Source organism: Electrophorus electricus, chromosome 14 (assembly GCF_013358815.1).
Source record: "Electrophorus electricus isolate fEleEle1 chromosome 14, fEleEle1.pri, whole genome shotgun sequence".
Lineage (NCBI taxonomy): Eukaryota > Metazoa > Chordata > Actinopteri > Gymnotiformes > Gymnotidae > Electrophorus > Electrophorus electricus.
This window is the reverse complement of record NC_049548.1, coordinates 6,772,326-6,880,972: the sequence shown is the minus strand read 5'-3', so window position 1 is coordinate 6,880,972 and position 108,647 is coordinate 6,772,326. Positions and strand designations below refer to the sequence as shown.

Below are 108,647 nucleotides of genomic sequence, written 5' to 3'. Positions count from 1 at the left end.
TGTATAAAATGTCATTACCATTAATTCTAAGAAAACGTTATGTAATCGAAGTGGTGGATTTTTATGTCATTCTAATCCTCGCTTTCTTCCTTTTTAAATAGATGTGCAATTTAGGCCTGCATTTGTCTCCTAGTACAGGTAAAGTATAAGAAGGAGCACTATATCCATAATACACATCCATAAACTGAGACTGAACTCCTTGCTTTTTATCACACTGGGGGTGATGAACACTTCATTCTGCCAGTAGTAGCCTTAAATTGGAGCATCAGCTAGTTTTCTTTATAATCAACATGAAAATGATGTGATGTCAGCGAGTTTACGGAGGCAGTAGTAGGGTTTATTGGGAAACTGGTGATGTCCATCACCAATGGATCTGTACATTCTGTAGATTGTGTACATATATACCCAACCATATACATTGTACATTGTGTATATAATCATAATATACATATATTGTACATACATTGTTAATATATTTTTGTACATACATAGAATATATATATTTATCTGCATATATATATTTTTCTCTATGCACCCCTGTTTCTCTTCCTCAGTTTGGACAGAGCACTCTCCACCATTTCACTGCACGTTATACTGTGTATGACTATGTATGTGACGAATAAACCGAACTTGAACTTGAAAATCCCTTTAAAAAGTGGAAAAATATTGGTCTTGTTATCACTTACATATTATTATTATTCTAGATCATGATTTCGGTGGAGAAATCGATACACAACATGTAGTTCTTCACTTTACTTGTCCCCATAGAAATCAGGAAATCTAAAGAATCAGAGCCACCTGCACCATGTGTATGGAGCAGCATACAGCCATTTAGTAAGAGTCGGATCAGGCCATAGAAGCAGCAGGCACAGGGAGAAGATGAAAAACGCAGACAGTATCGAACATCTGTCAGTAATCCACATCACTCTGATTGTCCAGAGCACCATGGCCTTGCAGCTGTAGGCCAGTGATATGTTTTGTTTTCTGGGATGGTGTGGCATCCTGTTGGCCCACCCTAGTGGGCCTACTCAATTGAATGATTGATGATGATGCATTTTATTTATTGTGTTTGAACACTCTCATGTTTTTCTCCAAAAACTGTTCCATTGCGAGGGCAAAATTATAAAGCCTTAATTATTTTTTTCCAAGGTTTTCTGCTACAGGTTCAAAACACTTGGCTGATGTAAAAGTAAAGCATCAAGAGCTCACATCCAGTGAAATGCCAATGTAGTGTAGCCTTTGTGCTTTCTGTTTTAAATAAATGTGACCACATTGAACTCTAATGATAAAACTGCTACAAAAACAATAGCTTGAATTCACTAAGGATGTATACATATGCCAATTAGGAACCTACTGTGTTTATGTCTGAATATCTTACAAACTTACTTGTGTATTTTAATTTGGATGGAAGAAACTAGGTTTGATTTGTAGTTTGACATAATTCTACTAAATATAATGTTTTAAAAAATTAGGATTTTAATAAAATTATTGGAATCTCTGTTATAATGTTTGGAAAATCATAGTTTAATCATTTAGATGGAAAGCGATTTTTTTTTATAAAAATATAGCAAGGGTTAATTTATCCATGAGATGAGGAGAAAGGAAGACCCTCTTGTGCTTGTGATATTGTAGTTGAGGCCCTCTGTGACGGTTATCCATGCCAGCAGATAAGAGTAGTAACTCTCAACAGAAGACATGGCAAGCTCATGCCAAGCTCTGGACATTCCTTCTGTTTTTAATAAAACATTTTGCTATTTTATTTAAATAAACAGAAAATACCAAGTGGGCACATATGCTGAATATTTTGGTCATGTTGTAACATCTCAGCTATCCACCATTAAACCCATTGATTCATTTATCTATAACATTACATTAAAACAGATAGACCTTTCTTAATGAATTGATGAACCATCCGGTGTATGAGTATTAATTATTCATTACAATTGTTCATACAATGATATTGTCCATAATAACTAGTGAAGGCAAGAAAAAAAAAGTGAAGAAAAACGAAAGGCGCATAAAGTAAAGAGACCTTGCAAATACACACACGACACTATACATGCAGGAAAAAAAACCTTTCGGGAAGCTTTTGGTTCTTTGGCAGATACAGGCAGAGACATGAGTGATGCCCATGATGTGGTGATAACCTCTATCTTACATAAGTGCCCGCAGCTGGCTGTGGGCACTGCAGGCATAGAGGACTCCTGCTCCTGTTGTGCTTTACCTTTCGGCGTGGTTCTCCAGATGACTGGCATGGTGGTTACGGCTGTGGCCTTCAGCTTCAATTCCCATGGTTTCACCATCTTCTTCATGGGGCTCGTGTTACTCTCTAGTAGTTTCCTGCTGCTCTGCCTCATCATGATCTGACGGAAACTCAGGCAGTGTGGAAAACTGCAAATGCACTCACCAAGTCAGACCACCCTGCTGGACAGTTGGGGAGAAGGATGAAGCCAATATTGATTAAGAATATAATGTCATATAATACATGCATATGCATTTGGCTAGATTTTGTTGTTGTCGTCGAACTACAATGATTTGTAGGTTAGGCACACTAACCACACTTAGATGGTTTAAGCCTCTGAGTACTGAGCATGAGAAAAAATAGGTATGATTGCATATTATTAGGTCACCAGCATTTCGACACTGTCTGAAAATTGACCTAGAACTTAGATATATGAACAAATCCACACCTGGGGAGTTTTATGTTTTGATTAAATGTACTGGTTTTTAGTTGACACATATAGTGTGGCTCTCTTCAATATTACTGTAGACAATATTCAGTGTTGGATAATAGACTTTTTAAGCTGGATTTGATCTGAATTGCATTGGTACTGTTAAATATTTAGTACTGGGAAATTAGATTATAACAGTATGTTAAACTGCATTGTCTAGTTATGCACTGGAAGTAGTCAAATTAGACCACAATATGAAAATGACATCTTTATAAAAACATTCGTGTCTTGAATGTTTGGCTTGATTGTACCGTTCATACAAGTGTGCAGTGTAATGTATCATTTTACATCATAATGTAAATAAATATTACATAATAAAACAAACTTAAATGTAATTCAAATAACCCATACATTAAAATTATGGATATGTAAACCAAATTTAAATTGGATTTCAAATTTTTTGTTAACATTGGGCAATCAGCTAACTCATTTGAAAACAACATTGTAGAAATCTCAAAGCTCAAAAACATTTAAATAACTCACTTAATAATTGCTGTATAAGATTTAAAAAACAGTACCTAGCAGAACACATGATAAATATATATATATATATATATATATATATATATATATATATATATATATATAAGGTGTAGATTGGTAAACATATTTGGGTGAGGTAGAACATTTTTGGTTGTACTACCACCAAATATTTTCAGATCAGATGTATGTATGTTAACCTACTATGTAAAACTTTGTTTGATGTGTTATAAATGTTTCTGTAAGATTGTTTTCTACTGATGGTATATCAGAGCATCAGATCAGATCAAGTAGATAAGCTAAACAGATGCCACCTATGACATCATGGCCCACTTTCAGACATCCATATATAGCCTAGACCATTTAATCTGTTATTACAGTACATGCCAAAATTATACAACTTGGGGCAAGTAGTGTGTGATAGGATTCAGTTCAAAATGACTCTGTGTAAGGAAAAAGAAATATTATTCAACAGAAGCCACAAATTCACATAAAAGAAATTACTTTGCTTTCTCAAATGTTTCCTTTTAAATGCAATCATGGTCTCATTAATTTGAACAAACACTGTTCCCCTTGCAAAAGGACCTTGAAATGTAACTCATGCTTCCCTGCTGGATATTTTGCTTGGGCATTTACTGTATGTAGGTTGTTGTTGGAATCTGTGGGATTTCTAAATTTTTCCTGTCCCAAAATAATTTCTAAACAGACTTCTTGGTAAATGAAGTTTACATATACTGTAAAATACAGTTTTAAATAAGACATGTTTACTGAATATTTCAACAATCAAACTTTAACTAAAATTTAATTTTAAAAATGTAATATATCCTACAATCTTCTCAAAAATATATGAGCAACAAAAAATCTTTTTATGCTATATCACAAAATTACTAAACTTTTAAATTTATTTGAATTAAAATGACCAAAATTCAACCTACAATGCAGAGTATAAAAATTAAAATGGTAGCTTAAGTTATTAAACTAAGCAGATTTTAATCATTTGTTGTGGGAATCCAGGAAGATGGAGGAGTAGCAGGAGGGATTAAACTCTTTGAACTGCAAAGCTACATATCCCCTCTGAGCTGTGCTGAGGGCCCTTCTGTTGTTCTCTGGGGCATTGCACTGATAACCAGCCAGAGGCAGAGCAGACAGGTGTCCATGGTGGCCAGGTTCCTCTTCAAGCACAGTGCCAATGATGAAGCATTGTCATGGGTTTCATGGAGTTTTACCTGGAGATAGACCCCGTCACCCTGAACCTCATCATCCTCATTGCCAGCTATGTGATCTTGCTTTTGGTCTTCCTCATCTCCTGCATCCTGTATGACTGCCGTGGCAAGGACCCCACCAAGGAGTATGCCCCAGAAACAGCCATGCCTGAGCAGCAGTCTCCAGTACATCTGGTGGTCATGCAGAACTGCACAGCAACAACTGGCGAGTGCGAGCGGAATAACACAGAGTCTGCAGCCTGTGTGCCTCACACCCCTGGTTTACAGGAGAAAAAAAATACACTGGTCTAAAAGACCAGTGAGTTTTTTGGATAGTATGAACTGCTGCTGACATGGAATTTCTTGGATCCTTTTTTTTTTTACTTTTTCATTTTTGGTCTGGGATATTTTTCCACCTAAAACCAAATTTTGACCAGCCTGAAAAGGTAAGTCATGGCCAGTTCCTGTCAAGACCTTGAATGAATGTTTCATCCAAATAACCTGTGTGTGACTGCATTTCACTAGTTGCTTTGCACACATGTAGATTATGCAGAATTTACTGTGAGATTAAGTCTCAACAGCTCTTTATTAACAATAAAGACAATCAGAATTTAAATAGTTTGGAAAATTGGATGACATGAGGTCTGGCAATTTTATAGCATTGGTTTGACATCACAGTTGGAGAGAGTGCTTATAGGCAGAGGGATTACCTGCGGCTCCATCATGTTTATATCATGGCTGCATCAGCTCCCTACTCAGTGTTCACTAAACTCACCGCAACTCCAACTCCTCTTTTTCAGTTTTCAGTATTTCAGTCACCATTGGCTTCATCCCCATTGAAATTAAATTGACATTCGACTTTACCTTTGCAACTATCCTACTTGTACTTCAATGTATAATATGCAGTTCAGCATATTTACTTAAAGCAGCAATTTACCCTACTTTGTAATTTTAGTTATAAACACTAGGTTTTCTATTTTAAAGTGACCTTTATTATTATTGTTGTTGTTGTGTCTCAGAACGTTTCCATAACTTTCTTTATGCCAAATGCAAATTATTTAAAATGATTAATCTGTCTTTAAAATTTGATGTGAAAAACTAGCCAGCTGCCCGAAATGCTATACAATGAAACAAGCTCTCTGATTAACACTCCTTCCACAATTTCCTGGCCCAGCTGGACTGAGTGAAAGAACAGACATTAACGAATGAGCATTCGTTCAGTATAATCATCATTAACATTTGAGATTGTACTGTTCAGCTGGAGCCCTGGGGCCACAACTGCTGCACACAGTTGCAGCTTTTTCCATCTGTGTCACACCTGTTCCAGCTCGTCGTGAATGATTAAGCCCTTCACGAGTAAGGTGTATTTGAAAAGGGTTAACTAAAAACTTTTACTTGTCTGCTCTTTTAATCACCAGCTTAACTATAACTATAACTATATGACATGACCTAGCCTAAGATAATGTGTTAAACATTTGCAGTATGACTATGAAATTATGCAGATAACTTTGTAACAAACACCCACAGTTTTTGTAATGTACATTTTCAGTATGAATATGATAAAACCTAGCCTAAGATGATTATTACAGGCCAGAACTTTCCCTAAATGCAACTGTATTTTTGTTCAAAATACAAATAAAGCCTCTGAAGAAAAAAAGTATGAACACAATAGCACTTTAAAAAAAGAAAAGTGTTCAAAATGCAAAGTGAATTTCTTTTTCAGTTAAGAGCTGCATTCTCCTTCAAAAAAAAGTGAGTTAATACTGCCAGTGATGATCATAGAAAGCTGCACCAGAGTTGAAGAAAACCATAGTAAGATGATTGGGCCTTTACAATAAAACCCCTGGTTACAGTCATCACACCATCAGCCAAGTTAACTCCAGCCTAGCCCTTCAGTTCTCATCAGCCAGACTGTAAGATGGTCATCAGCTGAAATAACATCATATTTCCCAACAAAATTTTTAAATGTTCCTCTTTTTTTTTCTTTTCTAGGACATTGGGATGCCTGCACAATCCATGTCCCATAATACACATTGAGCACAGCCTCTGGACTCTGAGGCTTAGACTGATTCATGGCTTTCCCAGAAAAAGTCAGAAGAGGGCAAGTGTTTTAGGACTATGCATATTTGCATGTTGCCACACCATCCATGTTTTATAATATTCAACACACTGTTTTTTAACAATATTAAAAACTCTGCTCTGACCTTTTTTTTTTTTTTTTAACATATTGTTGTGTAAATGATAGTCTGTAAATATGTCATTGTTTCCCTAAACTCAGTACAGAACAGTATAAAATACTATTACAGTAAAACTTGGGAATCCTGCACTACATCAACACTGTGAGGCTCATAAAGAAAGAAGATAGTGTCCCAAAGGCATGGCTGACGTAAACAGTGGCCCTTTCACTTTAATGTGTCCCGGGTGGAAAGGAAACCTCTTCAGGCCTGCAATCTGATCATCTTTGGAATTTCCCAACCTCCGAATTCTGCTTTACTGACTACCTGACCAGAGACTGGGATTATGCATAAACTAAATTATATATAGAATATTCTCATCTACAAATGTTATACATATAAATAAACATAATTCCATTCTTGTAGAGTAATAGCTGTGGCTAGCACTGCTGCTTCATATCTAGAGTGAGCCAGGTTCCCGGCACAGCCACAGTCTGTGTGTTTGTATATTCTCCTTGTGCCGGCATGGGTTTCCTCTGGGTTCTCCTGTTTCCCCTCTACATCCCATTAGGACAACTAGCATCTCTAAATTGGCCCGGTGTGAATGAATGAATGAGTGAATGAATGTGTGTGCATGTTCCCTTTGATGGACTGGTGCCCAGTCCCGAGTATGGTCTTACCTTGCTTCCTGTGCTGCCAGGATAGGCTCCATCCCTCCCGTAACCCTGAACTGGATTAAGCAGTTTAGAAAATGAATGAATGAAGTCGGTCACATTTTTCTACATACAAAGAGTGCCCAAATAAAGAGTTGATGACTTGATGGCACTTTGAAACAGCAGTCTGTTTAAAAATGTTCATCCTTTTCTTGGCTTCTGTAAACAACATGAAGAGAGCAAAAAGACATTTCATACATGTTCCATTTGGCCAGGTATCAAAATTAAATCCATACAATAAAAGTGTTAAAGGAACAAGTAATTAGCAAGCTCAGTAACTAATAAGATTAAGAAAAGTGTCTTAACCTCTGTGGAATGAGCACAGTCAGGGGCAAGTCAAAGGCTGGAGCAGGAAATAGAGCAGGAACTGGAGCAGCCTCAGATGGCCTGGGACCCATCTGACACAGGACTGAGATTAACAGCACATCCCAATCTGCTCCAGCCACATTTACAAATGGGTTTATATAAACCCACCTCTATCTGATGAAGGCCACAGAAATCCCTGCAGGAAGTCATCTGCATTTGTGTTGGGTAAGAGGTCGTCTGGCCATGCACAGAGGTGGCCCACACGGATTAACATGCAGGGCAGCTGCTGCCAACACACATCGCTGTAGCATGGAGCGAACACTGTTCCACATTATGCAACACAGCATGCACAGAGATGGAGAAAGAGAGACATAAGTGTAAAGAGTGCTGGTTAAGATACAATTTGGCTTGAGGCTTCTTGGTGTTTACAGACAAAAAAATGTAAAGTGTAAACAAAAGTATCAAAAATATTTTTATATTAACTAGTACAAACTACTGTGTGTATATATATATATATATATATATATAGAGAGAGAGAGAGAGAGAGAGAGAGAGAGAGAGAGAGAGAGAGAGAGATTTAATAACGTTAATCACCATGCTAGCGTCTTCACATCTGAAGAGAGAAATGAAGCAGCCTGTTAATAAAGGTGAGTATGGTGCTGATCAAGAGTTACACTGCTGCTGCTGATGGAGATGGAGAACACTGCAGAAAGAAGACTGTAGAAGATGTGTTATGTAGATAATACAATGGCAACAAGAAGTGATGTATTAAATCTCCCTTATTTGTAATGAAGAAAAATCCAGTTTTGTAGAAACATTGCTCTCTAGTGGTATGTGAAAGTGAAACACCAAATCCAAGAATGATCAGATAGAGCAGAGTAGACTTAAAGTCTAGAGTTAAACAGATCAGATTCTTCAGCAACTGTTCAGTTCCTACCATGTTAATTTCTTAAGACGCATTCAAAACTCCAATAAGATGGCCAAAGTGAGATGTATATTATAAAAATATTGGCACACAAAAAACAGCAGCCTAATAATAGGCAAGAAACCTAAACATCAAAATCATACAGATATATTTCAAATTGAAGACTCTGTTTTGGTGTGTTACATGCAATAAATCATTTAATAACCTTTAAGAAAATGCAAATAAAATCTCACTGCCTGATGTTTCCTCTCATTAAAAGCCATAGAAATTATGACCAGGAATCATGTTAAATCATTTATTTTGGTCATGAGCAATTAAAACAAAACCAAAAAAAACAAAAAAAAAACAAACAAAAACAAAAAAACATATTTTGAAAAGACAATAAATAATCTGAGATTTCTACCAAAGTTAAACATGCAGTAATTTGAAAATAATATATGCTCTATGTCAGATCTTCAAAATCAACAATTACTACTTTCATCAAGTACAGCAAGCAAATAATCCTTCCAGAAGAATTAAAAATAGTTTACCAGCAAGAAAACCAGATTTATTCACCTTTCAATGTCTTATGAAAGGTTATCGCCAATACACAGTTTCAGTGTATTACTTGGTCACAACAGCAAAGAAATTTCTAGAGACTTAAATGCATTAAATTAACATTTTGGTTTATACTTTAATAATGCCCATGCAAAATTCCATCAAGCTAAAGTGAGATTTTAATGCTTCTTTTTTGTTCCCCATTGTAGTCAACTGTCTCTACAAATGAGAAAATACCATGCACACACGCACGCACGCACACGCACACACGCACACGCACACTATATGTACAATTTTCCTGTCTGTCCCAGCCTTTTCATTGTTCCTAGGATTACATTCTTCTAAACTGAGAATGAAATAATATCGAGCTAATGGAGATACTTTGCTCAAGTTTCCAAACCTGGCTTTCATTATTAATGTCCAGAATGTAGCTTGTTCTATGTAACTTTCAACTGATCACAATCTCAAAAAAACATTTAAACACTAACATAGATATTTCATATACAACACTGTACAAACATATTTCCTAAGTCATATCATCATGTTACATTCTAAATAAAATAGAATTATTGCCACAGATTTAGTATAATAATCCACCATGACATACCAGGAAAAGCTCTCTAGACTTTATAGAGTATTACAGGAGTAATGTGAAAGTTAGCCAGAGAAAAAAAAATAAAAAAAAAAAAATAAAAAAATTATTCAGATTATTTGAAAAACCTTCTGTCCAAGAGGAGTAACAGCTGTATTTATCTTTAAGATTTATCCTAATACTGACAGAAAAATTCCTGAAGTCAGCACTGGCTTATAAACCTATAAAGTGGAAAGTAATTAAAGAAACTGTGCAGGAATGGAGCTATATACCATTATAAAACAGTTATTTTACCCAGGTTAACCCTTCTCATATATTAAGCCTGCTACATTCCATTCCCTCTGAGAGAATAATAGGCCTTTGACGAGACACTAACACTAGTCTGAGCACTATCCATTGAAACTGTGTATGTACAACACATGGCATGCCCGCGGAGATAACGTAAGGGGACTGAGTCGCCGCACTGGAGGTGCCGAGTCTGCAAATTCTACAGTAAAAACTGTAAAAATGTAGAATTAAGACGGACAAAGGGCATTTTTAAAAATGAAATGCTACAGCACGCCTTAGTCGAAGTAACGTACAATACAGAAATAAGAAATGGTTCTGGTTTTCTTGGTTGCATCAAATAATCGTTATAGTGGGAACAGACAAAGTTTTGCTAATTAAAAAAATTGACAAAATATGGAACACACACATGAATACACACCAAGTGTATTCTGCTTTCTAAAGTGCCAAGAACAGACTGAGGTGAAAGTTGGCAAAAGCAGATGCTGACTGGGTGACCTTACTCGTTACACAGTTCTTCAAACTGTGGGCAAGACCTGCAGGGCCATGGCTTCACATGGGGCCACGTTGCATTTCATACTTTGCTAGAATATTTTTGCAGCACCCCAGCTCTTTCCTCAGTTCTGCCACTTCTTGTCGGAGAGCTGTGTTTTCCTTTTCGAGGAAGCCAGCCCGGATAGCAATCTGGTTCTCTTTGAGGCGTCGTGCGTCCCGTGACCTCTTAGCGGCCAGGTTGTTCTTTTTACGCCTCGCCCAGTATTTTTCATCCTGCTCAAAATTGGTGGAATAACAGGGTAGGGAATGAGGAGTGAAACAGGCAGGCACATTTGAAGATATGCTAATATTTTTGTTTTAATTACAAAGCGACCTGGGTGCTGGCTATAAGCTGACGAGGAGTGTTACTGGTGATGCTAGATGCAGTCAGTCACTCATTTAAAGAAACACACGTTCAAACTCCCCTTGCCTTGATCACATCATCTAAAATAATTATTTTATATATATATATATATATATATAAATAAATAAATATAAAATTTTTAATATTACGCACACACACCCACTACAAAGCTGAGGAAAATGAATGAATGACAGTGTGGCTTTAACAATACAAATGTTTTATCTATTTCTTGATTATGTGTCTTTAAGAACTGCATGGATTAAAAGAATGTTATAAACAATTGGATTCTTCCAATTGTTTAAAAACAATATCTAGGCTAGTACTACACAACAGTGTATTTTCACATTTCCATGTACATAATATAAGCAACAACCTTAAAATGATTATCATCTGCGCTCTTGCCAAATAAAATTTACAGTTGAAGCCTTACTGTGTTAATGCATTCAATGACCTGGCTTCTGAGCTACAGATTTTTTTAAGGTGTCACTGCTCTAAGTGTTATTAATGGATTTGCTAATGTAATTAGTAGTCTTATTCCACATAGCATTTCAGTTAGATGTACTGAATCAAGAAATGCTCTTTTATCTAAAAGAACTCTTCCAGCATCACTGTATGGATACTTTTCATTCCAGGCCTCTTGCATGTATTTTTTGTAAATCACTTTGGACAAAGGTTTTTAAAAGTGAATATATTATACAATAAATGTAATTCTAAAGTGGTTGTTTCCAAAAAAAAAACAGCATTCACCTGCTTTCCAATGCCATGTTTAAGATTTTAACAAGACACTGGGTATTACAGAATTATCCATCCAGGCAGTGACAGGTTCTCTTATGAAGGCATGTGAAATCAGCTTTATTGCTCCGAGAATCCTTGTACAGAGCCACTTTTAATGTAACAAATTAAAAAAGCAAATCCTTTAATCCCAACCCTGGCAGAGGTAGTGTGATAGCAGGGCAAGCAGGATCACATGGGCATGGTCATCCAAGGGTGAAGAAACAGAGGACTGGCTTCAAGCCTCTGAGCCACAACTTGCAGTATCGCAGGCAAACATGCAAATGGTGATATAAAAATGGGATGCTGCCTGTGAGGAAAGGGTACTCTCTTCCTTTCTCTCACAAACAACAACCAACCTGTGTGTGTGTGTGTGTGTGTGTGTGTGTGTGTGTGTGTGTGTGTGTGTGTGTGTGTGTGTGCAAATGTACACACATGCACACATATGAGTGAATTTTAAAACATACACACAAAGGCTAAGGAATTAGTTAGCTTGTTACCTTCATGTCATCAGGAATAAAGATTTTGCGTGCCTTCTTGATCATAGGTTGAGGCTTAAGCTCTTCCTCTGAGAACTTGCACTTGCGAGGGTCAAAAGTCTCCTGACCAGGTACACTGGACAGAGCCAGATCTGTTGGGTCAGGCTCATAGCTCACTGGAACTTGGACGGACTCTGGGTCAAACGGACTGGGAGTGTTGCGTGATGGAGGATGCACTGTGAAGAAAATATATAAGAATCAAAAGATTAGAAAAGGTATACATCTAAATCAGACGTAATGAGAGCGCCTACATGCCATTACAATTAAACTGTAGGCCTACACTAAGATTGCAGGACTGACGCCAATCCACTAAGTGGCGCCCAAGTCACTGCTGATACAAATTTAAGTTTGTTGTTAAAGGCACAAACCCGCTAAAGGATTTATAAGAATCTTCCTGCCTACACCTTTCTGAATTTGTCAGTGCATATACTAGTTAAATGTGTATAGTATGTGGTATCTTGATTTTGGACATTTTAAACGAGGTGTTTCTTAAACATTACAGATTTTTAAGGAATACCTCAGCGTTTCAAACAAATCTGTCACTCACCTGACATGACTTTTCTTTGTAAATAATTTAAATTTACAAAGTAATATGTACACATTCCATTTTACCCACATTGCTACAAGTCAATACGAAATAATCACAAGCCATCCATCATAGGATATACCCAAATTAAGTGCTAACAATGGCACAGGCCTAACTACACATGAGTATATTGAAAAAAGTGACTTGCTGGCAGTCATGTTTCAGGCAATCTCTCATAAATAAACATTTTCTGTTATTCGCTTATACTCGTTTGCCATAAATTAGTTGTGAGCACAGCATCTGTCTCTCTCTCTCGGCAGGGGAAGTTTGAGTTTAGCATGGAGCACGCTGCAGTCAATGTGACTGTGCACGGGCGGGGGAGCGCACCTTAAGATCTCCTCGTTAGCTAAACGTGACCAGTGTGCGCAACACGTAAAAAAAATCTGCAGCAAATTCAGATTCGACAATAGGGTCAGTGGATAATATTTACAATCACAAGTCTTTTTAATTGAATCCAATATTAGGATTATCTATTAATGCAGTGTAATTACTGTGTCCACTTCCAAATACTGCTTGACTGATGGCTGTAAAGTATGTAGGTCCATCATGTTTTTGTGTGGTGTAAAACTCTCCAAACCATAATATACACTCCGTTTGATCACTGCAAAGATTTTATCTAGTACTTGAATGACATTATTTATTTTACAACATTAAGTGTAGGTTCTATTTTAGATTTTTAAAAATATGTCATGAATGTCAGAGCATATACAATTTTTTTGTTTTGTTTTTTGTTTTCATGAAAAGAATCTTCAGTCAGTGCACAAACCTTAAGTGTTATGAGATTATGTGAACAGTGTTTTGGGGAGAAAGGTTCTTATCAGAATAGGACATTACACTGGCTAAAAACCAGTAGACACTACCACTGCTGCCTGTTGTTTATTCTACAGACAAGTGGCCAACAGAACATTCTTTCTATATTCTTTCTGTAATTTCTATTGCATTTCCAAATCCAAAATACAAGGCCTTTAGCAGCTTTGTGCATGAAAGCGGGCTTCTGTGTGTTATCGCTGCCATGTTACCCTGTTTGCTGGGGCTCTGGAGACAGCTCTGAGGGACCATGCCTGTGTGGATGGTGGATGCAGCTGGGTTACTGAGATCCATAACTGACACTGGGGCCTGCTGCTGCTGCTGCTGCTGCTGCATGTGGCTTCGGTCATGCTGTGAAGGACTGGACGGGATGCCATTTTCAGAGAGGAACTCTTCAAGGTCCATATACTCCAACTGAAAATTATTCCCGTCGTAAGGCAAAGTTTTATCCCAGAGGACTGGACCCAGGAAAGCAGATTGCGGCACATTTCTGTCTTCATCCAACTTTTTCTCCTTCTCCCTCTCTTTGGCAAAAACTGTAAAAAAGGAACAATTTATGTTTATCTCCCCCCACTTAAAAGTAAGTAGATTATAGCGCCACATTTTCTTTACTTAATTGCTTGCTTCACATACATACATACATACATACATACATACATACATACATATATATATATGTTGATTTGTTGTGGTTATTTCTATCAAATATTACTCTATAATATTTTTTCTATTTGTGGACTAATACTTTTTTAAACGCATCAGTTTTAGTATACTAGCTACGTAATTCTTGGTGGATCCTGAGGTGTAAAAAAGTCCAGTTTGCCACGGAATGGTAGCGAAACAACAATGTAGGCAAAAGTATCTTAAAGTGAATGTACTGGGGTAGCCAAGAGAATAATTCACATAGGTTAGGTTTAGCTTACTCATCCTTACGAACAATTTATAAGAAAATTAAGTGCGACAGTTTGACAGTTTGTAACATTCCACACACACACACGATGAAACGTTTAGCTGGATGACACGAATTATACAACAAATATTTTTATTTTACCTTCTTCGTGGTGCAGTGGTAGTTTCATTGGATTTTCCAGTAGCGATTTCAGGACGCCGTGACTTTGAGGGGGTAAAAAAGTTGGGTTCATTGCGAGAGGTCTAGACGTCTCCGTCGATTTTCCGTGCAAACAAAATGTGACACTAGTTAAGGACGAAACCGTTAGTTCGGCGATATTAAATATCCGCACTCAAGTCTCTTGCCAAACAATAAATGCGAGATAATGTGTGCCGCCGACCACAGAGAACCAAGCATGTGCGAGCGCCTGCAACCTGGACTGAAATGATCAATTCCATGTGTGACTGAAGCATGTGACGTCAAACCTCTAGAGGCTGGACATGCTGGACCGACTTTTTAAATTAAGATGCATGAAACTCATACAACTGCCAAATCAGAACCAAATGTAATAACAAATGATTTAATTTATTGAAAAGTGATGTTTTTTATTGACGTAAGCTATATCTACATGTTAACAACGCATGGACAACTATAAACCACGTCGCTATAAACCACGAACAGTTACACTTGTAGAGGAATGATCGAACAATTCATTCATAAGCAAAATATATATACTTAAGGTAGCCTACACGTTGAGTGATTAACTTATTAGGGCTTCCAAATAATTTCAGTAATACACATAGCATAGCACAAAATGCTATAATAATACAAACTACCGCACGTTTTAAGGACATTTACGATGTCCATGTTTTCAAAACGCAACACGTAGCCCAGTTATCAAAGTCCGTTTACCATGTTGCCTTTGCACGCTCGCTAAGTGGGCGGTGGGAAGGGTCGGTCACGTGGCCACACCGGCTTGACCTAGTTTTATCCAATTACATCAAGCAAACGGGAGCGACCGTCTCTGGTCGGTCACGTTGAAACCCATGCGCCGGTCTAAGCTTTCTGCGCAGGCGTTAAAAATTAGCTTCAGTGTATTTGTTTCCTGATCAAGTAGGCTGCTGTTGCTGGCTTATTATTTTACTGGCGATTTTCACCATTCTATTAGTTGGACCCTTGGGGACAGATTTGTTTCTTATCCTACAGATTTGCGAGTCTCGTGAATCGTTGTTTCATTCCTCTTTTTAAGTTTCATTGGCAACTGGTTGCTAAAGCAATAGATGTGATGTCCCCAACAAAAAGTAGGCCATACATGGCATCGCCTCTTTTAATTTGGAACACGAGCCACATGTAGCAACATGTGTCTGCCTAATTGAAAGCAGACTGTAGGCTTATTAGGCGACTTTATCTTACTTTACATTAATGTATAACTAGCAAGAAGATAAGCAATCTTAAATAATGCTGTTTTAAATTAATTGCGTGTTTTTATCCACCGTTAGTTTGGTTTGCGTATGAAATACATTAGGTTGCCCTACGCCTAATGCAGTAAATCTACCAAGTGAACCTCTAGAATCTCTGTTTTTGTGAACCATTAGCATTCTCTCATCCTTAAACAAGATATGAAGGCTATAGCCTACTTCTCGTAATTGTGTGTGATAGAGGGCTTCAACCATCCATGCTTAAAGGAACCAGATATATAGCCTATACTATTATAGCCCATATACTGTTATACAATATGAATGAATATAATATAATAACTGAATTGAGTTGTTGAGGTATCTTTTCTCCAGAACACAAATAGGAAAAAAATAATAATTTTTTTTAGAACAAAGTCCTATAGTGGTGGTACCTTGAATTGTGCTTTACTTTATATTTAATTTAAAATGTCTTACACTAAACATTAGAATTGCCTCAAAATAACTGAATTTCATTCCTGTTATATTTTACCATTGAAGTTCAGTAATTTATAGTGATTTGGATCAAGTCTGCTTATCACAGATTAATACCATATAGCCTGCAATCTTTTGCCTGAAACATTTCAAAATCACAGATTATTTATTTAAAAGGCTACAAAGAAAAGAACAGTATATTTCATAAGACATGCCAGTGCTGAGTACTTTATTATATTAGTGGGGTGGCGGGGGGGGGTAAGAAAGCCACCTGTATTGTGAGAGAGGGATAGTTGTGCAAAAATATGTTTCATGTGATTTTAAATTCCTAGAGGCAGACATGTTTAACAGCAAATTCTTGGGAAGAAAAAAAAAATCAATACTCCTCACCCCAGGCACCAAGTGTACTGTGTAGATTCCTGTAGTGCACACCAACTCAGATCACAGATGGCTGGCTTGAAATAGATACAATCCTGGAAACGTTATACTTTTAACAAAATGCACATTAAAATATCTCTTGATAGCTGAACTTTATTACTAGCAAAACAAATAAAAATCCCAGATAAGACATGAAAATGTAAAAATGTAATTAATTGTTCACAAATATCATTCAAATATAAATCACATTTGCAGAGTTTAAAATAATAAAAGCTAGAAACAAATCAGCAAATAGCAAAGGAAACTTGCTAAACATATAATTTTTTGAAAAAATGCATAGGTTTGGGGTACATTAACACATCTACCAGAAATGGAGACAACTAAAACCACACATGCTTCAGTAAATATGTTCTCAAGTGTGTTATGTTTCTCAACAATAAATCTCACAAAGGTTAAAACAAAGTTAAATTGATTTGTTGTGTTGTGAATGTCATTGTGCACAACAATGAATCGTGAATGTACAATTATGTCCAAATAACACATCATAATGGACTGTGAAATATATTTTATTTAAATGTAGCACATGTGACTGACACATAAGAGTAAAACAATAATAAACAATGACTGTTGTTGCTGATTAATACAGACAAGATTGTAAACTACTATAAAAATCTGCAGTCGCTATGTCAAGCAAAGATTCAGTCTGTCAGTTAACTGTGTCAGTTAAAGTTCATCATGATTCATGCTCACTTTGTCCTCTAACACACTTTTGCTGTCATAATAAGAGGCCATGCCATGTTCTTTGACTTCTAAAAGTTTTGACATTGTTTGACTTCTTTGGAAAATGGAAAAGGTGAATGGCTCTGGCCATTGTTTTGGTGAATGTACTGTAAAAAGAGAAAACAACAGAGTAGATGAAAGGAGAAAATTCCTGAAATGCAATACAAAGTAGGTAGATGGAAAAAACATGAAGCTAAAATCAACACAAGTGGGGGGGTGGTGCAAATGTGGTTGTTAACAATTTTAACATTGTCCAAATATGAACATTTGTTTCTTTTAGTGTTATATTTACTTTCATGTCCTGCAACAGTCACTATATCCCATGATTATATGAATGTATATGTCCCCCGATAATCTAAGAGACCTGTTTGGCTTGAAAAAATGTAATATAAATAATTGGGATGAGGCTGGGTCTAGTCCCTGAACTCAGTGGAGCTCTTGTTTTGGTCGTTTGCCCCTGGTCCAGACAGACCAAGGGAGTTGATCACAGGGTAGGTCCATGATGTTGCTTGGGTCACATGACTAGACAGAAAAAAGACATGTCACATTAAGCAAATGTATTTTTCACAAATAAATTCATGGGCTGTTTTTCAAAAATAGTTTTTCATAAGTATCATTATATAGTAAACCCCTCACTCTAATCATTATCTTAACACCAGTATGCTTTGATGAAACAGGCCTGGGTCATTTCATGCAGTGTGTTTAATGTGATACTTAATCAAGTTATGATAAACCTTATTCTATGTTACATCTGAAAAACCAAGGCTTGATCAAATGTGATGTTAAAGTGCAAATGATTGTCTGTTTTAGCTACTTATTAGACATCTTAATGCTGTTCATATTCCATTTGAATATGTCAAAATACCCATTAGCTTGCAAAAAGAAACTTCAACTCTGTGAGCAGACAGACAGCAGGAGCTGGAGTCAGTGCTACACTTGGCAGTCTACTGTAAATGTTTGCAGCAATGTTATTGCTGTGTTGGAGGCACAGTGATGCACATTAGGGCTGAAAATAAGCATGGAGATGGAAAAGCCTATATCATTTTGTCAGCTGCTGAAGACTGGAAGGTTAGTATCTGTTGTGGTTCAGAAAAAGCAATATTCTTTTTGTGCTATTTTCAGAAAACAATAATTGTAAATTAAAGATTTAAGTAAAGAATAAATAGTTATCAATGAGCATGTTAGAAGCCATTTTGTCCCCCATACCAGAAACTTACTTGATGTAGTATTTGACCCCATCTGCAGAATAAGCTTTATCCCAGCCATATGGTAAGATTGAGGGCAGAGAGATAACAAGAAGACAACATCCTTGTTCCATTTTCTTTTCCAGCTGATAAAAGCAGGTTAGTATACCACACTTCTGCTGACTGTCTACATCCTCAGTGGGTTGCAGCAGGGAAAATGTCCTATCTGCAATTTATGGTGCTGGAGTAAATAGGCACATATAAAGTGTTTTAGCATGCAAACAAACAAAACACTTATGAATCTGATGCGCTTGTTGACTTCTGATTTAGTATGCTGTACATATCATTGCAAAGCTGAAATGAAAAATGTAATAATTTCATGGAGCTTTCAGTAGGCTACATCATCCACTGTCCTTCAGTTATTTATATTTCACACTTAAGATCCAGAATCCAAAACACTACACTGCTTTACACACTGTTCTAGGGAACAGCATGGCACATTTGAAATGATAGTGGGGGGATCAGCTGAGAACACTGACTCTAAAAACCACAAAAAGTCTAATTTGGCCTTGTTATGATGACTCTTCAACAGGGGCAGTCTTACTAGGTTTCAAATCCCTGCCAAAGCCTTTCCAAAGTGACCCTGAAATACCCAATGTAGGAAATTTAACACCTAGCAACATAACTCAGTGACCACATCATTAGAAACATTACTTATTGGTGAAAAAAAAACAAACTTTGTAAGTACACATTTCAGGCCCCAACCCATCTGTTACCAAGCACAGTTTTGTGTTAGTCATCCTACAACAGTCAGTTTCTGTTCACAGGACTGCTGTTGGTTGGATGGATTTAGTCTGCAGATCTTTCACAATGCAGCAGTGATACTGACACATGTAAAAACTAAAGAAACTCTGCTGTGATATATTCAGTTCAGTGCAATGCCCACGACAACACCACAAACAACACTATGTGCTTAGCCCAACTAATGTCCAGTTAACAGTGGTCCTTTGGTCAGAAGCTGGACAATGATCAGTGTGGTAGAAGCTAGATGATCAGTTGTGCAGGACATGTGTATCCAATACAGGTGATCCCGTCTGGAATTCTCTAACTGTAAAATGAACAAGACAGGTGTACTTAATAATATGGCCAATGAGTGCAGGGCCAAGATAGACATTTCTAATAAAGTGAATGGGGAATGTATATCTGTTAATACACACAATGTAAAGAATCAAATCTATAATATATTTATCACATATCTTCCAATAAAACAAGATATTTAAAAAATGCTTAGTGATAAAAAGTATATAATGGCTTATTTAACTGACAGCCAAAGCCAAAGACAAATCAGTCAGGTTTTAAAGTTTTACTAATTCCCATGCATGTTAACTGGCCTATAATCAGTAAGAAAATAGAGAATATTTAACCCCACACTAATGATGACATCAAATCTTAATCAGCCCTTTGTTTGCTGTGAACCGTACTTTAATGAGGATTGTTGATTTGTTGGAAGCAAGGTATTAACTTGCTTAAGATGTAGTCAGATAAGAGTGTGTTGGGATTGGGAAAAATTTACATTCAAACATAATTTGGTCCATTCTTCTTTGGCAAAATGCCCAGAGAGCTATACAGTCTAAAAGAAATATGTAGTTACAGTCTTTTTGGCACAAGTTCCATAAAATGCAATATAGGCTCTGGTGACAAAGCATCTAAGAAAATTGCCCGGTCCTGCCTGTTGATGAACCGATGCTGCCAGTAGATTACCTGATGCTGTCATGTCAGCAACAGCCCGCCCACCCTAAACCCACTGGAGTAACTGAGGCTACATTGAAGTGGCTACTTTGACTAAAAATAATGTAATAAAGTAGGGATTGGTTGCTAGCTGGGCTGCACAATGTAGGATGGGCTCCCTCTTGAGTCTTGGTCTTCCCAAGGTTTCTTCTTTAATCCCACCCAGGGAGTTTTTCCTTGTCACTGCTACCTTCTGCTTGCTCATTAGAGATCTGAACCCATACATTTGTAAAGATACTTACAAAGTATGCTGTAATAATGCTACATAAATACATTTGAAATTTGAAAATTGAAGGGACATTTCACTTTGCTTCTTTATTGACTGAGCCGATATTCAGTTTTTCTATTGGTCAGGATTGGATCAAAACTTGGGTCTCTCTGCCACCATACTGATGAGTCACTGAGTAGTCTGCAGTTTGTCACATGACAACCCATGCAATGTGTCTCCCAAGCTAAGACCGCCCTCATTGGTTTCAGTGGGTAAGAAGAGAATAGCACTCCATGTGCAACTTTAAAAAAAAAGAAGACAACACTCAGCCGAAATGTGAGCATCATTGTTAGAGAGGTCACATGTTGTGTAGTGTGTGAGCCATGTTTACCCTGAAGTCTTGCTCTCTTTCTCACTCTCCCTCCCATCCTTCTCTCTCTCTCTCTCTCTCTCTCTCTCTCCCTCTCTCTCTCTCTCTCTCTCTCTCTCTCTCTCCTGGTCCTTTGGTTCCTTTTTGATTATCATTCTGACCCCTCCCCACAGTCCTTGCTCTTTCACTCTCCATCCTCTCTCATCTATCCGTATCTCTGCATCTTTTCTTAATATTTCACTCCCCCTCTTTGACTTCAAACTGAGCATGTACATTTTTTGAACGAAAGGCTTCAAATGTTATTAAACTGATAGTAACGCTAGATGATAATCTGTGTAGGGGGGGGGGGGGGGAATCTGGGAATGCGGGTGAATAAATACATCTTGTGATTCTTCTACATGACATGGTCCAAAAAAGCAACTTTGCAAAAATTAAATCAAATTACATAAGTCACTTAATCACTTTCACACATTTTATTTTAGACTAAATCAGTCACTCAGAATATGGAGAGGCATTGTATATTGCTTGGGAAATTGTCCTCAGAATTAGATTAATTATATACTGGATTTTACACAACACAACTACCTCTATTTGTTGGTAAGGTAAGTTTAAGGAACTTTCTTGTCTTAGTTATTTGTCCTTCTAGCACATTGCTGAACCAAGGCATGAAAAAGCACAGATTGCTGCTTAGGTTTTTCAGTAAGAAGAAATAACCATCACAAATAGCTTTATAGCTTAATGCTAAGACCATTCAGATAGACATACAATATGATTTTTGTTCGACATATACATAAACTATGATCATCTTGAGGTTACATTGAAAATAAGGGAGAAATTTAAACTTTCAGCGAGATACAATTCTGCTGTTCGTGAATTTATTTTTTAAATTTGGATTGATTTACTTCATTAAAAAGTATTTTGATTTTTGGTATTCAACATAAGAGAAGATGATTTTATTATAGTGGTTTTTTTTTGTTCATTTCTACCAAGAGTGGCAGTTAACTATAATAGCTGAATGTAATAATTTTCTAGGTTTGAGGAAATCAATTGGTCAGCTAGAAGATTTCTGATAGTTGTGCTCTACTAAACAACCTTATTTATCAGTCAATGTGTAGCATGGTTATATACTCTAGCATGCTCCATGACATAGGCTGCTTTTGAAGAACCTCACAGGTTGTTTTTTTCACAGCTTTGTATCTAGGCAACGATTTCAGCAGTGAGGTGAATCAGACCCGGTGGGCTTATTTTACCAGTAAATGCACATTCACATTAGATTGCATTTCCTTATAGGGTGACCTAATTCTTTTCAAACTGTATGCCACAACAAGATTTTTTTTTCCTGATGGGTTTATGCCATATTGTACAATATGCTTCTGAATTATTGACACTCTTGGTAGATGAACAAAAAATGAAAAATGCCTTTGATAATGTTACAGTGAAATTATGTCAAAAATCTAACTTTTCCCTGAGGCAAGTCATTTCAAAGAAATCAACAACACGATTTTAAAAATATCAAAAACATGTGTCTCAATTATTGCAGTTCCTTTCACATGTTACAATTTTAATCAGAACCAAGCCTTTAGGAATTCTTAAGTGGTCATATATTACTGTTTTTCTAGTGTATAAACATGAGTGACATGTGGATCAAAAACCCTAAGCCATCCATCAGACCCACAAATTACATATGGTAAAATAATGTATACCTTCATAAATAAGGAAATGGATATGATAAAAAGCACACCTAAATTGGACCTGAAATAAAAAAAAACATCTTTCCTATTAGGGCAATAGTTAAACCTTTTGAGAAGTATGATTACCCCGTGATTAGAAAATTCCATGTTACGACAGTCCTGCTCATTGCTATTCACATAGCTAACAATGCACCACTTTACTTGTACTGTAGAACTGTGGAATGTGGTGCATTAAAGCCCCTTTTGCAGGGCACTCCCAAAAGGGTTACAGAATTTTCAAACAGCTGCAGCTGAGACAAGCCTCCCTGGAAAAGGACACACGTGTCCTGGGCATCCACATTTCAGAGGATATATCATAGACTGCCAATACCACAGAACTGATAAAGAAAGCACAACAAAGGCTCTACTTTCTGAGCTCTCTAAGGAAAATATACCTCAGCAAAGATCTGCTTGTCATTTTCTACTGCTGTAGTATTGAGAGCATCCATATGTACAGCGTCTCGACATGGTACAGCAGAGACAAGCCCTGTCGTGGGTCATCAAGTGCACCCAGAGAGTCACTGGAAACCACCCATGACCTCTCGAAGCAATCTGCAGTTCCTGATATTTCTGTACAGTCATCAGCATAAAGTCATTTGCATACACACCGCTGCCACCACCTTTTTCACTCTCCAGCCCTCCAGATGGCGCTATAGGTGCACATGCATCCACACTGCAAGACTGAGGAACAGTTTCTACTCCAGAGCTATAATATTCCTGAACAAATCCATTGAGAATCATTAGAAAAAAAATATTTTGGTTGATTTAGATGCCGTGGGTTAAACTGGAATTGCAAAGTCACTTACGGTCCACCTCTAGAATGGATCTAACCGTGCGACTGAGCTCCTTGGCCTCTAAGGCAAGGGTTGAGGCCATCCTGGACACCTTAACTCCATCTCGTGGAGCCAAAGCTTGAGAATGCGCTGCCTGCTTCAGTTCATTCTGAGAGCTGCAAGACAGGAAAAGTAGCACCTATCAAATTATATATGATTATATATTTACAAGGAATAGACTGATTAATTAGGTTGATTGGATACTCTAAATTTTCCTGTGTGTGTGTGTGTGTGTTCATGTATGTCCAGTGATGGTTGGTCCCCTTTCCCTGTGCCTAGTGCAGTCCCCCAGGGGTCTGTGGCTTCTGATCGAGAGTACGCTGTGTGCAAAATTGGCTGCTGCTTCTCATCAGATGTGTGAGTGTGTAAAAAAAAGAAAAAAAAAGAGTGATATTTGTAAAAGCATCCTTGAGTTTGAGAAAAGCACTGTATAAATGCAAATAATAATAATAATTAAATGGTGGACTACAATAATATTAGAAACAAAATAGAAGAATATTTTGCTGTAGTGCAGATTTTATTGCAAATCTTCATGTCCCTAGTTCCCTTCAAAAGGACATCTATGAAATGTTTAAAACCAACCTCGTTAGTTATTGATTATTGATGAGGATAACAAATAACGATTATTTGAGAAAAAATGTTTAACTCAGCAGCCTGTGGACTAGTTATAGTCTAAGTGGAATTTCTATTAGTCACTTTTCCACTTAATCTTTCTGGATGAATATTACCCTATTGACAGTTTGCACTTTTTATTGTCATCACAATTGATGATGATTATATTGATCTAGGGTCTGATCTGAACAGAAAGTTGAGTGGAGAGAAGTTAAAAAGGGGGGAGCTGACAGCCTTGAAGAAAATATAAATATTCATATTCATGAATGCCCATATAATTGTAATCACAAATGCAGCTAAATATGCAGACTGATAAGAAGCTTTCTGCTGTATAATGCAGATTTCAAAACTTCTACTTTTGATTGTTCTGTTCAGCATTACATTTTGGTAAGACTGGCATGACAGACATGCAGATATACATGTCTTTGGCTGCTCAAGAGAGAAGCAATGTCCAGTAAAAATCAAAGAAAAACAATATTCTGTTGATATAAATCAATTTATTGAATTACCTATTTGTTGGCCTCATTCTCATGCTGTAAATATGTTGGAATGGGATTTGCACTGTAATAGCTCCTCCATCACACAAGTCTGCATGAAATCCTTTTGAACAGGATTTTTCTACAAATGTCTTAGAACCTCAGGTGGGGGAAAGTGCTGTTTTTGTATTAGGTGTATTCAGTGGACTTGTTACAAAAGCTAACCTGACGTGTTCTCCCTTTGACCTGAATTGAACAAAACATGCAGAGCAGGGGAGCATGAAAGCTACAAGACAGCACCCAGCATGACACTTCATACAGAAAGGGGGTTTGGGGGAAGATGCTTCATGTGCTTAGACCCACTGACATGGATAGAGTGTTATGGAATATTGGAATGTGTTTATCCATCTATCTATCTATCTATCTATCTATCTATCTATCTATATATATATATATATATATATATATATATATATATATATATATATGTGTGTGTGTGTGTGTGTGTGTGTGTGTGTGTGTGTGTGTGTGTGTGTGTGTGTGTGTGTGTGTGTGTGTGGAGTTCTCACCAATACTCAGTTGGCAGTTAAAGGTATTTAGAGGATATGTGACATTCTGATGTCATTACATGCTAAATTTATGTAAAGATATTTTTCATTATTTATTTGACATCATTAATTGTTCATTTTACATGTACTGATAAGGGTTGAAAGCCCTGTGAAGGAAGCAGCAACCACTTGTTTATAAGGGGGCAGAAATGTAAATGGAGTATCATATGTCTTTTTAAGTGATCTTTATCTCTGATAACCAATGAAGGGTGACAACATCTATGTTAAGACATTTAAAAGTTCATTCTAGTGCCTTCATTGATGATGGTTTATGTTGAACAAACGCATGCCATGAGCATAAAAATGTCACTAAGACACTGTATTTCTTGATCAAAGCTAAAAGAACATTAATATCCACCACAGATTTTAGTTCAAAAACACTTTCTATGTTTTCTTTATGTTTTTCCTAACATATACTATTCTCACTATTCTCCAGACCCCAGATACATACTAATACTCTCCAGACCCCAGAAACATAACTACTGCTAGGAACTATATGAACTATATATATATATGGTCAGTATATACTGGCGGTGTTATGCCAGTGCCTAGTTATGCCAGTGATAGCATTACACCTGCTTTCTGCTCAAAATCAAGCCTTTACGAGTGACCTTTGACCTCTGCAACCCTCTGCAACTGCTTTGAAAGTCTTATTGTGTCAGTCATTAAAGGACACCTTACAGCATTAAATCTAGGAGGGATTATTGTTATTTCTGTTGAGTATGAAACATTTAACTGAATTTCTTTAACTGTGTTCGTTTTAATGAGGGATGCTTGTCTAGCTGTTGATTGGACATGAGGGTAGAGAGAAACTGTCATGGGACGTTCCTCCCCGTGAGTCATGTGGTATGGCCTGCTGCATGGCAGGGGGGTTCACCTTATTTGTAACCACGCCCTTTGTAATTGTACGCACCTGCACAGGGCTTAATGTCTTGTGTCTTTTGTCTATTTAAATCTCTGATAGTGTGTGTACTGTGATGGTCATTGTTAGTCTGCTGCTATATGTGAAACTCGTATGTAATCTTCGTTCAATGTTACTATAGTCTGTGTTTCGTTACATGTATGAGTCATGACTTTCATTAATGTTGTGTATGAGTGCCACTGTTGTTGTTTGTGTCTTTTGTTAATAAATGTGTCACTTCATCGAGGGAGTCTGTGTGTCCAGTTCCATGCCTATCGCCACTCGGGTCAGAAGATTCCTTACACTTACCTATAGTTTCTAAAAGCCCCTTGGTTTTCTCTTAGGAAGTCTTCCATGACCTGGGATAGTTGAAAATAATGTAATTTAGATGATATAATTTAGATTATTGTATGCAAAAATATATATTTTCCTGGAAATCGATTAAGCTCGTCTTGAATAAAATTGTAATATCAGTAGTAAGTTCATTTTAGCTTAGGTTTAGGACTAATCTTAGTCTAACATAGGTATCATTTTCATTTTTTTCATAAGCTTTTGTTTAGTTTATGTGGTCCGTGACATTTAGCGTTCGTTTGGGTTCAACAGGACATTTAGTAATCAGAAGGTTGCCAGTCAAGCCCCACTGCTGGACCTCTGAGCAAGGCCCTTAACCCTCAATTGTTCAAATTGTGTTCAGTCATAATTGTACATATCACTTTGGATATAGCTAAAGCTAAATGCTATGACCCTTAAATGCTAAAAATGTATTTCCATTATTTTAATTATATCAGTCATATTTTATGTCTTTTCAAACCATTGTTGTATTAATTTCCTGAATGATTGAATGTCCTTACATAGCAGTAGAAAAATAAATGAACGAATCTTAATATAGCAGTGACTCCTCAGGTTGCAGTGAAAAGATAACTCTGACAACAAATTCTCTCAACTTCAAGCCAATGTTTATATCAGAGTTGTTTACAAGTTAGAACCAGGTCTTGATTGGGCAAATAGGGTTCTCCTAATGGGACCATTAAAAAATCCCCAAAAACCAGTTAAATTCAGATCTTAGAGTACATGGTATACCTTTGGGTTCTTACCCCATAACAGAGTGCAAGCAATACAAAAACTTCTGAAAAGGTGTTCTTCATTGAACATTAACATACATTACCTCCACAAAGTGCAGAAGTTTACCCGTAGATATTTGAAAGCCTTTTTTCGCAGCTTCACTCTTTTGTAACTGACACTCGAGCAAAGCAACCCTCTTCTTCAGTTCTTTCTCTTCCTGTATGAATAGTGGAATTACCAGAAGGTTTCACCTATTTAAAAAGTATCAACTGTATATTGACAAAATTAATGACTGACATTTTGGATGACCCATCTACAAAATGTACTGAAGTGAAGCAAAGATAATATTTTAGCAATTATGCTAGTGTTCCATCTCACAATGGCTATACATGAAATTGAGTACCTATTATTAGGCTTAGGAACTGTGCTACTACATTAATATGCTTTTTCTATGAAATAATTGAAATTCTAATTAAATATATAACATAATCTGAGAAGATGTGATGTTTCATTTAAACATCATTGGCTGTGATCTTCAGCGACACTGAAGTATGCTGTTCCACCTCCTCCTGATATCTTCCATTCAGTGAATTTGAGAGAAAAAAAAAAAACAGCCTTACAATTACAGTACAGGAAATAAGGCTCCCCTGTGACCTATGAGGTTGCTAGGAAGAATTTTCAAGAATAACTTCATCAGCCCACGTCACCCCGCGAGATCATGTTAAAGTCTCCACTGCACATCAGCCCAGTTACTGAATAATACAAAGCAAACAGTGACCTACTTTCATCGGTACAGGATGGAAGGAAAACCTGCTCTGGATCTGGGCAGGGATGCAGAAGTGGGGATGAGAATGTGAAACTAATGCTTTCGTGGGTGGCAGACCTGCTTCCTCTGGCGGATACCTTGGGCTGGCTGAACCTTTGGCTCCTCTGGGACTTAATCTCTGCTGTCTCTTCCTCCAGGAGGCGGATGACCTCCTCATAGTCCATCTCCATCCCCCGCGTCTGTTTCTGGGCAGCCTCGGCCAGGTGGAGGCACGCCTGCAGAGCACTTCCTTCTTCCACCGCAGCTTTTGCCTCCTGCAGTGGAGTGGTCAGGGAGAGAACAGCACTGCTCAGATTGCACATACAGCATAGCAGAAGAACATAACCTGGTGCACTGCAAGACAGGCCCAACATGTGCTCCCTCCCTCCTGCTCCCTCTCCCCCTAACCACTCCTCTTTAGAACCCCCACCCCCACACTCACAGCATGACCGAGCACTGTTCAAGATCAGCTTCAACTCTTACAGTACCCTGTCCAATTGAGTGCAGAGGCTTTCACATGTCGTGGCTTGCACAAACATGACTTTTTGAGTTCATTTAACCTATAGAGAGTAAACAGACCATGGAGTTGGGCATGAAAGGCACAGCACCTGCAAAAACAGGCTGCAACATAATGTGGTGAGGGGACTACATCTCAGTCCTAAAGAACACAGTCAACAGAAGACCAAACAAAAGAAATGCAAGCAGTTCAGGGCAATTACAAAGCACTGGTTTATCACAGGGCCCAACAAAGGAGAGGCAGCACTAGCGCTTTGAATGATTTCACTACCCAAAATGATTCACATTTGCTTCTACACACCTGTGCTTACTTGATACACCTGATAATTTGAACTAATGTAAACCTTTGGAAATGAGATATTAAAAATCTTTCAAAACTTCAAGCCCTGTGCCAAACCTTACATCACAGTTGCCGCTGGCAAAACAAAAACATGACCTGAAGCGATGCCTAGACTCAAAGCTCCAGGCTACACATGCAATACAAGCACACCATTTACTATAAGCCTCATTATCTTACTCATAAACAATCGGTATGCCAAGAAAAATATAGCTAATATTCTATTAGATTATTCTACTTTTAAGGCACATATATGTTTAAGTATGCAGAAGAAAAAGATGCACAGCCTTTTCTACTGGTGGGAAGGACAGTTTAGCAGTCAATTTAATGCACCGCATATTTGCAGCATTTTAAATGCTCTGCAAGCACGCTGCATGTCGCAATGACTCAAATGGAGACACCTCATCCCCGAGCCACATGGCCAGCTCCACCTCACATGGGTCATAGCTCCTCCACCCCCACTTTTCAGGGCCCTGTGCCCCTGGTGTGATGCGTGGACAGCCCCGTTGCCTGTACACTCATCTCCAAAGGGAAGGCTTAAAAGCCTGCTGATCCTCCACTGTGCAGCAAGTCTGCCTACCTGTTACTCTAATGGCATATGTAGCTTGGGGAGAGTGGGTGGGGAGGTGAAAAGAGCAGAACGGATTCAGAGAGGCAGATCCAGGCTTAGTAGAGAGAGAGAGAGAAAAAAAAGCCTCTTTCACAAGGCTTTCAGCGCTATGCTCAGCTGCCACTGCTCTGAACTTGGTAATGGGGCTCAGTGCCATGCTGACGCCACAAATCAGAGCCACTATGTGGAGCATGGTGAGAGGGAAGAGACGCGTTGCCTTGAGTGTTTCACAAGACCAGGAAATGTCAAACAGTTCCAATAATTCAGGTTCACCCTTATTCAAAATTAATGAGTTAAAAATATTCTAATAATGAATAATGCTGATCAGACACAAATTGGATAAACACTCTTATAAGTTGATCAAACACATCAAACATATTTGATAAATCTTATGAATTCCTGTTGAGGTAATTATAATACTGTCAACCACCAGCTGCAATAAAATATTTGAACATAGTTCAGAGTCATGAAAGACAAAAAAAAAAAAGGCTAAATCAATAAAATCTTAGTACAAACAGGAAATGTAGACTACAAATGGAGAGCAAAAAGCTTCTCTGGCATAATAAGACTGCATGAAAAAACACTAGCACTACTTCAAAGTCATAATTTCAATGTCCTTCAACATACTGGCAAAATTAATTAGAGAGTAATAGGAGTTGGCATGCTCTTCTTGAATTTGGTTTATGTAACTGCACTTCTGAGGCTCTGAGATGGAATCCATAGGGTTCCTGTGAGTTGAGCTCATTTTCATGACTCAGAGAACAGAACTATTCCAATACATGAGCTATCATGTGTACCATCTCCTAAATACTCTAACTCCCACATGTAGTGGGTGGTGCACATCTCCTCAACCCAAAGATGCTTTGAGTTAGTATATAATACTGAAAATTGGATAGCCTGTAGAGGACAGCATGGCCATATATGGTAAAATACATTTTAAAAAGTTAAAAATAATAAAACATGGAATATTCAGCATAGTTTGTACTGTGTTGTGGACATTTAAAATAAAGAAAGTATTTGTCCAAACAGAACAACGGTATAGGATTACACTGCAGAGAGCACCTGTAGTGGCCATAAACCGGAATGTGAATGTATCTAGAGCTCCTCCTAGGGGAACTTCCAAAACTTTACAATGCAAATCTAATTTTGACAAGGTCCAGTTAAATAACACTTGCTTACCTGTTTGACTTTAATAAGCTCCTGCCGGACATTATGAAAAAGGTTATCTGATTCAGCCAACTTGTCCTGTTAGAGAGATGTAATATGTGAATATTTTTCTATTCAGCTGAGTTACAGTAATCCCTATCCAGTAGAATAAATGGCTTTAAAATATATTTGTGAGCTGAGGCCCTAAGGTGAACGGATAAATAAACTGGTTCTTACATGAACAGATATAAAACAGTTACCTGCAGTCTCTTTATCTCTCTTAAGGCATCAATGTGATCTTTTCTTAATCTTTCCATCTCATTAATGTCATCAGAGTCAGACGTCAATGCCTTGGAGATCACAAAATGGCACATACTTTCACCATGGCTATATGCATACAGCCAATGTAACAGCTTTTTAATAGCATCATTGCTCAAAATTATTTTTGCACAATGGGATAGATTGTTTAAGATGTATATAAACCTACTAGATTTTGATGGCTTGATGAGGTGTCATTGAGATCATCAGATGTGAATCTGTGTGTTTCCTGTTCTAGTCTAGGCTCATCTGTCAACTTGAAGAGTTCTTTTGCCAGAGTCTCAAAATCTGGGTTAGAAAACGTGAATTATTATGTACTTAAGCATTGTACTCTTCTCTGAATTTCATCTATAGACAATAATGGAGACATTCTGAACAAAAATAAGCCTTGTTGGGACATAAAAATTTATTCCACTCTTTTCAGCATTTAATAACAATAAATTAGTACTTTTACTGTAATTACCATCTTGTTACTGGACAAACTTTGTGAGGTTTCCTCACCTACATAAGCTACAGTCCCATCAGGGCCCACGTGAAGCCTCTCTCTCAAAGTCTGAAGCTGAGATTCAGCTGGAATAAGCCCCAGTGATTCCAGAGCCTTTGAACAGAACCAAAGTCCTTTTAGAAAAATGCAGTCAGTGTAGTGTAGTGTCCTCTAACCACCCCTCCAAATACACATGCGCACACACACACACACACACACACACACACGCACACGCACACACACACACCTCTACAATCTCTCATGCACATGCAACACATAATTTACTTTTTAGATCAGCTGCTACTTACAAGGTTTTTGACATGCTGCAAAGCTCTTACAAGTCTCAAGCTATGGGGTTTATTATTACATCCACTAGCAGTTATTACTAGAAACTACTCTGGCACAGCAGCCAATAATGCCATGAGCCTCATGATCAAGCAAGACAGTGAAGACTAGGCAACAAGCCCATAATGGCTCAAGAAAAGAGGGGAACGTCTCTCCAAAGCCTGAAGGCAGGGTCATCCACATTTAGCCAAAAATGCAAAAAAATGGTTTTAATCTGTAATCTTACATGTCACGAGTCTTGTCAGGCAGCAGTTGTCAGCCTGATGGGCATGCAGACAAGGGCAGGGGGCAGAGGTCAAAGGGGCAAAGGACAGGGGTGTCAGAGGGCAGGCACTCACCTGCTCCAGCCTCTCTAATTTTACTTGGGAACTAGAGCTGTGTGGAGTTGGCCTTAACTGGGCACCTGCGAGAGGGGCGCTGGGCTTCCAGGGTTCGGCAACATCTGCCAACACACACAGAAGAGAAGGTCCATTCCTGTGCATGGCTAACATTATGACTCAACAGAAATTACTTTTTGCATGACAAATTTTCAACCATTTGAGTGATCAGATCTTGTTAGCTCAAGTTTATATGTGCTTCAAATTTTCCTCAGCAGCAAGTTACTCTGTTTGTCAATTTTCGGAGACCCAGGAGAAATGTACTTTTTTTCCACTATAACTTAACAAAGTGGTTCTGATTAATGTGAAAAAAGGGCATAGAGCACCTTACAGTGGTGTAAGGAAAAAGCCCAATGCTGTTCAGAAATGTTTTTGCCAAGGAAACAGAGCTAACCATGTACATCGGGACAAAATGACTACCTGTTGAGCAAAAAAAAGGAAGGACTATATACAAGCTGATTTTATATTGATGTTACGCATACAGTTTATCCATGCATAAACTGTATGTCTGACAGTAAATAATTAGATTTACACTGATGTGCCAAATGTTATGGGATAGCAGCACATAAATAGACTATGAAGTGGTGTTACCTAAGGAGATGGCTTGGGAACACTTACACCTGTATAAGTTGTGAGGTGTTATTTTGTGAGTGAGGCTAAACACAGGCCAGAGTGCTCATGGCAAGGTGATGCAAATTATCGGAGTTTGAATGAGGCATGATAGTGGATGCCAGGTGAATGGGATATTCCATTTCAGGCATTGTGGGCATTTAATATTCCTCAAGCCACAGTGTCACCATGTGTACCATATGTCATACAAGGCATTACCACCTACAGGGGACAGCACAATGGCCGCGCGCAGGTGCTTAATGATCGTGATCAGCGGCATCTGTTTAGAATTGTCCTTGTGAACAGAGGAGTGACTCTGGTAGAAACCATGTCCACATTCAATGCACGAGGCCCCACATGCATATACTGCAGGTCAGCAGGTCTTTAGCTTCCATAGGATATCAGAGCAGAAAACCCACCAGAGTGCCTCTGTTAACACCACTACATTGGATACAGCACCTCACCTGGGCTTGTGAGGTTGCTTACTTAACCCTAGAGGTCTGGCAACATTATCCAATGAGTCATGGTACTAATTGTTTCAGGTTGATGGTAGGGTTCGTGTATAACGCAGACCCCTTGAAGCCATGGACCCCTGTTGTCAGCAAAGCACTACACAGGCTGATAGTGGTTCCATACTGGTGTGGGATGTGTTCTCATGGCATAATTGGGTACATTGGTCCATGTAAACACATTATTGGCTGCTACGTTTCACTGCCTGGTGACCATTTACAGCCCTTCATGGACTTGGTGAGGAGGTCTATTCACACCTGAGATCCTGCACCTACAAATACCACAGTGTTGTGGATGGCTTTCCCAACAGTATGGCCCAACATCCCTCTAGACAACTTCTGTCCACATGTGGAATTGATGCCATGTCGAGCTGCCTCACTTTGCCAGGGTAGAGAAGGTCCTACACGATACTAGCTCCTGTCCCATGACTGTTGGCACGTCAGTGCACTTCCTTTTTATAGGGTGTACAGTTTGAAAAAGTCTGTATTTATGCTTAAAAAATAGGCTTCAAATGGAATTTTGTTGTAAGTGGACATCCTCATTATTATTAAACAACTCCATTTATATCCTAAATGGTCCTTTGAAATTCAAAGCAGTCTGTGCCCCATATTTAATTTCTCCTATCCCTTTCTCATTCTCTTTTCATCTGTACTCTATCTGGCTCTACTGGCAAATGAGGCTGTGAGTCAGATCACCAACCAGCATCACTACATGGTCAGACTCTCTTTACAGCATAAGGACTGGTAGGCTTGCAGGAAAATACCTAAATTACTATTTCAAGATTTTTCACAACTTAAATAAAGAAGAGATGGAAATCAGGACACAAACACAAAAGACACAAGTCTGACTTCCTAGATTACAGATACAGTGTATCAAATCTCTCAAATATTAGAGTTATACTGTGGTTTTGTTAGATCTGTATGGCGTAATTGATTGGAGAATGAAACCAACCCACCTTCTGAGTTCTCAGTAAAACTCAGTTGACCAGTTTTCCAGAGTAGATTAAGGCCAATACGCATTGTCAAAGGGGATTCTTTTTAGTCTATTTCCTGCATATTTTTAAAGTCCTCTAAGTGGGTGGCAACTAAAAGCTATCTAAAGTAATATAGAGCTTAACAGCAGAGTTAAAACCTGACCTCAACAGACATTGACTTATTATTATCCTATTATTTTTGTGGTACGTCCATTTCCATCTGATTATATTAAGTATCCAGTTGGTTGGATTATCTCTAGTAATAAACAGTACATTATCTCATCAGCACATACTGAATGTTTGCCTTAGAGGACAGGTAATCCAGGTGATTCTGAATTGATCGTCTCCTAGCATCTGATTTATTTCCTGATTTACTAATACTGTTCAATTTCAAAATATCAGTAAACAAAGCCAAACTACAATTTGTCCCTCATCAGGCCCTACAGTCAATAGCCTGTCAATAGTTTAGTCAGAACTGCAATACCGGAGATGTCCTCTGTGATGCAGGCACTCTCAGGAGGGGAGGGAGGGGGGCGCTCTGGTTTCACTGGCATTGCTCGTACCTATGGCAGTGAGAGACAAGGGCAAAGCCAGCATCCTTAAACTGTCAACCAGTCTAAACAGTCTATGACGGTCTGCTCTGCATAGGTGAATTTTGTTAAGTATGTCACTGGCTTTAAGACAAAACCAACCTGGAATATGGTCTTTAGGAATAATGGTTTGATGGATTGTCCAGATTGGAACATTAATAGCCAATTATAGCCAATGCCTTACCTGAGTCAGATCGACTGAAGGCAATGATTCACTTCTAGAGGTGGGGGTGGGGGAACTCCTGGGCATTATACCTCGAGGCAACATTATTGATCCCAGGCCTGGGGGTCTGTGCTGGGGGACAGTGATACACGGCAGCTGCAGGGAGATAGGGCTGTGGGGGCCACTGCTGGAGCCAGAAGAGGACCTCCGCCTAAAAAATGCTATTTCCACTGTGGGCTCGGGTCTGAGGTGCACAGTCACAACCAATGAAATTTGAACACCTTTGTAAAGTACATTCAGTTAACCTATTATACCATATACAGTTGGATGAATAATGGAAGTCTGATAACACTGGTATTAAACCTCTATTGCGCATTTACATAAGGAATGCACTGCGGTGTTGTTCAGTGCTGCTTAGACTGGGGTATGAACTTTGTAGAAATCTCTGACCTGAGCTTGGTTCGCCTTAAAATGCTTTTGGCCTCTTCGTGTGTTACTCCAATAAATGATTCTTTATTGATAGATATGAGTTGATCTCCAACATTTAGTCTTCCATCCTACCAAGAAAACAGTAAAATTGGCAAAACAATAAAAATAATAGTCAAACATTATTGTTTATGTGACATACACACACACACACACACACACGCACGTTTTCCAAATACAAAGTAAACACTAGACATATATTAGTATCACTCTGTGTTTAGCAGTTTAAAACCTTTCATGTTTTTGTAAGAAACAACATACAAAACCTGTACTGTGCAATGATTCAACTATTCACCCTTTGGCAATCTCCTCCAGGTACAATTTCCTGAATGAACACCATTGGCCCCTCTGCACAGTTAGCTCCTCCCTTGATGACCAAGCCTAAGCCTGTTCGCTTGGCAACACATATCAACTGAATCATGCAGTCACTAGGAAAACAGAGGTGAAAATGACAGCTATAATCACTTGGAAGGTGATATATATATATATATATATATATATATATATATATATATATATATATATGAATGAACTAATCTTTTGCAGGATTTTACACTCATTCAGGCTGAGCATCTGTCATTGCAACAGCATGGCTTTTAAAAGCACTACAGGCTTACTCACCAATGCCTGTGTAAGTGTATTATCTAACATTTTAATCTCAGATTTAAAAAACAGTGTAACAATAAGCAAATCTTTTCAGTACATAAAATACAAAGCAATTAAAAGGTAATAATAAAGTACAATTTAGTTGAAGTAAGAAAGCCTACTTAGATATTCTCCCACTGCATCCGAGCATACAGCTTTTACCTGCAGACCTGCGGAGCTATTTCGGCTGTGCAGTATTTAGGGTTCAAGATCGTTGACCTGGAAGATGAGGTCGATGAGGCAGCATCAGCCATCGTGCCTGAGAAGGACAAAGATTTCATGAACACATACTATTCATTAATTGCCAATTAACAACATTAGCAACAACAATAAATCAATAAAAAAGCTTAGGCTAGTGCACTGTAAAACCAAGAGCATAATCCCTGAACTCTTTTCTAGGTTGTAGCATTTGGTTCCCTGCACAGGCTCACAGGCTACACAGTATTGCCCCTGAGTGGTTAGAGGAAGGACATGGGTAGACCTGTGGTGTTGAGTCAGCAGACATGGTGCCTACCCTGAGACTAAACCCTCCTCTTCTGGATCTTGATGTGGGGGCATGACCCCCTAGAGCATCTGAAGGTGAATAAAGGCCCCTGACCTATTTTGAAACTGAAAACTGTTGTCATTTTGACATAGTCATCTGTACTTGGAAGACTTCAAGCTTAACATTAGCTTTTGTTAACAACATATCGTAAAGTACCCGTGGAGAACGGAGGAGGAGATGTCTTGCCAGATCCTGGGCTTGCATTGCTGTTAGAGCCATATTTCTCCATAAGTTCAACAAACTCTCTCCTAAGAAAACACACAGATGTCACTACTATACAGGAAAACAAAGGAAACTTGCTACTTGTTAATTTTTAATTGTTAGCCAGGACCTGATACTGAAGTGCCATTTAAAAAGCACTTCCTTGATTACTCTTTGAGAAGAGGGTGACTGGCATTTACTTAGATTATTCTCTTAACCATAGTATCCAAAAGCACCAATCATCATACCCTAAAGATGTTGTGTCCACCCAGTATTGACCATTTGATTCTCAAGTCTATCTTTATTGGCGATCTCTTGAGTCTTTTTGTTTGTTGGTGGGGGAAAGGGGTTCCCTGATTTAAATTTTTTTAGTCATGGCCAATTCCCACCCATCAGGTATATCTCCTCTATCAGGGAGGGCAAGGGCTGTGACATGCTATCTCAGAGGCACATGCAGCCAAACACTACCGCTATGGTTCATGCAACATCAGGGGACTGCACAACACACTGAGATCTGAGGATAGTACCCTCAGCTCCTGGTATATGAGCTCACAGTGTTGCTGTACTTGATAGGGGAGAAAGTGTATGTTACCCCTCCCTCCCTGAGAGCACAGCCAATTTTGGTCTCTCAGGCTCCTGGCCATGAATGGCTGTGTCATCATCATGGATCAAACTCATAATCTCCACATGATAGGTAAAATGCTTTTCTGTTGCAATACCCGTTTTGATTGATGCTTTATGCTTTGGATTTAATTGTTTGAGGACTGGTTTTCAACGCCTGGGATTCTTTTGAGCCTTAGTGTTGTGTTCCTTTGCTTGTTCCAACCTGACTGCACAATCAAGAAGTACTATATGAATAAACAAAATTTGCTTTCTATGTTGACTTCCATTAGCAGTGATTGCAATCTCAGAGGGTAGCCCAGTGCTCTCACTCAGTAGGGTAAGATTGCTACTAATTGACTGGTGGCCTTAATATGTTGACATGATAACAGGTTCTAGGTGAGAGTGTACCACAGAATGTCTTGGAGACCAGCAGAATGCCAAGTCAGTTAAATAAAGCCAGTAGACTGTGACAGCTGCTCTATATAGCAGCCTTCCAATCAGCATGTTTCACTGGCTTGTGTGTTTGTTCTGGAAATTTCCCACAATATGCTTTTTCAACATGAAGCAGTCAGAAAGTGACAATGTTTGACAAGACTATGGCTAATGAGGAATGAGGGAGACAGAGTTAACCTTAAACATCATAACTTGATGTGCAGAATATGCAACTACATTGCATTTGCACAATTTCGACCAAGAGCCTCAATCAAGTTCTAAAGTCTTAATGTATTAAGAATATTTTTAGACTCATAAAAACAATCAAGGGACTCATCCAATAATGGACTTAATGCAGATAATAACAATAATACCACACCAGACCCAACATTTCACACTTCTCTACAGGTCTGTTCATGTTAAGACCTGTTTGGTTTTTTTTGTATTACTGGCACTTTCATTTATATTAAATTCTACTTAACGGGTGTCTGAGTCAAAACTGAATATGATTTTTAGGTGTAATGCGGGTGATAAATAAATAAAGAAATGAAGCATTAAAGTGCTCCACGACTCAGTGCTCAGTTTTCATATACCTTGAATCATGATCCCGGGCAATCAGTAGTGACATGTGGTTTGTGGCCGATGCTGTGCGTAAAAAATCCACTGCCCTGAAAAAACACAGCAGAGGCCTTAATTTCCCATAGGCACATTATCCTTATACACTCAATATTAAAATGTTATGATGTATATTTTTAGCACTTATAGTAGACTCATATAGTCACAGTATGAGTTGTACATTATGGGAGATATTGGTTAAAGGAGAAGTGGGGTTTCTGGTGTTGTTTTTTTTCCCTCCAGATGTACAATGTCTTATATTGTTCCTATTATCATCACTTCAGCATTAGAATGCTTACCTTTCATTTGTAACACCCCTTAAATTCATATTGTTGACGTATAAAATTAGGTCACCAGCTTTAAGTCGGCCTGACAAAAACAGAACTAATGTTATCCAAATTAACAACACTGAAGGCACCTACCATGTACACATTGTGAACAAATGTCAACATTACCATCCTGTGCAGCCATGCCTCCAGGTAAAACCCACTTAATGAAAATGCCAAACCTTTCCCCACTCAGCTCTCTGTAACCTCCGATGATTTTCACCCCTGGCATACAGAAGTAACACCTGGTGATTATTTCAATCATAGTAACAACTGAACATGTTTTTTTTTCTTCCAGTATATTTTATACAAGATAATTGATGAACTAATTGCAACATAGAAATTGTGAAGCAGAAATCTCATGTTGACCCTGCTCTGACATCTCACCAAGTCCTTTTCTGCAGTTTGAGAATTCCAGTCTCTGCACAGCACGGTTAATGCCATGAGGTCCCATGACTGTCCTGAAAAACACCACCCCTACTGTGTATATGTAGTTAATTACACTTGAAAAAACAGCATCACAAAAATCAGAACCTGGTATAAAAAGCTAACTTTAACCACTTAAATGTAAAATGTATCCTAAATGGAGCCAATCAAAGGGAAAAAATAGTAATATTACATAAAATCATTATAAAAAATGTTTTTCATTTATGTAGTTATTACATAAAAGGAAGTAGGTTACAGCAGTATTTTACAAAAACTGCACTGCAGAGGTAAACAACACTGCAAAGGTACGTCACGCTTATGTAGGCCATTAACCACAATGTTTAAAAGTTAATGTATCACACAAAAAGCAAATCTCCAACATTATTTAATCAAGTGACAAAGTTTTTAATGTTAATTTGTTTTAAGTAATATATGATAAAAGCACATTGGCAGTTTATCATTCTGGTAGTTTGTAATGACAGTTTTCACTATATTTAGTGTACTATATTGTTTACTATAATACACTATAACTGAAGTATGTATTATAATGCATTGGTCTATTAAACCAAACAACATGACCATGACATGAAGAACACTCTCGTTATCTTAGTTCCTGTAGTTCAAACATGAGCTAATGGGATGGGGCTTCAAGCAGTGGTCACATAGAGATAATTGAAAATGTTAAACAAATAACAGCCCTGCATATCAGTAATGTGTTTGAAATGCAGTGTAATTCTACTACTGTCATTCTAATTTAATCTCTCTGTTACTGATAAGAGAGGTGAGGGACAATGAAAACGAACATTAGGAATAACAACAAATCAGCTGTTATGTTATGTTAGAATGTGTCTAACCAATTCAATACTAGATATGGACATCCTGCAAAGCTATCACTCTTCTAGCACGGTGATGTTCCATGACCAGCTGTCCTTAAGAATTTACATCTTAGTTCATCACAAGAGCCGATGTGATGGTTCTTCATATATTAATACAAAACAAACAAAAGAATACATCCTAAATGTATGCTACATTAGTGTATAAAACCTCAGAGTAAAGCAAAGTACAAGCTTTAATACACACTTAAGCACAAGCATAAGCACAGCAAATCCTCATCACCTACATAAATCCAGCTAACCTAAAACTAATATTCTCTAATTTCCAGAGGATTCTCATTTCCAAATGCTGACCACAACTAAATAAATCATGAGCATATTATGAGGATGACAGAAGCAAAATTAGTATGAAAAGCATGTTTTCTAAATATGAATATATTCTGCGTTAAAACGCAGGACAACCTACCAGTAAAGCAGTGACAGTCTGTCAAAGTGCTCTGCCTCCTCTGTCTGTGGCTGCATTGGCATTGCAGGTCCAAAAAACACTGATGAGATATCATAAAGGTAACCTCATCACAGGGTCAGGAAATGACAGTTCAAATCAGTCTGATGACCGAGAACAATTTATTCAGACAGTTGCAGACATGCACCTACCTATCCACTAATCTCCCCTGATACCCAGCAGTCACATGGTACATTTCATGTCTCCGACTGCCAGTGCTGATGTGTCTCTCTCTGAAAATATAACAAACCTCTATACACTAAACAAACACTGATCTAGGTTGTTAAGATATAAAGGAGACTATATATTAACACACACATCAGGCCTAGGCAAAGGGTAATTACAGAGGACTGAGTGGCTGAGTGGGATAATTCAGCACTTGCACTTAACAAATCCACAGATAAACTACCCAGAATAGTACTTACTTCAAGCTACTAATTACAAAGACAAATCTACACAAAATACTGATGCAGAACATCAAACACTGTGGCAGTCTTGTGGCAGTCTTGTAGAATAAAAGTGTCAACTCAAAAATAATGAAATCCAATAACTTAAACATACAAATAAATCATGGAAATACAAATAGATGTTTTAAATGTGGAAGTACATTTTTAAAAATATAAAAAAATATAAAAAATGTAAAAATGTAAAAAATGTAAAAATATATAGGCTAAAGAAACTGATACAGTCTATGTGGCACAAATGTAAAAAAATACAATATAAAATTATTAAAATAGTTTTTTTATTTAGCTTTGCATATACTTTGCTATTCATTTGCATTCATTTTTTATTTACTCACTTTTTCCCATTTCTTTTCATTATGAATAGGAATTTAAAATGCATTACAGTTCTAAATCAAAAAGGTAAAAAAAAGAAAACTGGCTGGACCAAGACTTGACTGATTGAACTATCATTTATAAAGAAATGGTGAAATAAATAGATTACATAAAAATACAGAAATTGAATATAAATACATTTAAAAACAACAAAAGAAGGAAAGAAAGTAAGAAAGTCAAAAATAAATAAATAAGTAGCATACACACATACATGTGCTGTAGACTATATTTTTAGTTTCCATATTTGTTTCCATATTATTTTTGAAACCGATTTATTGCCACATTTTCGTCTACTCCTACGTTTGCATGTGAGTTTATCTTTATATTTCTATAAATGTTTTTAACCTTACACGTCCATGCTTTCATACCATGTTGCAATGACTTCAAATTGAATGTATTAAATCGGTCAATTGAACGAGAGTAGGAACGTTTACTACAGTGTGTCGTTTTGGGGGGAATAATGTGACGATAGGACCAATGTCTTTACTCCAATATGTTTTGCAGCTCGCTAGCTAGTATATTACAGAAGGTTGTGTAAACGTTGCTGCAGTGTCATTTGATTTAAGTAAGAGTTTTGTAATATTCAAAACGTTTTCCTATAGCTAATTATGTCGCAGGGATTTTTTTCTGATATTGATATGTGGTAAGCAAGCTATATAGTTAGCGGTTAGCTAGCTAGCCAGTTTGTTAGCTAGCTAGTTGGTTAACTAATGTCCTCTTAAAACTAGCAGTGTTAATGTAGAAATAATGTTAATTACGATTTCGTATAGATTGTTTTGCCATTACTTTCCTTCTATCAGTCAGGTATAATGTTTGTTCAATTTCATATTTGATGTATTCTGTTGATTAATGTCCTCACAATAATTGACTTCAGTTAGCTAACCTATATAGCTTAGCATTATGTGTTAGCAGTTGTGTTCACGACTAACAACATGTATTACCGCTTAGCTAACGTAGCAAGTAACAGTAATAAAAAGGCTACATCAATATACGGGCTTTTATTAGCCCATATTGGCTAATATCTCAGTAACTTTGATATTTCAAAATAATCTACTTAGCTAGCTAACCTACCTAGCTAGTTTGCTAACTATAAGATGAACTACAACCGTTTTATTTGTCTCCTTTCATTAACAAGTAGCTTGACATACAGACTGTAAATATTATTGACTGTAGTTTTATCACATATTGGTTAGATAAGTCAATTTCTAAATTTACCATAATCATATAGCCATTTACCAAATAAAATAATATTTGATTCTTCAGGTGGAACAGAGTGGTACAAAACTGCCTTGGAGGGGATTTCATCTAGGGCTTGGAAGTTATGCTACTGCCTTTTGCTCTCCGTGAGTGCTGTGTAAAGCACTATGCACATCTAGCCTATTGCCATACTCAAATATGTGTTAGAAGCCAGAAGGTGAGAGGACTGGCAACTTCCAGCAGCCAGCTCTTTGCCAGGAGAACCCCACAGTGGTTTGTCAACCAGATACGAGGAGCCAAAACCCAGAGAAAAAAACAGCAGGGCCACGAAGATGACTGGAAGCAGAGGAATAAGACCGTACTTGCGTATATTGCTGCTGTAGGGATTGGAATGATTGGAATGTCATATGCTGCTGTGCCACTTTACAGACTCTACTGCCAGGTAGATGCTGGGTATCTGATGGCTTTGATATTGTTGCTTGCTGCCCATTTGAGCCAGTGATCACTACTATTAAAATAATGTCACAATCACCAATTTTGTCTCTAAACTGATTATGAATGTCATACCCCTGATTTACTTCAGGCTTCAGGTCTGGGGGGCAAAGCAATAGCAGGACATGATACAGAATTAGTAGAGACAATGAAGCCAGTTAAGGATCGTGTTATTAAAGTCACCTTCAATGCTGACACACATGCCAGCCTCCGGTGGAACTTTCGTCCTCAGCAGTCAGAGATCTATGTAAGTTGATGATGGATGTGTAATTCTATGCTGCTAAATTGTGTTCTGTCTAGTATTTGGATCCAAAAAGTTGTTATTCAAAGAAGCATGAGAAATTTAAGAAATGGCAACTGATGCATCTATGTGAGCAAATATAATTAGTAAGTCTAATACATTTTTTTGGGGTGGGGATGGGGGATTGATTATTCAGGTTGTGCCAGGAGAAACTGCCCTGGCATTTTACAAAGCTCAAAATCCCACAGACAAACCTGTGATTGGGATATCTACCTACAATGTAGTGCCCTTTGAAGCTGGGCAGTACTTCAACAAGATTCAGGTAACAGTCCATTGCATACATTTAATAACTTTGAGATGTCTGCAAAATGTCATTGGGACTGTGTTTGTCTGTGTATTTTGTATTTATGTTTTAACTTAATCTGAACAAAGCTTTCTTGTTTTGATCCATAGTGTTTCTGCTTTGAAGAACAGAGACTAAACCCCCAGGAAGAGGTGGACATGCCTGTTTTCTTTTATATCGACCCAGAGTTTGACGAGGACCCCAGGATGGCTCGAGTTGACACCATTGTACTCTCTTATACCTTTTTTGAAGCCAAAGATGGACAGACATTACCGCTTCCTGGCTACAGCTAAACAAGCCATACATTCTGGATTATTCAAAGCCTTCACACTTCTGTTGCAACAAATAGATTTTATAATGTGTAACTTACAGTGGTATTGGTTATTTTACAAAAGCTTTATGTGAAAATCTTTTGTGACGTGCATTTTTGGGTTTATAATACTTGACCAACCTGAACAGTGACATCCTATTCCATCTTATTTATTATTCCTATTCACAAGAAGTGCATAAAAGTGTATTACCTACTACAGATCACCAGGGGGCGGAACAGTTTCAATTTTTGTTAATGGGGACGTAAGTCACTACAAAAAAAGAATAAAGAAAAGGGAGTGAAGGAAAAATCTATTACTTGTATTCACAGGAATCTCTCGTTGTGTATTAGTAGATGTGTCGTTTATGACGCGATATGGATGTTTGTAGTGTTAGTGTAAAGATTATCTAATTTGGAGATTACGCAACTGTATCGCAGATAGAGACGGTCTCCTTACGTAACGTGTGATCAACCAGTCTCGACGGTACTGAAACAAACAACGTTGTGCAATGTTTAAAAGAGAACTACATAAGGGCACGGTACGAATGAGTTTATCAAAAAATATTTTTTAAACTTTTAACTACGCATAAATTCAACAGATAAGTAGCACATGTATACGAATTAAAGGAATAATTTGAAAACTAATGGTTTAAACTAATTAGACTATTAGAATCATTTACAATGCCCACGAAAAATTATGTTAATCAGCGTTATGTTGTGCTGTGAACATACTGCCGCTGATGAGCGTTTTTTGGGGGTGTAATTGTCAATTGTAAAGGCTACGAGTCCGCCTCCATAACGCCTTGTATTGTCTTCACTAGTCTACGTCATTAGTCGTGTCCCGGAAAACAACAGAAGCGAGCACGTTGCGCTGGGAAAAGAGCGTGTGTGCAGCGCTGACGAGGAATCGGGAGAAGCACCTACCGTGCCATTCAAAATGTAGTGGGTGATTATGTCGCTGCTGATCCAGCATCAGCTCTGTCTTACAACCCTGGCAACCCTGTATACCACACCCTCTTCAGTACCAAATGGGCAGTTATAGATTTTGATGGACACATTCAATGACTACTAAAAGTAGAGAGCTGCCCTAGCAACTCCGCTGAAGAGCCAATCAGGGCCAAGCTGGGGATGAACGTTCAGTTTTTCTTGAGGGAAGCTGAGCGATACAGTGGAATTCTAGCAGATCCTCTCAATGGACCCTTGTGGCTCCGAAAAGGAAATAAAATAGATAAAGAAATATACTCTTGAGCGCACATAGTATTCGTTTGTGTGGTATGTTATTGTGGAATATTTAATTAGTTTACATAATAATTATATTAAATAGCTTAACAACCGTTCAGGTTGCTATAGGCGACACGCATTGGTGTCGTTATTCACATACAATACGTTGTTCTTCGACAGCATCATTTCGCTGGTAAGGTCCGACGAGACGTAACTATGTCTTTCAGGATAGCTGGAGAACAAGGAAACGTCTTTGCATTTGCCATGTGTGGGAAATAAAGCGACGTCTTGAACAAACAGGGTTGGAGTCACGCAGGAAACAATAAAAGAGTGGCAGCCCTGAGACCTCGTATACAGGGACGCCTGATAGACTACAAAAAGATGATCCATAATGGGACATCGGAGTGACACAACGGCGAAGATGACCCATAGGAGCAGCCCCGCAAAGGCGTATGATTTTCTTCTGAAATTTCTGCTAGTGGGGGACAGTGATGTGGGAAAGGGGGAGATTTTGGCCAGTTTGCAGGATGGATCCAGTGAATCACCCTATGGATACAATATGGGTGAGTGATGCAGTAGGCCTAATTCAAGATCAGCATGTTCTGTGAAATATTATTACTATAGAGATTTATCCAACCTATGTGTAGAGTAAGCTGTCATGTCCTGATATGTTTTTAGAGAAGCCCATTGTTTCTAGTGCAGCTCAATTCAAAATAGGGCTGGGGAGAGGGGAAAATATGTGTATAAGTTATATGCAATGTGTATGTAGGGTTAAGTTTTGATAGTTTTCCATGCCTTTTCAAATTTTTTTTTTCTGAGTATGTACTTAGATAATATAGATGAAGTGACACATCTGTATGATCATATTTGTAGCTCTAGCAAGCCAAGGCCTGCTCTGGAAAAAGTAGCTGCTCCCATGAGACAAATCAGTTTTGTTGAGACAGCATGGGGATAACATAATGACAAACTGACCAACTCATTTAAAGAGCAAAGAGTATGTCTCTTAAAAATACTGTTGGTGACAAAAGGTAGTATATAACTCTTAGATTTTTTGGCTCAGTTCTTTCTAACATCTGTCCACATGAGTCTGTCAGAATAAAACTGAGCACCCTGCTGCCACCCATCGTCAGTGCACCTGTGAACACTAACTATATTCGTACTTGGACCATCTTTTATTGTACTAGCATAATACTGTGTTTTGAAAACATGGGAGATGTTTCTTGCAATCTTACCCTTTGCCATTTTCCTAGGGCACCTGGGCCATGTCCAAGGTCTGGCAAATTATTCTGAGTAGGTTAGATTACACTACTGCTTTTCAGGGCGAGGAGGTTGTCCAGGTACTGTGAACACTGTATGAGTATTTAATGTGACTGGCAGCTTGTTCACTAAGGGGCAGAAGGTTACAGAGCTCAGAATGCCTTTCATTACTGTCACATGTTCACCTGTGCAGCACACTAGTATTTATAGGCACTGAATGTTCTCAAGAGAAAGGACACAAGGTTAACAAATGTACACTTGTCAAACAAGGAAAGGTCTGACTACAGCTGCATGTAGAACAATTTGGTGGTTGTGTTTACTCGACATGCATAATTTTAGTGTCAGACCACAATTGTATCTAATTTGATCAGTAATTCCAAAATTGCCCCCTTTTGTACTGTAGCTGTGTTTGGAGCAGGCTCTATAAAGTCCATAAAGTCTAAACCACAATCTCAGATTCCTGGCAGGAGGGCTGTGCATGCATAGAGTATTACGCCACCCTCCTTATGCCTTCGAATTTCACAGTTGATTTGTCTACCTCATCTTTGGCAGCGTTTCTCCCTTCTGGCCTTCTCATACAGCTGCAAAGATCCTAAAATGCTGCTAAAATGACTCTCTAAGTTAGTTGAGATCCAGAAAATTGATGTAGCAGGACTGCACACTTGTGATTTAGACCTAGTTATATAAATGGTTAGATTGTAATTATTAAAGAATAGATTTTTTGAGGGGTTGTTCTTTCCAAAGTGACAACCATACAGAACTGCCTGTTCACAGAAGGATCTGTAATGATTTCTGTTTGGAGTAGTTATTATTACTGTCATAACCTCTTACATAACTCTGCTTTCCTCTGCTCCCAGGCACAAGATATAGCTAGAAAAAGTGTGGATGAGCCAAGGCTTCCTGGCCGTAAAAGAGTGGAATATTCAGATGTTTGTCAAAGTGCTTTTGTGTGGCCCTCTTTGGTGGGTTATGTTCCCAGGGTGAGTGTTTATAGAACATACACTCTTTCATTTTCTGTAGTTTGGTCTTCAGCATAGCAGTAGCAAATGAAGCTTTTCAGCTGCTCCTCTATGTGCTGATGTTGAGAAAGCACTTAGGAATGAGCCAAACATTTCGCTTGCCACCAGAGGCCCGGAGGTATTCTCCTGCTGTATTGGCACAACACAACTTAAGGTCAGGCAGTGAATCCTCTGGTGAGTGGGTGCACTCAGTGTGCTCTTAGGACAGTAACAACCACCGCTTCAGACAAACAAAACAAGCAGTCCCCTCGAAGGTCCAGGGAACACAGAGGGTATTTGTGTTGCGGCATGATCTGTTCAGATGTTCGTGTGGCATTGTACCAGGAAGTGTGTGCCAGTGATGGTTCTGTGGAACTGAGCTCATGGTTCGGAAAGGCATCACCTACCTCACCTCTCAGCTTCCTGCTGCTTTCTCCTGTTGTTTGGTATGTGTCATCATGTCAGAAAACATCTGTGCCTCACCGCTGTATAGTGTAAAGAGAGTGAAAAGATGTGTACAGAACTGAATAATTGCACAGAGCTCCAGAAGGTGGTGGTGTGTGAAATCTGTGATGATGAATCAGAGGTTGCCCACACAAACAGGAAGGCTGCATCCTGCGGGCTGACTTACTGTTATTAAAAATCATGTGGGTTGATATTACTCAAAATGTATTTAGAGTTGCAGTTGGGAATTTGTAAAGCCATTTTGTTTACATCAGTTTTTATATACAAATGCCCTTTTGTTTTTTCATTTCCCCCCTGTGAACTGAAACAATCAAACAATTAAATGTTACTCTTAATGACTCCACTCTTAAAACTAATAAAAAATGAATCTTCTAAAAGGGAACATGCACCGAGCCCATTAACTGTGATTTAAAAATGTCAGTGTCAGAATGTTTAAATTATTCTGTCTAATCCTCACTGTGAGTTCAGCTTTGACTGACTGAAAAGAATGTGTTCCATTGTGGTCTGGTAGAACTGATCATTTAAAGAAAACTTCTGCTCATGTAGTATTCTGTTTAAGAAAGCATAGGGTAAATGCCAGATGTTGGACTTTGCACTAGACAGCTCTCAGTCCACTACCAAGAACTAAAGAATTTGGCACTGGAATAATTTCTTAGCAGGACAACAAGTTGGTGTCAAACTGACTCACTGTGTTTCTCTGACATTGTTATAAATTGCTGAGTATTTTCCAACAGACGTACTTCATCAGAGTCAAAGCACCAGTTATTATAACATATAGTGGCTCTTACTAATTTAGTCATAATCAGGCATTAGTCATTAAAATCTTACAAAAAATAACAGTGTTGAGTGTGTGTGTTTGAATAAAATATGGCATATAAGAAAAGGTAAATACCGTATATTTATTTAATATGAGGATCAAACAACTAAAAAAGCTAGTGATCTGTTTTAAATCATGTTTTTTCTAAGAATAACTGAGTGAAATGTAGTATAAGATTTTATGAAATGCTGAAACAAAGTGTTCTTTGGACATTTGAGCAATAAGCTACCCTCAGTTACATAGTGGTTTCTGCTTAATTTACCAAGCTTGTGATCTTAAAGTTATCAAGCTTGGTTAATTTGGCTGCATTTTGACAGGGATGGATCCAAAGCCCTGCGCTGTCATTAAGACATGTTTCAGAGAGGGAGTGTGTATATTTTCTACACTTTTGGCTTGCAGCCTGAATGACACAGAGGAAAGTAGGAGCTCGGAAGTAATCTGAATGATCACTATGTGTATGTTTGCATTTGGAGTCGAGGACCTCGCATACATGGCCCTATGAACTCCTATCAAAGAGACATCATTAAGCAGCCCTATTGTGTTATTCATGGTTGTCCGGAGAAATTTATATGTGAACAGGGGACAACTAAAAAGGAATAATAAGCAACATGTAGGTTAAAATAGACATATTTCTATTATTATTAATATTATTATTATTATTATTAGTTATTATTAAAAGTTAATTTTACAGTCTCTTTAACAGGTTATGTAAAATATTCTCCATGCACCCGAAGAGGCAACCACAATAACTAAACACAAGTAACTTTTCTGTGTTCTGTAGGGATCGACTATAAAACCACCACCATACTTCTCGATGGCCGCAGAGTCAAGCTTCAGCTTTGGTGAGCACATCTGTATCAGACTAAGCACAAACATGAAAGAAAGAAAATTCTAGGTTGACATCTTTTCCAAACAATTTTAGTTATTGGCAATTGCATTCAGTTACAAATACGAATTTACATCTGCTACTGCAGAGCTTCAGAAATCACTGCTCTAACTCAGTAAGTGAGAAGGTTGAAGTCGGAAGAGAGACTGGAGATCTGCAGTGTCCCTACGACTCTACCGTCCTGTGTGACATACTGTGCAAGGCTCTCCTACTTACTGAAAATATGACGAGAGTATGCCAGGTTTGAGCATGTCAGTTATACCATTGCTCAACTAAATCTTCCAGCGGCGCATTCAGCCAAGTCAGCGCAGCCAAGAATGCCCACAAACCTTATTTAAATTCTAGAATATTTTTAGAGGGCCGCATTCTCAGTTGAGTCAGCCTTAAATTATTAATGATATTTTGGCAGATGAGGCACTTTGGTGAAGAGTGTTCACGCCAGTTCCCCCTCCTGTCATGGTGGCAATGCTGGTGCATGGCAGGGGACCTGGAGAGCCTTGTACCCTAGATGTTTCAGACATCCGCTGCTTCTCATGGCATGTGGCTGGGAGCCATTTGCTTTGCAACACACAGGACAGGAAGTGCCCACAGACACGTCCGAGCTCCTGGCAGTGCATGTGCATGTGTGCGTGCATGTGACAACGTGAGACCTCTAGGCAATAATTGCCGCCACTGTTTTTCAGGGACACCTCGGGACAGGGACGCTTCTGCACTATATTTCGCTCATACTCCAGAGGAGCACAGGTACATTCACAAACATTTGACAAATCAGCCACACAAGCAATCAATCAATCAGTTAATTTATAAAACCAGTGTGTAGGAGTCTCCTTCAGCCATCTGGTCTTGAATCCTTTGATCACTCATAAAACAAGAAGAGACTGGATGTGGGCATCTTGGGTGTGAGATACTGATGTGTTTTGGTGTTTTTATTCAGTGTTATTAAATGCCCCACCCAGAGGTCAGCAGTTCTCATTTCAAATGTGGTATATGGTAAAACTGGGCAGGCCTTTGCTGCTGATAGGACATTTCCTCGTGCTGGACACTTGTATCATGTCTACAGTGAGAGGGTTATGTCCGTTAACCACACCCTAGCTGTCCTGCTGCGGGGCTCAGTAAACTGTTTATGGGAACTGCTCTGTGGGAACTAAAACATATTACTAGATCATAAGAAGTTCAGGACGTAAGTGGATTTATATGTTATGAAGATAAATTCAAGAGGTTTTGTCCCGAGTTTAGTGTATAGAGAGTATTCACAAAGTACATTTCTCTATATATAGAATGGTAAACTATGCAACATTGGTTAATATAATGTAATGCGTTATGATAATATAATCTAATATGTCTGATGATTTGTCACAGGGTGTTATCCTTGTATATGACATCACAAATCGCTGGTCCTTTGATGGAATTGACAGATGGATTAAAGAGATTAATGAGGTAACTTTCCCATTCAGCTCCATATATAGCCTCTTGTATCAAGTTTGATATCATTTTCTTCACTGTAATATGAATTTGGATGGAATCTTATCGACCATTTTAGGATCAAGGTTTAATAAGCAAAACATTCTGGATAATGCATGATCTGATAACTGGCTCAGTGTGTTTTGAGGTTTATGCCTGTACCTTTTAAATCCCTTCCCCAGGAATTCTAATTCATGATAAATCTAACTCCCCCGTAGCATACGCCTTGTGATTAATTTGCATATACTTCCCAGGACTGAAGAACAGCACACAGTGTCCAAGCGCTGTTTATTTATTTATTTATTTATTTATTTATTTATTTATTTATTTATTATCCCCAGTAAGGACAGTGAATCTGAAATACCCTGGAACCTAGATCATACCTTCCTGTATGTGTAGAACTGATCGAAATGTAACTCCTTATGAAATATTCATTACTCAGCATGCACCAGGAGTGCCCAAGATCCTGGTGGGGAACCGTCTGCACTTGGCTTACAAGCGCCAGGTGACCACTGAGAATGCACAGGCCTTCGCCGAGCGCCTGGGCGTGACCTTCTTCGAGGTCAGCCCACTATGTAACTTCAATATCACCGAGTCCTTCACCGAGCTGGCTCGCATTGTTCTAATGCGCCATGGCATGGAGAGACTGTGGAGACCCAACAAAGGTACTAATACTGACTATATATAATGACCTAACTAAACAATCAGTATTACTGACTAAACTGTTTAAATCATTCCTTATCTAAGACATCACTATCATTTAGGTTTTTCCTCCCTACTGAAATATAGGTCAACATATGGGAATGAAAGTATGTCAAACACAGCATGTCTGAATTTATTTGGAATTAATTTAAACATGCACTCGCTGCTTAAATTTAAGCTCAAGTTAGTGAAAACTAAGTGACCACATAAACTTGTGCAGCAATTACCTAAGCAGCCAAAAAATGTTCAGTAAACCAAAAACATGCAAGCTTTTAATTTCAGTACTAACTTTGGAGACACCCAGTGGTCAGATATCAAAGCAATGTCCAAATGACTGCGTAGTGTATCCTGGCCTTTAAACAAGGTAATTCATTAAAAATAACCTTAACGCAATTATTTCTTAAGGTTAGTTTAGGCTATGACTTCTGGACGTAAGCCTTTAAAGTTTATTTTGGCTGTTTGTCATTTTATCCTGAACAATGATAAATGATCACGTTAGTCATTATTTACCACATCTTGCATTAGAATTGTTCTGAGGTGCTGCGGATAATACCGTATCATACTGGAGATTTTATTCTAAGTAAAGTTTATTCTCAATGACCTTTTAAAGTGTTAATCTGGGCCATAAGACACTCTTCGGTCTCTGGTTTTCCATCTTGAGTTTAGAAGGAATCATGTCTGTACTGCAAATGGCAGAGAGCAGCAATTTCACACTTCATATTTCATAAACCTTTGACCAGTGGTTAGAGTGTACTACAACAGACAACAACTCTGCTGTTCCTCTGTGTCTGTGGACAGTGTTGAGCCTGCAGGACCTGTGTTGCCGCTCCATCGTCTCCTGCACGCCTGTGCACCTGGTGGACAAACTACCCCTTCCTGTTGCCTTAAAGAGCCACCTCAAGTCCTTCTCCATGGCCAATGGCCTCAACGCTCGCATGATGCACGGACGCTCTTACTCCGTCATAGCCAGCAGCGCCAAGAAGAGTGGAACGAAAAAGTCCAAACTCATCTACCCACCACTGAGCCCATCCCAGAGCTGCACACGCACCAGCTGCAAGATATCATAGTCTGACGGCACCGTCAACACTCGCAGGCCATGCGCACAGCCACAGTTTACGTCACTAGGCCACACTCGCAGTCAGAATGGGTTTTCTCACTTCAGTAAAGACACTGCCCAGTGACTCAGAGTCCATTATTGTTCCATTACGTCCAAAGACTTGACCGTGTCCCCTCCATAGGATATCTGAATGTGGTTGCTCAAAGAGATTGAACAGGCTAATGAGAACGGAGAGTGTAGCCATCATGTCACCCTCTTTTGCATATATGTACAGAATATTTCATCCTGTATGTAAATCAAGATGAATTAAATTGTAATGGTACTGCATTTTAGCATTGAGGACAAAAGAGGTTTTACCAAACTTGGTCCAAACAATGACGAGGGTACACAAAGCCGTCACAAACTTTTGAATATCCTGATTTTCACAGTGGACCTAGTTCATAATACCAGCTTGTTTTCTTACTCTTATTCTAATGCTCTTCAGGGTAAATGTATTAAGAAAATAAGCATCAGTGTTGATAATTGCAGCTCTTTGTATTGTGTATTTAAGTCATGTTGTTTGATACTATGTTGTTATTATTCCTAATTATTGTAATGCACTTGAACAGTGAACAATATTGTAATATTTTATATGGAGTAACACCAAAGACATGGGAGACTGAATAAAAAGCTTATCAGCGCTAACATGGTTTGTTATGGATTCAACACCAATATTTCAAATACACTGCAAATCAATAGGAATCAGTTTTGTTTTGTTTTTTTAATAAAAGTGTGTTACCAACAAAAGAATTGTATTGATGTTTTTTGGATATCAGTGAACATACCACAGGAGGACAGTACTATTTTTAATTTTTCATATTCCATCCATATTCCATCTTCTCATATTAAAAGGAAAGTCTAGCCTATCCTGTGGGTTTTATTCATAGACTTTGCACACTGAGGGGAAAATGTGGAAACAATAAAGAGTCATTTGTGCTTGCAGAACATTAAGTGCATGGCAAAAGCCAGAGAAAAAACAAAGCCTGTAGCTTCAGTATGAATTGTAATATTGTAGGTGGCCATGAGTAAAATGAATGTTGAATGAATCTGAATCTGTTGTGCGTTTTATGCTCTTTTATGAACTTTGATTGTGTAGTCGTGTAAATGAGATCTCCATGAGAGCTGCTGTCAGCAAAACACTGAAATCTATCCCTATACCTTCACACATCAGCCCCACGACACATAGTTACAATGCACCGTTATGAGGAAAGTCAGCTAACACCTTTAAGTTCAACACTACAGAAGGGCAAATCTGAAATTCCAGCAGTGTTCATTGAAATGTCAAAAAAATGGCTGGTTTCTTTATCAGAGAGTAAAAGAACAGTACATGCCCCCCAGGCATGAATAATGTAAAACAACAGAATTGTGCTACATTCAGGCCCTCTTCCATTTTCTCTTTTCACATGACCCTAATTTGCTAACTGAGGAGCTTCTTTTGGACATGCTGTAGTAAGGCCCACTTTTCCAAGGTATATAATGGTTCAGAATTAGGACTATAGCACCAGACTATAATATAAAGACATTGTGCACCATGATCTATTATTTATATTTTGCTCTATTTGTCAGAAATACACTCAACAACCACTTCATTATAAACAACCCCCTTATAAGTACACCTTTGTGTACACCTTATAGGTGTACAGCTAATTTGTTGCTATGATTGTTTCCATGCATCAACTATCCTCTAGCCCTCTATCATTGGTGGGCTTTAGAGATGACTGCTTTTCACTGGAGGATGGACCACTCTGTTTAGCAGGGTTTGGTGGTAGGCAACTGACCAGCGATGAATGAAAGAGAAGATGATGACATACTTTGAATTCTAACAGATAACAGCCTGCAGTGTATTTATTTAAATCTATGATACATTTACAGCATTTAGCTGACACTCTTATCCAAAGTGAGTCACCTTTAAGATAAATGTATAGGTTAAAAGAAAATCTCACATAAAAAGTGCCATACATGCATTTTAGTGCAACCTTTTTTGAATTAATTAGTACAAGTCATATAGCATGAATTAAGAGTCACATGAAAATATGTGACAAAATGTTCAAAATCTCAGAAATCTACTAGATTTGGGTTTAATCCTTCAGGGGCCAGAGACCTGAACAGATCAGATGCATGGTATGAAGAGCCTGCAGATGGCACTCATATCACACGCTTGTGCTTGGGGTGCCAGCGTCACTTGAATCCACTTGAATCAAGGAGTTAAAAGGTGGAGCTATTCTGTTCTCTTATGTCTTCCTATGTTGCATATTCACCTAAGGCTTCTTATTTTTTAAAGGACTCTTACCGCTTTTCAAACATTTGTTCTATGACCTAATTTAAATTTTTTTGCAAGCTCATTTTGATATTTTAAAGCACATGCGGGTCTCATAGCAATGAAGCAGTACATGTGTTAATATGCTTTCAACTCAGGCTATATTGTTAAATGTTTTCTAGAGTTGCATTGCTGAGTCATTGTGTTTTGGCTATTTTGTATTGTCCTGGCTTTGAGCACAGGGAGACGTGCTTGCAGACAGACAGTCAGGTGTGTCTATGCATATGAAGCCAAAACTCATCAGCTTAGTAGACTACTATCTGCTCAGCAAAATGAAAGGAAGAGGCAAAAAGCCATTCAGAAGGGCTACCTCAAAAGTTCTGATCATTAAACTTGTTCAGTTGTCAGAGGGGGTTTTCATCTCAATCCCAGTGAAATCCCCTGTCCTCCAGAAGTGAGAGAATTCTCATTTGACTTTGAACAATTCAATTGGTAATAGTTTCACCTAGGTTTAACAGGCTTGCCAAACTATTTCAAGAAAGATTATTATGAAAATGAGACTTCTTCCTCCTGTTTGTCTGTAAAGGCTAGTGTTTGGGGCAGAATACTCTCAAACCCTGCACTACCCCTTTGCCCTCCATGAACTGATTTGCTTGTTCCTCTGCTTTATTAACTGCCCACTCCCACCATGTAACTAAGCAGTGTATGTAATTAAGCAGTCCCGGATTAAAAGCCATGTAAGCCTTGAAGCCTGATTTTCCTGTTTTTTAGGAATGTGTCAGAACCCTCTACACAGAGAGAGCTGTGTATGACCCCTTTCACCCCACAGTCAAAAGATGAATGATACCTTCTCAGGCAGGCCGTTTCCTTTTACAATATTCTGTTTCAGTACCAGTCAAAAGTTTGGACACACCTACTCTTTGTTTATTTTTTTACTATTTTCTACAAGTAAAAAACAGGGACGGTATGAAACCAATGAAATAAAGTATTAAAAATAAATTAAAAACATAAATTATTATGCTGTGATAAACAAATGTTGACTATCTAAGATTTTTGATTGTTGGAAGTAACTGTTCTTTAGTTTGATGATATCTTTACTTGCTCTTGGTGTTCACTTAACCAGCTTCATATATATAAAGCCATATATATATATATATATATATATATATATATATATATATATATATATATATATATATATATATATAAAGCCATTCTCACATATGCAGAGCACTTGTGGGGTGAGGAACTAAAGTTCTGAAAGAAAATTATATGCTGATGTTGTATCTACAATTGTGTGTGTGTGAGTGTGTTTTGAAAATGTTTTCATATATAGTCCAACACCTTTCCCAAATATTATTTTAAGATTTATATTTATTTTAGAAATAAACTTAATCCGCATAATCCATTAAAATGCCTTTATTACTATTAAAAACATACATTCAGGCAAACCTTTTACAGGTACTTTATGCTTTCATGTAAATTTATTTTAAACTACCAAGACTGCTCAGAGGATTTTCTAAAAGCTAAGAACCCGGTTAAAATTACATTTGTGGCAGTAGTGCCCCCAAACTGACATGATTTCTTAACATGATAGAAAAGGGCACCAAACCTTAAAAATTTACAGGTGCATATGAAAGAAGGCACATGATTCCAGTCTGTGTCCAGTTCAGGTTTTCCTGGGAATTACAAGCAGTATTGCATTGTGTTGGAGTGAAAGAATTACACCGTCCTCCTTGGAACAATGATTCTCCAAAACCAGCTCTGTTACTTTGTAAGACCCCCGAGTGGAAAGGGCCTTATTCATCCACCCAGAGTGAATCAAATGAATAAAAGAGCAATAAAGGAAGTCCTTCTGTCTGTTCTTCTTTTAGTCATTTGTCGGGGGCCTATAGACGGCAGCGAGATGATGCCACTGACGCCAGAGCTTGTGCTTTTCCTCTCACAAGTGTGATGCTCCCCTCCCTTAAGACGACCATTGGCATGTTTACTTTACTTACATGCACTTGATGTGATCAAGCTCTTGAGACTATCATTGTAGATTCCTGTTGCATTGCTTTCCATACTTCCACATTTCACTGAATTAACATGAAATAAATCATATCTTTACATGGACTAGCTGGACACTTGTTGTGGGGTGATTTAAATCTAAACAATCAAACAGGAAATGATAGAAAGGGACTCTCCTGAGTTATATTTACATTATATACAGCAGCATAAACCTAAACAACACCACTAAATAGAAGCATGATTTCTTGGATAATCTGGTATCAAGCTAATAAAGAAGTTTCAATGGAAAATCACCATTCAAATCAAATCAATTAGTACACCAATCAAATGTACTAAAATACTTTGGTAAACAATGGGGGGGGGGGGGGTAGGCGTTTCCCCACAGAGCAAGTGGCTTACTCTGACCATTGTTATTCGCAACCAAGGCATATCAGCATTCTTCCAGATGTTGCCCCTGGATATTTAACAGCAAAGTTAATCACAGTGTGCTTTATTACTTTATTTTCTGCCACCACTTGTCACAGCATTGCTAATAGTCACCACAGCAGCAAATACTCAGAAGTGTCAAATTTCATACATTAAAACAAAAGGCTGGACTTATTTATCTGTCTAGAAATGTTTCATATATTTTCATTTTGTTGCTATTTTTGACTTGGCAGTCCATCTGATTCAGTGAGAGGCAGACAGTCATTGTCTTGGGTGTGCTGGTCCCTGCGGCTAAGACACCTGATGGACTGGCAGACTCTACCCGAGAGTCCCGGGGGAAGGCCTAACCATGCAGAGTCCTCTCCAAAAGGCTTGATGTGATACATGTGACTACCAGCTGCACCAACTCACATTGCAACCTACAGTCATCCCTGTCATGGAACCTTATCTTGCAACCATATGCCACTATTACAGCTATGACTCACCGGCAAAAGAACAATTTAAATGGTGCCAGTATCAGCAGTATTGTCCACCAATCTATTCTCACTCTGTTTCTCATTGATTGACTTTAGCTGTACTCAGCTGTACTGTTACATTTAATTACTGCTGATGGTCATCACTGTCATTATTGCTGACATACTCGGGAGAAACAAGTAACAGATTTTTTTTCCATGCAAGAAATTGAAGCATGGCTACAGACTAGGTGTATGTTACACTACAGCACAACCAATGGTCTTTATCTGAATGAAGAATCTGCACTTAAACATTAACTCGGGCTCAGTTTTTCCTCAGCAACAAGGTATTAACATTATATCATTTGTAAGCTAACCAACCAAAAACAGTTGATGGGATAATGTATTGTAAATGGAGTGAAAGGAGAGCATTGTTCAAAACACAGCCATAAAAAGCACTGATTGAAATAAAAGAAAAATTAAAACTGCAATAGGAGGTATATGAATATGTATATGGACTTGTGGATATATCAGGTAAACAAAGAAAATCAGACAAGTTCACCCACCATAAAACAACCAAAAGTACAACTGTGTGTATGACTTTATATGTGGCATATGTGAGACTGTGACCTGTGGCAGATTCATGCGAGGTTTATACAGTGTTGTAACACAGCATGTTAAAAGCAACGAGACGCTAGCTTTTGCACCTGTCAGGGTGACATCACCTGGCCCATTCCAAAATAGCTTGATTGTATTTTTAGCTTCGCTTAAAAGCTTCTGTATGAACAATATACTTCAGACAAATCGGAGGCTTCCCTTTGAACTAACGCAAAATGAAAGGAGAGAGGAGCTCTTTAAAGTCTGTCCAGACACAATCCAAAAAAAAATAAAAAAACAAGGTGAGAGAATGAGGACATACAAAAGAAGCCGTATACGTGTAAAACACGACTGTGTCCTGTTTGTGTGTGGTGGGGTGTTTAGGATTTAGCTGGACATCACAAAATTAAGTACATTTATTTTAAAACATGCCAGCAATGAGAAAAGTCATATCACATGATTTTGAGATATGATATTTTAAAAACTCCTAAAGAAATTAAAAATGATCTAAACAATATTAGATTATTTATAAAATATCTAAATATTGGATGAACAGAGTGACAAAATTGATTCCTCTGACAGAATTACTGGTGTTATTCAGTATATTAACCACCATCACCACCAACCAAAATTATATATTTAAAAAAACCTGAAGGGCCAGCAAGGTCAGAGAGGTGGAGAATCTCTGGAAGGAGGAGGAAGGATAGACTGGGATTACAGAGAAAATAATGGAATCAATAGAATGGAGGACTTGAGAGAAACCTGTAACCTACTTTAGAGCAGCTCTTCCCTGAAAAAGGCAAGAAAGCAGAGAGGCTTAAGATGGGAAGTGGAAGAATGGGGAAAAAAAGAATATGAGGGGGGAAAAGGACAGGATTTTGAAAGCACGAAAGAGGCAAAGACGTACAGGAAATAAACATAAACCCCAGAAAAAAAAGGTCTGAGAATAGAGAACGCTAGAATATTGAGAAGAGTAAAACAATGGTGAAGGGGAGGGGCTCAGGTATACAGTGTTGTCAGAGACAGAGGGAGAGAATGATAGTAAGGAGAGAGGAAGAGGGAGAGGGAGGGAGACATGGGATGAAGGACAAATTCATTCGGCATTAAGCTTAGGGCTCAGAAGCCTCGGTGGTGCTGCAGTGTGGAGTGCAGTGTGCGTGAATGCACCTCTACATCACTGCCAAACCACCGAAGCACTCCGCCTGCCACAGAGGCTGGACACACACCCACACCTCCACAACCTGCCGCCTCCCTTAAGGATCGCCTTGACCACCGCCTCTCAGGTCCTGACCCAAGCCTGGAGACAGAGCTTAGAGAAAGAAAAATGATTCAACATATTGCTTTTTACAGCAAGATACAAAACATCCTCAAGAAGCTCTCTGGATTCTGGCCAAAATCACAGTGTCAGTGATTAGAGTGGAATGTGAGGTAAACTTGCTAAAAACTTATGCCTGTGTGGACCTTTTCTTCGTGATCACCAGGAAGGGCAGGAAAAGCTGGAGCAAAAAAGGTCAGACTCTAAGTCTTCTCTCTCCTTCTTATCATCCTTTTAAATTATTGCTGAGGTTTTTCAGCCTTCTTGTCATTTTATCATTAATTGTCCTCTAGGCTGGAGAAGTAGGTAGGTCACACTGAAGCAGATGCACAGTGGCTGTGGATTGACTGGATATATAGGCTTAGTTTGGACCACAGTCTTTAACATTCATACATACATACAGGATCAGTCAAAATCATACATATAATAATATCTTTTTTGTGGCAATTTCCTGTACATCACTCACACATTTATACCCAAACCTTAAACTGGCAATAAAGTGCAAACAAGACACGTGCAAGTTCCAAAAATATGAGCTGACACATTTGAGACATATTTCTGTCGCTTCCATACACTACACACGAAGACATTCTCTCTCTCTCTCTCTCTCTCTCTCTCTCTCTCTCTCTCTCTCTCTCTCTCTCTCTTCTGGCAGGGAATCTCCATGTGCAGCTCCTCACCTGCCCTCACACCTTTTCCCAGTCAAAAATTGCAACTGCAATCCTCCAGATGCCTCTCACTGCTGTCACAAGGCAGTAAATCTGCCAGTAGGAGCTTGTCTTCTTGGGCCAGGACACCTCACGTGCATGCACCCCACCCTCCTGCCTCCTTCCAGATAGCTTCCTGCCCCCACCTCACGCCATTTGACCCTCCGAGCCATGGATACAGACACACCACTGGTATGAGCAAAGCAGCACCTTCCTCTATACACAAGTGCTGAGAGAAAAGGAAGTGTGTTAAAGTGAGAAAAAAAGAGATATGGGGAGAGACAGTGAGAGAGAGAGACACAGAGAGAGAGAGAGAGAGAGAGAGAGAGAGAGAGAGAGAGAGAACACGGAGGAGGGGGCAAAATACAAGGGGACAGAAGGCACACGCACTCAAAAAATGATCAGCTCGAGGTCAGACTCAGATACATCTGTCCAGCACAGGTAAGAAAGCTCCCTCTGTCTTTCTGGGTCATGGTTACCAGCGGTGATATCACAGCTATCTATTTGGGGTGCACTGACTGGGTGTCGTGGGTGTTCTGGTCTGGTAGATTTGTTACTATTGTACCTGCTGTTAGCACAGTGAGAGATTTTGTTCTTGGACTTCAGAGGGAAGCCTGCGGGACAGAACCTGCTGTGGTTAACAGGTGTGCTGCTTGTTCACTCTCAGTAATACTAGTCCTTGAAGGAGGAGAAAGTGAGTCAGTAGATCAGAGTGACAATCACCTGGGAAAGGGGACTTGGCATGTAATCAGCAGAAGTGTTCATTTATAAAATTTTGACTCATTATTTACAGATGCAACTGTTAATGACATGGCTATTGGTTTATAGCCTGTAAACGTATTTCAGTGCATTTAACTAATTCAAGCAAAGTTACTCTGTGTGCAGCTGATATCTAGTAGTTTTTAAATTTACAGGTATATGTATCATATCTTCTTGGTAATTTCTTTTTGACTTTTTTTATGAAATAGTCACAGTGAGAGAAAGTCTTGTTTTGTAATGTATTCAGGCAGGGGGAAGAGGAGAGTCTGGATACAACAAAAAGTAGGCATGTCAAAATTATAGTGTGCTTATTTGGAGCTGGAAGGAATTACTACTGTAAATATAAAACATTTGCTAACAGGTATAATGCATTCATACAATCATACTGAAAGTATAATCACCTCATATTTTTTTTTAAGCACACAGTCTACTCCATTAAACTAGCCAAGGTCATAAGTCTGTATTGGTGTTGAACATTCAATTGTTTTCTCTAAACTTAATAGTTTCATCAGGTAAATGTAATACTGACACATATGCATACATTTGCACATGCTCATGTGATGGTGTGTACATCCATCTGTAAGCATGTGTGTGTGTGTGTGTGTGTGTGTGTGTGTGTGTGTGTGTGTGTGTGTGTGTGTGTGTGTGTGTGTGTGTGTTTGTGTCCAGCTTTGTATCCTCTCTGGCTTGTGTGTAAGCATGGTGAGTGTGATGTCTGTGTGTTTGGGAACAAGCTAAACATAGCTCTCAGAAAAAGGCATTCCCCAGAGCAGAGATGAAGAAAAATATAATCATCAGTTAATGTCCACTCAAGATTGTTTGGAGTGTGATTAACGCATCATGGTTACCGTCTGTTTGTGGTCATACTGCCATGAGGCTAATAAATGATGACTCCAGTACTACTGGTGGAGCCCGTCTGGAGCATTTCAAATAGACAGGAATGTAATTACTTCCTTGTCAAATTATGGTTTTCTAAATCATACATACCTAGCTGCATATATAGGCTAATGTTGTAGGTGATTCTATGAATAATGGTGAGGTCATAGGCAGCGTGACCATTCCTAAGCGCACGATCATTCCTAACACAAATGTACAACAGAATCACAGACCGTTTCCACATGGCATGCTTAAATTAGCACATGATCAGAGTGTGACCCTGAGGGAGAGAGATCACCTTGGATCACTTGAGGCAAGTGACACTGACATGACACAAAGATTTCACAGACTGATAGTGTCAGAATATATCTGTTTCCCATACGCTTCATAAGGGCTGTAATATGTTCTTTTCACATCATGCATGGTGAGTGAGTACAAGTACGTGTGTGTGGTTTGGTGCACATATATAGCTACTAATTCAAAGCAGGTAGTATTATCTGGATCTATAGTATTATTCCATGACCATTGCATCAGGGTCCTTAAAATGAGTCTTATCTTGATCCCCCTCTCTTATGTGTTTGCAACCCAATAGCATTATATGCAGCTCATGCAAACAGAAAAATCAGTCATACAAATCCACATTACCTTCACTGGCAATAAGCCCAATAAATATCAGCACATTGCTGTATTATATGTCCCTATGAGTCCGAGACTGTAGCAAGATCATTAAAGACCAACTTTAAAAACCCTGACTTTAATTTACTTCTGCTAAGCATTATCCATAATGGAAGCAAATGCATTAAACAGAACTGATGCTGAATGCCAAGACAGGCTAAATCTATCGCTGCCCAACACTCTCAAACCACATGTGCTGACAGACCCAGGGAGATGTTAATTTGGTGTTAATGTAACACGTCATCTCCTTCAGCTTCATGTGTCTCTCTCCATCTGGCCAGTATGGCTGAGAAACCACCAACTACCTTTTTGTCCTCTGTCCAAGTTTTGAAATCCCAAATGTCCATGTCTTCCCTGGACACCATTTATAATGTGTCTACATAAGGTATTGCTCTTAAAGGAATTTAGAGCATACCTTGCCAAAGAGGCATTACATTCTATAATTAAGTACTTGTAACTTTACACACTAATTAGAGTCAAAAGAAAGACTATTAGTTTCTATTAATATCTACAGTATAGCGGGTGCATAAGGGAAAGAGAAAAGCCAATTTCATTTAAAGAATCATCCAAGGTTTGTAATGTTATTGCTGGTATTATTTTATTATTTCTGTGTAGTCATGAGAGTATTAGATGAGTTGATCAAATGATCAAATCATGACTGCTTCACCTAGCAATGCCCATTCCACCCTGACATTAGGTTATCTAATGACAGGTCCCGTTAGCCTGATAATGGATGGTCTTTGTGCATTTAGGCAAAATAACTTATGCATGTTTTCAGTCTGGGAAGGTATTCAATGTAACAAAATTAAACAAATGTGGATCTGCCTAGAGCATCTTTTCCACCACTTTGTTGAATCGGATGCTGTGTGTGCAGCTGGCATACACAGCTGGTGTTGTATCATGACAGTGTCATTACTAGTGGTTATTTATATAGGGATTATAGTGTGTGATGGGTCATGTTGCAAAGTTGCATTGTACATATACAAAGCTACCAGCATCTGACAGGGTTATTATACTGGACCGCTTCTCTGAGAGTCCCTCCAGGTTTTTCCTAAAGCACTGGCATTTAGTTCCAGTCTGATAGCTGCTTTTCAAAGTGAAAGGATAGAGAGCAGTAAAAAAGTGAAAATGTATTCATGCCAAGTATAGCACCGCTATGTCGAGGCGCTGACAGGAAAACCTCCTGCAGGAGTAGTCCCGCTAATCTTACATGTACTTAAAACCCATTCATGTGTCCTAAAGTCTTAAGAGTGTTTCAGAAAGATTTTACAATATTTAGGTCATGTTTGAGAATTTAGCCTGGAACTACACTAAAGCAAACGTTGCTTTCTTTCCATGATATTAAAAATAAAGGCATGAAGCAGCTTCAACATATTTAAAATATTGATCATGCAGCTGGTAAAGTAAGTGGGGAAAAAAACACGGGTCACGTTTAATCAACAGAGCAAATGCATGCTCTGTGTGATGTCCATTGTCCCAAGGATCTGTGATCAAACACACATCAAAGTGCTTAGCTGAAAAGGGATCAGAATAGTTTAAATGACAGACATGAGAAGATGTCCACATCAACAGCACGTCCTGCATGCTGAAATGTGAATCTAATGCGAATGCATTAGCCTCATGCAAACTGTGTCCAGGACAGAAGCGTGCGTGGGCATGCACGTGGCAGTGCACGTTTGGCTGTTATCAAAGCCCAGTCACAGCTGCGTGTCGCTCACTAATTGTGGGGTATTTTCTGCTAGCAAACAGATAAACACACACAACCCACTGCACACTGAGTACAAGCCACTCTCCATCACAACTACGCATCATGTCCCACTAGAGGGAGATACTCTTTCTCTTACACTACATCTCTGTAGTGTACATCTATGTCTGCATCCAAGCTCTTACAGGAAATGACATGCGCTCTCCTCATAGGTTCTGTAGATGATTGGTGATAACCATATGGTATGGTTTGATCTGTTTACTGTTTTCTAAACATTGTTGAACTTGTGTAGTAGACAATAAAAAGAGAGTGCCCATAAAAAGGCAGAGTATAAAATCTAATTGCCATCTTCATCATAGAGGAGGGGAAACAGAAACACAATAGTAATTATTTTGTAGCACATATTTGCTCAGCATGACTTTAAAGGTCAGTATAAACATTTTAATTAAGGAAACCTTTTGATCCTTATGTAAATCAGACTTTATTTTCAAAACTCTATTGTCTTCATCAGTGGAAGGTCAGACTATCATATCATGATATATACTCTCTTCATCAATGGAAGGTCATATTGTGATATATAAATAAATAAGATATTTAAAGATATATAAAAGATATATAAAATGAAATTTCTGAACTCTCTCATTATTTTCATTCACACTTTTAAAATAATTACAGATGACAATAGGTTAACATATGCAGCCAGCGGCTGCCATAACCTCCATTGCTGAAACTCGCTGGATCTAATGAATGAACATGGATTCTTCAGGATTAGACTCAGAACACTCAATGCACACCCAAGTTTCTTCATGGCAAACAATTTATTTTGGTTGCTCTTTTAAGCAGAGTGGACATCATACTGCCTTCTCCACCATCTGCTTCTGCTAAATTGGAAACTTTGTAATATCCCACATTAAATGAGAAGCTGTGTTAATGCTGTGTTCATCTTGGCAGCACAGAGTTTAAATTAATTCTTACATTCACAGTTTCCATGATAGAGCATAGGACCACAAGACTGTTATGAGCCAGCGATATCCATCATCCAGAATCATTTAAATTCTTGTTGTAGCTACTCTGATAACTTAATAGGTTGTCTGGTTGCACTTGTGAAATGTTGGCATGGATGGATGGGAGTAACCTTTACGATTCTAAATCGGGCGCATTTCATTAGGCTTCGATGCTGTTTGCAAGGGATTGCTTCCTGCCATGCACAGTTCTCAAAAAACCTTATGAGGGAGTTGCAGTCCTGCAGTGCTTTTCTAGGACATACCATGCTCAACGATGAGTAACACTAATTGATTCTTTCTGCTAATGACATTTTGCAGCATAGGCTCAAAAAGAACTTAAAGGAAGAATGCAAAGGTCATGGGGTTTGAGCCCTTGTGTGGCATCCTACAGTTTCACCTAGAACTCTGTTACTGCCACATTAACCAATCACCAAACCAGTTGCTTTATAGAACTTCAATGAAAAAAAGTTTAAATAGACAAGTAGATGTAACAATAGCAAGTCTTTGACCAGCACAGGCAAAATGACAAAAGAAAATGACCCTGTCAAGGTTTTTTTTTAAGAAGTATGCCAAAGGTGTACTTAACCACAAGCCCAGTACACAACATTTTCAGACTGCTTTGTCTGTGGTATTCATAAAAATGTAATATTGTAAGATCAGATAGGATTATGTTTACATGAACTACAGCAAATAAAAAAACAATAACATATAATGTATTTATGAAGTGTTAACACACACCAAATTGTGTTCAAAGTTATATAGTGTTTAAAAAAAAGATGTCATGCTGTACCTTTGAATAAGTACATTTTAAATCATGTTTAGGATTTCCGATTTAGTGTACATATATCTTTAGCATACAAAACCTAGAATTTTGTTTGTAGACTTGAAAATATGTCACATTATCCCTAAAATATAGACTGTCACAAATGCATCTGCAGTTGCACTGCAAGGCGATCTGCTTTCTCTTCTCTCTGTATGCTAATGACTATGACCACATATGGCTGGCCAGCATCAACATCAACAGCACAGCTGTCAGTGTTTTTAGGATCCTCTAATTCCTGGATACCACCATCACTAGCATTCCCAGCTAAAAAAAACAAACAAACATAATTTACAAAACAAAAAACCCAAAACAGCACATTAAGTCTTTGTGCCAAACAAAAAAAAAATCTCAGCATTATCCACTATCACAAGATTATCACATGTTCCATTATTGCCTAGTTCACCTTAGCAGATGCCTAGAACAAACTACAGTGACAAGTCTGTCTGGGTGAAGGTAACGTGACCACCCTCAGCCCCAAATGTCCCCATGAGAAACATTTCCAACAAATCCAAACTAAAACCAGCATGCAGCTGTACAGCTTTTTCCTCTGGTACACAAGCATTGTCTTTCTGAACCCCACTTGTCCCTCCATCCAGTATTTCATTGACCTTTTTCTTTTATCACTCTTACCCCATTAAAGCAATCAATACAGAACAAATAAGTAACAACTTTATAAGTATATTCATACTGACCATATTTATATCCCATCTGTGGTCTTGCATTTACACTGCATATTAACATGCATGTGTACATCTATCTATCTATCTATCTATCTATCTATCTATCTATCTATCTATCTATCTATCTATCTATCTATCTATCTATCTATCTATCTATCTATCTATCTATCTATCTATCTATCTATCTATCTATCTATCTCTGTAACATAAAATGACATCAGAACAGGAACAAACTTGCAACACCATATGTACATTTTACTTTCAGAGGTGGTCCATGCAATATGCCAGACAAATTGTATGTACAAGACATACACTCATAAACAAAAGCGATTTATGGTCATCGAGTCACACAGAATTCGTAGCACCTCTTTATTAGAGGTGTAGAGCAGAGCACAGATCCTGCACAGAAACAGAGCATGGCATTCTGATTTTCCTTCTCTCTTTAGGTGACTGTGCCACTAACCCACAGACAACCATCTGTGAGTTAGTGATTTCCAATAGTGGCCACTGGGTAGTGTTGAGAGAGCAAGGTTTAGTCACCAGTCCCCTGTCGACCTCTCTGTGTGTTTCTTTCTCGGACTGCTAATGGCCTGTTGTCCCTCACATGCTCGCTCACAAATGCAATCACACACACGGACCGAAGCACAGGCGATCTGGTATTACAAGTGACAGAAAGCATTTGCAAACAAGAAGCTATTTTAAACTTCTTCTTGTTGTGTTTACTGAACTCTTATTTTCACTCTGTTTCCAGGTTGTAGGTGGCTGAAATGGCCATTCCCAAGGTGCATTCCAGCCTCTCCTTCCACCTCTTGCTCCTCCTTCCCTTTTTGCTTAGTGCTGCAACGCACTGCCAGGGGCGTCCTTTCTTTGGACCACCTACGGTTAACGTGGCTGTGGTGTTCAGCGGCTCTGCCCACCAGGCTGAGATAAAGGGACGCCTGAGCCGTGAGAACTTCCTTGACCTGCCTTTGGATGTAAATCCCATCACTGTGCTGGTGAATGACACCAACCCCAGTGCGCTGCTGACACGCCTCTGTCAAGCTATGGCTGCCGAGAGTCTCCATGGTATAGTGTTCGAGGATGACATTGACTCAGAGGCTGTGGCTCAGATCCTAGACTTCATCTCTTCCCAGACTTCCATTCCCATAGTGGGTATCAACGGTGGGTCTGCCCTGGTCATCCCTCACAAGGTAAAAGCCATTTTGCTAGTCAGGCTCAGCATATATATGCTAAGAATGCTCAGACTGGGTTTGTGACAAACAGGATGAAAGATGAAGACATTACAACTCCAAATCATAAATATTCCATCTACAGGTGTTATTCCTTGGTGTTAGGAAGTTAAAAGCCTCCTAATCGGAATGAGGTACTGCTAATCAAAATGATTAACCATATAAGACAACTACTGTCCATGGAGATTGCAACACCTAAATTAATATTCTATTGAAAAAATAAGTGCAATCCCCACAGATCTAGTGAATTGCTAGGAAGACAAACTCTTAGTACTTTGCACAGTATAGTTAGACTAGCATTAGCATTAGGGAATTTTATTTCAATGAGAACAATGTCCTCGTAAAGGCTTCCTCATGTTCTTGTTTGGCCCATTTTCTTCTATGTATGTGTCCTAATTAAAATCTGTTTTGGAACTATTTATTAGTTAAACAAGCTACTACAAAGTATTCCATAAGTGGCCCATAAGCCAAAGAGGAGTTCAAGACCTGAAAGTAATATATTTAGCAGTATTAAGACATCTTTCATGGCACTTGAGCTCTACAGTCGTTCAAAGTGTAAAGATTACCCAGATACGTTCTTAAGATAGTAATTTAATCTAAATGAAACATCAATGTCAGTAATGATTACTGAGGATCCAGTTCAAATCTCATGTGCAAATCTCAAGGCTTTCGATTTGACTGAGGAATATATAGCTAGCCTGCAAGCTTAGTGCCAATTATCAGGCGGGAAAGTTTACTCAACAGTAAACTAACCCAGTTACAGAGTCTACATTCACAGTTTTAAATGGTACTTATCATTTACTGAAAATAAATCAAGCATGCATGGGAGTGAGTAGCTCAGCAAGAAACGAAGATGATTAGGGTCCTTGAGAGAATATTTCAGTTCTCAGGCAACTGCTAGCAACAAGAAGTAGATATGCTGCTTGAAAGCAGCTATAATAGATTAATATTGCAAAAGAGGACTGCATGTTATACTGAGGTATTTACCTTGTCAATGCAGGGCAAGAGTGTTCAGATTACTTTGTTGGGTTTTTACTCTTTTGTCAGATCTACATATTAATCTTATTTATCACTACCAAAATCTCTCTTGCTGTATCAACCACACTGGTACTGCAGATAGAATAGACGATGAATAGAAGCAACATTTCACATTAAGGCAAAAAATAAATGGTACATTGCTAAATTTATGGAAGGAACTCAGTGTCATCCGTACTCCCATTGAGATTCACTTATTTCTGTCAGACAGGTGAAACGGTGTATTTGCTGCATTTCTTTTACAGTTGTCAATGTCTTATTTGGGATCAGTTACCTGCTATAAAAGCCAACAGGACTGTAACATTAAAGGGAAACATGCAGTTTCCAAAGAGCTGTTCCTGAAAATAATCAGTGTATAAAGCAGAATAAGCAGCAGAATCAATAATGCACATAATCATAAATTTCCCATAGATGGTCAGAATCGTAACAGATAAATTCATGACCTTAATTTAATTAGAATATGCACATTGTGATTTTAAACACGAAATGAAAACTAATCAGTGTTATCTGCATTTTCACAGTACATGTTAAAGAAATAGTCAAAGTCCAAATCTAACAGTTAAGCTTTATGAGTACTTTGAATCAATAGGGGTTATGAAATAGAGCATAAACACTCTGTCCTAGTGTCATGTCCCAGTTTCTGTTTGTGATTGATTAAGATAAAGAAAGGCACTGAATAGATGGCCTGAAATTCAATGCTAGAAACAGCATAAAATTGCATTGTTCAATGGTGCCACAAAAAGAAACCTTGATGAGAGTCTCTATAAATGTGTAAAAATATTGATATTGAATGACAGCACATGGTTCATATTGGTTCATATATTCCAGTATTATAAACACAGTGTGGGAGTGCTTGCTTTGTTTTTCACAATGTTTGGAATAAAATTCAAAGTTATGAAAACTGGCCCTGCTTTGTGTGTAAGTGCTGAATGTCAAAGCTGCAGTTAGAGCACCTTCAAAAACGAATCTTTTGGTGACCTTGTGCTCATAGATGCACGTAATTATTTTAGACAATTATTTTAGACAAAGAAACAGTTAAAATCCAGTTTGATTAATTCTTTCCTTAAATACAACATATCAGGTAACAGACAAATGAAATCCAGTGTGTTTAAGTAGGGCTATCCAGAAACAGATTCTATCGGCCCTGAGCTAGACAGATTTCATACTGATAGAATCAGTTACTGTACAGACAAGATCAAAAACATAAATGTGCAAATATACATACATAAAAGTTTTTCTTTAAACAATTATAGACTTTTTCAGCATGTACAATTTATTTGTGTGTGAGTGCTTATTTTCATAACATGTCATACAAATGTTGTAGACTAGAATAAAAGGAATTAGGTACTGGCTGAGATAGCATATTATGCAAATAGAGTGGGAAAATATGTTTATACCTATATGGAAACACAATGTCAGGTGATTTAGATGAAGAAGGAAGTAGAGTAGAGAGGAAGTAAGGTAAGAGAAGGAAGTGGGGAAAGAGAGCAGTTTCATGGATAGGTATTATTTTTCAAATTGTGTTCAGGTCCACTAAGTAATAAGACGTCATTTAGAAAAAAAACTGTTGTAAGCCTGAGCTATACATTCATGGCAGAGATGTGTGCATTGCTGTGCCGACAGAAGTAAAGGAAGTCTGAAGCGTGTGTCTTACCTGCTGTGGAAGCTGACGTGCTATAGGTCGCGAGCGAGAGTGACACAATTGTGGATAAAATGCTTGGGCGCAGAGACCACTTTCAAGGGCTGAGAGCGAGGGTGCATACCACTCAAAAATTTTAATTCATCCAGTCTGTTTGGTGACAGAGAAATGCATCAATTCTTCATTGCCCAGGGAAAAGGTCTATCAGAAAGTAGGAATAGGGGGATGGACCATAGATTGTATGTAAATGCCTTGACATTCAGAATTACTGATGTTATGTACAGCATAAAAAGGGGATTGTTTCTAATAGTCTTTTATTGTTTGTTCAAGGGGAGAAGTTTCTCATATTCTGATTGGTTAAGAAAAACTCTGACCTTTTTGACAGAACCTTTTTGACAGAACTGGCAAAATGCATATGGCACAGTTTCTTGTACAGTTGCTTCTTGATTTCGTATGGACTCCTGGCGTCCAGCAAATAAAGCAGAGTTGACTAGATCATTGACTATATACATAACAGGTTCTGCTGACAAGGATTGGATTTCTGTTCTTCCGTACTTATATTTCCTGTTTTAGCTGATCGATTGCCACCAAGAAGGAAAAGAATAAGAAAAAATTATTAAAGTAAAAGGGGAGCCATGGCGCTGTGTAGCAGCAATGTGGGATTAGTGGTCAATGAGATGGTGGAAACATTTGAAAACTATGAATGAGGTTGCAGCAGTTTTTGCTAGCCAATGGCAATAAAGGTAATCAGAGCAGGGCCATATTTTTGTCGGTCGTGGGGCCAAAAACATTTGCATTGCTGAAGGACTAGGTAGCCCTAGCTAAAGTCTGTGAAAAGTGCTTAGGAGAGTTGTTAAAGGTGTTGAAGGATTTTTACACACCAGAAAAGAATGTGCTGACAGAGAGGTTTGGTTTTTGTAATTGTAAGCAACGTGTACGGCGTACATGGCTGTCTTGAAGGGATTGGCATGCAGGTGTGACTTTGGTGCTAACCTAGAGGATGAGCTAAGGGACCAGTCTTTATGTTTCATCACAAGCAAGGAGCTGTGCAGCACACTGTTGCATGTTGCCAGCAGTGGAGGATTGTCATGGATAAAAATACTGAATATAATTTGCATGTACCACTAGCAGCTGGCAATCCCTGCAGCAAGAGCCTCAAGTAGATCATGTTAGCTTGCAATAAATTAAATAATGAGAAGAAGGAATTTTCCAAGACGAACCACAAAAAAAAAAAAGGATTCGCCATCAACAAATGTTACAGATGTAGCGGTAGAGGACATGCGCTACAGGAATGCAGATTCAAAGAATTCCAGTGTCATAGGATGTGGTATTGTTGGACATTTGGAGCAAGCATGCAAGGGGAAATGTACTTTCAATGCCACTCACAAGGGTTTTCAATGACATGGTACTGGCAGGTCGACAGCCAAGTTTTCATCCACAAAGAAGTTCAGAGGTAAATTTTGTGGACGAGAGAAAAACATCAGTCCAAGGAACCGTGTTAATGCAGACTGGAGCAAATACAGAACTTTAAGTTGTGAAACTTTAAGTTGTGAAAACAGATTGTGAGTATGTTAAACCATACCAAATCATGCTACGATGTAATCGGGTGAAGCTATGTATGGAAGTAGATACTGAGACATCAATGTCTAATCTCAGGGAAACAGTGTCAAAATGTGAAATTACAGCTATATAATGTTAATTTTAGGATTTAACAGATCAACCACTAAACTTTGTGGGCCAGATGAAAGTCCAGGTAGATTGTGGGACCAGCAGTTACAGTTGATGTTGTTAGTGTCCCGCAGCAAAGGACCAGCTCTAAAGGGTAGAAATTGGATTCAAGTTCTTCATTTAGACTGGTCTAAAGTGAATAAACGATCCAGTGGAAAAGGTGTGCTCCAAGCAGTGTTCAGTGGGATTTGCAGAGATTTGACCCAAGCTTATACATAATTGCAAGTGGATAAAAAAAGCAATCAATTTCTCACAATTAACACTCAACAAGGCCTATATTTGTGCAAGGGGAAAACTGCCAGTGTGGCAGTATCACCCGAGGCAAAAAATTTTCCAAGGCTAGGTCAGTTCCTCATGCACTGAGCAAAGCTGTCGACAAGAAATTAATTGAGATGGAAGAACCAGGAGTAATCTTTTCTGTATTGCATAGTAAATGGACTGCACCATTCATATTTCAAAATGTGATGGGTATACAAAGTGCAGGGATTACAAAGTGACCACTAATCCCTGGTTGGATGTTGATCAGTATCTCCTGCCAAAAATGCAGGATTTGTTTTCAACACTGGCAAGGGAAAACAGTTCACTAAATTGGATTTGACCCAAGGTTATACACAGTCGCAACTGGATGAGAAAAGCAAACCATTTCTCACAATTAATGCTAACAAGGCCTATATATAGTGTCACTAATGCGTTAGCAATTTTTCAGCACATCATGGACCAAATTCTGCAAGGGCGACATGTTATCTGACATTTTGAGCATGAAAAAAGACATGCAGGAACATTTGAGCAATTTGAAAAAAAGTGCTAAAGAGGCTAGATGAATGAGGGTTTAAATGCCCATTCTTCCAAAACAGTGCTATGTATTTGGGTCACATGATAAACTTGAAGGGGCAGCATCCAATAAAAAAACAAACAAAAAAAAAACAAAACAGAAGTGAGATAGTGCCAATGGCTAAAAACATGTCAGATTTAAGATATTTTCTGGCAATTACTATGGCAAATTCATACCAAACCTGTCTGCAAAAATTAAAACATTGACAGCTGTTACACAGAGACAAAGTGTTGTCCTGGACAGAAAAGTGCCAGGCTTCTTTTGAGAGCACCAAGGAAAGACTCTTGTGTGCCACAGTGTTAAATCATTGCAATCCCAGACTGCCTACAATTTTAGCCTGTGATGCCTCACCAGTTACCAAAGGATGCATTGCTTATATTTCCTGCATATTGATTAATTATTCACAAATTGAAAAGGAAGCACTTATCATTTTTGAAGTAACCAAATTTAATGACTACTTGTATCGCCATTTTACCACAAACCATTAGTGAAGATTCTAGGATCAAAAACATGTGTTCTTAGTAGCAGCTAGGCTGCAAAGATGATCACTAATTCTAGCTGCATATCAGTATGTTCCATATCTTTTTTGGTTATCTCAGTGGAGATTGCTCAAAAGACCAGACTAGATCTCCTGTTACAGAGGGTAAACCAGTTTACCTTTACATTTTACCTTAAATGATTGACCAAAACACATACAGTGATGTTTAAAATGTTCTAAACCCTTTAGAAGTTTCTATATTTCTGCATATATTTGACCTAAAACTACTTTAGATTGTCACACAAGCCCTAAAATATCATACTGTCATACTGATATGCAGATAAAAAGAACCAAATCAAACAAATTAGAGAAAATATTATACTCTGTCATTTATTTATTGAGAAATGATCCAGTATTACATATCTGTGATTGGCAAAAGTTTGTAAACATTTGCTTTTAGTATCTAGTGCAAAACCCCTGTGCAGCAATAACTGCAACTAAACATTTCCAGTAATTGTTGATTAGTCCTGCACATTGGCTTTGAGCTCATTACTTCATACAAAACAGCTTCAACTCAGTTATGTTGGTGGGTTTCCTCCCATGAACTGCTTCCTTCCTCAACATTTCTACTGGAATAAGATCAGGACTTTAACTTAGCCATTCCAAAACCTTGCTTCTTTAACCATTCTTTGGTAGAATGACTTGTGTGCTTAGGTTCATTGTCATTGTTTATTGCGTGACCCACATTTTCAGCTCACGGACTGATGGCCTAACATTTTCCTTGAGAATTTGCTGTCGTAATTTGTAATTTATCCTGTCCTGGCCCAGCTGCGGCAATACAGGTCAAACAATAACACTACCACCACCTTGTTTCACAGAAGGAATGAGGTTTTTATGCTGGAATGCAGAATTTCCTTCTCCAAAATATAAATATATAGCCAATGTTAGAAAGGTCCTTAGTTGCTTAGAAGCTACCTTTCCTCTATTCGTACACATTTGACTATAGAAAGGTGTCCAGACTCTTCAGAGATGGTTTTGTGACCTTTTTTTTAGCTTGATGAGCATCGACTCTTCTTCCAAGGTCCTCAGAAATCTTTTGTTAGCACCATAATACACTAAACAAGTTGTGCAGATCAGGCTTCACTGGATCCCTGTTCTTTAAATAAAACAGCATGCCCACTCACACCTGATTGTCATCCCATTGATTGACCACACCTGACTCAAATTTCATATTCAAATTATTTGCTAATCCTAAAGATTCACATATTTTTGCCACTCACAGATATGTAATATTGGATCATTTTCCTCAATAAATAAATGACAAAGTCTAATATTTTGTCTCATTTGTTTGAGTTGAATGTTTAAGGTCAAATGTATGCAGAAATATAGAACTGGAAATGAGCTAAAGCAGAACTTTATGAGAAATACAGAACTAACTGTAAAAAGTGACTGTGTAATGTGGAGATTCTGGGTGATTATACCTAAGGTGTTGCGGCCACAAATGCATGAAAATCACACAAGAATGGTCAAAATGAAGGTGGTAGCTTGTAGCCATTTTTGGTGGCCACACCTTAATTCAGATATAGAGTAATGTGTCAGTGCTTGCCAGACATATCAACTGGACAGGAATTAACCTGCCACCACTCCTGTTCATAATTGGAACTAGCCTAACAGGCCATGGCAGCGAGTCCACCTGGACTTTGCACAAAAGGGGAAGCACAATTTCCTGGTTGTCACTGACAGTTATTCCTACTGGCCAGACACAGATTGTGTGTGCCTTCTCCATCTGTTAACAAATGTTCCTCTTCCTTGATCAAAAACAGTTGCCCTCTAACCAGCTCCATGATGTTTTACCTTGTGTGATCAGTGTATGTTTATTTTAGGGTGTGTTTCTTTTGTTCCTCATTTACTGTGTGGGAGAGCGCAGCTTTGGGGTTGTTGCTTGAGCAGCTTTGCCCTACAGTGCCACTCCTGCTTTGGTGTCAAAGTGCATGGTCATCAAGGACAGTGGCACAAGAGGTGTGAACATCGAGAAACACGGATGGTCCAGAGCCATACAACCAGTATGAACAAGGCTTTAGTTGACTTGGAGAACATGCTCCCCATACATTAATATTTACACAACCCTCAATGTGGAAAGAGTAATCCCACCTTCAGGCCTGATTCTGATTTATACCTACTGTGGGAATGCAGACATGCCACAGGCTCATGAGCAAAGTGATGTGGATGAAATGGGCACATACCACTTGAAAAATGGAACATGACCAGTCCTTGTAGTAACACAGACATACCTCAAATGTTTATTGGTCAGAGATAAATTCTAGCAGGAAGTAGGAAAAGTGTGTAGGACCAAAGATTATATGTAAACTCCTTGCGGTATGTAGACATTTGGAAGTACAGAAAATGAATCTCATCATGAGTGTTGTACATTTGTTGGATGAGCATGCAAAATTCATTCTGCTGCTTTTATATAGTGTTTAAATGATTTACAAGCCATCGTCTTCTCCATCTTCTTCATCCATTCACACATCTAAAAGTTCCTCATCATTGATCAACAACAATTGCCTTCAAACCAGCTTCATGGTGTCTGACTATGTACAATGTTTACATTTGGATCTGTTTCCTTTGTTCCTTCTTTATTCTGTGTTGGAGAGTGCACCTCCGGGCAGCTTCTGGCTTCTTGAGCAGCTTTGCCTTCCAGCGCCACGCAACTATGCAGTCACCAGAGACGGTGGAGCAATAGGTGAACATTGAGCAATGCAAATGCTCTGGATGTTTCCATGTCCACATTCCGTATGAATCAGGCTGTAAGCTAGGTTTATACCTGACGCATTTTCTCTTGTGCAAGGGTGAGCATGCCAAAGATTACACAATTGCTCCACTTCTGGTCATGCTCGTTGATTGCACACATCCAAAATTTTATAACTTGCCTCTAACTGAATACTTTTGATCACTTTAATTGCTTTTCCAAGTATATATTTGCATTGCTGCCTGTAGTTTCAATGAATACAGCAATGACAATTGTGTTCACAATCAAGTTCTTGTGTCATCTGTGCAGTCCTGCACACATCTAATCTGTGAAAGTTCCTATCCACTGGAGCCTCTGTAGTTTGATGCCAGAGATGTGGTGGTGCTGTAGGGCAAGGCTGCTCAAACAGCAAGCCCGAAGCCACTCTCTCCTGCATGGTAAGTGAGGATTGAAGGAAGCAGACCCCAATGTAAACACTGATAACACACATCCAGACACCATACGCCTGGTTAGAAATGGCCACTGTTGCTGATCAATGAAGAGGAATTTTTGTTGTGATGGGCTGACAGACTGAGAAGGCAGTGGCATGTATGCTACACTACACAAAAGAGCAGGGGGAAGCAGCTCATCCAACATATGCGCAGTATTGACAAGGAGACCCGTTTTTGGTACTTCAAGCATGGTATGTCAAGGCATTTACTTTCAAATTTTGATCTGACTCCCTTTTTCTACTTTTTGCTAGACCTTTTCCCTGGCCAATGAATGATCAAGGCATATCTGCATCACCAGACTGGTCACATTGTGTAACGATCCCACCGGGAACAGGCAAGAGGCAGAATGCATATGCAGGAGGCAGTTTAGTAAGCATGGGAAACACAAACATGAAGGCCAAAATAAACAGAGACAAGGGGAAAACACTAAGGCAGGTAATACACAAACTCAGCAAACAGTAAAGCATGGGCAACAACAAATATGGCGAGCATAATCATGACACAATACAATGATCCTAACTTACCAAAATAACCAACAAACTAGAAGACAAAAACACAGGGCTTAAATAACCAAGACAATCAGGCACTAAACAGACTCAGGTGAACATAGGCACAGGGAGAACCAAAACACGGACTGGAATAGAGGAACAGGCGAGGGGTGGAAAAAACGAAACCAAGGAGCGGAACAAGGAAGTAAAGGAAAACAATGACATGAGAGGGAAATCATAAAACAGAGATGCTAAGAGGGTGGCCAATTGTCAAACATTGGTTAAATTTTCACATGGTAATATTTTCTAATTTTCAAATTTACAGCGCTTGAAAACAGCTTGTTATAACCACTTGTTATATTCATTGTATTGAGCTCTTTAAATTGGTCTTGTTTGATTGATTTATTACAAACAGCTGAAAGTTTGTAAATTTTGCTCAAAAACCTAATTTGCAGTAGAGGTTGAATAATTGTATACTATATAAACTATGCAAAATTTTAATTTATAAATTCATTATACACCACTACAAGCATTTACTTTGTTGTGTTATTCAGATTAAACTCAACATTTCAGTGTTATTTGCTTAAATAATTGCTCCATTATTAATTACACTCAAAATCCCAAAGTTCTTTTCTGGCATGAGCATATAAGATCCTCTGATTTCTGGGACGTGCGCTTAGCTACCCTATCTGATTGATTATTTAGAAAATCATTCCATTTAAATTTATTAAATGATAAACTGTACACATTGAGTATCCTTGTTTTCATACATGCATATAAATACAAATTTTATGGAAATGTAGTTAACCCCCTGCCAAACTGAGGATTATACCTGTAATTGCCTATGATATACAGGGCATTACTATTCATTTAATTTATTATAGCTATTAACTAGGGCTAGAAACTGTCCCTAACCACAATACAGTCTGTTCTTTTATATTAAAATCTGCTCTTTATGTGGCATTAAGGAAAACAGCATTTATTAATGTACTCTACACGTCGGTTCCATGCCAGCACATAAATGGTTTCATATTACGTTAATTATGTTTGCTTCAAATGAATGCTCTGACATACAAAAACATCTGTTATGGGACTTTCTTTTTATGCCAAAGGCCAAAGAATCAAAAACAAGATACATTGTTTGCTTCTACATTGCTGCTCAATGTATAGGTTTACAAATTTATATAGGGATCCAAGTAGGATTACTCCCACATATAAAATAGTGCTTGATTCTTATGCTCAAATCACAGACAAATATAAAAGAAGAAGAACAGCTATTTGCAGACTGTACTATTACCTTCATCAAACCAATTAGACACCATTGAATCGCTGTCTCTAGAGAACTGACCAAGGGTGCAATCTTTCCTCTAGTCCTTAAAAGGATGAAAAGAGAAACATTAAATCTCTGAGCTCACTATGCGCTGAGCCTTGCTGTCTCCCACAGCTGGCCTACTTTAGGTAAGCCACAGAAGTTATCTGAAGGACACTGGATCACCCTATCAAGGGTATGTGCAGGCTCCTGTCAGAGAGGAGTCTTGGGAAAATGTCTCCCAGCCTAACACTCCTGGACCTTTGCACACATTTTCCTCAAATTGGAGCTTAATTGGACACTTCAATCTCTTTTACACACACTAAGCCTCTACATGTAGTGCTGGAGAGGCCAGTGCGGTTGGCAGTATAAGGCCAGAGGACACCGTCTCATGAATCATAATTTAGTGTGTAACTTTAACAACCACTAAGACTGTTGAAACGATACTATGAGATGTGATAAAAGGCCAAATGTTTATATACTTATATAGTTTGTGTACACCTAAAGTGCCCTCGTGAATTAACCTATGTTAAAAGTGAAGGAGAAAAAAAGCTTTAAAAATGGTTATAAAAAATCCTTTTTTTTTTCTTAAAACATCAAATTTACTGGCAATCCTGCATTTAAAGTTTGTCACAGCAGTGATTCTTCTCTTATAGTGCTGAATGAAGCAGAAGAACACTTCACATATAGTGCTGAATGAAGCAGGAGAACACTTCTCTTATAGTGCTGAATAAAGCAGGAGAACGTATGCAAAGGAACCTAAAACCATTCCATCATATAAAGTTTCTACAGATGCTTTAGATTCCATCTTTCAGTGAGTAGTGGATTTGCAGGTATGCTTTGGGTCATTATTCTACTGGAAGATCAAACCATTAACCAGCCTTAGCCGTAACCATGAAGGCCTCATACCATTTTAGACCTGTGATCTTTAGATCTTTGCCTCTCTAACCATCTTCTCCACTGTGAATGGGTGAAAATACACTTGCATTATCCTCCAGCCAGCTTCATTATAGTTCCTGTTGTTTGAAATTTCTTTAGAATTGGTCTAATAGCAAACATGAGTGTTTTCAAATGTGAAGGTAGTTTGATAGCTATTTCATGATTCATGACGGTCACCAGCCTTTTTTTTTCATTTCATTTGTGTACTCTCTGATCTTCTCCATGACGACGGACGACTGGGCATGTTTGGCTTCCTTATATTTATATCACTGTGAGACAGGAATCATGAGTTTTCACTAGTGATCCAAAGATCTTGACTGTGCCTAAAATTGTTCCTATATATGGGAATGTTGTTCATATCAATTTCTAATGTTTTTTTTTTCTTTATAATGATTTTCTTTTTCATTTAAAAAGTTTACCTCACTGAAAAGTATTTTCTTACACATTATCAGTAGAAGATCAAGTTGATACACAACAAGACATTTTTATAGCCTGCCTGCATTTTTGTCCATTGTTACCAAGGTTACCAGTAATTCTGGTGGGCAGTATAACTATGGGTTTTTGTGTCATTGCATGGTCAAACATATTGAGACTAAATTGTAAATCTATTCAAAGGGATTACAGTGAAAAGAAAAATGGATGAAAGCAGTGTAATAAATCACGACTGATTCATGTGCCAACGGTACAGAGGGGATCGATACTCCAACAACTTGTTAGCTTGTGAATCCAGTCTGCATGTTCCACATTTTGGACAGGTGTTCAAGGTTAATTGTTCAAAGTGATACAACAGTGCACTATGAATGAGTTTTAACAGTCCACTACTACATATTCATGAAATCACAGAAGATTAATTTTGTAATAAAACCATAATTTTTTGGCTGCAATGTGGTTCTCAAAAAAACCTCACTTGGTTGCTGTTTAGAAACATACCTTCTAAAGTGAACAAGATCTTAGATTAAACCTGATATAGTTCAAATATTTATTCTTAAATTAATCTCTAAGTGTACATTTGTATACTTGTACACATTGCTTTTACCCTGATGATGATGCAGCTCATGTCTTAGGCTAGGATTTATCTGGTTATGACTGAGGTAAACACAAATGGTTTTCAAACAGCAAAGCTAAGTGATCTTGAGAAAATCCAATTATTTTGTGTCATGAGTGGTGCTTAGATATCCACCTGTTGTGACATCAATAACTCATACTACCGGTTTTGTCAGGTATATAAATCATAAACTGATCATAAACAATGCACCAAATACCACATAATAGTACTACATAAAATGGTATTGTGACTGTAAGTTTGACTCAAGACTCCATAACACTGTGTCCAGTAATTGTTATTTACAGAATCTCACAGCTCCTGTCTACATTTCTTTCTCTTTACTTTTCTACCAGGCTGAAGGGTCTACCTTCCTCCAGATGGGTGCATCCATTGTGCAGCAGATCAATGCTATGTTCAAAGTTATGGAGGAATACAACTGGGGTAGTTTTGTGGTAATTACCAGCTTCTACCCTGGCTATGAAAACTTTGTGGACTATATTCGCTCTTTCACGGATACCAGCTACTTCCTGTGGGAGCTTCAGGATGTGCTAAGCTTTGAGATGTCAGTGGGGGTCAATGACATCCGCTCACGCAGACTGCTGCAGCAGGTGGATGGCCAGGTGTATCTGGTGTACTGCTCACACGAGGAGGCTGAATATCTGTTCAGAATGGCATCTGATGTTGGGCTGTTGGGGCCTGGCTACATTTGGGTCATCCCCAGCCTGGCTGCAGGAAACCCAGAGGCCACACCTCCTGATAGCTTCCCGATTGGGGTTATCAGCATCATCTCTGACCGCTGGAGGAAAACACTACGTCAGAGGGTGTGGGAAGGTGTGGCGGTGGTCGTTAATGGTGTGCACAGTTTCCACAAGCACAGAGGATTTGTTCCTGAAGGTCACAGTGACTGCAATGGTACAGCAAAGTCATATTCAAACCATTCACTTTATAGGTGAGACCGCAGCCTTTCCTAGAAATTTTTTATAAACTGAAAAAAATCATACATCCACTGATCTTTGATCCTCCAGGAGTCCTAACTGGTCTGCAGTTAAGAATATTAATTCCAAGTTCTGGATAAAGCATTGATTCCCTTTCTTTACAGTACTGGTGCGATGCTATAGTTCTGGAATTACAAGACATATCAATCAGACTACCATATTTTTTAAGAAATCTTTAATTTAGTCTTTAATTTAATCTTTAAATTGTTTCCCCTTCCTGATTTGTGAAATGGCATTTAATCAAATCAGAGAACTACACTCATGTTTACATACAGGTATTTTTTAAATGAGATGGAGGTTCACCTAGAAACATTTTTTTCTCTATAAAGTTTACAGCCATAAGACTGAGATTTATACAATTTTTGTGCTTTTTGTCTTTACTTTTTATAATGAATTTCAGATATTCTCCAGATTTCCTGGGTAAATCGGCTTTTCACCTGGGAGCACCCAGGAGCACCATTAAAAACTGTTCCAGATACTTCCCCAGACTTTCTGTGATCAAGCGTTTCAGAGACACATGAGTGATTGGCTTTCCATCCATAATGTTTCCAGACCTCTTGGCTGTCATAGCCTAGCCCTATTTCTATCCTCCAAAAGCACATTTCAATTTTGCAGTCTATTGTTATTGAGTCATTTTGTCTGAACTGACTTAAATTAGCAAATTACTGGTACAGTCTCAATACTGAAGGGCTCAATAACTGTGACAAGGTTTATCAGCTTACATATACTGTTCATGGCAGTATCCTTTGCCTGCTGCTCCACTATGACCTCTCAGATTTAAACTTCTCAAAGTTCTTCAAAACAAAGCAACTCCAAATGACATTCAAGTCATGAACGGAGTTGTCAGCCATTTAAGGATTTTTTTTTTTTAAATGCAGTAAAATCAAATGTTGCTGGGTTAAACTTTACATACTCCTTGTATCTCGGGTCTTTTTATTATTTGGTGTGGATATATATTCATTCTTGATTTGTGCTATAAAACATTGACTATTTTTATAATTTATGGGACAGGATGTTTGTACTGGACCTATAAATGTAAAAATTGGCATGCAAAAAATGGTGTGCATGAATTCTTATAAAAATCCTTGTTTGTTTGACAGGACCTATAGCACTCTTCATGCTATCCAATTATTTTGTAGGCATATGCTTAATGTAACATGGGAGCACAGAGACCTCTCCTTCAACCCTGATGGTTATCTCACAAACCCCTCCATGGTGATCATTGCTTTGGACCGGGAGAGACACTGGGACAAGGTAAAACCATTTGTTCAAAAGAGAGATAGCCTCACATTATCCATAATCTCTGAATGTTGCAACATTAGAAAACAAGTGCACTTTTATCAATAAACAGTAGTGTGCAAAAACAAACAAAAAAGTAAATGCACTTCAAACTCTTATAAGGTTACAGATTTTGGCCTGCTGGGATAAATGTCCTACTGTATACTCTTGCCGCACTGGTATCAGATAATAGGACAATACATCCAGCATCATAAATGGTTGTTGACTGAGCTGCAATGTTCAATTCTCTAATACTCACATATTCTAATGCAGAATGATATTGACATAGATCAGAGCTCTATGCATATTACCATGATTGAGATTTGCTGTATACCATTAAATATGGTTTTCAGGATCATAAATGTTAGAACCTCTTGAATTAGTCTCATAAATGCTGTGTCTTTCCATTTTCATTTTATATCCCTAAATCCAACTGCTTCCATGGAATTACTGAAACTCACAGTCTAGTCTCTGTTTTATGGGCTATTAATTTAATAGCTAATGCATATCTTACCCTTTGTCATCGAAAACTCAAACATGTTAACACTTAATAGCATTCTGGATGTCTTTCAAAGATTATTTCAAGGGCACAAAATACAGCAAACACAGACGCACACACAATGCCCACTACAGGAATTCTCAAACCTACTCAGAAACAAATCATTTGTCACTTTCAGCAACAGCAGATGATGCAATTATAGTTTGCTCTCTAAAACAATCCCCTTGCCCTCACTTAGTCAGACCCTCATGGCTATGATGCCTTCTGATGGAGCCATGTGGAGAGAACCTGGCAGTGTGCTAACAGCACCTCACTGCAAGACCAGATGTGGATATAAATAGGGGGGAAAAAAAAAAGCTGTGGTCAGTCAGAGCCTCCTTGAGGTGGTTGAGGGGATAAAATAATGGGAATGAGCAGGATGTCATCCCGAGGCCACACAGACATACTAAAAATGCTTTACAGGTCAGCAGCGGTAGGATATTACAAAGAAAAAGTCACATCTTTCACCTCCAACCTCCACCACTACCTGTGGGACATAACATCTCATCTCTGTTGTCCCCACAGTGTAGCCTCCCTTGGTTCCCATTGACACTCACAGTGCCATGTCTCTCCCGCATGCTGCTGGGGCCCTGCTCTCATTAGCTGAATGATTCAATGCTGCATAACAACTGATATGTTAGAAATTGCTTTTTTTCTGTAGTGCCTTGATCGTTCACACTTTGACTGGCAACTAAATGTACTGTCCACTCCACGGATCAGCAGGTAAATGATGAAAATAGTAGAACTGACACCACAGTTTGATGCAAAAAGAATTACATTTACTTTGTATCAAGGAATACGTTAGAGACTGACTTGTTACTTGAACTGACATGCATTACCTGCATGTTGGTTAAACTGAAAGCTTGAACATGCTGCTGCTCTGATGCTTCTGAAACACTTGGACGGATGATATTGAGACACCCCTCCTTGAAGAAGGAGCCCAACAACATTTCTTCCTGAGCGTAAATAGCATATTATTTTTTATTCACAGCTTTCTTGTGATATTCAGTTAGATTCTTTTTATTCTATCCATCACTTTTACTGCAGAAATGCATGTTTCAGGCTCTATCACAAACTCTCCCAAATGGCATGAATAAAAGATTACATTACTCCACAGCTACATCATGACCCTGGAGTCATCCTGTGAGTAAGAGCTATAATACTGCTCAATTTAAAGCACATCTGTCTACTTCATTAGAATATTTGTATGGAACAAGAATCTTCTAGTGTCTGATACTTGGGATAGCCATCCACCTGGTAGTAATTATTTACAGTTCAAATGACACAACTACCATTATTATGCTGCAGGCCTGTCTCATTACCCACACCTGAAAGCCAAAAGATTGGATCTGTTTGCACTGCCGATGTTTATGAATGATAGCTGAATAAATCCCTACTGTTGAGGCTTATCATGGTTGCTAGTCTGTGCTGCTAATACCAGACACAAACATGGATTACAATGATAGGGACTATCGCCGGCCGGAACAAATTTTCCTCTGCTGCATTTAAATCAGGTGTACAATGCCAGACACATAATTGGTTGAACTGTTTTTTCTTTTTCTATTCATTGTACAGAGAATGCTTACATTATGAGATTATTATAGCTGCTAGACAATCAGGCACAAAATCCTAGATACCATAATCTAAGTTTATAAATAAAGTTTATACACCAAGTTTAAGTTGAATCCTTGAGGCAGTAATTGGATATGGCATGTACACTGAAATACATTGTGTTGTCTATTGGAATCCAGGAATTCCGATGTTAAGCCATTTGTTCAGTTATTAAAACAAACAATGAACAAACAAATGAAAAAGCCAACAAATCCTGCATGGTGCTCTGGCCCCTCCAGTCCCAGGGGACCTAGAGCACCGGCTGTGACAGAGGGAGCCCTGGGAAGCTTGTGTAAATGCTGTAGTGTAGCAGTCTCCCAAGGGAGGCTAAAGCTGGTGTGAACCAGCTGTTTGCTCTCTTGATAATGGGGCTTTTCTCTGTCTCTCTTCCAGCTCGGTACATACGATCCAAAAGGAAACCCTCAGCTTCACATCAGTTTACAGCCTTCTGACTAGTTAGGGTCACCTAACATCCTCCTTGAGAGAAATTCCGCAGGCTAGTGAGATTTATTTCAGGAAAGAAACATCCTCAAGTTCAGTGACAATTTAGCATCCTGAATGCGAGTAACATGATAAGACTTTCGTGACTTTTTATAGCACACTGTACCTGACAGAATGGCACTATTAAATTGAATCACATTGAAGAGCAAATGATATATTCGGTGTGGAACTAATGTACACTACATCCAGGGCCAGTTCACTGCCATTCACCTAAAGAATTTTGTCGTTTCATTTGTCAGATCTTGTCTATATTTCAAAATAACTTCCTATTTTATCTCTAAACATAAAGCATCTAATTCTCTCAATGTCTATCCAGGTAGGGAGCTATGAGGCAGGGATTCTGCACATGCGCTACCCAGTTTGGCCACGCTATGGCAGCTTCCTGGAGCCCGTGTCTGATAACCGTCATCTCACCGTGGCTACGCTGGAGGAGCGGCCCTTCGTCATTGTGGAAAGCGTTGATGCCTCCACGGGCACATGTGTGCGCAACACCGTGCCCTGTCGCCGACAGGCCAACAGGACAGAAGCGTAAGCCATTTTTAGTCCCCTTATAGGTCACTGTATGACTCATAGTGGCTTTGAAAGTAATTCTAGCACCAGGGACCAGCCGATGTGACCACTTTATGAAAACAGTTCCTCAAGTACAGAATGGGGTGGTTTAAAATATATATGCTCTTTATTGAGGATTAGTTTCTGCAACAAAAATAAATTTGCCTTGCAAGACACCAGATGCACCAGATGCAGGTTTAGTAGATAGTAGTGATCCTGAAAATGTTATGGCTCTTGTTTGGCTACGTAGATTATGTGCAAAAGATAGCTAGGAACGACTAGAGTGGACTCTAAATGTGGCATTTCTATCTGGATTCTGTGGATATTCTCTGATTTTAAAAAGTTGTTGGTGAATGCATATTCAGAAGACAACACTGAATGTAACATGTTTGATACAAATAATGCCACTTCCAATTAACTGGGCTTTTTATGTGTTGTGCTGTCAGCCATGAAAGGTATGAAGCAAATGAAGTTCATGTGACAATGAAAATGATTAATTATAAGGAGTGACTAGTTCACTGGAGAGTCTGTGCCTACTGCAGCTAAAGTATTTACATTTCTTTTACAGTAATGTACCTGACACTATATGCAATAGTGTGGAAGTAAAAAATTATTGTGATTATGTATTATTTTAGAAAATATCATTTAAAATAGAAATGAGATTAAATATTCTGTATTACCTGAGGCTTTCTATAACCGACTTCTCAAAATCAGCTCTCAGGTGATTTTCAACAATAAGACCTCATCTGCATTTACTAATTGGATTCAAAACCTAAACAGAGACTCATTGAATTGAAGACTTAAGTTTACCCAGGGCTTATTATTGTTAAGGATTATCTTGCTACCGTGCAAGCATTATTTCAGGTTGAGCAACCTGCCCTGAGCTGTACAATTAAAAACTGGCACAGCCATTAGTTTCAGTCACAGCTCATAAAGAAGTCCCCTGCTACCAGCATATTTCCATGAACTCCATGAACACGGAAATAGTGATGTTGGGAAAGTCGCTTGCCCCCATGGGAAACAAGCATGGACTGGGTGAGCAGAGCGGAGGAAGCATGCGGTGTGTGAGAAGAACCTCTGGGCCTCAGGGGAGAGATGACATGCTCATTATGAAAGCACACTGAGGGGAGAGCATGTAAATAAATCAGAGAGTGGAGTAATCACCCCTCAGGGAAGACAGGATGGCTGAAAGGGGCAGGAAGATCAATAACAGTAATGATGACGTTATTGCCGCAGGCAGTCACACACCTCCATGCTAATTGATGCTGCTGTGAGGTAAGTTTTGGAATCTCTCAGCTAAAGTTTTAATTGAAACCGAGGTTTTGATAGTCTTTTGGCAGACTGGAAACATTGCTGTTAATGTATTTACATTGTACATTATTTGGCAGACACTATTATCCAGAGTGAATTACATATTTATCAGTATGACAGTACATGTGCTCCCTGGGAATTGAACCCATGACCTTTGTGTTATTAGCACCATGCTCTACAATATTTACAATATTTGTTAACCAGACATTTTATTTTACCCATATTTATTATGTGATACATATGGAGGCAAATTCAGATCATTGATGTCTGCTTTGCCAAGTATATGCAGGCTGTGTGTGTGTATTATTTCACACACGCCCTTGACTGATTAAACAACTCAGCCACAATTCACAGCTCACTTAACCCAAAAGCTGGAGCACTCCATACAGGTGGTGAGACTGGGGGGCAGGGGACAAGCTTGTTTATGTTCTGTCTGGGCTGCTTGCACACAGAGACTCTCATCTTTCCAAACACTCCATTTATGTCTCTTTGTTGTGGACGCTGCCCAAGCCTCACATGCACCCTGGCCTCCTCTCCCCCCCCCCCCCCCAGCTCATTAAGCAGGGGTTCTAGGGAAGGTTAGAGCGGATGCATCATCGTTGCTCCACGGGTTTCTATGATGCATGCTCCCTTGACATAATAGCTAAATGGAAGCCCATCACTGGGTTTAGATGTGTTCTTAGAAACATTTGCTGTGAAGACTTGCAGGCAAAAGAAAGAAGCCAGGGTCTAGATTTTGAGTCATTATAAAAGAGGGGGCAATTACCACAAATCATTTCCCCCACGCAATGTTCTATAATTGCTAAGTATGAATGAGTGTAATTCAAAGTACTAGTATGGAAAATATTTAGCAAGTATTATATATTAGAGCAGGTCATCTTTGCGAGAACACAGAAGGGAGACAGGTAAGGGTTCACACAGGACTTTAAATATAGTAGCTGGTTTACTGTCTGCATTTTTTATGTTCTTTCCGTGACTTACTGTCTTTGCACAATGCCAGCTGCTGATCCTATTAAACCAGCACAGATAGTTCTGGCTCTCACAATATTTGCCTATTTACCCTGTTTTTACCCACAAAAATTAAAATATCCGTCAGCTATTTGCAGGTCTTTGATTACGGCTATCCATTTCATTAACTCTAATTTTTAAGGATGGTGAAAACATATGGATTTGATCAAGATTGCAATAGGCAAGAATTTCCCACTCCAGATTAATAAGGCATGGTGAAAGCAGCCAGTGTTTCCCACCTCTGTGTGCAGTGTGCTGGGTCGCTCGGAGCCCTACACCAAGCTGTGCTGCAAGGGCTTCTGCATCGACATTCTCAAGAAGCTTTCACGCACCATCAAGTTCTCCTATGACCTCTACCTGGTCACCAATGGGAAACATGGGAAGCTGGTTCGAGGCACCTGGAATGGCATGATCGGGGAGGTATGAGAGCCTAGATATACACACATAAAATGGCTGTTGAATCCTTGCCAGAATTTAGATGAATTAGTTTTGAAAATATTGAGATTATTGAGATTAAAATCTGTTACCCAAAACTGTGACAACAACCTCAGATGAAGTCTACTCACGCCCCACTTTCTTTCTTTAATGTAATTGTGCTTAAAATGTCTAATTATTTTATGTGAGATAGCTTGTGTCATTAGATGTGTTCATAGTGTTCACATTAGATGTGTTCATAGTGTTCACATTAGATGTGTTCATAGTGTTCACATTAGATGTGTTCACAGAGGGAACTGAATTTAAATGCAATCTTGACATTATTCATCCTGTCATCCCCTGCCGTGTGTAGTGTCACTTGATCTGCTGGTTAAGTGTGTTCCACAGCTGCTGGTGTCTTCGTCATATCTACCACCTGCATCTCCTCACATACTGTGCCACCAGCTTTTAAAGATAGCAGGCATCCATGATTCATAATGTTTTAAATACATCTCGTTCCTTGAGGAGGATCCTGTAATGAACAGAGCTAAATCAGGATTACATAACATTTTGAGGTTGTCAGGTGTTTCCTTCTTGGGGACCGTTTCTAGCAATGCTGACTACATGTGTAATGCAGATTCTGGGTGGTAAAATCTTGCTAATACAGACCTAATGTTTGTTCCATAAACAATTCATGCACTTGTGAAGAATCTGTAACCAGATGAGAAAAAAAGTCTTCAACTAATTATCATGTTAATAATTCTTTCCTATTGTCCGCAGGTCTTCTACAAGCGTGCGGATATGGCCATTGGCTCACTGACAATTAATGAGGAGCGTTCAGAGATCATCGACTTTTCAGTGCCATTTGTGGAGACTGGGATTAGTGTCATGGTGGCCAGGAGCAATGGCACTGTCTCTCCATCTGCATTTCTAGGTGGGGAAACTCTCAGCAGTTACACAGACTTAGAAGCAGTGCCAAACATTTCTAATGGAAGTTTTGATCAGTGTGCAGTTACATTAAAGAATAAATTAGCACTAACCTAAATAAATCAAAACACCAAAAAAAAGCATACTTTCAGGGCCCTTGAAAATTGCTCTTTGAGATAAAAAAAACTTTTTGTTGGTACTATACTTTATATCTCATCTGTTATTTCAAGTGTTCATGCTGTCACATTGTATTATTATCGAAGTGTATATCCATCTCTCCTTTCAGAACCTTACAGTCCAGCAGTATGGGTCATGATGTTTGTTATGTGCCTAACTGTGGTGGCCGTCACGGTGTTTGTGTTTGAGTACTTCAGTCCCATTGGGTACAACCGTAGCCTAGTCAGTGCCAAAGGTGAGTGTGGATTCTTCAGATAGGCCAGTCTAACCAGTTTATATACTGAGATGACAGGGTAGATATTTGTCTCCTGCACCAAAAATAAACCTTTTTAAATTTAATTAATGATTGTCAATTTCCTCATTATACTTTGATTGATTGTTTGGCCTGGCAGTCCTTGATAAGGAAATAAATCATGTTTATAGAGGAAGATTTTACCAGAGTTGCAAATTGGACTTACTGCATTAGACTGATTATTCAGAATATTTGAAGTGTTTATTGACCATTCAGTGAGATGAGGTGTAGAATTTATATTATGTCAAGTCAATTAGCCAGTCTAATCAAGTAGCCATTTTGCTCAAATATCTATACTCCATGAGGCCTCCAGACCCTTCATACTATGGAGGATGACACTAAAAGGACATTTATGTTCTTCTATTACAATTTTGGACATGCGATTTAGTTATACATGTAACTCCAGTTTCCCAGACCCAGAATAAACCTAAGGGTAGATGAAAAGGAATTTCCAATGGTAATTCAGTTTTGTCACTACAGTTTAGTCAAAGACTAATTTTAATTGTATCTGGGAAATCAGCCCATGTGGTTAGCAAAGATCCCACAACCATTTCCCCTCTCTCCACAGCCCCAGGTGGTCCTACCTTTACTATTGGCAAGTCAGTGTGGCTCTTGTGGGGGATCGTCTTCAATAATTCTGTACCTATAGAAAACCCTAAAGGCACAACCAGCAAAATCATGGTCCTAGTGTGGGCTTTCTTTGCTGTTATCTTCCTAGCTAGTTATACTGCCAATTTAGCTGCCTTTATGATCCAAGAGCAGTATATTGACACCGTCTCTGGACTCAGTGACAAAAAGGTAAGAAAACTAGCATTTGCTGAAGAGTCAATGTTCCAGTTTTCCAACTTTCCCTAAAGTTTTATGTTGCATGTTAACATATACTGACACAAACTGATATTTCATGTACAGATAAGTATCTAAGTATAAGTGGTGGCTCAGTGGTTATTTGATTAGTAATCAGAAGCTTGCCAGTTCAAGCCCCACTGTGGGGCCCCTGAGCAAGGCCCTTAACTCTCAGGTGTTAAAAATTTATTCTGTCATAATTGTAAGTTTCGTTGGAAAAAAGGTGTAAGGTAAATGTCATGCTTAGGCATTTTAAATAATTTCTCTTAATATCTGCTTTAAACACTGGTATTTCACAGCTTTATTCTTCATGGTAATTCAGACTGGAAAAATTATATTAGTCACAAAACACCATAAAATTATGCAAAGAGAAAAGAGCAGGACCTCCGGGGAGGGAAGGCAACAGATTCATCACTCACAGATACAAAACGGAATAAGCCCCAGGAGGCGGATTCATAGATTTGGCACCAGTGATGCATAGTTGTATTAGTGCATGTGTCTTTAACAGCCACTGTTTTTTAAAGTAAAACAGGACTGAACGTAAAAATCTCTTCTGGTTCCTCACTTCTCACAGGGATTAGAGATATCTTTGGAAAGAAATACCCAGACCATGCAATGTAGAAGTAGAAATGGAGCAGAAATACTTCCCTTTAGCCTTGTGCCTGTGAAATATATTGTACTGTAGCAAATGTGGGGGAAGATCTGCCAGCAATCCATTCGTTAGAGATATGTGAAAGAAAATATAAAGCCAACAGCAAGTTGCTTGAATGCTACATTAAGGCTCATTTTCTTCACTGGACTTACAAGGTCATGCAAGAGCCCAGGGGAATTTGTTTTATGCCTCCACTATGGTTCCATTCCATCATGTTTCCACTATAAACTAGTGTTGTCATAGTTTGCCAGATTGTCCTGTTCCTCCACTGGCAATATCAAATTCTCTCCTGTGTAGATCAGCCATATTAATAACATACAATAGACTCCAAAAGACAGAGTCCACTACCACGAATTGAAGAATTTTGCACTGGCATAGCTTATTGTGTTGGTAAATATGTTATATTTTGGAGGATATTTTGGTATCTGGTATATTTTGTAATATTTTGCTGGATATCTTGGTTTATGGTATATGTTTGTATATTTTGGGGGATATTTTGTTATCTTGTATGCGGTACATCTGCAATATATATATTTTAATTAAATTTAAAAAAATGTTCTTCACAATTAAAGCACTTACAGTAACAATGATGACACTATTTACCAGGTGTTTGTCCTTAAGTCATTTAAATTAAACATATGGTGCCACATTTTTTATAACGTGTCATACACTTTAAGAAAAAGCATATTAAGATTTCTCAAATGGTAAAAAATAATGAAGTAGTTGTATTCTTAAATATTTTGTATAAGCTGAGTAACAATTTGTAAAAGTTTGTGAAAAATAAATACAGTAACAGTGAGACGCTAAAAACTTGATGAACTCACACGGTCTTTTCTTGCAGTTCCAGAAGCCCCAGGAGCATTACCCACCTTTTCGTTTCGGCACAGTCCCAAACGGCAGCACAGAGAGGAACATTCGCAGCAATTACCCCGACATGCACACCCACATGATCAAATACAACCAGAAAGGAGTGGAAGAGGCGCTCAACAGTCTCAAAACAGGGTTTGTTCTGTGATGGTGAATTAGAACATTCTAAGGCAGCTGGTCATCTTCAATAGCCTACTATAGTATAAAACAAATGGCCAAATGATCATTTGTTTTACATAACTACCCTATGTGTAATTTTGTCACTGTCTTTGCTGCAGGAAGTTGGATGCCTTCATATATGATGCTGCAGTGCTTAATTACATGGCTGGCAAAGACGAGGGCTGCAAGCTGGTGACCATTGGCAGTGGGAAGGTGTTTGCTACTACAGGCTACGGTATCGCACTGCAGAAGGATTCCCGCTGGAAGCGCCCCATAGACCTGGCTCTTCTCCAGTTCCTAGGCGATGGTAAATCACCATCAGGGGACTGAATCTTGTCCACAGTTAATATCCTCTTTTTTGTGGCATGGACACTGTCACAGTCCTCTCCCTCAGTCTCTCTATAACTCCACCAATGGCCTGAAAGTTCATAAAGCTCATGCATTGTGAGGTTTCTCTTTTTAGATTAGTTGGTATAGAGTGTAGTGTTTAGCACTGCTTGAAAGACAAATGTCGTGATACATAGACTCCATGCTTATTGAATGTACTACTGCAGTATGTTCCTTTTCACTGGGTTTGCAAAGTATACAAATGATCATTTTCATATATATTATGAAAAAAAAGTAAGAGGAGGATATGAACTTTCAGTCATGTAATAACATGTTTAATAAGAAAAACTGGCACATCTGGTGTATAACTTGTGAAATGTTTGCTAGAAAATATAATCTACATTGCTTTTTGGCTCTGGTTTTTGCTCTTAAAAGGTGACACACAGAGACTGGAAACTGTGTGGCTATCTGGAATATGCCAGAATGAGAAGAATGAGGTGATGAGTTCCAAGCTGGACATAGACAACATGGCAGGCGTCTTCTACATGCTGCTGGTGGCTATGGGCCTGAGTCTGCTTGTCTTTGCTTGGGAGCATCTCTTATACTGGAAGCTCAGACACTCTATGCACAAATCTGAGCACTTAGACTTCCTCCTGGCCATAAGCAGGGTAGGTTGACACCACACATGTACTGCAATATTACTTCCCCAACCTTTTTACTAACTTTTACTTGGGGGGGTGGGGGTGTATTAACAATGTAAAATACTCATCTGCTATTAAAAGGATTAGCAATTTCATATCCAGATTGATTCTAATTGGAGCCTAAAATAATTGGTGAAATAAAGTATTGCCTTATCAAAGTACACATCAGGTCAGATGACCTTAGGCTGTCCAGCCTGACTGCTACAACATGTTTTGGTAATTGCTTATGTTGTAGGGAGAGTAAAACAACTTTCAATAAAACAAAGGCCTTTTAGTTCTAAAAGAGTGTTGGAATAAGGTGAATTCACAACGTTGGTAGAACCAGTGTGAGTAACATTTTGACTTTCAATAACAAAAAAAACATAGTATTATATATGTGTGTTTGAAATATTTTATTTGACAAAAAAGTATTACTTTTTCCATAACATAAGTTTTAGCCTTGTATATATCTTTGGTGTCTACCTTTTGAGTATGTAAGCAAAATATGGAATGTCATAATGAAAAAAAATAATAATAATAATGAAAAAAAAATCTTTAATTCAAAGAGTTTAAACATACAAATTTGACTTCTCATCCTACAACTTGTAGAGGACAGTTTATATTTTTTTAAATTGTTCTCTGTTATCATAGGCAATATATAACAAATATATATAATAAATATTCTATACATATCCATAGGAAAAAACTGTATATTTTGTCTTTTTCTGTCTCAGGGTATATATAGTTGCTTTAATGGTGTTGAGGATGTGGGAATATCTGGCAACATACAGAATCCTGACATCACAACAAACTATGCCCAGGCCAACATGCTGAAAATGCTGCAGACAGCCAAAGACATTGTCTCCTCAGCGAAGGTGGAGAATTCTCTTGACAATGCCACAAAGACCATTGAGCACTGGAGCCGGCAGGGGGGTAATCTGCCAGCCCGCAACCCACAGGTGACCACCACTGAGACGGTCCCTGGTCACTTGTCCTACATTACAAACCTCACGGAAACCCATTCGGTCCATGGGCAGGGCTCACTGACTCACCCGTTTACACGGCATTATGCAAACATTACCAGCCTGCCACATCCACCTAGCAACAGACTGATAACACGGCCCACTCCACTACGCTACACCCTTCCCTCCAGGTCAGCGAGCATATATAATGGGATGTTTCCCATATCCAGCATCAGCACTCCTCATTTGGCCATGCATGAGCCTCATTCCCAAAAGTCAGCCCACCTGGGCTCCCCCTTCATTCCATATAGAGACCTGCAGGTACCAGACATCTACGCAGAGTACCAGGAGTCCTGCCGCCCCTCTGATGGCTCCAGACGGAAGAAGAGGTCCCGTAGTGCTCTGGTGGAGTCCATGGATCTTAGAGGGATACATGATTATAAAAACCAGACAATATGCCTGGCAGAACTCAGAGCCAGCCACTTTGCCCAAGCGCATGCTCCTTCCCCATCCATAGAAAGCCCCTATCGGCCAGGAGACACTACCTGTAATTCCTGCGTTAAGACCTACGTGGAGCCAGTTCTGGATGACGTACCCCTGATAGGGAAGAGGAAGCTCCATCGCAGGCCCTCCTTCCTCAAGGCCACCTGGGGCCCAGACAGGGTGAGGTTTCCGGATGACAGACCCACTGTCGCAGCTCCCTCCCAAGCTAACCTGCCAGATCTGTTCCCTTACACAGAGATGTGTAGAAGACAGAGAAACAACATGTGTTACCCCTTGCCCATGGACAACATTTATCTTCATCCATTCCGTCGGCACCCTAGAAAAGGCCAGAAGCTGAGGCACTCCCAGTCTACCCGGCTGCCCTCCTACAGGGAGGCAGTATTTCACAATTCAGCAGCTGTGAGGAGAGCCACCAGCCTACTGCACAGACAGTACTCCTACCCAGACCTGCCAGCCTACCAGAGCACGTTGCCATACGGACCAGCCGAACTGTGTAACATCTTCCCCTGCATATGGCACCCAAGTGACACTGTGTATGGGGGATACAGGGCTGCCACACACATGCAAGATAACAATCTACTTCCTATTCCAGCGGGCAGGGTGGTTCACAGGGCCAGCAGCCCAGATGTACCCTTGACATGGGGCAGGATCTCAAGCCTGGAATCTGAGGTTTGAGCATTTCCACACAGCTGTTTGCAGTGCTTTTGATCTCCAAGCTCCATCAATAAACTCATTACAACCAGTTTATACACTCTGCCTTTGATTCTTGCAAAAACAAACCTGGAAACTCACTTTGGGCTTTCTTTGAGTCTATGAAGTGCAATAATTCCAAGATTGTATAAGGGAAATTCTTTCAATTAACATACCTTAATGCATCATTAAAATGGCAAATAAGAAATTTGTGTTATGTCCTGGGTTCAGGAGATAACAAGGAAATTAATAAATTATTATTTGAATGGATTGGTTTGATGGGGTTTCAGGTAATTGCAGTATATAAAGTGTTATTGTTACTGTTCTTCTGAGGTAAATATGGTATTGCTCCATGTAATCCTCTATAATACTGGATTTTATATTTAAAAAAAAAAAGGACTGGATTTTCAGGAGTTTCTCTCTTTCTTTCTCTATCTCTCTCTTCTTCTCTTTTTCTATATGTGAGTTTCTGAATAGAGCAAATTGAATATTAATCTATTATTAGTATCACCAAGTACCTCCAACAATTTAATGTGTCATGAAGGTCTACCAGTGGATCCCATGGAATTTTTGTCATTTCTATAAGGGTATACTGAGAGAGTAGTCTTTATACTACCTTCTATATTCAAATCAACAGCATATTTTAGATATTAGGTATTGTGGTTAAAATAATTTTAAGTGAGGTTGTCTATTATTGCAAATGACATAATATGACAAAATTATCCTTTATATCAATATGTGGGTAGTGCCTACACAGTTCTGTCTATATCCATAACATCAAAGAGTGCACAATACTGTTATATAAAACAGCTATTTTTCATTATAAAGCATTAGTTGATACCAAGTATTACAAGTACTTATCAGTTTCTGTTCATTTGTACTTCTTCAAATTATTTATTTATTTATTTAGTGTGTGTGTGTGTGTGTGTGTGTGTGTGTGTGTGTGTGTGTGTGTGTGTGAAAGAGAGAGAGTAACAGAGAGAGAGAGAGAGAGAGAGAGAGAGAGAGAGAGAGAGAGAGAGTGCTACATATAGCCTGCATTTAGCATATTTAATATTGCCACACTGATGTTTCAAATTGCATTTAGTTGTTTCTCAATGTTTTTATGTAATTTCTCATTTGTACTCAAACTGGAAAAATAAAATAATGATGATAATTCAAATGAGTTCTGTATTGGCATAATACCACTATCAATACGTCATATCAGTGGATCACCAAAACAACTGGTGAAGATGGGTCAGTGAACACATATGTTCTGTTGACTGGTGCACTGAACTCCACATTCCCACTGTCTTTAAATGCTAGAACAGAAGAGAGAGATAGAAGAGTAAGAAAAGGAATATGCCGAATAAAAAAGAGAGAGCTCCATCCTGACCCCAGACTTCACATAACAGAATCAATTTGACACAGAATAAGAGCCTTCAGCTATGACATATGAATGTATCTGTTCTGAGGGGGATTTTGAAGCTGTCATGAATATCTCATTAATAAAGGTCTGTAAAATGATTATGCAAAGTGTGGGGAATGTTACCAAAAAGTGTCCTTTACCCCTGGATCTCATTATGTCGAATGTCTCCACCACAGAGTATTTCAACAAAGCCCAAGGTGACCTGAATTGAGGTAATTATGCAGTGAGGGTTTTGTTATCTCCAGAAAAGGAGCTCTCTTCCCAGGCAGCAAATGAAGAATATTTGAGAATCTGAACATTAAGAAACTTAGATTTTCCCATTATGGGCTTTGCTTTGTTATTGCTGCATCACAGATGACAGCGCAATAACAATGAAGCTTACCACCACTCCCTCCATTCATTGATAGGTTTATTTACTGGAGAACAACTGTACTTTTCTCATAAATCATCTTCAGTACTACAGCTTCATACCTTTTCTGCAGAAAGGCACACGTTTTTTGGGTTTTTTTTGAAGACACATAAGGAAGGAAAGGGCTGAAGAAAGCCAACTTAAACCTTACAAGTCTACCTGCAATGTTTCTTGGAACCATACTGTTGAGAGATTTTACACATTCAGTGCATGTATATGAAATAATCAAGGGAGGTTGATAATTGGCCAAAAACAAAAGAAGCACAATATATTAAACACCAAAGGTAACTATGGAGATAAATGATTTGCATTTAAAAGTCAAATGGGGGGTTGTCCGCAGGTTTCATATGCAATGAACATGCCATGCAACCATGTTATCTTCAAAACATTAATTCACATGTTCGTTTCAAGATTCAGAATCATTTAATTGATTTGTCCCCTATAAAACAGCCTAAGGCTTCAAATTCTTTTGTGGTGATAGCAATAACATCATAATGAGACTATGCTGTCACAACACAGCCAGTGCTCATTATATTGTACATCATCTTTGCCCTTGATCCAGCCAGCAAGTGACAGTGAAAGGTAAGATGACATCCCAGCAAGAGATTTACGATCTCAGCCATACAGCTTCAATGCTGATCTGAATGCATAACATTAATACACACACACGTGCACAAATGCTAAAAGTACTTTCTTTTACATGGTAGCATGTATTCTCTTCACATTTCTTTCAGGAAACCATTAACTCAGATGTACATTTTCCCATATGCTGCTGATCACTTTCAGCCTTGGACTCTGTTGTGTGAGCTAGAGAGGAAGAGGCAGAGAAGAGGCTACCAACTGTACAAAGCTTTAGCTGTGACTAATTACCCTGGCAAAGAAATTACTACAATTTTATTATACAAGAGGAAAATAATTGTGTCTTTAATGATATTAACAACCTTTGTGCAAATGGAACAGATCACATGCTTGGAGATTTCACCTTTTAAACAACTATTTGTGTTTTGTGTATGTAGGTTTATTTGTTTACTGTTAGTTAGGATTCATTCACATTTCATTCATTTATGCGACCAATCATGTTACAACACTTTGTGGTTATATGTAATGATAGACAATGTACATCACAATGGGATTATAATATCCTATGAAAACAGAGTCATTTAAAGGAGCTCAGGATGTTACATTAAAAGCTCCACGAGTAACAACATTTTGCTAAAAGTGATATGAAGAGGCTTTTATCATGAATACATGATAAAACAGGTGGCAGGCCTTGCATGGCTGTGCAATACTGTTCTGAGTTGTTCTTGGTCTACTAAAATATTTGAGTTGTGTATTTAAAATAAATAAAGAACAGTTGGCTGATGTTAACATTCAACAGAAATAGAAGCACACCATGTGGCATTCCTTTAATGACACCAGTAATATGTGCAGCTACAGGGACAATTCTGGTGCACTGTTATAAAAAAAGTCTGAGAGGGAGCAGCTCATGAGTAACTTAATTTGAGTGTAACTTAATTTGAGTGTAACTTAATTTGAGTGTACAATGGCTTTAAATGTATCGCCTTCAGTGCTATGCCTGCAGACCTGGAGGCATACAGATATCCACTGATGAGATGCACCCTGTCTTGTGTTATTGCTTAATTATCTGCCATAGCTAATTGGATCAAGCTTTACAAATTGTTTTCCAACTGCCACATCATATTCATTCAGTTTAATTAAAATCAACCTATGCTATGTGAATGAACAAACCCAAGCTCTGTCATCATAACATGATCCTATCTGTGTTAATAATTTAATGCAATAATATAATAGTGTTGTAGTCAAGAACATTAGTGCCGAGTCCAAGTCAAGACCAACTATGTAGTAGTTGAGTCAAGACTGAGAATGGCTGTGGGCAAGTCCAAGACAAGACTGAATCCAATTTAAGACTTTTTCATAATTTAAATATTAAAAGAAGGGAAAACATCTTTGTAGTTAATTTTACATTAGTTGTGCATCAAAGACACTGATACATTATAGCAATATATTACAGTGTACTGTATATGTTGTATATAAAGTATAACATTAAATAAAATATAGTCTGTATCAAATATATTATAATCTCAGTCACTATATTGTAACTTTGAGAGGCAAATGATAAGATTAAGATTTTTCTCTGTCCCTACTTCTGTTGAACAGATACATGTGGGACTTCTCAACTTCCGCATGACGCCACAAGGTTGACTAGGTCATGCACAAAGTTTTCCCAATCTGAACCTGAGAATTTCAGCAGAAGAATGGCAGACAGGCTAAAGTCAGTGACTGAGAAGATGGGTAGAAATATTTCCAGATATACTAAGAAGGACAGATGTAAGTTCAGTATGGGTCTAACCTTCAAAGTTGTAAATAATAGCTATAGATTTGGTGCTCTGTCACGGGCCAAGATCATGCAAAAAAAAGGAGGAAGCAGTTTTGAACTAAGGCTTTAATGAAAACAAAGGAAAACTCCAAATAATCATAAAAGAAACCCAAAGTAACAGTAACTGATGCAGTGGTTACAATGAAAAGGGGCTTTTACCCAAAGGCAGTGGTAGCTCAGTGGTTAAGGTAGTCAACTTGCAATTTGAAGATTGACAGTTCAAGTCCCACCAGTGACATTTCATTACTATTGGGGCCCCTGAGCAAGGCCCTTAACCCTCAATTGCTGAAGTTCTTTTCAGTCATAATTGTAAGTCGCTTTGGATAAAAGCCTCAGCTAAATGCCATAAAAATTCTTAAGGAAAGAAATAATGACACACAGGTGGCATGGCAAATGAGATGGAAATCCACACCACCTGTGTGAGGGGTGTCACTAAACCAAAACATAAAGCATGTCGAAATGAAAGACAAAACAAACAAAATCCACATGGATGCCACTGTCGCCAAACGGAGGCTGCTGGTGGGGGCATTGTCACATTTTCAAAATATGCATATGCATTTATTGTAGAAACCTATTTTGAATATTATCATATATTAGGGATCTGTAATTGCATATTACGTTTTTCTACTATGCAAATTTCTGTGTATGAGAGATGACTGTGTTCTATGCGTCAGTGGAAAGTTACTGAAGAGAAAGCACTAACCTTGTTTTGAAAGTGTGAGTGTAGGATATAGATAAGCAGAAGGAACAGTGAGGCTGCTGTATTTTTTCAAAATATTCACGCCTCATTTAGTAACACCTGGTGATGACCAGCCTTGAATGAAAATGTTTTAATATGTGTGTGCATTGCTACAAACTGGAGATGATCTTAAGCAACTGCACACATACAGTCTCCCCAGTCATGAGAATAAAGATTGATTATTAAACCACCATTTTCACCACAGTATGTATATAGGTTTGTTGTACAATAACATTTCTGATTTGTTTTATTTATGAATGTAAATCTGGATAGACTGTCTAAATATAGTTTCATATATTTTAATCAACAAAATCCCAGTGATTTCTTCATAATTGCAAGTTATGTAAGACCACTAACAATAACTTGATATTATCTGTATATGTTACATGCCAGGTGTGTACACTTATTGGTAAACCAATAAGAAGCCTTGTGGGCTGGACTGCTGGAGGCGGGACTTCTGCTTTAAAGGCAGATCTCCTGCTAAAGTGTATCTGTCACTGTGGATAAGTCAGGTAACATGGTTACAGGTGATTTTAATGTATAGATGTGGTAGATTAGAGGCTGGTGCCACTTTGTTGCATTGTTGATCAGGAAACAATTATTTATTTTTATTATTATTTATTTTCGTTTCTTTGGCACCGTCCACAATGTCCACTTATACTTTATGGTCACTCACTAGAATTGTTCTTATTCTTTGAACTATATGCTCTCACCATTGATTTTATTGGTACAGGTAAATTGATAAACGCAGAGGCTAATGGTGTTGGTCTCATCCTTGGCTAGTTTACACATGCCACACGCACAAAGACATTCCTCTTAGGACTGTTATAGCCCTGTGGATTTTGCCGTCAACCGGGGACAAGTAACAGTACACTAAAGTGCATATATGTATATGTTTATACAGAATTAAAATAACTTTCTAAATCAATAGCATGTGTAATGTGATTCTAGAGGAATTTCATGTCTTGTCTACACTGAAATAGCACACTGCCTGACAGTCTATCTTTAGGTTGAATTTAAAATTTGTTTGCATTGACCAATCCTACATTGTATCAGCAATTCTCATGCCATATTTAAGCAATACATCATCAGTACTGTTTGCCAGAGACAGTGAACCAACAGAGGAGAACACAAAAGAGATGAATCGATACATGGGCTTTGCTGCAGATATATTGCCAAAGCCTTATCCAGAGCCTTTCCTTTTCAAAGAGTATTTCTTGCCAAGGGTTACCAGAACATTATTTCTAAGACAGAAAAAAGAAATCATTCAAAATATTTTGATTAAAGCAAAAAAACAAACACACTGAGACTTAGTAAATAACCACTACACTGAATTTTCTACCACTTACATGTAAACAATATACATAAAAATAAACATAAGCAATATACATAAACATAAACTGCTTCCCAGATGAGAGGTTCAAGTTAGGAGTCCCTGAATAAAGACTACCATTGGTTATCTCCTCTCTTGTCCTTCGAAGGTGACAGCTCCAGCAGTTGGCCTTGGCTCATAATATGGCATCAAATTAACAACCCCCAGGTTGCCATGCCATCGGCCTCTATAAGAGTGAGGCTACACTTTAGTGAGTTGCCAGTGAACACTTGGAAACAAATGCCTATCTAATTAAGAAGAAGCTCAACCACCCACCAAGTCTGGAATAAAGGCTTCATTTTAAATTATAAATGATTTTGTCAAAAGATCTAAAGAAAACCTGGACAGCATCACAATTTCAAGATACAATATCTGAAAATATATTGCTTAATTTTGTTGAATACATTTTGTCTGAACAGGGACTAAGTTACATCTCTGTTGTATAGGGTATAAAGAGAACATGAATAACAGTACATGTGAGGAGAAGATACTAACTTATAGGGTCTTGCAGAAGAATCTCCCAAAGGAGATCATTTTGGAGGTATGATCCATTAGAGTGGCATTTCCAGCTATGTAGAAATGATCCATAGCTAATAAGGGCAAGGTATCTTCCTCCTTGACCAAATACAGGCAAACATCATGCCCGTGTCTTTGTCGTGCTCTCTCTCTTTAACTCATTCTTCCCTCTCACACACACACTTACATTAAAGTCTGCACTTCATTATATCAGGAGGGTTAAACTGAATTAAATCTATTTTAATGTAAGACGTAGCATTTCCATATGCATACATATGATTCAACATAATGTACTGTTACAAATCCAACATTTAATCACATTGAATATTAAATTTAATAACTGTGTAGTATAGTAGTGAACAGAATATGTACATTTTGCATTGTCATCAAAGATTGCTTTCAAATGAATTATTCATACAAAGTACTATATTTTTTTAAATTCAGTAAAACAAAAATCATTTCCAATGCAAACCAGCCTTGTAAAAAGTGTCTTATCTACCTACACACCATAAAAAATGAGGACACTGATGGAGCTATGTACTTGTAGTTTAATGGACCAAAACACCACAAGACAAGTTCAGTTCTTTTCATGAGAATTCAAGAGAAACGAGACAAAGTGGCTTCCGAAATTCAATGAGTAATTGCTACTTTCTAATATGTTCACATTTAAGACCTAAAGGTAGCATGAACAAAGATCAGCTCTGAACTGTTTCATAATTTCCTTTGATGGGCACAAATGGGTGCTGCTTAGTCCAATTCTGGACATTTCAGCAAGTAAAGGGCACAAGGGGATATGTCATTTTGTCCAGCCTATTAGAAACATTTTGACATTCATAACAATACAACAAGGTCCTGCAACAAGATTGATATTATCCTCTCGTCAACTGTACTACAGTGACTATAACTGTGAATGTAGCACATTTTGTAGCATACATTCTTTAGGCTTTCACCAGTGCTTTTAAAAAGATGCAATGAATCTGTATCCAAGTCTTGAACTTTCTAATTAAATGGATTTATTCTTAATAATATCAAGAGTACCTTATGTGCTATTCAGTTTCTATGAAACCAGTTGATTAAATAATTACAATTACAAATAATTTAAATGGCTCCAGAGGACCAATACTTACTGTACACTCAATGTTCTGCTACTTTAGCCCACAAGTAGCAGGAAAGGAGATACTGGGGAAGTGTATGTTACTGCTTTATAAACCAAAGATCAGTTTGGTCTGGGTAATTGGCTCAATGTTTATTTTGTCTTGCATCAAGGTTGATCCAATATTTTTGTGGGGTTAATGGAAGCATGGTGTCTTCCACCTCGATTGGACGTGTCCATTTGTTTTGTGCTGGTTTGATCATGATTCCTATTTTATAATTACTGTACACTTTTCACTTGAGCTTTATATCTGCTGGAACAGTGCACTGCTACATTCATCTTGGCTGACTAGTGATAGACTGCAACTGATTACTGCCCCGTGTAGAGAGTGGAAAAAGGGAGGCTGGGGGAAAAGCATAATACACTACTGGAATACATATCTACTAACACCGAATACAGTGACTGCTCAGTTGCCTGTTTGTCTACTACTTAGCTAAATAACTATTTTTTTTAAATAAGTGAATGAACATTCAGAGCATTTTGATGTTCACAAATTGACCAGCAATATTTTCTATGCTTTATTTCAATTGTCTGTCAAATCTATTTGTGTCTGTTCAAGCACATTTACTTCAATTATACAGCAATTCTGTTTATGGGCAATTGTTTGATTTATTTCTACATTAAAATTTAAACAGGGCAATTACATAGCAACATTGAATGCCCTGTAATTCTTCCTAATCTAATCCCTTTCCCAATTTGCTCCGATAGCAGTACACAGTTGTCTGTAGGAAGGAAATCCTAAGTGTATTCTGTCTTTGGATGATCTTTTAAGTTCCCTTGCAGTACAGGTCCTGAAATTACTAAGTCTGTGGGAGAAGACAGAAACACTGAAAATGTCTGTGCAGAGAGTCACTGAGCGGCATGCACTTACATCCACTCTCTGTCAGTGCTACCATAGTATACACAAATGCAGCATTTTCTGTCATCATCTTCACATAAAAGCTGTGCACATCATCTCAGAGAATTTCTCCTTCACTGCACTGTTTGACCACCCCTCACAATAAACTATGGACTACAAGAAGTACTTGGTCATGCTCCACAAATCTGACCCATTTTCCTGCATCTGTGAAACCCTTAGAATAGATAAGGGCAGAGAAAGGACTGTCTAAGATGCGAGAAACTGAGCTGAGCATTTGGCAAGACAGTGGATCAGTGGTCTCATTTAATAGTGTTTCTGATGTTCTCACAGTGTATGAACAGTGTATGCTCTTGTTCTCACTGAAAATGGGTCTACACAGGCAATCTAAGGAAATGTAATAGTGCTCAAATTCCTCTGATCTGTCCAGAAATTAAGAGGAAGACTATTATCAAAATTATTATCACTGTTTCTTCAGAACATCAAGAGAGCATTGTAATAATGATGTACCTACCCTGCTGAAGTAAAGACCTGAAGCAGCACCCAAGGGTAGCATAGTGCACAGGAACTCAGCAGGTGAACTGGTAAAATCGTATGCCAACATTACTAGAATAAGTACTTTCACTTGTGAATCTCTTTATGCTGTATTTTTTCAAAATCTTCATGCATTGTGTAGTAACACCTAGTGATGACCAGCCTTGAATGAAAATGTTTTAATATGTGTGTGCATTGCTACAAACTGGAGATGATCTTAAGCAACTGCACACATACAGTCTCCCCAGTCATGAGAATAAAGATTGATTATTAAACCACCATTTTCACCACAGTATGTATATAGGTTTGTTGTACAATAACATTTCTGATTTGTTTTATTTATGAATGTAAATCTGGATAGACTGTCTAAATATAGTTTCATATATTTTAATCAACAAAATCCCAGTGATTTCTTCATAATTGCAAGTTATGTAAGACCACTAACAATAACTTGATATTATCTGTATATGTTACATGCCAGGTGTGTACACTTATTGGTAAACCAATAAGAAGCCTTGTGGGCTGGACTGCTGGAGGCGGGACTTCTGCTTTAAAGGCGGATCTCCTGCTAAAGTGTGCAGCGCTGATTCGGGCCATGCTTGAGTTATTATGTGAGACATTTTGTGAAAGTGTGCAGTGCTGATTTGGGGCACACTTGAGAGTTCTTACTTAAGGCATCTTGTGACAGTGTATGAACGATATTGTTTAGTTTACTTATGAGATTGCTCTTATGTTTCCCCTATCTGTCACTGTGGATAAGTCAGGTAACATGGTTACAGGTGATTTTAATGTATAGATGTGGTAGATTAGGGGCTGGTGCCACTTTGTTGCATTGTTGATCAGGAAACATTTATTATTATTATTATTTATTTTCATTTCTTTGGCACCGTCCACAATGTCCACTTGTACTTTATGGTCACTCACTAGAATTGTTCTTATTCTTTGAACTATATGCTCTCACCATTGATTTTATTGGTACAGGTAAATTGATAAAGGCAGAGGCTAATGGTGTTGGTCTCATCCTTGGCTATTTTACACATGCCACACACACAAAGGCATTCCTCTTAGGACTGTTATAGCCCTGTGGATTTTGCCGTCAACCGGGGACAAGTAACAGTACACTAAAGTGCATATATGTATATGTTTATACAGAATTAAAATAACTTTCTAAATCAATAGCATGTGTAATGTGATTCTAGAGGAATTTCATGTCTTGTCTACACTGAAATAGCGCACTGCCTGACAGTCTATCTTTAGATCGTATTTAAAATGTGTTTGCATTGACCAATCCTACATTGTATACAGCTCTTTATTATTTTATTTCATCTTAGACTTTTTCTCACTGAACATAAACGGTCTCCAAGAAATCTAGTGGCAATTTTTCTGGACATAGATTAAATTACTCAGATTAAATCTCCTCTGCATGGATTTTTGAATTGAAAATCATTGTGAACCTAGAACAAAGTGTAACCTGTGTCAAAAAATAGCCCCAAGAGGTGTCTGTATAATTATTTATGTGAACAAGCAACTCATGGAAAGAGAATTAACATTCAAAGTGGTTTGACTTGATGTCATTTAAATATTCCAAAACTTATTCATGTCTTGAGTGAGGAATAGCTACTGGAATTAATCTAACTGCATGGTGCACAGGCCAACACTAATTTAGATGCCTCGAAGGTTTGGCAAAAGAAATGTGCATTGCAAAGTCTCCTAGTAGATATTTCATTATTGTGATAAAGTAATACTTTCTAGTGGCCTGAGTCCTTACCAAGGCTAATACACTATTTAATAGACTGTTCAGGTTAAGACCCATTCACTTTGGACATGTGGATATTTATCAGATGGGAAAATAGCAATACTCTAACATGATACTGGATTGCTTTTTGTGGTGAGTAGGCATTCCTAAAGTGAGCCAGGATATGCAATCAGCAGCACATGCCCTGGTTTGAGCACAGTTCACAGACAATGCAAATAAGAAAGAAAGAACACAACTTGGTCTTTATTCACAGTTACACTGAGATGATGCTGAGAACATGAAGTTTAAGGGCTTTGGTGAGTCGCATATAGTTAATCTAAACCTTCAATGATAATTTCACTATATCACAAGATAATGCATATTATGAGTGTAATATGACAGAAAAAAAATAGTTTACTAAATACCTATTAGATGAAAAAGAGGACAAGTCAATTATCCCATCTTTGAGTATAATATTATCATCAACTGTTGGGAGAGGAACAAAAACAACTTGTTTATAATTCATTTATTCAATCACTTAGTGAAATAATGAGCCATTACAATGAGAGTAGAACAATTCGAATTCTTAAACAATGACAGGTACAGGAAGATCAATGACATCTCTCAGTTCATTTTGTCTTAAATGTATTTTATTAATATATATTAGTATAACAAGGGAAAATAAAACATTATGAAACCAGCTATGCTAATTCAAAGCATATTTGTTAAGAAACTTCAAATCAAATAAACCATGACTTGCACAAAAATCCAAATGAATACTTTGGAATAGATCAATAAGTGTTTATTACTTTTTGCTGAAATTGTTTAATACAAAAGGACAAAAGACCCTTTAGGAATTTGTCTCCTGTCAGAGATATAAATGCTGCCAAAAAGGTTGCCCAACATTCTGAGTTTTCCAGATCAATATTATACTCTCCCAGATACCCACAGCAGGGACTGCTGAAGCTATTCCTCATCTCTCACATGGCCAAGGTCTGCATAAGTGCTGACCCATAGTCTA

At 38.4% G+C, this 108,647-nt stretch overlaps 5 protein-coding genes across 9 annotated transcripts; 3 read left to right on the top strand and 2 right to left on the bottom strand.

Annotated features, from left to right (window-relative positions):
• Window positions 1–8,780: 8,780 nt before the first annotated feature.
• Window positions 8,781–14,934, bottom strand: hlfb (HLF transcription factor, PAR bZIP family member b). Its single transcript, XM_027013357.2, has 4 exons — window positions 14,599–14,934; window positions 13,760–14,083; window positions 12,116–12,330; window positions 8,781–10,714 (listed from the first exon to the last, which is right to left on the bottom strand). The coding sequence occupies exons 1-4, from the start codon at window positions 14,687–14,689 to the stop codon at window positions 10,499–10,501; spliced, it is 846 nt and encodes a 281-aa protein (XP_026869158.2). The 5' UTR covers window positions 14,690–14,934; the 3' UTR covers window positions 8,781–10,498.
• A 2,187-nt stretch (window positions 14,935–17,121) lies between these two features.
• Window positions 17,122–40,677, bottom strand: stxbp4 (syntaxin binding protein 4). Its single transcript, XM_035533745.1, has 22 exons — window positions 40,616–40,677; window positions 39,278–39,351; window positions 39,020–39,115; window positions 38,864–38,933; window positions 38,543–38,617; window positions 36,870–36,961; window positions 36,332–36,428; window positions 35,820–35,952; window positions 35,489–35,595; window positions 35,060–35,282; window positions 34,770–34,848; window positions 32,155–32,258; window positions 31,489–31,585; window positions 31,157–31,275; window positions 30,930–31,019; window positions 30,703–30,768; window positions 28,159–28,335; window positions 27,359–27,472; window positions 26,503–26,552; window positions 23,571–23,712; window positions 18,701–18,759; window positions 17,122–18,005 (listed from the first exon to the last, which is right to left on the bottom strand). Exons 1-22 carry the CDS (start codon window positions 40,675–40,677, stop codon window positions 17,897–17,899), a joined length of 2,235 nt encoding a protein of 744 aa, XP_035389638.1. The 3' UTR covers window positions 17,122–17,896.
• Window positions 40,678–41,947: 1,270 nt separating this feature from the next.
• LOC113579426 (cytochrome c oxidase assembly protein COX11, mitochondrial) lies at window positions 41,948–44,384 on the top strand. Of its 3 annotated transcripts, none has more exons than XM_027013355.2 (5): window positions 41,948–42,052; window positions 42,751–43,126; window positions 43,268–43,423; window positions 43,614–43,739; window positions 43,871–44,384. In XM_027013355.2, the coding sequence occupies exons 2-5, from the start codon at window positions 42,809–42,811 to the stop codon at window positions 44,051–44,053; spliced, it is 783 nt and encodes a 260-aa protein (XP_026869156.2). In that variant the 5' UTR covers window positions 41,948–42,052; window positions 42,751–42,808; the 3' UTR covers window positions 44,054–44,384. The 3 variants fall into 3 exon arrangements, with proteins under 3 accessions (XP_026869156.2, XP_026869155.2, XP_026869157.2); XM_027013354.2 differs by having other exon boundaries at window positions 41,948–42,130; XM_027013356.2 differs by lacking the exon at window positions 41,948–42,052 and adding an exon at window positions 42,143–42,291.
• An 84-nt stretch (window positions 44,385–44,468) lies between these two features.
• rab40b (RAB40B, member RAS oncogene family) lies at window positions 44,469–54,019 on the top strand. 2 transcript variants are annotated; one of them, XM_027013352.2, is made up of 7 exons: window positions 44,469–45,342; window positions 45,519–45,854; window positions 49,610–49,670; window positions 50,398–50,458; window positions 51,074–51,151; window positions 51,618–51,840; window positions 52,676–54,019. In XM_027013352.2, the coding sequence occupies exons 2-7, from the start codon at window positions 45,683–45,685 to the stop codon at window positions 52,942–52,944; spliced, it is 864 nt and encodes a 287-aa protein (XP_026869153.1). In that variant the 5' UTR covers window positions 44,469–45,342; window positions 45,519–45,682; the 3' UTR covers window positions 52,945–54,019. The 2 variants fall into 2 exon arrangements, with proteins under 2 accessions (XP_026869153.1, XP_026869154.1); XM_027013353.2 differs by having other exon boundaries at window positions 44,469–45,484; window positions 45,592–45,854.
• A 6,134-nt stretch (window positions 54,020–60,153) lies between these two features.
• On the top strand, window positions 60,154–97,446 carry grin2cb (glutamate receptor, ionotropic, N-methyl D-aspartate 2Cb). 2 transcript variants are annotated; one of them, XM_035533226.1, is made up of 13 exons: window positions 60,154–60,225; window positions 68,011–68,449; window positions 81,575–82,170; window positions 83,356–83,470; window positions 86,461–86,672; window positions 89,264–89,432; window positions 90,207–90,360; window positions 90,640–90,765; window positions 91,391–91,620; window positions 93,159–93,319; window positions 93,463–93,650; window positions 94,106–94,338; window positions 95,085–97,446. In XM_035533226.1, the coding sequence occupies exons 2-13, from the start codon at window positions 68,027–68,029 to the stop codon at window positions 96,489–96,491; spliced, it is 4,014 nt and encodes a 1,337-aa protein (XP_035389119.1). In that variant the 5' UTR covers window positions 60,154–60,225; window positions 68,011–68,026; the 3' UTR covers window positions 96,492–97,446. The 2 variants fall into 2 exon arrangements, with proteins under 2 accessions (XP_035389119.1, XP_026869129.2); XM_027013328.2 differs by lacking the exon at window positions 60,154–60,225 and adding an exon at window positions 61,121–61,178.
• The last annotated feature ends 11,201 nt before the right edge of the window (window positions 97,447–108,647 follow it).

What these genes read in the sequence shown, in the direction of transcription:
- grin2cb (XM_035533226.1), top strand. Translation starts at nt 68,027, where the DNA reads ATGGCCATTCCCAAGGTGCATTCCAGCCTCTCCTTCCACCTCTTGCTC. An exon ending in TCTCCAGTTCCTAGGCGATG is followed by an intron (nt 93,651 to 94,105) that starts GTAAATCACCAT and finishes TGCTCTTAAAAG; the next exon opens with GTGACACACAGAGACTGGAA. An exon ending in TCCTCCTGGCCATAAGCAGG is followed by an intron (nt 94,339 to 95,084) that starts GTAGGTTGACAC and finishes TTTCTGTCTCAG; the next exon opens with GGTATATATAGTTGCTTTAA.
- rab40b (XM_027013352.2), top strand. Translation starts at nt 45,683, where the DNA reads ATGGGACATCGGAGTGACACAACGGCGAAGATGACCCATAGGAGCAGC. An exon ending in ACCCTATGGATACAATATGG is followed by an intron (nt 45,855 to 49,609) that starts GTGAGTGATGCA and finishes TGTGTTCTGTAG; the next exon opens with GGATCGACTATAAAACCACC. An exon ending in ACTGTGGAGACCCAACAAAG is followed by an intron (nt 51,841 to 52,675) that starts GTACTAATACTG and finishes GTCTGTGGACAG; the next exon opens with TGTTGAGCCTGCAGGACCTG.
- stxbp4 (XM_035533745.1), bottom strand. Translation starts at nt 40,677, where the DNA reads ATGCCAATGCAGCCACAGACAGAGGAGGCAGAGCACTTTGACAGACTG. An exon ending in TCCTCCTCCGTTCTCCACGG is followed by an intron (nt 36,429 to 36,869) that starts GTACTTTACGAT and finishes TGTCCTTCTCAG; the next exon opens with GCACGATGGCTGATGCTGCC. An exon ending in AATTAGAGAGGCTGGAGCAG is followed by an intron (nt 31,586 to 32,154) that starts GTGAGTGCCTGC and finishes TTCTGTTCAAAG; the next exon opens with GCTCTGGAATCACTGGGGCT.
- LOC113579426 (XM_027013355.2), top strand. Translation starts at nt 42,809, where the DNA reads ATGCTACTGCCTTTTGCTCTCCGTGAGTGCTGTGTAAAGCACTATGCA. An exon ending in TTTACAGACTCTACTGCCAG is followed by an intron (nt 43,127 to 43,267) that starts GTAGATGCTGGG and finishes GATTTACTTCAG; the next exon opens with GCTTCAGGTCTGGGGGGCAA. An exon ending in AGTACTTCAACAAGATTCAG is followed by an intron (nt 43,740 to 43,870) that starts GTAACAGTCCAT and finishes TTTGATCCATAG; the next exon opens with TGTTTCTGCTTTGAAGAACA.
- hlfb (XM_027013357.2), bottom strand. Translation starts at nt 14,689, where the DNA reads ATGAACCCAACTTTTTTACCCCCTCAAAGTCACGGCGTCCTGAAATCG. An exon ending in CCAGAGCCCCAGCAAACAGG is followed by an intron (nt 12,331 to 13,759) that starts GTAACATGGCAG and finishes TTTTCTTCACAG; the next exon opens with TGCATCCTCCATCACGCAAC. An exon ending in TTATTCCTGATGACATGAAG is followed by an intron (nt 10,715 to 12,115) that starts GTAACAAGCTAA and finishes AATTTTGAGCAG; the next exon opens with GATGAAAAATACTGGGCGAG.